At 30.4% G+C, this 104687-nt stretch overlaps 1 protein-coding gene across 10 annotated transcripts; it reads right to left on the bottom strand.

The window, feature by feature from the left end:
• Window positions 1–13615: 13615 nt before the first annotated feature.
• LOC142327350 (DNA repair protein XRCC3-like) lies at window positions 13616–98249 on the bottom strand. Of its 10 annotated transcripts, none has more exons than XM_075370318.1 (8): window positions 78811–78940; window positions 61142–61279; window positions 56639–56707; window positions 42902–43142; window positions 21504–21868; window positions 18212–18348; window positions 17455–17667; window positions 13616–14401 (listed from the first exon to the last, which is right to left on the bottom strand). In XM_075370318.1, exons 7-8 carry the CDS (start codon window positions 17644–17646, stop codon window positions 14186–14188), a joined length of 408 nt encoding a protein of 135 aa, XP_075226433.1. In that variant the 5' UTR covers window positions 17647–17667; window positions 18212–18348; window positions 21504–21868; window positions 42902–43142; window positions 56639–56707; window positions 61142–61279; window positions 78811–78940; the 3' UTR covers window positions 13616–14185. The 10 variants fall into 10 exon arrangements, 4 of the variants coding, with proteins under 4 accessions (XP_075226433.1, XP_075226434.1, XP_075226435.1 ...); XR_012756963.1 differs by lacking the exons at window positions 17455–17667; window positions 78811–78940 and adding exons at window positions 31662–31772; window positions 97638–98249 and having other exon boundaries at window positions 14261–14401; XR_012756962.1 differs by lacking the exon at window positions 17455–17667 and adding an exon at window positions 31662–31772 and having other exon boundaries at window positions 14261–14401; window positions 78811–78945.
• Window positions 98250–104687: the final 6438 nt, after the last annotated feature.

Below are 104687 nucleotides of genomic sequence, written 5' to 3'. Positions count from 1 at the left end.
TAAACAGAACATTTCTTTTTAAAATAAAAATTTATCAAAACATAAAAATAGAAGTCAAAGTTTTTTTTTAACAATTGTGGTATCACATTTTATCCTATTATGAAAGTGGCACGCGTTTTAAAACGTTTAATATGTCAACACTATTTTGCTGTAATGATGTAAAATTTAAAAAAAATATTATTTATGTTGATAGTCAATACATCACTTCTGAACAGTGATTAAGAGGAACTATGAACACACAGCCTGATGTCATTTTTGAGAGAAAAAATTTGGCCAAAAGGTAACAGCTTAATACTATATTGGGACATTTTATGACAGCATGATTATATCAGAGGCTGGGAAGCGGTTAAATGTGGCTTAGGGCATTGACTTTTAACTTGCTTTACACCTTTCAATTTCCAGAATGCTAATCCCTGAGACATCCACTCATTACAGAACTATCAGGTTGTAAGCTGATGCAGTTTATTGTCTTAAGAATCTGTTAGTGAGGTTAGATGTTGCATGTTAAGCATAAGTAACTGTATCAGCAATTATGGTTAAAAGAAAGAACATCAATTTCCACTGCAATCTTTCATTTCATCTTATCTTTTAATTTAACTGTTATTTACTTTGTCATTTTTACATTATTGTTTTTTAGTAATCTTTTTTCCCTAGAGAAGCCATTTTCCTTATTTCTGATTGTGTTTATACCAAATTTTATTCTCCTCTTTTTAGTTCTTTGCTCTTTACCATGTCAGATTCTGTAAGTCTCAATTAATTTTGTCATCTGTAAATAATGGACAGTATTATTTTTAAATGTTATGAATGAGATAATTACTAATTTGAGTTTTTTTTAATTTCTGCATTTAATTTCTTTTTAAGTCGTATTTATATGTAATAATTGAATAAAATCATTGTAATTTAAACAATGTTATTTAATTACTTTTCTGAATGTGTCAATTAATAATAAATTTTATTGACTGTTATAAAAAAAAAAAATAATAAACATTAAATAATTGAATAATTTTGAAAATAAATATATTTATACCAAATGGTTATATTAGTGAACAATAAAGGGTTTTATTAAATGCATCTAAAATTAATTGTCATTTCTATAAATTATTATATTTTGTTTTCAGGTACTGAACTACTAGTTTTCACAATTAACAAGCTTGAGTGATTGCTTTTTCTGATGCTTATTTTAGTTGTAATGATTATGAACATATATTTATGCTATATTTTTAAACATGCAGCCATCCCCTGATTTATGTGTTTTTAATTACTTGATAATTTTCCTATGAGAGACCTAATTTTTAATATTCGACGTCAGTTTGGTTCATAGGAAACAAGAATTATAGGATGTTATTTAGAATGTGATGTGCTAATCATTTAGTTTATTTATTATAACTGAATAAAGTTAATAATACAAAATACTAAATTATGTTGAGTTAAATATTGCTGAATAATAAAATTATTACTTTTATTAGAATTGAAATTATAAAAAAAACTTTTGGGTTTTAAAATAAATGGTCTGGTTTTTTATGCTCTACTGTTTGTTGTAGTTCACAAAGTTTAATTTTATATCATTTTAAAATAGTCTATTATTTTTCATACTTGGATCATGTGCAGGATTATTTGGAACAACAGTTACAAACTTTTTAATGAGTCTCAAAACTTCTGATAATTCTTTCACTGTTAATCGTGGCGTAGAAGGTAGTGTTACAGTCATGCAGTATTTATAAACTTTCCCACCGGGCTGGTCTAGTGGTGAATGCATCTTCCCAAATCAGCTGATTTGGAAATCGAGAGTTCCAGCGTTCAAGTCCATCTAAAGGTTTTGAATTTTACACGGATTTGAATACTAGATCGTGGATACTGGTGTTCTTTGGTGGTTGGGTTTCAATTAACCACACATCTCAGAAATGGTCGACCTGAGACTGTACAAAACTACACTGCATTTACACTCGTACATATTATCCTCATCCATCCTCTGAAGTAATACTTGAACAATAATTCCCAGAGGCTATATTGCAGCTGATGGATGAACGTAGAAAATATAAGAATGCTAGTGATGAAGAAAGTAAAAGGAACTATCGGAAATTAAGAAATGCTATAAACAGGAAGTGCAAACTGGTGAAAGAAGAGTGGATTAAAGAAAAGTGTTCAGAAGTGGAAAGAGAAATGAACATTGGTAAAATAGATGGAGCATACAGGAAAGTTAAGGAAAATTTTGGGGTACATAAATTAAAATCTAATAATGTGTTAAACAAAGATGGTACACCAATATATAATACGAAAGGTAAAGTCGATAGATGGGTGGAATATATTGAAGAGTTATACGGAGGAAATGAATTAGAAAATGGTGTTATAGAGGAAGAAGAGGAAGTTGAGGAGGATGAAATGGGAGAAACAATACTGAGATCTGAATTTAAGAGAGCATTAAAAGATTTAAATGGCAGAAAGGCTCCTGGAATAGACGGGATACCTGTAGAATTACTGCCCAGTGCAGGTGAGGAAGCGATTGATAGATTATACAAACTGGTGTGTAATATTTATGAAAATGGGGAATTTCCATCAGACTTCAAAAAAAGTGTTATAGTTATGATACCAAAGAAAGCAGGGGCAGATAAATGTGAAGAATACAGAACAATTAGTTTAACTAGTCATGCATCAAAAATCTTAACTAGAATTTTATATAGAAGAATTAAGAGGAGAGTGGAAGAAGTGTTAGGAGAAGACCAATTTGGTTTCAGGAAAAGTGTAGGGACAAGGGAAGCAATTTTAGGCCTCAGATTAATAGTAGAAGGAAGATTAAAGAAAAACAAACCAACATACTTGGCGTTTATAGACCTAGAAAAGGCTTTCGATAACGTAGACTGGAATAAAATGTTCAGCATTTTAAAAAAATTAGGGTTCAAATACAGAGATAGAAGAACAATTGCTAACATGTACAGGAACCAAACAGCAACAATAACAATTGAAGAACATAAGAAAGAAGCCCTAATAAGAAAGGGAGTCCGACAAGGATGTTCCCTATCTCCGTTACTTTTTAATCTTTACATGGAACTAGCAGTTAATGATATTAAAGAACAATTTAGATTCGGAGTAACAGTACAAGGTGAAAAGATAAAGATGCTACGATTTGCTGATGATATAGTAATTCTAGCCGAGAGTAAAAAGGATTTAGAAGAAACAATGAACGGCATAGATGAAGTCCTACGCAAGAACTATCGCGTGAAAATAAACAAGAACAAAACAAAAGTAATGAAATGTAGTAGAAATAACAAAGATGGACCGCTGAATGTGAAAATAGGAGGAGAAAAGATTATGGAGGTAGAAGAATTTTGTTATTTGGGAAGTAAAATTACTAAAGATGGACGAAGCAGGAGCGATATAAAATGCCGAACAGCACAAGCTAAACGAGCCTGCAGTAAGAAATATAATTTGTTTACATCAAAAATTAATTTAAATGTCAGGAAAAGATTTTTGAAAGTGTATGTTTGGAGTGTCGCTTTATATGGAAGTGAAACTTGGACAATCGGAGTATCTGAGAAGAAAAGATTAGAAGCTTTTGAAATGTGGTGCTATAGGAGAATGTTAAAAATCAGATGGGTGGATAAAGTGACAAATGAAGAGGTATTGCGGCAAATAGATGAAGAAAGAAGCATTTGGAAAAATATAGTTAAAAGAAGAGACAGACTTATAGGCCACATACTAAGGCATCCTGGAATAGTCGCTTTAATATAGGAAGGACAGGCAGAAGGGAAAAATTGTGTAGGCAGGCCACGTTTGGAGTATGTAAAACAAATTGTTGGGGATGTAGGATGTAGAGGGTATACTGAAATGAAACGACTAGCACTAGATAGGGAATCTTGGAGAGCTGCATCAAACCAGTCAAATGACTGAAGACAAAAAAAAAAAAAAAACAGTTAAACTGATTACATAAATTCCTTTATTATATCATTTTATATATGTATGCATTTAATATTAACTTGGAACCTATATCTTCCTTTGTAAATCCTGTCCAATTATATGGTAACTTTAAGTATTGTTTTACCATATATGCAACGTAATTCACCTGTATGTTGTTTATTGTAAAATGTATTATTTTATATTTTTTAACTGTACTTGAATAATGTTAGCATTCATAGAAGAGCTGTTGGCAATACCATTTGAAACCATAAACTAAGTTTGATTTTCTAGCTGTATTCTCTTCAGATAGTATAATCTGGCAAGGAATATTGTATAGAAAAAACAAAGTGATTGGAATTGGATAAAAACTCAAAATAACTCCATTATATATTCTTTTACTAAACATAGTGGCGTTTATGAAGATATATTGAATAAGTTTGAGTCAGATCCACCTTCAGAATTTAAAATTTTTTCAGAATATATGGAACCTTTGTTTAATAAAATTTGTGACGAAGCTAAATATGCTACGAAGCAACTGAACAATCACATTAAGAAACAGTTGAAAGATGATAATAAATGGTTTTAAACTATGATAGATGTTATTTTGATGTTGTAAGTGTAAAAATCGCATATCCAATTGTTTCGTAGTAAAAATAGATGCATTGACACACCCATATTTCGCGAAACAATGAGCAGAGAGAGATTCAATCTATTTTCAAGTTTTTTGCATTTCACTAGCAACAACAATGAAAATTATAAACTAAAAAAAAATTAAGCCTACCTTACAAAATTTTCCAAATTACATCTCCCTTCTCAGAACATAGGTTTGGATGAAAGTCTAATGAAATTCAGAGGTCGCCTTTCATTTTTGCAATGTAGTAGATCTAAACGACAAGATTTGGAATAAAATTTTACAAAATTTGTGAATCTAGTTTAAGCTATTGTTTATGTTTCAAAATTTATTTAGGTGATGATATGCTAGTACTACCTCAGTACCTCTTCCTGCCAGTACTAACGTTGTGAATGACATGTGTGAACCATTGTTGGACCAAGGTCACATACTGTTTTAAGATAATTGGAATTTTTTCCATATTTATATAGAAGGCTAACAGAGAGAAAAACAAATATAATTGGAACTGTGGGACATTTTCAGAGAAAAATATTTATTGGTTGATTTTTTATGTATTACTGTGTTCTCCAACATACTGCCAGGGAATTTAAATATGACATCATTGGGTTAAGATGTATCTTAGACAAACAAGACATCAATTTATGTTCTAAAAAAACTTCCAGGATCATCTCTTGTGAAGTTCTTGCTTAGACAATGCCACTTATTCATTATTATAATATTGCTCTGTTGTGTTAGCATGGCATTTATTGCAAAGCTTAGTTATTTTTTTAGCTATCTTGAAGAGATCGGTCGGTATAAGAACAATCATTTGATTTTTCTCTTTTTTCAAAATATATGTTATGGAAAAAAGTATACATACATTTGTAATTATAATTAACTGTCAAGAGTATAAAATTGAAATATGGAAAAGTCAGTAATTGCACGGCAAGTTCAAATTTTATTTATAGTCTTGCTGAAGTAAAGATTTTTTAACAAGTTTTGGTTTTATAGATATGTTGCATGGCAAGTTCAGATATATTTATAGTCTTGCTGAAGTGAAGATTTTTTAAGTTTTGGTTTAATAGATATGTTTGACCTTATTCAGTTTCTCTGAGTTGGGGGAAAAAATCATTGATTTAATTCTGGTTGAGGACAGTAGGAATTTATATTTTGTAACTGTATTTATTATCTATAACAATCTGAAAATTAATAATTTCAAAATTATGCTGTAATTGTACCCAAACAACCAAAGTATACTTGTCGATCTGAATTTTAGTTCATGCAACAATACAGAACTATGATCCATCAGTGTTGCATTGCTGACTGGATAATTAATGTATGTGGGATCATAACATGGAGCAGGGGATTGCATGGTCCACACAAAATAATTAATTAGTAATAATTTTGCCCAAAATGTTGGGAGCATTTGTTATGTTCAACTATAAAATTTGTAAATAACATTTCCATATTAATGATGGTACTGTTTCACTACTTTAATTTGTTGCCATTAAAGATGAAAAATTTATTACTAATTTACATACTTGAATTTGCGTTGATTGATTGGGGGTTTAAACGACTATCCCTTCGCAGTCTGGGATTTTCAAATTGCCTTTTTTTTAAATCTCAAGGCTTAGTTCACCCCTACATTAACCTTCCAGTATGGAATACAGTATGTTTTTGTAACAGTCTTGTTCCATTAAGCAGTTTATTAACATTAATGTAGCTGTGAAGTCCATAATAAAAGTAGGGCTATCTAGAACTTTTTAATTAAATAAAAAAATCAGTAGGAATTACATTAATGGATAATCCATAATAATTGACATCTCTGTTATAAAAATAATGAACTTTATCATTAATTATTATAATTTGAAATTTAAAACTGGAAATTTTAATTTAGTACATGAGAATCAATTATGGAAACCAGTAATGTCAAAGTAGACCGATTGATGAATGTAATACAGTAGTTAATTACAATATAGACTTCTCTTTATACTGGGTGATCAAGTTAGAGGTATCCAAAAATAACAGCTTATATTAAGAGATCAGTTAATATAATTTTTGTGGCTTGGCAGACTAGACGATAATCTAATTCTTTCAAGTTGTTAAGAAGCATCTGTGGCATTATTACAGCTTCAACAATTCTCTATAAAAGATTTGAAGAATTCTCTTTAAATCGTTCAAATCTCAAACTTTTCTTTGGCACACACAACTTTTAATAAATCTCTAAGCAACAAAATCCAAAGAAGTGTTACCGGAGATCTAGGTGGCCATGCAGTTTGACCTCCTCATCTGATCCAACATACAGAGAAAGTGTTGTTGAAGAACATAGTAAAATCTTGATGAAACTAGTGGAACACCATCTTGTTGGAAACTGAAGTCTGCAGGAATCTGAGGGACAGTAAAGTTCTCAAGCATATCGAGGTACATGTGTCCTGTCACAGAGGGCTTCATGAAAAAAAAAAATGGACCAATAACACCATTTTTGTGCAGTCCTAACCAGTGTAATCTCCTTTTTATTTTCAGTTACTGTATGGTGGTTTTTATAACACAAATTTGACAACTGTGCCTGTTAACTTCCCCTCATGTATGAAAGGCCACTAAATAACCACTTATAAAGATAATTAGGATTGTCTTCGACAGTGGATTACCTCTGCAGCAAACTGATAGCGTCACAACTGGAACTGCTGATGACAATGTTGTGAACAATGGAATGAGGAATTTTCAGTTTGTAAGTAACCTGCCTAATTGACTTTCTAGGACTGGCAGTGAATGCAATGCAACACAATCTACAGTCTTACCACTTACTGAAACTTTTTTATGATTTCCGGTTTGTGAAACGAAGGCTTCAATCTCTCTTAAAGTTGTATCCCACTGATGAATAGACTTGGTTGGATGTTGGAAGGTTGATATTCCATTCAGTTTGTACACATCATTGCACACGTAACTGATTGAGACTCCAGTAACCAAAGGGTGCACTGAAGCTTCTGTTGTGGGCTCCACTTCTCAACTGACTACAACTGCATTGTGTCAGCTTGCCATGTGTTACATTTACTGTACTCATGTACTATTGTACATGTGCTATTCCACTTCTGAGTTTACAGAAGAAATCTTGGAGATATTTTCTGTTAAGAGATTATGGCAACTGGTTTTCTAAATATAAGCCATTACTTTTAGATACCTTTAGCCCTGACACTCTGAATAAAATAAATGAAGTTATTATCTCAACACCTTATTAATCTAAAGACCATGACCAAAATAACCTTTTATATGCTTGTTGGTTACTCAGGTGCCATATTAAACTTAAAATTGATATTTCAACTCATAATGTGAATCAGTCTTCTAATCTAGTGTCTGGTTTTTGCTACTCAAGTAAAATCAAATGTTATCAATTGCATATGACTTTTGTGTTCAATCATTTACTAGTCGGTCTAAAAAAAAAATTAATGACTAGAATTAGATTACAAAATACAAGCGATTTGAATGCTTGTTACACTGACATATTGTATTATTTTATTTATAAAAATGATCATGAGTCTAGAAGTTAAATATTCATCTCTTAGTAATTCTACAGAATTCATTTCAATATTAAAAGATCACTATTTGTTACATTAAATTGCAGCTTATGAACAGTTACTTGATAGAAAGCATTCAGTGTAAACGATAAATACATATTTTTTTATCAGACATTAGGTAATATTAAGAGTACGTTTAGGTTACTTTTAACTAAAAGAGCCGAGTGAATTGAATCAAGTTATAAAGCCAGTTAAAAATATTTAACAATAAAATGTAAATTATAATTGTGAACGTATTAGAATTTATATGGTTGAATTTAACGCCATATGCATATGAATTAATTTTGTTTACTAATACGCAAAATGAGTACATTAGAAAGAAAAGTTAGATGATTATGTAGTGAAGTTTTATAGAAAGAAAATAAGAATATCTAGCTAAGATATCACATAATGCAATATCAATAAAAAATCAAATTATGCATTACTAAGTTATTACATTTTTTAAAAGATGAAATATTAATCTTAAATTTTGTTGTGCGTTTTAAAAGTATATTTATTAGAATACATTAAGAATCCAGAAATGTAAAAATACTGGACATCAACAACTTTAAAAAAAAAGTAGCAACTGGCATACTATAATGAAGCAAGAAACACTGTTACAGATTTATCTGTGATGATAATTTCATTGGTGTATATTTAATGCATTTGTAAATGCAACTAATTCTACTTATTGTTTTAACCCTTTCCAGAATGAATAATCTATTTATTTTGCCCTAAATAAACCTAGTTTTTATTCTGAGATTTTCTTTTTGTAATAAAAGATAAAATTAGTAATTCAAATTAGAATCATTGGGAGTTTGGATACTGGGATCCAAAAATCACTTAAATGTTAATAAAATATTTCTTTTATAAAGGATAAGTCAGTGAAGCAGGAGAATTTAAAACTTCTGTAGTTAAGTAAGTTTTTATTTTAACGTGAATATTTCTTACAATCTAGCAGGCAATGTCACTATTTTTGAAGATATGATTTGAAAAAGTTTTCTTAAAACAGTGCTATGACTTGTGGCATCATCTTTCTGGAACCAGGTAATTTGTGGAAACTGAACTAATTCTTACCTCAAAAATGTTGTGACCATGCTTGTGTAATGTGTTGCAGTGTTTCTCTAATAGTTTATTTTTCAAGGAAAAAGAAATGGTCCAATAATGCCAGAAAACAAAAGTGCACATCACTGTGACCTTTGTACTACTCAACAGTTTCTTATGTATCTGAAGTGGGTTTTCAGTGCTCCAATATCAACAATTCTGCTTATTTACAAAGCCATTCAAGTGAAAATGAGCTTCATATGACAGAACGGTGGATTAAGATTTCTTCATCATCTAAATGCTGCAGCATTTCTTGACAAAACATTTACGAGCAACCAAATCAAGGATTAAAAGATGTTTCTTTTAATCTCTGAGTAATGAATTTCATAGGAATGAAAAATTAAGTCCTTATGTAAGATTCGATGATTCACTGATATAATGCATGTTTAATCAGAACATTTTGCATACATATCACAACATTCAAACTCTTATCAATGTTTTCTGACATTCCAACTTTTTTTGCTACTCTTTATGTTTTAAATTTGATGTGGACTAGTTTCCTCAAACTTTTTAACCCATAAGTTAATTACTTGAACAGACAATATCCACCCATTATGCAGAATATTGATCCTATTTTGAGGTCATTATTTTTATAAAGTGATTTAGCACAGAAAGTATGATGTGCACCTGAACACTACTTACTGGATGACATTTATTGGCTGATAATATATCATCAAATTTTCACTACTCTCTCCTTAATATCAAATGAATAACTAAGTTTTAAATTTTTTCACCAAATTGCTCTTTTTTCCTTGAAAAAATGAATTATAATATAATAACTTTTGATCCAAAATTAATACCAACAGTATATATATATATATATATATATATATATAAAACCAACAATAGCCATGTTATTACTTTCCCACCTTTATAGTTATATAATGTACTACAAAAAGGAAAGTATTCTAATTGGGTCAATTTTCTACATGTCAGGTTAATTTGCAGACAATTCACGATCCCCTCTAATAAAAAAACACAATTTTAACAGAAAAATTACATTTCTGAATTCCAGAAATGTATATTTATTGACCTGGTTTTGGTTGATATCTCGAGACTGGATGAAACGATTTAAATGAAATTTGGGATGGTTTATGTATATATATTAAGGGGGGGGGGGGTTGATGCCATTTAATTATCACAGGGAAACAGGAAGGATTTTTTTTTGTATTAGATACAGAAGGTGATTGAAAGTGCTCAGACAGTTCAGTTTTTTTTATTATTATAAATTACAATCTACCACAAATTTAAAATTGTTTTTAATTTAACTATTTTTCTAAAAAATGACTATTACATGTAAATAAAATAAATCCTCAAATTCCTAATACAAATCTAATAGTATGAGTTGTAGCTGGTGCCTGATGATTCCAGTTGAAATCACAAAAATGTTTTTGTTTGTAATAAGTATATATTGTTAAACTTATTCAAGTAATAGCCAAAATAAATTATTGTAACAAGAAAAAATTGTTTCATGCTATATATGATATTTCAATACTGGCAAAACATACCTACAACAGACAGAAATGCTAACCTTTAGACACAGATGTTCTAGGCTAGAAAAATTTTAAAGCTAGTGAATGTTATTTCACTAGTGGAGGGAATGACAGAGTATCCAACAAATTATCATTACTAACAGAGATATTAATTCAAAAAGCAATAATTCCAATTTGAATCATTGGGCTGAATAAGTATGTTCAATTTTAAGTAACTTTTTATTTTAAATAATTATGTATTCATTTTTAATTTGAAAATCGTTGGGATGGTAAACACACAATTGGTTAAACAGTGTATTAATTTCATCTAGAAATGAAATTAAAATTAGTTTAAAATAAACTGGTATTATTTAATATTGAGTAATTTATATGCAAATTATGAAAGTTAATTTATTAATAAGTATTTGTTATATAAATGAATGCTATATCATTTAGTAACTTAGTAAAATTTGTAAATTATTTAAAATATTGTGCATATTCTTAAAATATAATTTATTAATGTTGCCTGCACATAGAAAACATTTTTGTATTTTAGTAATTCCTGATAAATATGCCATTTTAATTTTTTTTTATCTTTCTTTATCTGTTCAGATTTGACAAATAATTTCAAAAATCGATTATATAAAACTTACAAGATGTCTTTAACCTTGAATTAGGTTATAGGTTATAGTTTATTTTAAAATTTTCTACTGGACTTTATTGCTATTGTAGAAAAGTTACAATCCTTCTTAACAGATCCATGAAATAAACTGCACTTTTAATCTTACTGTGATTATTTACGAATTGCCCATGTGTTAAGAATTTAGTTGATAGAATTGTAGATAAAGTGTAGTGTGTTTCTCACAAACGTTGGTAATATATTGTAACAATTGTACCATTGCTTAGTGGTTGTTAACATTTGATTCATGAATTTCCTGCCTAAGTAGTGGTTTTTATATGAAAAAAGGTTTTTTTTAACATTTTAGGAGGTCCTGCATCTTTATAAGAAATAAAATAACACAATATACTGAATAAAACATGAGGGGCTCTTTCTTCAGTAGTCACTTTTTAAGTTTTTTCCCAATTTACTCTTGGGATCAAGATAGTGAATTTGTTTATATCAGTTGTCAGATAATGGGCATACTAATTACAGTTTGGTGCTCTTTATGATCAACTTATAATAAATACTTGCCAATTGTAAAATCTAAAGCTCTTAATTTGGCTTTTGATGACAAAATAGTAACATAAGTTTATTTAACATGACATTGGTTTTCAGAATGCTACTACCTGAGATGTTCATTCAACTAGTTACAAAGGCCATTTGGAAAGTTCTCGACCCGACAAAGAAAACACAAGATTTTTCAGAATTTTTTAAAATTTCAATATAGTCATCTTGCAATTCTATACATTTAGATTGACTATCTATGTTTTAATACTCTCGGTATAATATGATTTCTTCAACACTGCAAACTAAGACAAAAATAACTGAGAAGAGAAAATAATCACTGGGAAAGCACTTGCAGCAACAACCCAAGACCTGTGTGTGCATTATTACAGTGAAAGAGCATTTTCTTTTTGCCCAGATCTGGACTTAGCCTGAATAGGACAATTTAATTGGTTTAGAACTGAAGTGAAATACTCCCTGGTGATGGACCTGCCTTTTCCAGCACCATGAGATCCAAAAAGAAAACATGTAGTCATGATTTTTCCTGCAGATGGAACAGTTTTGCTTTTTTGGTGCACTAACATCTGCTCCCATCCAGTGTTTGGTCTCTGGCATTTGATGGTGAGTCCATCTTTCATCTACTGTTATAAAAAAAAATTTTCATTTCATTGGTTGTAGCAGTTTTTGGGCACCCCAAGCATTCATTATGTTGAACGGATTTATGACCATGTTTAAATTCAGCAGCCCACTTTTTACTGTAAAAAAAGCAGAAGAATCCTTTAAAGTACTATCACAATTTTTGTATGTCTGTTGGGATTCAACTTTTCAAAAGAAAGTACTTTATAACAGCTCAAACTACAATTTATCCATTTTTCAGAAAATTCAATACTTTGAATTACTCAATTGCCACAAACAAGTAACTAAATGTACAAGTCTGAAACTTCACAAGAAGCCTTAATCATTCAATACTGATATATGATACATATTGTATGAATGCATGCAAAGTATGTTTTTAAGTAAGTACAATTTCGATATAAAACTGCTGCAGCACAGCTGTTGCTGTTTCAAGCATGTGCCTTGAGTACCTACATCTGTTGGCTTGCTATACATGCCATTATGTGATTGTTAGTATTTATTTACTGTTTACTGTTTGTTTAAAATGTGTATACTATACACAATGCCACTGATTGTAAAATATGTGCTATAATTCGTTACTTAAATAGCCGATATTCATTAAAAGATTAATGAAGTGTATGGGGATAATGCTATGTATGATTGAATGGTGAGAAAATGGATTAGGGCATTTAAAGAGATCCATACAAACAATGTGGCAAGGAGTGGGCGATTATCTGTCACTGTGTAGAATTGTAGATACTTCAGGTGAATATGAATATTTTCAAAAAAATTTGCTTGTTATTTTTTTTATCAAAAGGGTACTTACTGAAAATACATGCCTCATGTGTATACAGGTGATATTTAATTACGGAAACAGCATTATACTGCATATCTGAGAGGTATTTGGAGGCAGAAAGAAATTGGGTTTTCTACCTAGTTAAAAAAAAAAACATTATGGTGGGTTTTTAAATTTTATCAGCCTAATTGAATCAAACTTAATTTTTTTTAAAATAGGACATATGACACATGATTTTCATTAAAAATTTTACAAGAAAAACTGGTAAAACCCATTTTTCTTTTAATGCCTTTATTATTGAGTTATAAGCATTCAAAGTTGCATTGACGGAAAAATCATGTAATCAAAAAAACCAAGTAAAATGTGCTGCATGAACAATTTTATTGCATTTTACATTCATAATGCATACAGTAATGAACATTGCTGCAACATTGATAATAATAAACAATAACTAATAATTAAAAACAGTTAAATATTTAAAGTAAATAATATCAGTTGATATAACCATTTTATATATATATATAAAACAATATATGTTGTACATAAATAAATAATAATGTATATATATAAAATTCAAATTATTTGCAAATATAGTAGACTTGATGGAAGATATTCTTATCTTATTGAATCATTCTTGTTTATGCATTTTCAGAGGTACTTCCACTGTTAGCAGTTCCTTCAATATAATAAAGATATTAATTTTAAAAAATCCTGTGTAAAGTAAAATAAGAACTTATCTACAACTTTTGGTCTAATGTGTCATGACAGGATTAACGTAACACCTGTGATGTTTAGTTGATAGGTTCACACCACTTTCATAATTATTATCAGAAATCAATAAAATAAAATCCATACCATAAGTAAAGAATTTTCCTCCTATTCTTATTATTTTGGAATATCTTTATTATCTTTTTAATAATATAAATGTACAAAAAGGAATTTCAAAAATATAAATGGAAAGAAATAATAAAAAAATGAATTTTAAATAGTTTCACTTCCTGAAATCCCACTAGCACTTATTTTATAAGGGCATGAAGTTTGTGGTAATTCGGGTGAAAAAATGACATGTAAAGCTCTGTTGTCAGTTTCACCTTGAATCATCTGCAATCTAGTAGTTACTAAATTGGACCATGCAAGTCCTAATGCTGGTACTAATATTGATCTACAATTGTTGTCTTGTTGGATGAGAGAACTAACCTGTGAAATAAACAATTTTTATTATCAATTTATTTAAAAAAAGAGATCCATTGAAGAGCATGATGAAATGAAATAAGACTAAAATTATAAAATATTCTATGACTTGCTTCCAAAATACTGGAAATTATCTTTTAAAGCCTTTTTAAATCTAATTAGAAACATCTTCACTGAAATTACTACTGGTATAGTAAATAGAATCTAGTTTAAAGGGATTAGAAAGCACACCTGAATGTAACTGAATAATGTATTTGATCTATCTTAAGTTCACTGAAGTTTATTTCAGATCTTGTGGCTTTGTAAATTTCATATTGCTATAGTATAAGGGCCATTCAATAATTAGAAATAAATGGCAACAGCAGAAAAACTGTAACAGAATTAATTGAAATTTGATATAAACAGATATTTTCTATGTCAGTGTGGCCAACTCTGATGTAAAAGTTGGCCACACTGATGTAGAAAATATCGGCTGTTAGAAAAGGATATTTATTATTATAACCTCTTTTGCTTTCTTGAAAATGTCTGCTTCATTTGAAGCATGAAGTGTGGAAGAACAGTTTTCTGGGATAAAAGTTTTCATTTTCAGAAGCTGAAACAAAGAGAAATTCACTTATGGATAATAAAAAGAGTATTAACTGTTAAAAATTTTTAATAAGAGGATTGAACAGTTTAAATCTTGTAGACAGATATAACCGATTTCATCATAGTGGAAGTTTTACTGATGTTTTACAAAAATTCTAATAATGATCTTATTCGCAAGGACAAACTCATAAAAATTTGGGAAATTGCTGAAATTTTTAATGTAATTATCAGCACTATCCACTTCATTATCCATAATAAGCTGAATTTACCCCAAACTATGTTCAAGGTGGATTTTAGGACAGTTGACTCAAAATCATAGCGATATCTGAATTCACATTTATGTCTTAAATGTCTTTAGAGCAAGGTAATTCTTTCTTAAATCCCACAATAATTTATCTTGAAACTTAGATTCATCATTTTGCATCAGAGTTTGTCTGCCAGGAAAAAATTCAAAACCAACATATCACCCAGTTAAATTATGCTAATAGTGCTTTGGGAGTATGAAGAGGTCCAATTTATTGTGATTATTTGGCAGAAAAGTGAGTACTACTGTGACACTATAAAGTAAAGTGAATCTGCAACATGGAGAAAATGTCTTGGTTCTCTCTCAAAAGGCATAATTACGCCCATTCCCAAACCACTGAACAGACATGGGAAGCTCAAAAGTTGGATGGGGAGGTGTTGCCACATCTTTACAGTTCCATGATATAAGAACAGTTTATACACCAAGGTGAACAATTCTTTACAACTGGAATAAGAAAGTTCACATAAAGATGGGACAAGTGTCTAAGTGTAGTCAGATATGCTGAAAAGAAATATTAGTTTCATTGTCATTGACAAATAATAGCTTTTCTAGTCATTTGTCTCTTTAATTATTGAATGATCCATATATATTGAGATCTATCTTAGTTTCTATGTGTTATTTGCAAAATTTGCATGTTGTTTATTGACTGTACATGTGATTACACAGACTATTGTGTACAGGCATCTAGAGTAAAAACCTGTATAAAATTACCTTTGCGATCCAGGTGATTTTCTTAAAATAAAACTACATGCCTGGTCGAAGGAAAATACATTATTTATGATGATTGAATTCCTACAGTGTCATAAAAATATTTCCTTTTAATCAAAATGCATTTATTTATTTCTTTAGAAGCTTACTGAATTTTAAATCTGATACAACAGAGTATTTTTCAAGTCTTTATTTTATTTGTTAACTAGTCTTATAATTCAGGTTTAAATATGACCTAATATACACAAGAAACCAAGCAGGTTTTCTTACTTAATAAAACTGAAAATATTACGATTATTATACTTAAAGTATAGCCATTTCTTTACATTAGCACTAAAAGTCACCTGACCTGACTAATATTCCACAATAGCAACAATCAACATTATTGGCCTTTACAACTGCTTGTTTATTCATCACTGTTATAACTTACAGTGATGAATATTTCAGTAGGAAATTTTAGTAATTTATGTCCTCAGTATAAACATTGTACTTTTAATCATGCCTCATTCTACATGTGTGAAATCTCCTGCTGTCTTCTTAATCTATGCTATTGGTACCATGAAAAATCCACACTAAAAACTAAATGTGAAAAGCTGTTTAAGCAATTTAATTTATACCTTTAATCAAATTAAAAGATGAGTTACTATTATTAAGTTAAGTAGCAGAAAATCTGTTTCCTTTTAATATTTTAGAAAAAGTAAAAGGAATCTTTTCATAAATATCCAGCTAAAACTTTAGAGGAAATTAAATTTCTATCAATATCATTCATTTAACTGCAAATGCCAACTGTCAGGAAGCTAAGATCTATAGAACCATGGATTTCTTGAAATTCTAGGACTGGTCAGGTAGCAAAGTATTTATCTTGCAGATGATTAAAATTATGAATTATACATCATAACCTATCCAGGTTTAGCCTACAGATCGGACATGTTACTGAAGTATTCTCATTAACTAAATCATTTCTTTTTATTCTCAAATAATTTAGATTTCTACATTCTTATTCCAAATCGGTCAAAAAAGTTGATAAAGTGACAAGCTTGAGAACTATTAGTAAAAAATCTAGTATTTATCTGACAAGTTAAACACATTGCAGCCCAATTGTACAGTTTATTCTTAATGATTTAAGGAGCAGAATATGCAATGTGGTTTCATGAAAATTGATTAGAAGTAAAAGAGGAATGAGTAAATTGTTTGATATTTATAACAGAATAATTAAAATAACGTTTGAAAGAAAGTATGTAGAACAGCATATAAATTCATATGAAGCACTGACATATTAGATATTGAGCTCAGTTATGCTGACTGAGAAGAATGCTAATAGTGAATTATAAACAGATTAAGAAATTACAATATTCTAAGGAAATTATTTTAAAATGTTACTACAGAAATTTGATACGTTTTGATCATCTGGTCATTAAAAGCTGTTAGTAGCTTTAAATATACATATTTTTAGCAATCTTACCTGGTTAACACATAATACAGATACATGGAATTGATTTGCCAATGAATGGAGCTGCAGACCGACAGTACGAAGATCTTTTGCCCTTGTAGCCATATCATGTTGATCATAATCAGCACGAAATACAGCTGTAATTGAATCAATTACTACAAGACCAATAGATTGCCGAGTAAGTAAATGTGGCAACTGAGTCATTACACACTGTTTTAAACCATCCTTGTAACAATATTGAAAAATTGATCTAATAACATTCATTATAAAATGAAAATTCTAGTCTAATTATAGATTTATACTATATATATATATATATTTATAAAATTGTAATACAGCTAAATTGTGTTTTAAAGAATTTATAATACTTTAAGCAGATATATATATTTTATGGGTAACATACTCTCTGAGAATACATTTCTCAGAAGATTAAGAGATATAAAAGTTTAATGCATAAAAATTTTATGTAATGTTTGAACATCTTACAATGAAAACAAGGAGTTCTACTCCTCTTTTGACTACTATATTTTTATATTACTTAAACATTCCACAAGCAATTAAATAAAACTTTCAGTTTTTTTTTATTTCTAACAAGAGTTCAGTAACTTTGACTGCAACTATTGGGATGTAAAGTTAAATCTTTTGTGATACTGTGATTTACTGTTAGGGAATACAGTTTAGGAAACATTTTAGTGTAAGAACTTATTACAGAATATAAAAAAAAGTTATCTATGTATTATTAATGGATTTGAAACATAAATATACTAACAACGTCTGCAATGTGTTCTATGAAAACATTATCACCCAATTTTTTTTTATCTTCATGTGTACTTAATGGAAATGTAGTAAACAACTGTTGTAGTCTTGGAGAAGGAAATTTGTCTTCGGTACATATATAAACAGCACCTATAATAATCAAAATAATTAAATTTTTTTTGACACCATCATAAACAACAGCCAAATAAAAATATGTTCTATTAATGAGAACTGGTCAGTTTTATATATATATATATATATATATATAATATTTAAAAACTATCAGTTAACTACATATAAAGCATGATACCTTAAATCTTACCTTCAATCTAATAAGGCCTTTTCAAATCCTTTAGATTCATCATCAGTTATTAAAAATACCAACATTAGTATTGAAATACTTTGTCAACCATGTCAAGATTGATTAAAATTATTAGTCTGATGTTAAAATTCTAATTTTTATATTAATAAATTTTTATATTTATAAATATATTTCTTCAAATGTTACAATTTGTTTTTAACATTACGAATTTCTAATATTTTAAGATTATTTACTAACTCTAATTTTATGTCAATTTGAAATCAAGTGATTGCCATATTTGACAAATTTTGTTTTTATTTTTAAATGGTCTTACATGTTCTGAAAATCTTGCTTTAAATGATCTATCAGTTTTACCTATATAAATTTTGAGCAGATAATTTGTTTAAATTGGTAGGCCTGTATAATAGAATTTTAACTTCTGACTAATAATTTTAATTAATCATGACATATTGACAAAGTATCTCAATGCTAATGTTAATTATAGTATTTCTAATAACTGATGATGAATCTAAAAGATTAGAAAAGGCTTTATATGTGTATATCTGGTGATTTGTAAATGCTAATTCAACTCACAGGATAACATGTTTAAAAATTAATATATATATATATATATTTATTACTATTTTACTGAAATTAATCTTTTTAAGATACATATTGTTAAATAACATTTAAATTTGATTAAATACACCACCTAGTAATGAGCATACTTTCATGAAGAATTAAGGTAAGATGCATCTCTCTTAATATTCTGTACTAGGTGGTTTTTTAATAGAATTTCAGTATATATAGTGTAGTTATATTTTTATATAAAAATATTTCATATGAATATATTAATGGAATATTTATAATTTTAAAAGTTAATAATTTATAGTGAAGTAAAGCTATGAGTATGAAACAGCAAACAGAGGGAGTTAGTCTAGAATATATATTATTACATCAACCATCAACAAAGTAACGACTCAATACAATGCTAAACTCATACCGTTCAAAATGTGTTATACGTAACAACGAATTCAGACCTACATCCCATCACCTACAATAAACATCATACCTGAAGACCGCCCTTGGCAAGACAATGCCACACCTCACAGCTGCTTGCTGTGAGGTGTGGCATACCATACCCTCGGTAGCGCAGTCACCCCCGCCCACCAACGACAGTGGCACCACCACCCAACTTTAACAACTATTGCTCTAAATTAACTGCGTGACATTTGAAGAGTGCTATTGGCAAGACAGTACCTCTCAGGACTGCAACCATACCCTCAGTAATGTAGTCAACCCCCCCCCCCCCATCTACTGACAGTGGCTTCACCTCTCAACTTCAATAATCACTGCTTTTGAATTAACCAAGGCTTGTTGCCGAAATGGCTATCTCCGGCCAATCAAATGTCTCAGCCGTAAACCTAGCCATTCAGGATCCTACTCCCTTCAAACAACTTCAGCTGATCTATGTAATAGAAGGAAACCAATCTCTATTGACCATTCTCCACAAACCTTCCAATTAACTCGGAGATCCAGAAAGAAATTCACTCTCTCAAGTTCTCTAACTACTATGGTATGCTCAGCCTCATAACGAGGACAGATATGGAGGACATGGTTCTCCGTATCATCAACCCTGCAATCCAGGCATAGACCTTCCTTTTCTTTTTTTCCTGTTTAGCCTCTGGAAATTACTGTTCAGAATGGGAATTACTGTTTGTGCCATGCATGTAACAACCAACAGGGGAATTGTCCCGCCTGGCCTGCCAAGATGTAAAACCCTGGTCTTCAATTTCCTGCATATGTTCCAAAGTAAGGAGACCATCCTGTTTGGAAATATAACATTCCTTACATTCTACGGCAAGAATATCTATCAGCTTAATGCCAACAATAACACAGACTGCCTCCCATGACACAGTCATGTAACCACTGACAACAGCCAACAGAAGGAGATGCAGGTCTCTCAAAAGAATGTCCCTATAACACCTAAAGATCATGCAATGAGCCCAGACAGGTGCAGTGTATAACATAATAGTCTCACTTACACCCTTGAAGAGGATACGCATGGTACAGAAATTCAACCCCCAATCGGGATAGATAACTCTGTGAATTCCAAAATGGCAGCAACGCCCTTCTTGGCAATATATTGAAGGTGTTCCTTGAATTGAAGATTCTCATCAAGGATTACACCCAAGTGTTTGTGAGCAGACATACCTAATGGGAAGGCTGGCTACTGAAACCCATGTTCAGCGTGAATTGGCCAGCCGACCCTTCAACATCATCGTGGTCTTTTCTGGACCAAAAATCTTCTTATGCTAGAGACTCCACAACCTCAGAATCTCACATGTACGAGCAGCTTGGAGTTTTATCAACTGATATTTGTTACAACTGATATCCAAGAACATAATTCATATCCCATTGAAATGAAAACAAAAATTTTCAAAAAGACCAATATTGGTATCCAGAAGACAGAACAGAAGACCATCTCAGTTGGAACACTGAAATGACAATCTAAGAGAGATATGAAAGAAAGCAAAAATAATGATTAAGGAAAGTATGAGAATAGATTTTTATTTTTGTAAGCTATAAAACAATTTATTTTTATTGTTTGGTAATATTTTAAAATAAACTTCATATCTAATTTTTTTATCCTGAAGAACAATATAAAAAAACCACCACTGAAAATAAAATGTATTTGTGAAAGGTAGCACAACATCTGAGTACAATAATTAGATTAATTATGTTTATGTTTTAAGAGTTCAGATACAATTTAATATCTCTTAGCCTTTAAAATTTTGTGTTATTTTTCATACTTAAATATCAGGTGTTCATTAGAAACACTGAACATTGGGCAGTCAATCATTCTGCATTATGTGTATGAGGAAGTAAATACTGTTGGGATAGCATTTACATCCTGCCCGCAATCAAAAGCTTAAAAAAATCATTCTAAATGTTACTTGACTTAGCCAAGAAAGAGATAATCATAATCATGACAGAAATTTACCTTTTTCTTAAATTCAGGTTCAATTCATGTTCGCACAAGAAATGAATTGTAACAGTCCTTTTAGGTCCACCAGCACGACATGACTCTCCTGTCATTTCCAGTATGATGCGCCCATTTCTGAATTTTGGACTGTAAGAAGTTTCACTGATGGTTTTTAATTGACCAGTATTATCTTTCCAACAAACTCCTACATTTCTTTTATCATTACAATTACTATTAACATTTTTACATACATTTACTATATAAATTTCATTATTCTTTGGCTCTGTAATTATATAATCGTTATCTGTTCTAGTTAACTCATTGAAATCAAATTCGTAATGAAAATAAGGATCATTTGTTTTACAATCATATCCTTCATTGACCTGAAAAGAAAAAATCGTACAGTAATATTCATTTTTTTCATTATATAAAACTACTTAAAGATATTATATTATTTTTTTATCAATCTCAAAATTGTTTTTTTCTTTTCCTGACTTTTACCCAATAGCGCAAAATATGAGTAAAGTTAATTATAAATTGCACAATATGTAAAATACATGTTACAGTATAAACCTACCGGTCTGTAATTCAATAGCCTGTAATTTTGGGTAATCCATATTGATCAAGCTGGTTGTATGAAACTTAAAATAACAATGTTGAGAAAAAATTAATAAATGGAAATACAAAAATATTTCCTTACAAGAGCCTGATAAACAATTTAATTGCAAAAAGCCAGCAGTGTTACCAATTTATCAGAGTAAATTATGCTTTTTCGACTCATTTATTTGTAAAATGTTTTACATTGCAGAACTTGGAGACTTGATAATTTAGGCTGAGAAAAGCAAATGATAAGTTTCATCTAAAATGTTATTTAAATAGGCCAATAAAGAAACCGATGAGGTTTAGAGACACTGAATACTATAATTAAAAGTAACTTTAGATTAATCTGAATTTTTGTTGACCTGAAAAAATTGTAGCTCTCAAGCCTAGTTGTAAAATTTATGCTGTATTTATTGTATTCTACAAATAGATTTATATTATATCTTTCTTACAAGATTTTTTCCAGCGTGTTACTTCCCACATAAAAAGAACTAAATCTTTAGTACAAATATTATTAGTAACAAAATAAAGAAATAACAAGTTAATACAAAAAGGAATCGCATATCAATTAAATTCCATTCAAGAAATTTTAACAACCACATAACGCTGTCAAAGTGCAATCATGTGCATGCATCTACAAATACTATTAAATTTTTTTAATAAAAGTACAAAGTAACCTAGTCATCTTATTATTTATTTATTTTATATAGTACTATGTTACAGAGTAACAGCACAGTGACATGATATCAAAGTATGTTGATAAAAATCAGTGGATTTCATCGGCACATTTAAAAATTTTTTAATATCCTTCTACACAAATTATTTGCCCTTATGAATATTATTTCTTCTAGAAGCACGACTAAATTTTTTATTAGGATTCACAAAATTTCTCAGCTATATGGAAAAATAAGAAATTTCAAAATAAAGATAATAGATTATTTAATGCGAGTATAATAAAATGCAAGTAAGCTCAGAATAACTGAACACAAAATAGTAGCTTAAATTCTTTTTTAGAGTAGTGTTATTTTAATTTTTTTGTGGTAATTTTTACCCTAATAAAAATTGAAACACATCCACATAATAATATGTATTTATTAACTAATTGATGATATGATAGCTTATAAGTTACATTATGATATAAAACACCTTTACTTTTTAACAAACAACCAGAGAAAACTTAAAACTCTGATTTGTTTTAGCTTACTTCATAAATATATGCTCGATATTGCTCTGATGTTTGGTAATCATAACCAACTAGAGTTAATATTTGTCTCTATTTTATTTTTCATTCTGGAATTCTTTTCTTTGTCTGAAACTGATTTTATGAAATGCAATTTTTTGTCCATTTCCTCTGTTAATTAATTTGCAACATCAATATAAAGAGAATGAATGCCTCAATCGATTTGAGACATTCTTTTTCTGTGTTTAGTCATACTGTTAACCCAGGATACTCGCATGTCTGAAAATCACATGGTTATTCGCGCGTTAGATTTTATCTAACATTAGTGGATACCTGAATAAAACTATTTTTTTTCTCAAGACATAATTTATAATGGCAACAATTTTTTAATTATTTAAAAAAACGATAAACCGGCTATATCTTACAGTACTTATAAATATGAATGAAATAGTATATTACAAAGTTTATTAAATTTGAAACTTCAAAGAACACTTCATTCTTACATTAATATTGATCGAATCAATATTGCAACATATGGATTTAATTTGAATGTTCCTTTTTTATATCATTCATTTTCTATGTGGTCATTACACCGGAAACAAGTCAGAACAGTCTTTGCTGTTGTATTGCCCTTTTATATAGAGAATGAACAGCTGCCACATTGAAACTATGTAAATCGATTTTTGTGCACGAGGCAGTAACACATGTAGTCGCTGAGGATTTGGTGGCAGTAGTGGGGGAAATTGTGCTATCCGCTGTATTTTTTGCTTGATGCTGACATGAAGGTTTAGAATTGCTGCCCTCCTCATGAGATTTGGCTGCACCAGGGATTTTGCCAGCCGGGTGAGGAAACTCTTTCTTGACATGGCTTGATGTGTTTGATCTAAACGCTAACTGAGAGTTTATAGAACTGGCATTCAACAGGGAGAAGAACAAAGTTAGAGACCATCGGTTACTGATTCTAGAAACATCATACTCACTTTTCAAGCGGTTCACAACATCTACACTCCCTTTGTGGAGTTATAAATTCTTGTTTCAAGTCTCCTGAAGTTACATCAACGGCGTCATCGTTGAAAGTAAGAGAACGTTTTTGCCTTTCTTTGGGACATATGAAGTCAGTAGGCATTTGTTGGGGTGTTTTCCAAATGCAAACATAGAGACTTTCTGAGGACGATCCCTAATAACTAACAGTGAGCTCAATCGGGATTTGAGGTTTGTTGTTGCAAATCGTACCTACAATAGTCGGTCTATGATTTAGAAATAAATCATTTGCAAGAGGGACATTAGTAATATAGTTGTCCATAGTTACATAACACTCTGTCTATGAGTTCAATAAGACATTTCACTTCACTGCTGGCATCATTTTGAATAAAATATGGTCCTCGAGGCTGTTCCCAGCATGTACTTCCAGTTTACTTGTGTAAAAAGTACGAGCATCTACATGAACATACACTTTATCCCATACTTTCCTGGTTTATCTGGAATATAAACCCGAAATTTACAGCAACCGTGAAATGCATCCAGCATTTCATCGATAGTGGCATATTCATGTATTGAATAAACTTCTTCACATTTTTGAACAAACTGTTCAAAAAGCTGCCTAATTGGGGTTAAGTTATCGATAAGTTTTCTAGAAAATCTGGTACTTTTTTCATCAAACCGTGTAGTTTGAACCGATGTTTGAAATCGTCTCTTTGACAGTACAGCCGAAAAATTTCTAGACATGTTCCATCATTGCTCCATAACTCGTCAACATTTAGATGACTACCTTTTTTAACACCCGCTAAATAAAGAATGCCCAAGAAAGCCTTCAATGTAGTTATATTGGTTTGCGGGGCATCTCTGATGCCACGTGTATATGAGTGGTTCATTAGCAGCAATTGCTGGTTCGTACAGCGAACAATATCTTCAGATATATTATCTGAAAAATAAAAACTCCAACAATCCATAATTGTATCTTTTCCTTTTCTTACGCCTGGTAATCTAGTAACTATATTTTCTCTAGCAGTTCGGGTAGGTCGTGATGATGCTTAGATTATGCCCGTACGAATTATTTACGCCATCCTTACTGTGGTAGATTGGACCACCAGCACCACTATTCGCTGCTTGATTTGAGCGAGCACTTGCTGCTTGTTGATGTGATAAGACATTGGCAGGCTGCAGATCATTTTCTTCATCTGACTGTTCTGAATCTGTTTTCTTCCTGATGTTTGGGCTCAGCATCCGTGTCAGAGAAAACTTCTGCTTGTAACTCAACAGCAACTTTTGCTTTGTCATCAGTTTCACCTTGTGTAGACTCGTCCTCTTCCAACCGTGCCAGAATATGAAAACAATTATCCTGTTCCATTATTCTTACGTGAAAACCGAACCATTAGATTCTAAAATACTCAATAAAATAAAAAATTAAAAAATATATTAATAAAAAAGTATATATATATATATATATATATATATAAACACACACAAATAATAAATACTCAGTAAAACTATGGCACAAATTATAAAAGTCATCTGAAAACTTATACGTAATCACTCACGCGTTAAGATATTTTCTAACTAGACTGACGCGATCTCTCGCGTATTAGATTCCAACTAACAGACCGTACACATCCCACTCCTGACCTTCGGTACCCCATCTAAAGGTCCCACACCTCAATGTCCAACATCAACACTTGCATAAAAATATCCTGCCGAGGCGAAGGCAAAGTTTCAAGTTCATACTTAATGTAATAAAGTTTTTACTATAGAAAGTATCCAAAATGTTAGATTTCATCTAACACGCGAGTGATCGCGTGTAAAACAATTTTTTTTTCAGTCGAGATATTTACTTCAGTTTAATCCATATTTATCCAAGTCGCTTACATTACTATAATGAAGGTCTATTAAAAGATTAAAACTGTATTAAAATAATGCCTGTATGTGGAAACTAATTAGCCAGTAAACAATTATAGAATTTAATTTTAAATAAATAATTATTATTAATGATATTTATTGTTGGAATTAAAAGAAAATTATTTGTTTTAAATAATAAAAAATAAAAAAATGTACCATTATTTTTCATCCTCTATGAATCATGAGACCTTGCCGTTGGTGAGGGGGCTTGAGTGCTCAGTGATACAGAGTTGCTGGACCATGGTGCAACCATATCGGAGAGGTATCTGTTGAGAGCCAGACTAAGGAATAATTCCTGAAAGAGGGCAGCAGCTCTTTCAGTAGTTGTTAGGGGCGTGAGTCAAGACGACTTAAACGGCCATATCAACATCACTCAGTCCTCTGAGTACTGCGCAGCTGAAAGCAATGGAAAACTACAGCTGCTTTTTTTCCAAAAAAATGTGGCTCTCTGGATTTTCATATAGCAATTATGGAGGCACCTTCCTTGGTAAAATATTCCGGAGGTAATCTAGTCCCCCGTTCGGATCTCCGGGTGGGGGACTACTAAGAAAGGGGTCACCAGAAAATTAAAAAATAACATTCTACGAGTCGGAGCGTGGAATGTTAGAAGTTTAAAGAAGGTTGGTAGGCTAGAAAATTTAAAAAGGAACAAATTGTTAGGGATGTAGGATGTAGGGGGTATACCGAAATGAAACGACTAGCACTAGATAGGGAATCTTGGAGAGCTGCATCAAACCAGTCAAATGACAAGACAAAAAAAAACATTATTTTATTAAATTAAGGCATTATAATTAACTTTTGTCAATGGTTATAAAATCAAATGCTGTGAACATTCACAAATATGTAGTTTTATTATTAATACTGTACAAACAATAAAAATATTTATTATGACATAAGCTTATTGGTGATCCTTTATTTCTGTGGTAGCAGATTGTTTAATTATATTTTGGTTACATTATTTTAAAACAAATAAAGATGGTATTTAACGTATTGTATTACACATACAGATTAAAAAATGTGTAGGAAATTACTCCAATATTAAAAAAAAATATTATTCTCGAAATGCACTTTTTTCTTTAAAAATAAATAGAAAATATTTAAAAAAAAACAGTGCTTTTAGATTTCTTTTAATGAGGTTCAAACCTGTTTTAACAAGAGCAACCCATGGCAAGTATAACATGATGCCCAGCTGTTCTGATAACTTTAAAATAATATAACAACAAAAGGTGATTGTTAACTCATAAAAGTAGTACCAGAATGGAAGATCTTATCAGTACCAAAATCAAAAGAACACATGTTAATTAATAATCAAAATTTTAATTATTCTTTAAGTGACTGTAACACTAATTAAAACAAAAGCATCATTTAAAAAACAAACTGTTGAAAAATCAATAGCTAGAACTAAATGGTTAAATTTAATTATATTTATGAGATTTAACTTTAATCTTTTAAAAAATAAAATTTATACATAGTCAATTTATATAAATAATAAAATTTAAACAAATGTAAATTTGTACATATAAACTATAACAATGGAAACTTCTCAGCTATCACCACAGCAAACAATTTGAGTTATATACACTTTAAAATTATATAAACAAAATTACTCTCAACATTCAAGAAACCTGATTTTTTGTCATGATATTAATACCCCAAATTCAGATAAAATATTTTTTTGTGCGGTTAATTCAATCATAAGTTTGAAGCTAGTTCATAGGAACATGAAACAGAGATTTTGATTAAGAAATTCTGATTCATTTGTATACTCACATTAACTGAAAATTTTGAAGTTGTAACAATCAAAACAACAAAAGTAATGTAAATTTTATAACTTCCTTTCTACTTAAAAGCAGTGAATATCTATAACTTGTTCCCAATCAATTTCATAATCGGAATAAAAAAATGAGAGTTTATTTCCACTTTACCATCGTGTGATGCAGTGTCTGTGAGTAATCGTGTATCTGTTTAAATTTAATTTTTAGCTACTTTTTTTAACAATAATATAGAAACTATGAGACCAAAACTACAAATCACTAATAATTAAGCAGTTGCTCAAAGTTGAAGTATGGATGCATTTATAGACCTATATACAGGAAAAATCAATACACCCCAGAAATGTACTCTTATTTACTCTTTATTCTTTTATGAGTATCTGACAACATTCTGTAATATTACTGTTCGTTTTCCCAACCATCTCTCAGGATAAGCTAAACTGGCAGACTTCTTTCTGATCTTATTTCATTTTGATCTTTTCCCTTACTATTTTGGTCATCAGAGACCCCACTCTTGAACTCTGATTATTCTTAGTTTTTCATTTTGCTTTCAACTCATCTTTGGCAATAGAAAGTAAGATGTGAACCGAGAGTTTGCTTTGCCAGGTTGTTGTGCTTTTTCTTTTTGGCCACTGGAACTCACAACAATTATACACCGTGAGAGAGGAGAAAGCTGTTAAAGGTGCTAGTGCTGTAAATGGGCCCTGAATTGAAAGTAATTCTGGGAGAGGTTAAATATGCCAGGTGAAGGATTGGGGGAATCCAGGCAGTCTTTAGCACTTGGATCATACCCGGTCACCAATAGATTGTTACAAAAAACTGACAAATTATAGTACCTGAAAAAACAACCTTTGCCAGCTTTACCTTACTCCCACTTTGTTGAGGACTCAGCTCCAAAATCAGAACGCAGAGAGATTTCTTGCTCTGTGCTGACTAACTATTGAACTAGACCTTATAGCGAAGGTAGAAGCTGCACTATCTCTCTCTGATGCAGAAATTTTATCTCATCCTTGGTTGCACTCCAACAGTATCAATTTTTGTGAAAATCAGTAAAAGCTAAAAACTGTCAAGTTAGAAGCATCAGCAAAAGACCTTCAGCATTCAAAGGAAGAAAACTAAGAACATAGATGAAATAGTATTCAAGAGAGCACTATTTCACCAATGAGATTCTCCAGAAATGGTACTCTTACCTAAGATTTCTTTTACACAACTCTGACCCTAAGCCTTACAGATCATCAGTTTTAAAAACTTTTAAGTGAAATACTTCAGTATTATAAAAATAAAAGTAATGACCACTTTTTCTGAAGTCATTATTTTTACTTCTTTGTATGAAGTATAGGAAGTATTGTGTACGCAAAAAATTTTGGTTTTCAGATTTCAACGGAAACATACATTTTGACTAGTTTCGGTGTGACATATGTACGTATGTATGTACGTACTTATGTATCTCACATAACTAAAATAGCTGTAGGATTTTAAAATTTTGGATTTAGGACTGTTGTAACAACTAGTTGTGCACCTCCCTTTTTGATCGCAATCAACTGAACCAAAAGTATCCAAAAAAAGCTCAAAATTCAAAAAAATTTGGATTTTGGAATTTTCCTTAACTGCAGTAATAAGCACTCACTTAGAGCTTTTCATATATCATAAGTGTTACTTATTTTCATTGGTTTCAGAGTAATAGCCAAATGAAATTTTAATTAATGAAATATTTGGATCTTGGAAGGGGAAGGCACATTGGTTCGAATCAGACTTCATCTCCCTTTTTTAACTTTTTTTTTAAATTTAAATATATTGATTTATTAATAATTATTAGCTTCTGATTGTAAAAAGTTTTACAATAAATAATAATTCAATAATAACAATAAAAAAATATCTATGAAAAATATCGGAAATTATTAATGAAATAAAATTTTATGTACTTTTCATTTTAAAAAAATGTGTAAATGTAATTTAATAGGCGTACAAAGAAATCATGTGGTGCCCACATCAGATTTTTATTTACTCATAAAATGAGGCAACATCACCACATAACCAGTTTGCTAATAAGATACATAAATTCAGCGATTATCAGCTAAAAAGATACATATCAGCTTGTCGGTACGTCAATCTGAATAAGAAGAAGATTGCAACAAGTGCATTTATTAATATTTAGGGAGGAATTATCATACCTGTGCTTGCAGAAAGGATTATGGAATCCATATTATGTGGCTCCATAAAAAACGTTTTGCAGTTGATCTAAACTGAACAGGGTTCTTCATGGAGTAATATGCCGATGACCTTATTGTACTTATCCAGATGAAATTTCTCCATATTGTTTAAGAGACTAAGGATAATGCTTTTTTATCATCGTTGGTGTGCTAAAAAGGCTCAGGAATTAACCCTTAAAAAACAATGACAGTGCCCTTTACAAGAAAGAGAATCAGATAAAACTAGTAGATCTTGAGTGGATGATACCAATACAAACCTTTTAGATAAAGTTGGTTATCTACTTAGTATTTCTAATGAGAAATTTTCCTCAAATGCCCAATATGCATAACATCATCAAAAAAGCCAAGAAGAAGCCTGGATATTTTTATTAATTTGTGATTAATTTATTAATCAGAGATTAATCTTACTTGTAGACATTAATTCTGTGTTGAATAAAATCTGGGCATTAACACCTCTTCTTTACCAGGGATTGTATGTGTCTATGGTGAAGCGGTAGATCAAGTATGGTGCTCTATTACGGTGAAGCAAAGTCCAATAGTCTCCTGTCAAGGAAATGCTCTAAACCTTCTACAGATACACTTCTGTGTAGCTTTGGGGTTTTGATGAGTACCCCATACTCATCAAGGCTGCTGTTGCTCTCGTGCATAATTATTAAGGCACATACGATGGTGAAAGGGTAGATTTATAGCGATAGTAGAGTCCATCAGTACCATTGTGCTGAATGGATCTTTTTTTAAGTTGAGATCTGATAAAATATAATAGGTCTCATGGCTTCAACCATTTAATGCAAAGATTGAGAAAAGATTGAATGGGAAGACTTCACACCCAATATAGTTGAACACAGTCTTGTGTTTTACATAAATGATTTGAGGGTCAGTTATAAAATGAGGACTGGAATGTGTGATGCTTACCCATGGACTTTATGAAGGTATGCCTGCAGGACACTAATCTTTCAAACCAAAATTTGAACTATTTTATGGTATGTAAAATGGTGTAGAGAAATGGGCTGCTGAGGCAAGCAAACTTTTATTTGCATTTAGTCAACTCTTTCTTACATGAATAGCCTTGGAACAATAACTAAATAATTTCAATCATGAACTAATATGGAAGTTTTATTAGGTCATAAATATTCTCTCTGCCCACAGTATGGCCATAATTACTCTCTCTGCCAGGACCTATACTTAGCATCTCTGCTAACAGTAACATAGAGTACAGTAAGAGTCAGGACAGCACGGCGTAAAAGACAATGAAATAGCTGAAGAAGCACTTTTTAAGAAGGGAGGATCTTCAATTTATAGAACTTGAACTTTTTTATTATAAATTATAAACTAAACAATTCCTCTAAGATTAGTTAAAAAGCTCAAGCATATTAAAAATAAACAAAAATTTTAAACTAGATGTACATTCTTCTTTTTAAACAATCATTAATCAGTAGATACAGGGGAATTAATAAATGTAAATCTAAATAAAAGAATTTAGGTAAATAGATAAATAGATAGGACTGAAGTGGATTTTCATTACCTTCTTTATAGATACTTCATTCATTGGACTTCTAAAAAGATATTAACATCAATAAAAACAAAATCTGGCTTAGATATTTGATTGTGTTTTTCCTCTTTTTGTATTTTCCAGCTGCAATAAAATATTTGTTAAAAAATTAAACCAAATTAAGAATATCTTTGAAAATGAAAGTACTTATTTGTTTTTATTTAAAATCAATTTGTTAAGACAGTGTTTCTCAACCTGTGGGGTTGCTCCCCATGGGGAGCATGATAACACTAAATGGTGGCGCGATCATATCAAAAAGAAAATATTATTAAAAGAATTTACTTATTTCTTATAAGGAAACAAAACAAAGTATATTCTGCATAATAAATAATAAAATACACATTTATGCCACTATAATAGACATATAAATAGGATTGTATCAGTATTGCACAATGTTTTGATAATTAATTTATCAATACTAAATTAAAAACAAGTTTAATAATTATTAGTGACTTCCTTGGGCCTGTCTTGCAGAGCAAAGTTTTTTGAAGGAAGGTTTAATATAAGAAATAGACATTTTGAGTTCTTTTTCTGTATTTAACTGAGATTTATATTTTGTCTTCAAAGCAGCCACCGCAGAAAATCTGGTTTCACAAAGGCAGGATGTTGAAAATGGTAATAGTGTACGAAATGCTCTTACTTTTAGTGTAGTAAACTCATCATCCACCCCTGCCCAAAATTCAAAGTGATTTATTACTAAATTGTCTTTTGATTTTGCCACTGCCGTGAAGTCTATGAAGATTTCTTCTTGGCAGTTAAGAGCCCTTCAGGAGTATTTTGAAATGGATCCCTAACCCACTCATAACTTGCTACCAAGTTGTCGACAGCAAAAAATACTTTTAAAATTCTTTGCCAGCATAGATACATGATTTTCAACGGTTGCATAAACAACTTTCATATGTTGTTTTTCAGCCTTGTAAGTTTTAACATAATCATCCACAAACATTTCTAGGTTTTTTCTTTATATTTCTGCTCCACAATTCCAATTTTCTTCAAAAAGCATTTACTTTATCACTTATATCCAACATATGTGTTTTTGCTCCTTGAAGTTGAAGATTCAAGGTATTTAATTTCTCGAATATGTTGACCAAGTAGCTCAATTCCATCACAAATAAACCCTCTCGAAACTTCTCAGTTTGCAGTCTCTTCTAGAAAATTGATGATTTCATTTCTTAATTCATAAACACGTTGCAAAAATTTCTCACGTGATAACCATCTTGCTGCGCAATAAAATAGTAATTTTCTATGTCTTCACAAAACGCTGAAAAGATTCTTGATTTTAGGAGTCCCATTATAATTTACTACGGTTACAACCCATTGTTAGCACAATATTCATACCAGGACTTATATCTGAAACAAATATGTAAAAATCTGATGTTTGGCACTACATGACTTCCTTGTATGCCTATTAAATTACATATTCACATTTTTTTTAAATTATAAATACATAAAATTTTGTTTCATTAATAACTTCTGATATGTTGTCTAATTTTTTCTAGTTTTTTGAAGAAGCTAGACAGAAATACATCTAGAGCTGTAGGCCTACATTTAATGCAAGCAAACCTACTACTGTCATGTTTGCAAGGATTAAAGACTTTCTTTGCTTTCTTTGGTACAGAATACCAGGCCCTTTTAAAGCTTTTTGTTTTCCACCTGTAACTTCCTTTTTTCCGCTTCCAACATTGCAATCACTAAGTACACTTCTATCTGCGTCACTCAAGTTAAGTACTACAATTATTTGAATAAATACTAATTTAAATAATAAAACAGTATAACCATAGTTCAACACACACAATTTGCAGGATAGTATGTTAGGGACAGTTTTGTTTGTGATGAAATGTGCAGAACTGATTGAAAATGAAGTTAGTTGGACAAATCACTCTGTAAATGAAACTTGGTTATGGGCAAAACACAAACACTGTTTGAAATTTAAAACAAATACATTAATAAATAACATATCTATTAATAACCCATTACTAATTTTGCACCGGCAGTAAGTATAAAGCTACATTATGTTATGTTCATTTGCAAACGCTTTTTGTATTGCAGGTATAACTGTGATAAATAATAGTGTAACCAGCAGGATTAAGAGATAGTTTAACCCTTATGTTATAAATAGACTGCTTGTTGAAAGGAACTTCTACGTTATCACTTCTACATTTAACTAATGTTTTCATTAAAACTACAACTCCATTCTAAGTATACATCAAATATTAAGCTAATTATTTTTAAATGTTTCATATAATAAACATTATTTTTAAAATAATATTGACAAAAAAAATGAAAAATAATTAGCTTAATATTTAAAAGTAGTAAAAAATATCTTACAAAAAGCTTTGGTAAAATGTACTTCAAATAAAACTGTATATGTTTTAGCTTGTTTTTAACCGTATTTAGCGTACTGATTTATACTTAAATGGAGAATAGTTTTCATGAAAGCATTAATCTAAGTGCACGATTTAATTCAGTAATGACAAATAACAGAGAAATCGGGTCAAATTTGACAGTAAAATTCTAAATGCAGGATTACACTGAGAACTCGTATCTTTTGAAAGTAAAATCATTAACATAAAAGGGCTACTGTATTAATAGCTCAAAACCTGTGGAAAGGTTGTATTCAGCCTAGATATTGTTTTTATTTTTCAGTTTTAACTGAATAAAAATTTAGTTGTTATTTTGATTTTTTCATTTTTTACAGAAAATGAATGCGTTCATTAATAATACATTTTTTGATGAAGTTACATTAAACACTTTGATCGATGTTAAAACAGAATTAGAAGAAAGCATACCTGAAGAAACAGAATGTTTATTTTCACAATATAATGAAGACATGGAGTACGATCGTGTAAGTAAAAAATATATAATTAAAATTTCACTGGAGGAGGAAAAATGTAGTTTTTTGTTAGTTGTTTGTAGGTGATGTAAAAAATATTTAGTTTTTGAATAATTTCTATTCTTATTGTATAATTTAGTTCAACAGCTTAATTTAGCGGTTAACTCAGAATGGAAATTATTTTAATATTACAGTAGCATGTGAAGTTTTTTTGTTTCAGGGAATAGATCATAATAAATTATACAGTGTTTCCTATAAAAGAAGAAAATGATCCTTTAAGTTTAGATAAAAACTGTAACTGTAAAGGTTTGATGTTTATAAAAAAGGAAGAACAATATCAAATTAAACAGGAAGAATTGGTAAAGTTGTTTATTTAAAAATATAATGTGTTCAGTCATTTTTAATTTAACTTATTAGTGTTATAATTTGGATTGTTTGCTTAATTCTTACTCTTAATTACGCATGTTTTTTTAATCTAAACATTTCCAGGTTATCAACCTGTGGTAATACAGGGTGATTAGAATTGAAATATACATTTTTGATAGCTTATAAAAATTAAACTGGTGCATGTGAATACAGTAAATGATATGGTTTTACAGGTTTTTTTTTAAAAGTTTATCTTGGTATATCTGCTCAGCTGCTAATGTCACTGATTGATGTGTCATGTTACCAGACTGGCATGGTGGCCACTACTGCTGTAGAGAAAGTTTTTTGTGTGTTCAAATTAGCCAAAACATACTCTGTTACTGCCGTGCAGTGGCATTTCAGAACAAAATATGGTAAATCACCAAATGGTGAAAGTGTTGGCCACCAAGTAGTCCAGACTTGACACCTTGCAACTACTTTTTATGGGGTTATGTAAAAGACAAAGTTTTTGTACCGCTCCTTCCTGTTGATATCGGTGACTTAATATGACGTATTAGAAATGCTGTTGCTACCATTGACCAATATATGCTTGCACATGTTTGGGACGAATTCAATAACCATGTTGATATCTGTCATGTTACAAATGGTGCACACATTAAACATTTATAAATAAGAACTTAAAGAATTCTATATTATGTAAGCGATCATCTCATCTCTTAAAAATACATTTTTAATAAAGCTGTTGAAAGTATATATTTTATTTGTAATCACCTGTATATAAAATAATGTATGACAATTAGAAATATTTCTATATTTATTTTGATAAAATAGCGGCAGAAACTCACACAATGTTAGTGCGGATATTCAGTTGATGCTTTTGGTCAAACACAGATCTACAACTGATTTTTAAAAACGGTCAAGATGTGTTGATGCTTTTGGTCAAACACAGATCTACAACTGATTTTTAAAAACGGTCAAGATGTGTTGATGATGATGAATGTTCAGGATGACGATCTACCGGCATTACACAAAATATAAAAAATTTGTAAAGAAAGAGGTGAAACAGAAATTAACTAAAACTCCTATTTCTTTTACTTTTATCTAGTCATTTCATCCTTGACATTACTTTAAGTATAGATTTGTAAATAATTTTCTTCCATATGTGTTCTCCCTTTTCTTGTTAAGATATTATTTACCTAGTTAAAATGTTTTAGCAGAAATATTTTTTTTTAAACATGATTTCAAAAGTAGAGTTGTGCAAGCCAGGAAAGTATGAAAAAAATTAATTTTATGATAACTTAAAAATCTGATGTGTACAATGCTGCAGTTCTATAAATATGAAGTGCTGAAAATTACATGGGTTGATGTAAAATTTTTAAGATTAATTTGAGAAGATAATAGTAAGGAAAGAGTGGTGGGCTCTATCTATATTTAGGAATGTTGTTGGACATTAAAGATTAGCAAATTTGAATTGATTTTTCCTCCCCAACATTGTATCGATGATTAATGGAAAATTTTATCATCTTAACAGTCTTTTTGGTACTGTTTATAAAAGTTTTTGATGTCCTTTTTCTGTTTATTTATGGTGTTTACAGCAAATTTAATTTAGATTGATTCATCTTATTCTGTGTTATTCATTGTTTATTTTTATATATATATTTTTTTTCTTGAATATAATATATATCTTTTATTTTAGGATCTTGCTGATCAAACAACTGACGATTCAGTTTTAGAAAATGTCAAGGATAATATTCAGAATATGAAATATATGATTCTCAAGAAGCGCAAAGATAACGTTTTACGTAAAAAATCAATGAAATCGACAGTGTTAGTACTGATGGATTTAATAACGATAAAACATTAGAATTTGAACACGATATAAGAATTAATAATAATAATAATGATGTAAGCGATAGATTAGTGAAGTGTAATAAACAAAATATTAATGACGCTAAGAAATATACGTGTAATCATTGTGAAAAAACATTCAAGTCAAAATATAATCTGATGCATCACAATAATATTCATGTCGGAGAAAAAAGTTACCGTCGTACATTGTCAAAATTCATTTTATCGAAGCGGTGATTTAAACAGACATTTTTCTATTCATTTCAGTGAAAAAAGATTTAAATGTAACACTCGTGAAAAACTTTTAATAATAATAATGGTAATTTGAAGAAACACCTTATAATTCATACAGGTGAGAAGAAATTTACGTGTAATATTTGTCAAAAGTCTTTTAATAGAAAAAATAGATTAGAAAAACACATTATTGTTCATAAAGAAGAAATTTCTATAAAATTATCTTCATAATAGTTAATATTTATATAACTTCTAAGATTTACTAATGGTACATAGTACAAAATTTAGATTATGTGTTTGTATTATTTTTTTAAATGTTTGTATGAAGTTAGTGTATTATTTGATGAACAGTATTATTAAATTTTGTTTTTAAGAATTACTTATTTAGTTTTGTTCTACTTGTTAGGAAGTAACTTGTTCTCGTTACTCATGTACTTGTACATAAGTAACTAATGTTTTTCATCAAAATGATTAAAAAATGTTTTACTGAAATAATTCATATTCAACAAAAAAAATGGTAGTTTGGTAGTTAATATATACTAATTCTGTTCTAAAGGTATCCGATCATAAATAAGGTAAAAAGTAACTTACCTGTTAGCTTCTTATACTAATTTATTTCAAAGCTGTGAATTCATGTAATCCAGCAGTTTTGTTTTGCATTAAGTTTAGTTTACGAGGATTTAAAAAAAAACTACCTTCTTGTCCGAATAATTGACGTAGTAAGCAAATGTCATGTTTTAAAAATATAAATGCGGATTAAAAAAACCCAGTATTTTTTTGTTGTGGTTGTCTTCTTTAAAAAGAAAAACAAGAACTGTCTGTACAAGGTGCAGTAAAAGATTACATGGGGAGTGTTTTCCTACACATAAATTTAAAGAAAACATTTACCGAAAATGAAATATTTTATCCAAAAACAAATACGGATTGATTTGTTGGTAACAAATTAAAATTTATAAAATATTAATAATTTGATAATATGGATGGATTTATTTATAACATGGATACTGTAGGCTATGTACTTTCGGGCTTCTGGAAGCAATTATTTTATAAAAAGTGGTACAATTTTCATAATTTTTGTTTTATTTTATCAAGAAATTCATGGACATATTTACGTTCATTAGTAAAATTTTTTTTTGTATTTTTTTTTTTTTTTTTTTGGTTTCCGCAAGGGGGGAAAGCTCTGTCAGCTGCCATCAGGTCCGCACTGATGGCAGTGCAAGGCTGTTATTTTACAGGAGTTAGGTTACATGCTAACCTCACTCCCTTAGGTTAGTATTTAAAGCTGCTAGTGTTTAGGTCAAGTTCGTTAAAATATAATTTTAGTTATAGGTCAAGTTCAGTAAATTATAATTTAAGTTAAGTAAGAGGGAGTTATTACAGTTTCAACTATGAAATTGCTGTTTTTAAGATGCAATTATTAACAGATACCAAGTTTAAAATTTTGGTGGCACTAGAAAATTTTTGATTATAAATGTGGATGGTGGGCGAAAAAATTTCAGAATCAATGGTTTAAAAGAATATACATATTAAAGAAACATCATGAATATTTTCACTGTACAAGTCTGGCCAGGGGTTTTGTTAAGCCCTTCATCATTTGCCCATTACCATTTACTTTATAATCTTCAATTTTCAGGATCTTACTCTGCACTATGTTGTGAAGCCATCAAACAGTAAGGAGTTGATGGTAGGGTATCATCTTACCCAACCTCCCTTCCTCCACTTAATTATAATTTAGTAATGGAAAGAATGATCTACTATAAAAAATATGAGAAAATATAATGTTAAGAATTAATTAACATCAGGTAATTATTAAAAACATTGAGATCAAAAGATAAGTAAAATTTGGAGAAGTGTTCCAGTGACATAACTTGAGCTTATAATCACAAATAAAAATAAATTTTGAATTGTTTTGTAACAGGGAAAAGTTAAAATTTGTTTCAATTATTTCCCTTGAAAAAACATTGATTCATTAATCTCTTCCATTTTTTCTTCCTTTAAAAATCTGAATTCTAGTTTAAATAATTTTCTAAATATGTTGAGAATCAGCGTAAAATAAAGTTTGACAACCACTTTCAGAATAATGAGACTCTATCTTCCAAAATTCCCTAAGCAGCTAATTACCGTTTCATTCCTATTTACTCCAGGAAGGAGCCAATAATTAGCTACACATGACTTAGAAGAAAAACTTCATTAATCTGAAACTCAATTATTAATAACTTTAGTGTTGTTATGCCGTTCAATGAATAAATCCAGTATGCATTTCACAATAGCGTTATTATAAATTTGAATTAATAGAGAAAAACTTTTGGGACTTACATTTAACATTTACATTTTTTGTGTGCGGAGGTAAATGTTCATGCATTTCTTTAAATACAAGTATTAACCACTTTAAGCAAACCATTAAAAAGATAGCTAGGATGGGTAAATCATTACTGATATTCAGCAGCAATAACCAGTATACGAATAATAAAACAAACTTTGTTTACGAGCACAAAAAATATTTTAACAATAAAAAAATTTCAGATAAAAGGTACACCAAAAGGTTAGGTCTAAATATTAACTATAAACATAACATCTTAAAAGTTATTTATAATTTTATATTATCTAGACCACTTACTTACTTTTAGTAAAGGACCATGGTGCAAAATAGTATTTCTTTATTAACAAAAGCCAATCGGTAGACCTACCACATTATTTCTCTTAGTAAGCACTCAAGAAAGATTATTTGGACTAACAAATTAATCTACATCATTAAATTGAGTAATATAGCCATTAACAGTATGGTTACAAAGGACGCACACCCATGTCGTATAATGTATTTAACGCGTTCTCTCGTTTCTTACGAGATGTAGAAACAATTGTAATCTGCCGACATTTTTGACACGTTTTTTTAAATGTACGCAGGAAACAAGTCAAGCGAGTGTTGTAAATGTATTAAAAAAACAATATTATTCTGGAGCTTATAAAAACCTAATAAAGAAGATAGATTAAATTAAAATACTATACTTACATTATATATTCACACAAATTCATAATCTTTTTTTATACACATACATTTTAATTCTTTTTTATCCACAATCACAGTTTAGATTATTATTATCATCTTGGAATGTTCTTTGATCATTTACATACATTACAACTGTAAATAATTAATGTAAAACGGGTTCAAAAACTTACAATTATGTAAATTAACTATATCATTACTTATTTTTAGTAGAGGACCACAGGCACAAAACAGCATCGTTTCATTATTCACAGAAACCATTCAGTAGACCTATCAAATTATTTCTCTTAGTTTGCATGTTGTGTGTTAGAAATTTATTATTGAATAAAAACAAAAAAAACACATTGATATTTATTTTATTTCCATCAAATTAGTACAGATCAGATAGGTATCTTATTCCTTTTACTGCTTGTTTTTCAATAATCATTTATTGTAATATTTAACAACGTTAATTTACTACTTTTTTACTAAATATTTGTACCCCTTTGTCAAAAAGTGATGCTGATTCTTTTAATAAATTAAGTGTTGCATTTTTGTGATTATAAATATTATATTGTAATTGTAAATATCATTTATGCGTATAACATTAATAACTTGTAAATCTTTATGTAAGTTTATTGTATTAATATATGTAATGAGTGAAATAAGACGTGAATCCTTAGACTTGTACTAGTCTCTTCAGACTACAATAGGACTAAGTGAAGCGAGGAGCTTGCTTACAAACTGTGTATGGAGGTGCTGAATCATCAGGAGCCAAGTATATCCAAAAGAAGCTGAATATCTTTAAATTTTTAAAATCCTCATGAATGAAACTAAGTCTATACATACTGCTTGTACGGGAATGACGCTGCCGTCTTATACGGGCAAGCGGTGGCTGGTAGAGCTTTCCCCTCTACCTTGGCAAAACAAAAAAAAAAAAAAAAAATCTAGTTGTAAGAATGGGAGAGAAGTTTTAATCAGTGAGAGCACTAACCTGCATGTACATAAATATATACCTCTAAATACATTTTAAAATATAATATATATATCTTTTACATTCACTGAAAAAATCATTAAAAATTTCCCAATGTTATATTAAATGATCACCGACTCATGACGGTGTCCGCTACAATTATGCACATGAGGTAGTTGACATCGCAAACATTTCAATAGATGTGTCAACTACATCTATAAACATTTTAGGTGTGAAAAACTTTCTGCTCTATGGGAGCTGCATTTGTTAACAACTGACCATAAACTTCTCAAGGCTATTATAAATTTATTTAAATATAATTCCACTCAGTTTCTTCAACGTTCTATTACACTACATGAAACACAGATTCATCGTTACATGTCACAGACCAAAGAATAATGGTTGCTTGAAATTGTGCCAAAGAAAGAGAAAATTGTTCAAAATTAAAAAAAACACGGCTACGCATTTTTTTCTGTTATTTAAAAAGGATTCAGCTGGGAAATAGTTATTTTAACAGTTGAAACTCAATAGAATTTCAACCACGCTGATTATTATCGATACATGTAATTCAAGAATTTGTGAATCTATTACCGGTCCTTTTTTCCAGAAAATTAGCCTTTAATTTTGTAAATTAAATACTGTTAGTTTCTTTTACAAAATAATAGGAGGTTTTGAGGTTACTGATAAATCTTCTACTAATGAAAGATTTATCGATTAAATTTGTTGTTTATGACTTAAGTATTGAGAGAGGAATTCCATCAGTAGCAACTGAATCTTTAATTTTTATGTGCAAAGTCCGTGTTTTAATTTCTTGCATATCGACCTTAAAATAATAGTAATACAATAATTTGGGTCCCAGAAAAATGTAATCACTTTTTTTTGCCATTTTATAAAAGAATAATTTACACGTGTAGGATTCCTCTAGTTGAGTAGAGACCAGAAGACAAGCCAAGTCTTAATAGCTCTACATTCGCAAAGCTAATTAGCAGGAAGCAGATCTCACATTTATAAATTTGTACTTAGAATCCCAACTCAATACAAGAATACCGATACTTTTTCCCAGTATTAGAATACCGATTCAGTATATTGAGTGTTTAAGTTTTTGAGTCTAAATTTTTATGAGTTTATTATTGTTTTTTTTTAAGTTTAATATTTTGTTTAAGTTTTAACTACGGGTCACCCAGAATTCCTATCCATTTACTTGTTGTTTCCTGAAATATAAGTCTCCATTTATTTTCCCTCAATTCCTGCGGGCCTGGGAAAATAAATTACGAAAAAAGATTTGTGTAATAAAAGAATCAGTATGTTACAGATTAGCGTATTAGGGATTTACTGATTTCTTTTATATTTAAATTAATGAAACAAATTCTGAAAATTTTACTTTATTTAAATTAAAATACCTGCCGTACAAAAATATTGTACTCATAAAAATATTAGTTAAATTAAAAGAAAATACATTTATAAATATGGATGCAAATTCATGTTTTTGAATTAGACCGCCTAACATCATGCATTATTTATTTTAAATCATAGAATATTATTACTTCACTTCAGTCAATATTATTTCCTTAAAATGCAGCATTAGTGTTATTTGAAGACAAAAGCTGGTTCACTTCAAAAAGAAGAGGACAAAAGCTTCTGTCACTTTCACTTTAGAAAAAACTGTTGAATTTTTATTTTTAACATTGTATTCCTTTTCATATAAAAAATTTATAGCATTTTAAAAAAATACTACCTAGAAATATGAACCAAGAATTTCGCTCTTTTAAACTCGCCAATTTGTGAGGTTATGTTTGTATTCATATTAAATGTGATCACCTCAAAAGTACCTCTATTTTTATGTATATATATTCTTACATAAAATTAAACTTTTTTATATACTGATATAAACACGTTGATGCATGCAATTGGTCAATTACAACTTCATATGTAACACTACCTAATTTCAAATTAAGCTAACATTACAGAAAACCCACCAGGTTGGTCTAGTGGTGATCACATCTTCCCAAATAAGTTGATTTAGAAGTCGAGAGTTCCAGCGTTCAAATCCTAGTAAAGGCAGTTACTTTTGTATGTATTTGAATACTAACTAGATCATGGATACCGGTGTTCTTTGGTAGTTGGATTTCAAGCCGCACATCTAAGGAATGGTTGAACTGAGACTGTACAAGATTACACTTTGCTTAAACTCACACATATCACCCTCTGAAGTAATACCTAAACAGGAATAAGAAAGAACATTACAGAAAAAAATGAATTTTTTTCCCTTCATTGCTTTCCATAAATAAAATCATTTATTTTCAAGGTTATGTATATTTAATTATGAATATGAAGATGTGACTATCCACTACAAAAATAAAACAAAAAGGCATTTCTTCAATGTATTTTATTAGTTACCGTATGAAATTACTGAATTCAAAAAAAAATTTTGTTTTCAAAAATGAAGTACAGAAATGATAATTTAGATTCACCTACTTCAATGCAACACCTTATTGATTGGAATGTCATTTCATATTCAGTCATCAACATCATATGTTATGTTAAAATCTTATTGGTCGCCTGAGCTTTATTAGTCTGTCATTTTTAACAGAGATTAGTAAGAATGAAATTTTTTCAAACGGCTGAGAAAAAATGATACACTAACTCAGTCTGTATTTCAAGTTGACATTAATTTTAATATAATTTTTACAAATAAAATAGATAGGATTACTAATCAATCATGTTATAGGTTGAAATATCTTTGCTTAATCATTTATAAAAGATGTTTGAGTCATTTTAGTCGTTATGATATTTTCAATTTTTGAATGCGGTAATTACTGTTAACACTGTATTAAGATTCTGTATGCAGTCCTCCCTAGTCTAAACTAATCATTATTCTGCTGTCACATCCCTTCAGCTTACAATCTGTTGAACTCAATGTCAAGGTTTCACTTTAGAAAAACACCACTAAAATACACGTGGATTTCAAATTAATCGAACCTTCTTTCAACATAGAATTCTTATTCAGAAAACTTGTTTCATTATAACTTGTTTCTGACATTATTCTTTTATTTATCTCTCTTTTCATTCTGTCTAATATCAGGACCGATTAGATCTGTTTCATTCTCAATATCTTAGGTTCTACTGAAGAAAGGATAAAGTTTTTTATTTCGGTTTATTTTCACCTTTATTTTTGCAGGTAAGTTTAAATTTCAGATTTTTGACAAGTAGGCTAGCTTTGAGTTCTTTTATTTATCTCTCTTTCCATTCCATCTAATATATCAGGACTAATTACATCTGTTACATCTTAAATGCCTTAGGTTTAATGGAAGTAAGAATATCGTTTTTTATTTAGATTTATCTTCACCTTTTTTTTACCATAAGGTTGCAGTTAAGATTTTTTACAAGTAGGTTAGCTTTGAGATTTGTAAACTATACTTTCCACGGGTAAATAACTTTTTTCGATACAATTTTATCACACTGTCTATAAAACTTATGAAAAGATATACGAATTATGTAGAGCAATATTTTTTCACTAAATAACCTATTTGAAATGACTCTGAGATTACATTCTGAAATTGACCAAAATCTGAAATAGTTTCAACAAAAAAAATATAATCAAAGAATTAAAGTTTTTAGCCAAACTTAATCTGGTTTAAAAGAATATACACATTAAAGAAACATCATGAATATTTTCACTGTACAAGTCTGGCCAGGGGTTTTGTTAAGCCCTTCATCATTTGCCCATTAGCATTTACTTTATAATCTTCAATTTTCAGGATCTTACTCTGCACTATGTTGTGAAGCCATCAAACAGTAAGGAGTTGATGGTAGGGTATCATCTTACCCAAAAATTAAATTTATAACTGTAAATTTAGAGGAAATGAATGATGATTTTGCAAATTAAACCTTCATCCCTTCTATCACCGACATTGGTATTAAGAGAATAATCGTCCTTCCTGGATGCCATTGCCTTTTATCAGCCGATCAAATTTACATTTCTTTATTGAAGTTACAATTGTTGTAATATACAAGTATGTATAATTTCTCCCTCTCCATATTTAATCTGGACTCGGGTATGTTTCTTAGTAAAAGTTACATTTGTCTGCTTGACCGGTTAATCAGTCTTTCACACTTATTCAGTGCACAATGGATTACAAATATTATAACCGCTACAATTCTTGTTTTTAATGTTCAATCGACTCTTACAGCATTATTCTACAGTCAATTGTGTTAGTTTTTTTTTATTAATTTTATCAGCTGCGAGATAGATGAGGTGAAATTTAAGTGTAATAACATCATTACTGACTTCTTATTAAAAATTAATCTGTATTAACCGATAAAAAATAAGGCTGGAACTAGCAGTTTATAGAGGCATTGGCAAGACCCCAATTCATATTTCACAGCAAATGGAAACCGATGAATTTGAGTGTGCATGCAAAAAAACGTGTAATCAAAAAAGAATCCCAATATTATTGTCCATTGTGTCCTTCGCAACCGACTCTTAATTTAACTCCTTGTTTTGATTAAATCTACCGTAAGTACATTTAGGCTGGTTTACATTTAGTTTAAATTTTTTATTGTTATTATTTCCATTTTAATATTTTATGATATTTACTACTGTTTATGTTATTCCTTTGAACAGTTTGTCAGTACTGTAATGTATTATGATCGTAATTGATTAAATATTAACATTTTGTTTGATTATTATATTAAATTAATAATTATCAATTCTGATATTTGTGTTTTTATTTTATGTCTCGCCCAGGATAACAATTTACTTTGTTTAGTCTACAAAGTTCATAATATAACACTTCTATTACTGTAGATTGTACAGTATGAATAAAACTAATGAAAGTATAACAAGATAATTATTTTGTTGTTTGGGGGTGAACGCATCTTCCCAAATCAGTCGATTTGAAATTCCAGAGTTCCAGCGGTCAAGTCCTAGTAAAGTCAGTTATTTTTATTTGGATTTGAATACTAGATCGTGGATACCGATGTTCTTTAGCGGTTGGGTTTCAATTAACCAAAAAATAAAATATGAGTTTTTCAAAAGGAAAATTATAGTATAGATTTTTCATAGGTTTCACTTAAATTAGTCTAAATAATTCTCAATTTAAGTCTATTTATTGTAATTGAAATACTACTAGTTGGAATATACTTACATGGAATATTTTTGCTTTAAAAATAAAAGGAAGTATTTTTGAGAATTGCTGCTGTTTTCAGAAGTGATTCATACTTTATGTCTGGTTGTAAAAAATGAGGAAAATATAAAAATCTGATTTTTTCCTTTAGATAAAAAGTAGTACCCGAGTTAATTTTAAAAGCCAATAAAAACAGTTATTTACTGAAGATAAAAATTGAAAATGTTAAAATTAAAATATCAGCTGGTTTGATAGAGCTGAGTTTTAAAAGATTCACATATTTCCACCATAGATAGTTTGAGAATAAATAATGTTAAAATTTAAAATACTTATTTTTGCAAAAAAAAAAAATTATAAGATGATTATAATAATCATACCAAAAAATTAGAGATCGGGAATTAATATTTATATTTCTAAAATTATTAAAGGCATATGATTCAATAGAAGCTCTAGTTAAAATATTGAAATAATTTGTCTATAACTCTAAAGCATTATAAAATAAACGTACTCAAAAGTTAAAATTTAAGGTTGAATTTTCAAACCCATTCAAATAAAAATGACAGTAAGACAAGGTGATGGTCTCTCACATCGTTCAATTTTGCTCTGGAATAATTAATTGAAGAATAGAATATGAAAATACAAATACTTGTAAACAAAAAAATGCAAAAGTAAGCATCTAAATGTTTACATTTTACTATTAGCTGATGACATTGTAACTTTGGAAAAAACTTTAGATAGGAGAATGAAATTTCAAGAATCAGAAAAACGTGCAAACAAAATAAATCAAGCTATAAATTTAATATAATGGGTTCGAATAATAAAAGTAGATAGATGCAAACCATTAAAATTTCAGAAGAATCAATCAAAAGAGTCAAAAAGTTGAAATACTTATTCAACTTGTCATTACTGTGAATGTTTAGAAAAAAAAAGAAATAAACTGCAGAACACAAAAAATGAAAAGTGGCTTTCATCTTAAAGAAACATAAAATAAAAAATTCTTATTAAAAAACACATAAACACTATAAAACCATTGTTTTACCTAGTACGGATGGCATACAGAACTTCTTAGGAAAAATCTATTAATTGCAAAAAAAAATTACTTTAAGGAAACTCTACTGCAAAAACTCAAATATTTATAAAATAACCAAATTTTGAAAAGTCATAGAATTAGAAGAAAATTCATGGTAGAAAAAAACTCAAATTTTATGGTCACTTGAACGAAATGGATGAAACTAAATTAATAAAACAAATATGTAACTTTTTTTAAAAAAGGGAAGCAATTTCTCAATGATGGTCGATTGAAGTTCTCATCTGAAGATCTCAAATTATTAAATATTTCCAAAGAAATAATTTTTGATAAATGCTTTCAGAAAATTTGTGTTTGGAATCTACATTTCGAAAGAAACAGAAAATGAAACATGGTGACTGGACCAAAGAAAGGAGAGAAAAGTTTAGGGAAAAATGAAACAATTTGGAAAATAAAGAACTGGCCTATGCGTGGGTGAGCCTTTGAAGGTCTAATCACAAACAAAAATAAAAATAAAAACAGGATATGTTATAACGTTTTAAATGTAGTTTAGCTTATCAAAACAAAACTGAATAAATCTGTTATAACACTCTTGACTATTGATTCTGTACATTATTTTATTTATTAGTTCATATCTTTTTGCATTGACAATTGGATTCACACATTTATACATTGAACTTCCCTAACTGAATGACTGTAATTACAAAATTTATCAGGAACTCAAAATAAAAGATCTCAGGCAGATTCACTTTATAATTTCATCCGGCTTAAGAAGCCAAATTAAAATAACTTGATCAGAAAATCAACAATTTTTCTCACTAAGACTTTAACTTTTTTAAAACTATAAAACTTTTTTCAAAAACAACAAAAGTAGCTTCTTCAAGACAAACAATATAGTACATTTATCTAAAAAAGTGTCTTCATGAAAATAATTTAATTTAAAAACATTTCATTACAATGAATAAACATTGAAAAGTATTTTTTTTAAAATAATGATTGCCTTTACATCGTCATTTGCCATTACTTTGGCTTAAGTTAATGTGTATTAACTTAAGCCAAAGTAACAGAACCACCCACGAACTTACCCATTCATGTTCCATTTACTTCAGCTGGTTTACATAATTCTATGATAGTAATTTATGATAAAAACATCATGAAGTGTTATTTATAAAATTATATTCACTAAAAAAAGTTTTCCCTGAAGTCTTATACTGTTTGAAAGTCTTATGGAATTTCTTAGGAAAAAATAATAAAAGTTGTAAATATACAAATATGTAAATATAGTACAGAAAGAAACCCAGAAAGAAAAACAACAGGAAGTATAGAAACTGGTTTACAATGTTACAAATTAACGTTCAAGATTTTGTACCTAATTAAAAAAAAATTAGTTTAACATTCATTCTCAAAGTGGGTAATAATGCTCCCTTGTGAGCGCTGGAGGCATTCATGGGACTCACAGAAGATTGGGGGTGTGTTCAGGCGGTCAACAAAGGCAATGACATTTAAAAAAAGGCAAAAATTATGTTTTCCTGATACTTCAAACTAAAATTAAAAATACCTACTACGTACAAAAAATTTTTCAATTGATAACTTTGTATAGATAAAACTGTCATATTTTTGAAAGCAATTTTAATAAAAATACTAATAAATATGATTAAATATCTGTTTTCACTGCTCTTATTTAAAATGTAAGTTTCAACTATGAAATTGCTGTTTTTAAGATGCAATTATTAACAGATACCAAGTTTAAAATTTTGGTGGCACTAGAAAATTTTTGATTATAAATGTGGATGGTGGGCGAAAAAATTTCAGAATCAATGGTTTAAAAGTATATACATATTAAAGAAACATCATGAATATTTTCACTGTACAAGTCTGGCCAGGGGTTTTGTTAAGCCCTTCATCATTTGCCCATTACCATTTACTTTATAATCTTCAATTTTCAGGATCTTACTCTGCACTATGTTGTGAAGCCATCAAACAGTAAGGAGTTGATGGTAGGGTATCATCTTACCCAACCTCCCTTCCTCCACTTAATTATAATTTAATAATGGAAAGAATGATCTACTATAAAAAATATGAGAAAATATAATGTTAAGAATTAATTAACATCAGGTAATTATTAAAAACATTGAGATCAAAAGATAAGTAAAATTTGGAGAAGTGTTCCAGTGACATAACTTGAGCTTATAATCACAAATAAAAATAAATTTTGAATTGTTTTGTAACAGGGAAAAGTTAAAATTTGTTTCAATTATTTCCCTTGAAAAAACATTGATTCATTAATCTCTTCCATTTTTTCTTCCTTTAAAAATCTGAATTCTAGTTTAAATAATTTTCTAAATATGTTGAGAATCAGCGTAAAATAAAGTTTGACAACCAGTTTCAGAATAATGAGACTCTATCTTCCAAAATGCCCTATGCAGCTAATTACCGTTTCATTCCTATTTACTCCAGGAAGGAGCCAATAATTAGCTACACATGACTTAGAAGAAAAACTTCATTAATCTGAAACTCAATTATTAATAACTTTAGTGTTGTTATGCCGTTCAATGAATAAATCCACTATGCATTTCACAATAGCGTTATTATAAATTTGAATTAATAGAGAAAAACTTTTGGGACTTACATTTAACATTTACATTTTTTGTGTGCGGAGGTAAATGTTCATGCATTTCATTAAATACAAGTATTAACCACTTTAAGCAAACCATTAAAAAGATAGCTAGGATGGGTAAATCATTACTGATATTCAGCGGCAATAACCAGTATATGTTACGAATAATAAAACAAACTTTGTTTACGAGCACAAAAAAAATTTAACAATAATAAAATTTCAGATAAAAGGTACACCAAAAGGTTAGGTCTAAAAATTAACTATAAACATAACATCTTAAAAGTTATTTATAATTTTATATAGACCACTTGTATCTAGACCACTTACTTACTTTTAGTAAAGGACCACGGTGCAAAATAGTATTTCTTTATTAACAAAAGCCAATCGGTAGACCTACCACATTATTTCTCTTAGTAAGCACTCGAGTAAAATTATTTGGATTAACAAATTAATCTACATCGTTAAATTGAGTAATATAGCCATTAACAGTATGGTTACAAAGGACGCACACCCATGTCGTGTAATGTATTTAACGCGTTATCTCGTTTCTTACTAGATGTAGAAACAATTTTAATCTGCCGACATTTTTGACACGTTTTTTTAAATGTACGCAGCAAACAAGTCAAGCGAGTGTTATAAATGTATTAAAAAAACAATATTATTCTGGAGCTTATAAAAACCTAATAAAGAAGATAGATTAAATTAAAATACTATACTTACATTATATATTCACACAAATTCATAATCTTTTTTTTATACACATACATTTTAATTCTTTTTTATCCACAATCACAGTTTAGATTATTATCATCTTGGAATGTTCTTTGATCATTTACATACATTACAACTGTAAATAATTAATGTAAAACAGGTTCAAAAACTTACAATTATGAAAATTAACTATATCATTACTTATTTTTAGTAGAGGACCACAGCACAAAACAGCATCGTTTCATTATTCACAGAAACCATTCAGTAGACCTATCAAATTATTTCTCTTAGTTTGCATGTTGTGTGTTAGAAATTTATTATTGAATAAAAACAAAAAAAAAACACACTGATATTTATTTTATTTCCATCAAATTAGTACAGATTAGATAGGTATCTTATTCCTTTTACTGCTTGTTTTTCAATAATCATTTATTGTAATATTTAACAACGTTAATTTACTATTTTTTTACTAAATATTTGTACCCCTTTGTCAAAAAGTGATGCTGATTCTTTTAATAAATTAAGTCTTGCATTTTTGTGATTATAAATATTATATTGTAATTGTAAATATCATTTATGCGTATAACATTAATAACTTGTAAATCTTTATCTAAGTTTATTGTATTAATATATGTAATGAGTGAAATAAGATGTGAATCCTTAGACTTGTACTAGTCTCTTCAGACTACAATAGGACTAAGTGAAGCGAGGAGCTTGCTTAACATAAAAATCTCAAACATATTTTTTTGTATTTGCAAAAAAAATTAATTATAAAATAATAATCATACCAAACCAGAATCCGTATTTATTTTCAAAAATTCCTAAAGGCATACGATTCAAACGACAATCTTTGGTAAAATATTGAAAGAATTTATGCCAATAATACTGAACATAAAATAAACATACTCAAAGTCAAATTTTTGAGTGGAATTTCCAAACCCTTTTAAAAAAAAACTGCAGTGAAACAAGGTGATGGTCTCTCACAATATTGCTCAATTGTGCTCTGGAAAAATTAATTGAAGAATAGAATAGGAAAATACAAATACTTAATAAAAATGAAATTATAAATATGGGGGCACAATATCTTTACCATCATTAGCTGATGATCTAGCAACTTTGGTAAGAGACTTTAGATAGAGAATGAAAATTAAAGAATTCGAAAAATGTTCAAACAAAATCAAGCTACAAATTTCATATAATGGATTCAACAATAAAAGTAAAATCCAAACCATGAGTAAAATAATACCCCTAATGTTTTAGAAAAAAAATAAATAAATAAAAGCCAGAACACAAAAAATGAAAGTGGCTTTCATCTTAAACATAAAAATAAAAATTTTTTATTAAAAACACATAAGACACTACAAAAAACCATAGCTTTACCACTGTTACTGTTATATAGTATGGAAGGCCTACAGCATTTCTTAGGAAAAACTAGTAATTGTCGAAAAAATTATTTTAAGAAAACTACCACTAAAACTCAAAGATAATATTTATAAATTAAGCAAATCGGAAGAAATTTACCAAAATTTTGAAACCGTACAATTAGAAAAAGAACTCAAATTTTATGGTCACTTGAATGGAATGAATGAAATTAAATTAATAAAACAAGTATTTAACTTTTTTTAAAAAAAGGAAAGCAAAAAGGAAGCAAATAAGCTAGTTCAAAAAAATATTATTAAATACTTCCAAAGAAATAATATTTGATGAAATCTTTCTGACAACTAGTGGATAAATCTACATTACTAGAGAAACAGAAAAGGAAACACCAAAGGAATGGACCAAAGAAAGATGAGACAAGTTTAGCGAAAAAATTAAAGAATCTGGATAAGAAAGAACTCGGAACTATGCATGGATGGTCCCTTAGGTCTGATTGCAAAAAAAAAATGAATAAATAAAATAACAATAACATATGTTTATAAACTTTTGAAATTTACTCTAGCTTATCAGAAGCAAAACTGAATCTATCTGTTACAACACTGATTCTGCACATTTTATTTATTAGTTCACTTATTTTTTGCACTGACAATAGGACTCACACATACATACATTGAACCACCCTAATCGAATGATTGTAATTACCAAATTTATCAGGAACATCAAAATAAAAGATGTTAGACAGATTCACTTTATACTTTCATCCAGATTAGGATGCCAAATTAAAATAACTTGATCAAAAAATCAACAATTTTCTGAAGAATTTTTAATTTATATTTTTTTGAAATTATAACTTTTTTTAATAACTTAACTAAACTATAACTCTAATGGCTTTTTCAAAACAAACAATATATTACATTTAAGAACTCATTCAGAGTTGTATGTTACTGTTTTAATGTTTTTAAATACCTACTACACTAGTACAAAAAATCCAATTGAAAGCTTTGTTTTAATTATTGAATATGCTATCACTATTATTGTTAAATAACTATATAGATAAAATTGTAATTTTTTTGAAAGCAACTTTAATAAAAATATTTCTAAATATGATTAATTATGCGGTTTAATTGCTCTCAATTAAATTGTAAGTTTCACTCAGAAACAGGTAATGCCACATTTAATAACAATAACTGCAATTGTTGTTTTTAAGAATGCATCTAAAAACAACTACTGCAATTATTAAACAAATGGTAAGTTTAAACATTTTTGGGGACGCTAGAAAATTTTTGATTATCAATATGGATGGTAGGTGAAAATGTTTGAGAATCTGCAGTTTAAAAAAAATATTACATATAAAAGTAGCATCACGAGTATTTTCACTGTACAACTAGACTGGCCAGGAGTTGACTGAGGTTTGTTAAGCCCTTCATCATTTGGACATTAGCATTTTACTTCACTTTATATAATCTTCAATTTCCGGGATCTTACTCTGCACAATGTTGTGGAATCATCAAAGTGTGTGGTAGGGAATCATCTTACCCAAGCCTCCCTTCCACTGCTTAGTTATAATTTAGTAATGTAAAGAATGGTGTTACTGTAAACTCTATGACAGGATATATTTTTAAGAATTTACATGTAGTATTTATTAAATACATTGAGATCAAAAGATAAGTAGAATTTTCGAGAAGTGTTCGTGAGATAACTTGAGCTAATAATCACAATTAAAAATAAATTTTGAATTGTTTTGTAAAAGGGAAAAGTTAAAATTTGTTTTAAAACAAAATTACTGCACTTGGAGAACCGATTTATTAACCTCTTCTATTTTTTCTTTTTTAAAAATCTGAATTGTAGTTTTAATTCTCTAAATAAGATTTTTTTACATTTAATTTTAATTAATGAGTCTATATTAGGTTAAAGTTTGACTACTAGTTTCAGTTTAATGAAATTCTTTCTTCAAAAATACCTTATGCACCTAATTACCGTCCCATTCCTATTTAATGCAGGAAGGAACCATTAATTAGCTACAAATGACTTTGAAGAAAAATTACATTAATCTAAAACTCAATTATTAATAACTTTAGTTATGTCATGCTATTCAATGAATAAATGCACTGCATTTCACAATAGCATTATTACAAATTTGAGTTTATAAACAAGTTGGGCAATTATTACTGATAGTTCTTATTCAACAGCAATGTAGCAGTATGCCTTAACATTGAAAATAATTAACATAGAAATTAGAACTGACAAGGTTGAATAATAAAACGTAACTTTGTTCACCAACACAAAAAAAATAATATTAAAACAATAAAAACGTTTCAGATAAGATACACCAAAAACTTAGGTCTAAATTAACTATAACCATAACGTTTTAAAAGTTACTTAGTTTTATATTATCTAGTTAACACAATTAGCATAACGTAAAACTGTAAATAATTAACGTAAAAACAAGTTGAGAAACACACATTCATATTATGTACAATTAAGAAAACGAACTATATGCCATTACTAACTTTTACCACGGCGCAAAATAGTATTTCATTATTCGCAAAAACCAATCGGTAGAACTATCAAATTATTTCTCTAAGTACGCATTCAAGTAAGATTATTTGGACTAACAAATTAATGTACACTACTAAATTGAGTAAACAGCCCTTTAACTGTACGGTTGAAAAGGATGCTAACAACGCAAACCGACGCCATGTAATGTATTTCATGATGAAAGTAACACCATCTCTTTTTTTCCTGTTTAGCCTCCGGTAATTACCGTTTAGATAATTCTTCAGAGGATGAATGAGGATGATATGTATGAGTGTAAATGAAGTGTAGTCTTGTACATTCTCAGTTCGACCATTCCTGAGATGTGTGGTTAATTGAAACCCAACCACCAAAGAACACCGGTATCCACGATCTAGTATTCAAATCCGTGTAAAAATAACTGGCTTTACTAGGACTTGAACGCATGATGAAAGTAACAACGTGTAGCATTGCGCACAGTATTCGGCGCGCATGCGTATACGCTCGTCCCAAAATCTCATTTTCTACCGGGTTATTTGAACATATAAGTTTTTAGTTGTACAAAAATTTTACAAAATGTTAAATACATGATAATGATTAAACGAGCTAGCAATCGAATATTTATGAATGATTATTCACTTTCAATATGAATTAGTATTATTTGGTACTGATAAAGTCGTAATATTTATTAAAAATAATAAAAAAATTTTTTTTAATAATCCTTAATAAAAATAAATATTTTATACAAGTCTATTGATTCTTAAGAGTATTGAAATCGATCGTTAATTAAGATAAAATTCAAAATAATGAATTAAAAACTAAACAAACAAACAGGGGACACATCTTATGAAGTGCAACTGACAAAGTCTTTGTGTAGTGTGTGTGGCTCTATAATAACGACTCCTTTTGCTATTCGTGGGGTTCGGTATCGAATCACCGATAATTTTTTTTTTTATGCTCATAAAATATTTTTTTTACTAATATTATTTTCCATTTTTTATGTGAAACTATTTAATGCTGTTAAAATGGAAAATCAACTAAATAGGAGATAACTTATTTGAAAATTTGAAACTAAAGATCTGATATTATTTATTTTGGTCAATCATCGGAATTGATGATTTTTTAGTTTAATTAAAAATATTATCGCAAAACAATTTTTGAAAGAAATTGCTTTTAATAATCTAATTTACACGGAAAAATGAATATTACTTTATAATACTGAAATAAAAATAAAATAAAAAGTTGTTTAGTGAAAAATAATTTTATATTCAATAAATATATTTTTCTAACGAGTCAAATGAAATGCAAGGGATTTTCTAGGTAAACCATTTTAAACCGCGTGCAATAAAGAGAACAATTGCAAAAGGGTCGGATTTGGTTTTTATGTTAATGAAAACTATTTTATTTTCTATTTCATATAAAACGTTTCCATTATATTTTCATTTTGAATTAAAATAATTAAAGTTAATTATTTTCTGAACCGCTCTGTAATAGTACATTAATAATTAATTCAAGGTAAATTGTTTATTAAGAAAAATTATTAGAAATTATTATATCGTTAAGAAATAAACGAAATTAATCATTCAGATCATAATTCTCGACTCCACATACAGTCGATTAAATTTTATATAAAATAAACAAAAAACCTACACTCCATATTTATTTGGAAGTGGGTGTACATGCACACGTGAGTACGGCACTTCCTATTTATAAATATTAGAGTAGAATCCTCAATGGTGAGATATCCTTTTGGGAATTAGGCTACTACCGGCCTTAACTTTTAATTATATTTAATTACTATAATTTTTATAAAGTAAAACAAATAGTTTTGGCACGTGATTATTTCTCAGTTTATTATAGATTCATGTATAAGTGGGTAAAAAAAATATTTTATTATATTGTTAGTCATTTTGTGAAGTGAAAAAAAAAAAAATATATATATATATATATATATTTATATTATATGAAATATAAACCTTCAAAACACAGTAATTAGATAAGTTAAATAACTATTTCCAATAACTAGTTTTCGCAGAATCCTGCATCTTCACTTGGTATTATTAAATTAATATTAATTAAAACATATTCTTTTAATTTTTGTCATTTTATTTGAAAATATGTTTTGTATTTTTAAGTTTTGAATAATATAATGAGTGTATATGTAGATTTTGCTGTCTAGTACTGGATAAATATATATATGTATATACTGATATGTATCAGTATACAATATATATATATTTTCGATCGATAGTGTAGTTTAAATAAAGTGCAACAACTATCCTTGATAATTTAAACCAAATTACTTTCTCATTCTACTAAGGCAATTTCCTTTTCAGTTTACCTTAGTTTTTTCCAGTAAATATAAGTAAAGCCAATTTTTGATGGTACTACTGTATCAGTTTCTTAATTCCTGTAATAAAAAAAAAAAAATGAATTTTATATATAAATATGATAAATTTCAGTATTTTAGATATTGATAATGAAGAATCTCTGCAAATTAAATCTTAAAACTACTTTCTAAATGAAAACAGAAATTGTTTTAATGTTATATCTAAATAAATTTCATTAATATTTGACAAAACATTTTCGTGTTCATGAAAATTACCAGTAGTCGGTTTCAAATAATTTTAAACATGTTAATTTGGGTTATCATAATTGCAAATGATTGCAAGAATTTTGAATTTTTGAGGCGAGTAGTTTAAAATTAATTCAGATTATTAAATTCTACATTAAATTTTACGTACACTAAAACTGCACTAGGGTAGGTTTTTTAAGTTATTTAAAGGTTCTTGATTAAAAGTTTAATTTTTTTATTATTAATTCACCACATAACCACATAGGTAGAAGCTTGCGTTGTGGTAGTATGAATTGAAATAAAAAAAATTATACCTGACCAGTATTTAAACCTGAGACCTCAGGATGAAATTTCTAGATCCTTCCTCTCTGCTATGGAGATCGACGGAATGGTGTATTTAATTATATTTTTTATATATTTAATTGGATTTAGTAAATGTTGGATTTAGTTTTTTTTTCATGTAAAGTTCTTATAAAATTAAAAATATAATTTACGAGTAGAATTTATTAAATATAATTTAATATTAAGCTTACTTTTAAAATGATTGTACACAGTGATTCACAATTATCCTTACAATTTTGTATACTGAGATCAATTTTTCATTTTTACAAATATTTCTTGAGTTTGTTGTTAGAAGTTTTCATTTTTGGTTTTATTTGGGTAAATATAATTAATGTTTCTTCAGAAATGAAATTTAGCATTGGAATGTTTAAAATTGCAATGGTGCTTTGAAGTGTTGGTTTTAAGCTGTTGTGATTGATTGAGAATAATCACACTAATCTTTATTTTTCATTCTTGACAAGGTAATCTCTATACAACAGAAAGAAGTTGCCTTATGAAATACATCATTGCTGACCGGTCCAGCACAAGATAATATGGTTCAACCAAGTCCAGCAACTTTCATCCTTTAGCTCTTCAATTTACAATAATATAGTAGTAAATATTCAAGTTTGGTGGTTTTGTTTATACAAGCCATAACAGCTAGTATTTATTTATTTCAATTTCTGTATTTACAGTTTAATTTATTTTTATAATTTTGTAATATTACACTGAGTTTTTTTGTAATAATATCATAGCAGTCCTAAGTTAATATTTAAAGTCCTAAGTTCACCGGTTTTAAATGTTTTATATATACTAGATACTATAGGATGTGACCTTATGGCAATGTGTAAAATGCAGGACGATGTGATTAGGGGAACATTTAAAGCAGCCTATATTGAACTGCCGGCCTCCATGGTGTAAGAGGTAGTGTTTCGGTCTTTCATCTGGAGGTCCCGGGTTCAAATCCCAGTCAGGCATGGCATTTTCACACACACTACAAATCATTCATCTCATATTCTGAAGCAGTAAAACATAAAAAAAATTCCTATATTGAACTGCATCGGTTTGTTAGATAATTTTTATGCTGAACATATTAATTTTTTTTTAAATCTTAAAGGATGGGGCTTATTTTTGTCACAGTTATGAATGATTTTAAGAAAAGCAGTTGGTCTTGAACGTGATTTTTTTTATCTAATTATTTACATATTTATAATAATGGGACTGTGGGAATTCTTATAATGAAAGCTTACTGAAGTCAGTTTAAAGTTTGTGTTTATTAATTAAACTCATTTAAAATTTGTTAAAATATATTAACATTAAAACTGAATTTATATGCCGATAAAAAGTAAAAATTAAAAAGTAATTCTGTAGAATTTTTTAATTATAGTAATACTAGCAGACCCGGCAATGCTTCACTATTGCTAGATTTTAGTATATATATATTGAAAGTTTGGTAAAACATTACAGAACCATAAAATTTAACCTTTCACTTTATCTCTTTTTCCCTATTTCCCTTCTTCCCTTTCAACTCTTTTCTCTTTTTACCTTTCCCTTATTTCCCTTTTTCATTCTTCTTTTTTTCCCTATTTCCCTGTTCCTTTTTCTTTTCTCTATTTCCCCTCTTTCCTTTTAAATCAGAGCAGTAACGTAAATCGGTCTAGTAGTATTTTAGTCTATAGTGGACACACATACAAACATTGCCTTTTATATCTATAGGAGAAGAAAGTCTGTATATTTCTTTCTTTGTTTCGTAAATATCTCAACACTGGCGCCACCTAGTGGATATAGTTTTTGCAAAAATTTCTCTTTTCGCATAACTAATATGTATTCTGAATATGAGCCAGATCGGTCCATAAATACAATTTTTCCAAATATCTCAACTCCAGCGCCACCTAGCAGGTGGTCCATTTTTTGTAAAAAATATTTCTTTTCACCTAACTAATATATATTCTAAATATGACCCAAATCCAACCACAAATGCAATTTTCTCCAAATATCTCAACCCCAGTGCCGTCTAGCCGGTCCATTTTTTGCAGAGGTATTTCTTTCCATGTAAGTAACACATATTCTGAATATGAGCCAAATCGGACCGTAAATACAGTTTTTCAAAATATCTCGGCCACAGCGCCACCTAGCGGGTCCAAACTAATTCAGAAACCTTCACAGGCATGCACACAACAACTTACCACAGTTTCATCGCAATCGGATGAACGGTTTAGGAAGGCATAAGAGACATACAGACAGACAAACATTCATTTTTATATATGTAGATAATATCATAAGTAAAGTTGTGGTATTGATATTGGGTGTCATTTTCCAGCCTTTAATATTTTAATGTAGTTTTAATTACTATATCATCTGAAGGAATATCTTGTTGATCAAAAGAAACTTGGCTACTAATTTTCTAGCTTACAAAATTATAATACTTTCGCCATAATATTACAGCATCTATATATATCATATTGTGTGTCTCTTTGGCAAAGAGACACAGAATATCAAACAAATTCGTACAAAGTGACAAATTCTGCTATGTTGCGGTTTCATTCTCCTGCTTATTCCAAAACTCATTGACTCACACTCTGAAATTTTTGTCTGTCACCATTGGTATGGAATCAAATTTGCCTGTTATATTGACAAGTCTAAAACAAAGTGCAATGTTGAAAGTGTGAAGCTGTTGATCAAAGTGTTGTGAGTTGGGGGGCAATAAAAACTTTGAACATTAGAATCTGATAAAATAAATAATGAGGATGAACTTCACAGTGGTTGACCGGTTTCTGTGATCGATGAGAAGCATCAAAAGGAACAAACAACAATGAAAGCAATGTTGTGAACAGCTTCTGAAAATTTATTATGATGAAGAAGATGACTTCATTTTCAACATCGTAACAGGATACAAAAGTTTGTTACAACATTAAGACACAGAAGTAAAACAGCAGAGCTCGGTTAGCCACAATAAAAAAACTTCAAAAGAGTTTTTGGGATTCCAAACACATGTACGTGACTGGACTACCTGGAATATATGTGACATATTGACATTAAAACACCTTAGGAAATGAATGTGTCATGTTTGGTAACTCATGGAGCTGAAAATTCTGCAACATGATAATGTTCATACACATGGTGTGCAAAGCGCCGAGGTTCTTGTAAATTTGAAATTTGAACCTACCCCACATCTTTCATACTTAACAGATTTCTTGCCTGCAATTTTCACTTCTTTTTGCTATTAAAAAGTGATTTTAGGGGTTATTTCACCTTTGATTATGACTGAAGTAGACGTAAGGTATTAGTTCAAGGAAAGATCAATAGTGTTCTTCATTGACAGAATGAAAAAACTTTTTCACGGTAGGAAGAAAGTGTATTGGTGACTATGTGAAAAAATAAATTAAGTTTTTGTAGCAAATATAACATTGTTTCATTTGAGTGTATTAAAAATTCAAACAGTTGTTTTTTCTAATAGACTGTAGCAATAATAAATTAATTCATAGTTGTGTTAACCTTCACGGTAGAGGAATCTAACTCTCACTTTCATCCAGAAGTTCTGGGTTGGAATCCCACTAAGGTATATTTTTCTTTAAAAAAAATGAAAAAGAAATAGGAAGAGTAGCTATAATTAAATAAAAGCTTGTGTAGAATAGATTAAATAAATAAAATTATCAGCCTATGAATTTTATTTGTTTGATCAGAGTTTTCCATTCAGTAATATTTAGGAAGTAGTTAATGTACACCTGGAGCTATAAAAAAATATGCTTTTTTTTATTCATGTCCTTCTACTGCCAGACGTTGAGGTTAGTTAATAATATGTTAGTGTTTATTGAAACTGGATTATAAATGTTGCTATATTGTAAAATGTTACATTATTTTTTAGAATGTTAATGCACTATTTATAATATATATGTCAATAAAAATATATATTCAGAAATAAATCATCATGAAAAATTGAAGTCTTACCAAACTGTGCAAATAATGAGAGCAGCTACTACTTGGTTCCCTTCTGTAATAAAATTCTATAACTGGTTCCATATTTGTCATCATACCTTGCATATTTCTAAACTTTCCTTATGACATCTGTGTTTTTAGGTTTTTATTCTTAAAAAAAAAGATGTAAAATGATGTTAGGATCAACAAATGAGTTACATAATGAAAACGTTTTATTAACATTTAGTATTTAGTAAAATTTGTTGCAAAACTATAGTATATTAATATTGAGAGAAAAAATATACAGATTACATACGAGTAAGTAACACAGTATTTGAAATGTTGATAAGTGTTCATTTTTTGAAATATGTATAGTAGACAATGTAAAATACATCCAGATAATTAGAAAATTTACCATTTCAATTTGGGTTAAAAAAGGGCATGAGCCTGAGATTATAAACAGTATTTATGTTTAAAAAATGAAAAAATTTAAGAGGTTGTTGCTTCTTGTTACTATTTTTAATCAGCAAATAATTGAAGTCCAGTCTTCAGGCAAAGATAAAAGTAATTCTAAATGTTTATAAAATGTTTGGTCAATTAAATCACAATAAATTATTTTCATATCACAACAATAAGTTATATTCAAGTTTAGTTTAACTCTACAACTGCCATAAATTTCTTGGATACTACATAAGTTATATTTTAATTTTTAATCCTGTTTTTTTTTTTTAATATTGAATTTTATTATTTCATTACATTAGTATGTCACTTTGGTTATGTGTTTAAGCAATTTCATAGAGGTAAGGAATAAGAGGCCTAATTCTTTTGTTTTTTCATCAGTTATCATTTGCTTGATAATTCAGATTGGATTAACTGATGTTTATGAAATTTTGTATGAAGACTTCTGAATTCATTGATGCCATTTCATTTTGATTACAAATGATCATGGAGTGGGGAAATATGGTCACCAAGGATCCTAAATCTCAGAATAAGTAGAATAATTTTTTACTTGGATGCGTGTATACTTTAATCTCCCATTTAATTTTCCTCCTAAGGGGTAGTCTGTTAAGGGAAAAGCCCTCGGTAGCCAGAGTTACATAACTCTTTACTTATTTTACTTTAGTTCCATAAATTTAGTTTTGAACAGTTTATGAACATTTATTCGGTTATGATCCGCTAAAAGACAACCTTCATTAGTATAAATAATTATCATTTTCCTGTTTGTTTTTAGAGCATTTACAGTGGGTAGAAAGGGACTCTATGAATCATGAGACCTTGCCGTTGGTGAGGGGGCTTGAGTGCTCAGGGATACAGAGTAGCTGGACCGAAGGTGCAACCATATCGGAGAGGTATCTGTTGAGAGCCAGACTAAGGAATGATTCCTGAAAGAAGGCAGCAGCTCTTTCAGTAGTTGTTAGGGGCGTGAGTCAGAATGACTTTAACGGCCACATCAACATCACTCAGTCCTCTGAGTACTGCGCAGCTGAAAGCAATGGAAAACTACAGCTGCTTTTTTCCAAGAAAATGTGGCTCTCTGATTTTCATATAGCAATGATGGAGGCGCCTTCCTTGGTAAAATATTCTGGAGGTAAACTAGTCCCCCGTTCGGATCTCCGGGTGGGGACTACTAAGGAAGGGGTCACCAGAAAATTAAAAAATAACATTCTACGAGTCGGAGCGTGGAATGTTAGAAGTTTAAAAAAGGTTGGTAGGCTAGAAAATTTAAAAAGGGAAATGGATAGGATAAATGTGGATGTAGTAGGAATTAGTGAGGTTCGTGGGAAGAGGAAGGCGACTTTTGGTCAGGTGATTTTAGAATAATTAACTCAGCTTCAAATAATGGACGGGCAGAGTAGATTTCATAATGAACAAGAAGATAGGGAAGAGAGTAGAGTATTTCAAAACGCATAGCGATAGAATCATTGTAATAAGGATAAAATTAAAACCTAAACCGACAACGATTGTTAACGTTTATATGCCTACAAGCACCCATGATGATGATGAGGTAGAGTGTGTATATGAAGAGATTGATGAAGCAATTAAGCACGTAAAAGGAGATAAAAAATTTAATAATAGTTGGAGATTGGAATGCAAGGAAGGAAATATAGTGGGTGAATACGGGCTGGGAAAAAGGAATGAAAGAGGGGACCGACTTATAGAGTTTTGCACGAAGTATAATTTAGTAATTGCCAACACCCAATTTAAAAATCATAATAGAAGAATATACACTTGGAAAAAGCCAGGCGATACTGCAAGGTATCAGATAGATTATATCATGGTTAAGCAAAGATTTAGAAATCAACTCATTGACTGCAAAACTTACCCTGGAGCAGACATTGATAGCGACCATAATTTGGTGATAATGAAATGTAGATTGGGGTTTAAAAACCTGAAGAAAAGGTGTCAGATGAATCGGTGGAATTTAGAGAAGCTTGAGGAAGAGAAGGTAAAGAAGATTTTTGAGGAGGACATCGCAAGACGTCTGAGTAAAAAAGATAAGGTAGAAAATGTAGAAGAAGAATGGGAGAATGTTAAAACGGAAATTCTTAAATCAGCAGAAGCAAACTTAGGCGGAATAAAGAGAACTGGTAGAAAACCTTGGGTTTCAGACGATATATTGCAGCTGATGGATGAACATAGAAAATATAAGAATGCTAGTGATGAAGAAAGTAAAAGGAACAAACGACAATTAAGAATGCTATAAACATGAAGTGCAACTGGCGAAAGAAGAGTGGATTAAAGAAAAGTGTTCAGAAGTGGAAAGAGAAATGAACATTGGTGAAATAGACGGAGCATACAGGAAAGTTAAGGAAAATTTTGGGGTACATAAATTAAAATCTAATAATGTGTTAAACAAAGATGGTACACCAATATATAATACGAAAGGTAAAGTCGATAGATGGGTGGAATATATTGAAGAGTTATACGGAGGAAATGAATTAGAAAATGGTGTTATAGAGGAAGAAGAGGAAGTTGCGGAGGATGAAATGGGAGAAACAATACTGAGATCTGAATTTAAGAGAGCATTAAAAGATTTAAATGGCAGAAAGGCTCCTGGAATAGACGGAATACCTATAGAATTACTGCGCAGTGCAGGTGAGGAAGCGATTGATAGATTATAAAAACTGGTGTGTAATATTTATGAAAAAGTGGAATTTCCGTCGGACTTCAAAAAAAGTGTACTTTAGTCATGATACCAAAGAAAGCAGGGGCAGATAAATGTGAAGAATACAGAACAATTAGTTTAACTAGACATGCATCAAAAATCTTAACTAGAATTCTATACAGAAGAATTGAGAGGAGAGTGGAAGAACTGTTAGAAGAAGACCAATTTGGTTTCAGGAAAAGTATAGGAACAACGGAAGCAATTTTAGGCCTCAGATTAATAGTAGAAGGAAGATTAAAGAAAAACAAACCAAAATACTTGGCGTTTATAGACCTAGAAAAGGCATTCGATAACGTAGACTGGAATAAAATGTTCAGCATTTTAAAAAAATTAGGGTTCAAATACAGAGATAGAAGAACAATTGCTAACACGTACAGGAACCAAACAGCAACAGTAATAATTGAAGAACATAAGAAAGAAGCCGTAATAAGAAAGGGAGTCCGACAAGGATGTTCCCTATCTCCGTTACTTTTTAATCTTTACATGGAACTAGCAGTTAATGATGTTACGTTGTTAACAAAATTTGTTAAATTGCTAAATTGTTATTAAGAACAATTTAGATTCGGAGTAACAGTACAAGGTGAAAAGATGAAGATGCTACGATTTGCTGATGATATAGTAATTCTAGCCGAGAGTAAAAAGGATTTAGAAGAAACAATGAACGGCATAGATGAAGTCCTACGCAAGAACTTGAAGTTTGTCAAACTTCAGACATTCGGTTGGATGTAGAGGTTCCGATGAAATGACTGTACAGTAGTACTATAGATTAGCATTCGGTGATATTAATTTTTACCGCAAGTATTCTTTGTTAATCGATAGGCTAGCCGTTTTACTGATTTTGGACCTAATGGCTTGTTTCTGAGGGATGTTGACTTCAATAATCTCCCCAGGGTATTTGAATTTTTCAGTTTCATTAATTTACTGTATATTATTGTTAGTTTTTTAAACTGCTGATTAAATATCATAAGAAATTTAAGTATTTTATAATGTATTTTATGAGTATTTTATAATGTAGTAATAATAAAAGGGAAATTTAGAAAAGTACGGTTTATATTAGTTGTTCTGAAAAATGTTCATAATTTATACACGGTTAAAAAAGTGGTTAAAAGTAGTACGGCATGGTATAATCATATACTATTTATTAATCTTTATTTCTACAGTAACCACAAGCTTATGGCTGCTTGCATTTACTCAAGGATGATTCAATTTTGTAGCATGACATGCTACAAAATAGCATAGTTTTTGTAAAATGACATGCTTGACCAGTATTCGAGCCCAGAACCTCCTGATAAAAGTTAACTAATCTGCCACGGAGATCGGCATGAAACAATGTTTATGACAACAAAACAATTACCGTCGTTTACATTCAGTCATTTATTCTTGATCTGTATACCGACTGGTAGTGATTGATTTGTTTTTGCAGTCGATAGGAAGTATTAAGTTTGTAGGAAATGTTTATTATGTCTACGTAAATTCCTCTATAAAGTTTCATATCAAATCTTGGCACTCCCTCAAAATCAGATTGAGCTTTTAAGATAGAAAATTGTGCTGTCTGATCATTAACTGGTGTTTATAAGTGAAATTAAATATCTTATTCTATTCTTGTGTTTATATTTATGGATGTGCAATCTCTACCTGAATTCTGAAATTCTGAACCTATAAAGCTAAACTACGACGCTACAAAACAGCGATTTGCCCAGAAGCCTTATATGCAAGGGAGTGTTTAGGAAAGTTTAACGTAAGAAATCTTTTAAAAGAAGAATCTTAAGGAAGATTTTTGGACCCAAAAGAACAGAGAAAGGTTACAGACTAAAATCTAACAAAAAAATTTATCAAAAAATGAAAGCTTTAGGAATGGATAAGCGGAAAAGAACGAGTTTTTTTGCCGTATTTACAGAACGAGTGACAGTAAATTTACAAAATATTTATTTAATTTTTACAGACACAGAAAAACAAAAATCGGGTGGCACCAGGAAGTAAGCAAAGACCTACAATAACTTAATAAAGATTGAAAAAACTAATAACGGATAGAATAAAGTTTTGAAAAACAATCGAGAATTTCAAACTAGATAAAAAGGAAAACCAAAGAACAGCTCCAGAAAATTTACAGAAGAGCATAAACAAGCGCTCTCGTAAAGAATGAAAAAGTACTGGAAACAACGGAACGAAGAGGAAAAGAAGAAAGAAAACGCAATGAGATCTAAAAAGGTCTAATCGAAAGAAGAGGAATGCGGAATATAATGTTATTTTAAAATAATACAAATAAATGTCATCGTAATAATCGACAAAGTAATAAAATCAAATCGCCACAGGCAGATCCAAGAAGGACATGGTCCCCATGAGCTTCCCTTGGAGGTTAACACGGTGTATTTAAAAAAAGGTAATTCCTTTAAAATTATAAAAATTCAAAAACAATAAACATTTTATTTTTTAAAATCAAATAAAAATACGAGAAGGTAATCCTTTTTGTTTTTTCTGATGTCAAAAAGGGAATTTCCCAACTACCCTCCGATTTCTGTTTGAAGTTGTATGCAACTTATATAAATGGGGCCTCAAATTAAGATTTTGTCGTAGACCTGGTAGAGGTTAATTCGGTACTGGTAGCGGTCAGTTTTTATGTAAGGGAAGTAGAATAACGGAAAGCGTAGACAGGATTGCTTTTTAGTCAAAGAAGCACAAGGACAGGTTTCCTGGTACATAAGAAATTGAACAGAACGTGTTAAACATCAAGTTTACGGGAAATGTATTTATAGACTTCAAGAGAACCACAGAAAGCTTCTTTAAAAAAAAAAATAGAATATGATTGCATCAGAATATATTATTGGTGAATTATAACACAAAAGTAAGGAAAACTGGAAGAGAGGGTTTGCATGAGGTTAATAAATATTTTTGTAGCATCATGCTTATTAGGTATCACCTCTTTCTCATAGGCGCTAGTAACACCCGTTTTTAAGACGTCGAAGTCGATAATACGTATCACGATTGTTTTATCCGATTTAAATCAGCCTTGAATTAAACAAATTCTTCTTTTCTTTTAAATTAATAAGAGCCAAATTATGATAGTTTCAAAAATAGAAAAAAGATTAGAATTATACGGACAAGTAAATCTAACAGACATTTTATATTCTTTGTACCCGCATTATCGTTTGAGAAATGCATTTCATTTTTATCCTGTTTTATTAAAGTTTTTTTGATACTTCTCTAATAAATTAACTTATAATAATAGTAAAAATAACTTTTTTCATCTTAAAATTAGCCGTACCTTAAATACGTATAAAGAATCTTCTGTTTTACAAATCACAAACGCTTAATAATAAAAATTAAATAATTTTAAGCGTATTTAAACGACTAACTTGAACGCTTATAAATGAACGTATATATTATAATATTTATTAATAATTTCCATTAAAAATAATACAATATATTTATGACAAAATTATTTCGGTTACCTTTATTTACTTCACCGATCATTTACTAAAAATCAGCAACAAAAACTTATTAATAAAATTAAATTCTAAAAATAATAAATAATTCAAGAACAGATTAACAAAACAATATACAAATAATACTACAAATTTTCAATAATCAAATTATTTATACCTTCCACAGTAAATAATATAATAACAAATGAAAAAGGAAATAATATTTCACCTAAAATTAATGTCACACAAGACAATCATTTCTGCCTTTTTTAAAATGATTCATACAAAGGAGGTAGGTTGTAGTTTCTACAACTAAAATACATATATAAAATAAACTAACACAAATAATGGTATTATATAAATCACGGAATAATTAATAAGGGTAAATGATTCCTTAATTATTTAAATAAGTAATTAATCTAATCTATTGTGTTAGTTACATCATATTGATCACTCGGTGTATCTTTTTCTCTTGAATGAATTTTTTTTTAATGTTAAATCATTTAAAAAAACAAAACCTACATTAAGAGAGCTACTCTGTAAATTGTTTTATGTAGTATCCATTATATTTTATATTAAAAGAACGAACCGAATAACAGTATATGGAAAAAGTCGCCTTTATGAAATTTTCTCAGTTCATATACCACCTGTACGTCACGATTTGAAACTACAACTTAAATAAGAAATAGAATTTTTTTTAGTTTTCTCAGATGAATTTTAGCAAAAAATATCCCTGAAAGGGCGGCTGGCCTACAGGTAGGTCTGACACCTCTGAGCCTGTAAGTTATGACATTACAAGACACGATATAAAGGCATTATTGGGGAAAATGAATGCAAAGCTAAGAAAAGAAGAAATTACAGGAAAATCAGTTTGAAAGGATGAATCGCATAAAACAATAATTTTACTAGAATTCTTCTGTCGCATCAAACGTAAGATGTTTATCTATTTCAAATAGCTTCTACAGAAATTAGATGCTTACAACGCGAGTAAAAAACTATATAAGGGAACAAAGATTTGTAGGACTGAAAACAGGAAAAAAAAATCAAGATGTAGACCAGAAATTATCACGAGATGTAATATTTCTATCGTTTTGTTTGATATCAAACAAAACGGAAGAACCTTTGTTATCTTACAACTTTATCTGCATATATACGCAGAAACCAGACAAATTTACAAGGTTTGTTTCAAGATGTTCAAGTTATCGTATAAGATATAAATGAGGGGTTCACTTCTTGAACTTGCAAGGGTTACCAAAATGTTTAATCTTACTGCACCTCCTGAGAAGACAAAGTTAAGGATTTTAAGGGATCTTGGCCGGTGAAATATAAAATAGATATGGAAAATAAGGTTGTGAAACGAGTAAATTGTTTACAGTTTCTCGGTTCTAATAAATCAATTTAAAAGAAACATCTGTTTCTTCAAAATATGATTTACGGTTCACAAATATCTGTTCATAAGAAGATAAAGAGATTTAATAGACTAAACAGAAGTTTCAAAAGAACCTTAAAATAAAGTTTGAAAGGATACTCTTGAAATTTAATAAAGTTATCCAAAATTTTAATTGTCTTTTTGCCAGCGGGACTTGGATGCTGACAACTTCATAGATCTAGATTGCAAGCGGCCGACTATGTTTTTTGGGAACAGTACTAAGATACAAGATACACAAGAGACTGGAAACAAAATAACGATGTAAGGAAACCGTGTATATACAGTCTGAACGATATAAGTTATAGAATTTTGTAATCGACGGATGTGATGAAGGAGAAGGCTTGGAAGAGAGATATACGGGAGAATAGTAGCGTTCTCAGGCAGAACATCAGACGGTAATGATACGGGTGGAAAGTACGAATTAACTTGTGAAACAGAGAATAAAAATGATAAAAAGCACGCGTGATCGTAAACTAAAGTTAGAAATTTTAAAATTAAAAACTACTTGGCCAACAATTTCAACAAATATTTCACCGGCTTAATCCTCTCATATTAATCACTGCACGGAGTGGTGGTTTTAAGATTAAATTCCTATACGTAAAAAATCTGCGCGTTGGCTTGCGACTAATTTTAAATTATCGTGATTTTACGTTCAAAGAAAGTATATAAATTAATAGGTCAAATAATATAGATAAAATTTAAAAAAAAGTGTTTTGTACACGATAAGTAAACGAAAAATAATTTATAATCGATACAACAAATCGGTTTGCATTCCTAAATACGTATTTTTGATTTAATAAAGTACTGTAATGCAAAATACGCATACTAAGTAAAAATTTGACTTATCTTTTATAAAATGCAGCGTCTTACAACTTTGCTAATTTCATCAAATTACTCGCTGAAATTTCCCTACATATACATAAAAAAAATCACCACCGATTTATTTTATAAATCTTTTATATTTTTTATCTATATAATAAAATCACAGGCAAACATTTACTTTATAAGATACATGATGATTACATAATATACGATAAAAAAATTTATTCATTTTTAGTGTTTTTTATTATTTTTCATATTAAATAATGAACCGACAAAAATTTACAAACAGAACAATTCAAGTCGATAAAATATTAATTGAAATTTTAAACTAAGTTATACTGCGTATTTTTAGTTTACATTCTGAGGCCGATTATACTAGACGTAAAATTAATAACTCTCTGTTATGATTACACGTAACGATTTTGATTACACATTACTGTAGGATTATTAATTTACCTGCCTTTAGGAATCGTGAAAGCTTTCATATAAAAGCAACATTAATAAAGAAATTTTATTATTTTTTTTTACTAGCTAACCCGTCACTTAGCGTTCTATCGGTGAAAATAACCGACTTATGACCGTTTCTACTGTATGATCTCTGGAAATATAATATTTTCTTTATTTAGAATATCTCCAACGATGTTCTTGATTTACGTACGGATAAAAATTACACCGCCCGTAACTTGAGTAGCATTTAATTAATAATGCATTAACATTTTTTAAACGTAGTTTAATTCAACATAATTTAATACGGTGTTGATAATATTTCTTGACTTGCCAGGTGGAAATTCAGAAATCAATACCAGGGGCCGAAATACCTTTTAGGTTAAATAAAATAGGCCTTTCAAATTTCTTTTTGAATAACAGACAGCATTTAGGGGACAAAAATACTATATACGAGCTCTGTAAATAAAGTCGACTAGGTTTTTTTTTTGGCAGCCAAAGGGGCAACACTGTAAAGTTACTAGTAAACATACGGTTATATGAACAGGTGATCTACATTAGGTATTAATATTTTTAGTCTATTCTTACCACCTGTGACGTAAACAAACTTTTCGTGAAACGAGTTTTTGTTGTCCGTTAAAAAAATGAGCGATACTAATTACGAGCGACGTTGTGCGATCAAGTTTTGCGTTAAACTCGGTGAGAATGCAACCGTAACTTTTTTCAAAATTGAAAAGGGCGTATGGAGATGACGCTCTATCAAGAATCCATATTTTTAGGTCGTTTAAAGCATTTTCAGACGGCCGGGAATTAGTTTCGGACGATGCACGCTTTGGAAGACCGTTAACGTCAAAAAGTGACGACAATTTTGAGCGAATCAGAGATACGGTACGACCGGCGATGAACTGTGAGAATGATTGCAGAAAAAGTGAATTTGAACCCTAGCCGCAGTCCATCAAATTTTGATAAACGAATCCGACATGAAAACAGTTTGTAGAAAATTGGTTCCAAAAAACCTTACTGTTGAACAGAAAAACAACAGGGTGGAAGTGTGCCTCAAACTTATAGGTAGAATTGAAACCGATCCCGATTTTCTAAAAAAAATGTCATTACTGGTGATGAATATTGGAATTTGAGCTGTAATGTTGAAGAATGATCTAGGATGCTCCAGAATGTTGTAACACCTTTTAGGAAGTTTTCTACGCGTTTCAAAAATGTAATAGTGTTCTTTCAGCCCTTACTACTCCAGCATCGGTTGTTGAAGAGATGCCTAACGCCCGCAGTATTTTTTGCTTAGTTAAGAAATAATTGTTCCAAGTTTGATTCAAATCGGTCCTGTGGTTTACAAGAAATACGAACGTACATACATACGTACTACTTTTATTTATATTAAGGTAGGCTATAACACGCTTACAAATATTTTCGCGTGTTCACCGCTCAACTAGGATATTGAGAATACGGCGAAACATTCGCCGTATCCTAGGCGATGACAAGCACGCGGTAGATCAGATAACAAGATCCACGAGGAATGGTCTATAGCGGCTGGTTTTCTTCGCGCTCTTGCGGCGTGTAGGTCTGCAGAGGGAGTTTAATCGAGCTACTCGATCGTGGTATGATTCCGGGCGGCTGAGATTCTGGCTTAGGTGCTGGATCGGTTGGAGGTAGGTCGCTGACACAAAGGTGTCGGCGAAGCTATTATGCTGTATGCTGCGCCTGTCTGGGCTCACCGCATGGGTTTTAGGAATTGCGCGGACATTTTCCTGCAGGCCCAGCGACTCCTCCAACTAGCTGTTATAGGCGGTTACAGAACAGTCTCGCGGGAGGCAGTCTGTGTTATAAGCGGAGTCAAACCGATAGATATCTTGGCTAATGAGCGTAAGGAACGCTATATTTCCAAGGTAAATAACCTATTGACGTTAATAAGCAGGAGATTGAAGACCGGGGGCCTTTCATCTTGGCAGATCAGCCGGGTCGAATCTCCCACAGGTCGCTACACACACGGTATATGTTGTGCTGGATTTGTACTGCCCGGTCTGGATTGGATGGACCGGTCTAGGTTGGATTGTACTAGTAAATAATGGAAAGAGCGGACTGGGCTCTTTTGAACAGAAATTACCTGATATGCAAGGATCAACGATCAACGAGACTGTAGTCAAGTGCAGTTCATTTCTATCCAGAAATGGACCGGACTGCACTTTAATATAGTTTCCGTGGACAGGACCGGATAAAATTGTAGTCAAGTCCAGCCCAGTCCATGGAAACAAACAAAAATTACTAAATAAATAAAATATAAACACAAAAACAACAAAAATCACCTTTTTTTTCAAAATTACAAATTTTTAACGCATTATAAAGATTCCGCCAGTAAAAAAAGGAAAGAGTTGAATAATTGTTTTACGATTCTTTGAAAAATAAATTTAAAAAATCTATTTCGGCACGCCAGAATACGAAGTTGATTTCACCGGTGCTAAGTAGTAGATAAAAAAGATTTCCACCTTTAAGTTAAGAAAAACTTCAAATTTAATCGATACGACAACGGTTGCGTGTTTAGCATACGAAAAGCCCCATATTCTTACAATTCCAGCAATATTTTGGTCATCCTTTACCGTAAGGGTTGGTCATATCAAAAATTGTTTCAGATGAAAGTTTTAGGTAATATTTCGAGGATTAAGGACCGGTTTAAACCGATTCGATACTCTTCTGATTGAGGGAAGTATAATTTTTTTTTTCTTCGAAACCCCATTTTTTCCACCCCCTGGACCGATGGTTAGTGACATCAAAAACTTTACATTACAAGTTTTAAGCTCTTATCCTAAGAGTAGTAGAAACTTTAAACGAATTCGATATTTTACTTAATAAGAAAGTTATCGTGATATTTTGTTTTTTTGAAAAAGCCCCCAATTTCCACTCCCACAGTCCGATTTCTCCCATTAACGTACTCGATCGAGAGTTTGGGTCGGTATATTTTATTTATCAATTTGAAAGTGATCGGCTCAAAATTACGGCAGTTATGTCCACAAAAAAGTGAAACATATATAAACTTTTAACCTGACGGTGGTTTTGGGGTCTGAAGGTTATGAAACGTGAAGATATATCGAAATTTTCAGGAAGTCGAATCACGATACCCATTACAATAGGTAACTTTCTTATAAAATCCATCTAATAGCAAAAAATTTATTTTTACAATAAATATTGGCTTTTCCAAAAAACAACCTTTTTTTAACCGTTTTTGGGTTTGTAGCTGTAACTAATCAAATAAATTCAGTTTTTAAGAGCTTAAATTATAGATACTTTAAACGTTTTTGGCCTTGGAAGTTTACCTTCTCTTTTTCCCGTTTAGCATACGGTAATTAACCTTTCAGATATTACTTCAAAGGATGATATTTAAGAGCGTAAATGAAGTGTAGTCTTGTACAGTGTCAGGTCGACCGTTCCTCAGATGTGCGGTTAATTGAAACCCAACCGCCAAAGAACACCGGTATCCACGATCTAGTATTCAAATCCGTGTAAAAATAACTGACTTTACTAGGATTTGAAGGCTGGAACACTCGACTTCGAAATCAGCGGATTTGGGAAGACGCGTTCACCACTAGACCAACCCGGTGGGTTCTAGGAAGTTTACCTGGTCCTACAAAATTGGAAAACTGATTTTCACCACCTACGAATGGCCGCCAGTTTGACCAGTGGGAGGTGCGATGGGATGCTTTTATGATATCTCTCTAAATAATCGTCAGATTTTCAAAATTCGAACGGGGTATTTGTTAGGAGACTGAAGGATAACTTTGGCATACATCACGTAAACTCTCGATCTAACAGATAACGGTTAATCGGAAATGTTATCGAAAAATGAAATATTATTTATTTAACCGTGTAAATTTTTCACAGAAATTATTTCCACGTTTGGAAGTACTAATCAATACGAGCAATTATTTTCTATTATGAATGGAAATAAATTTTTTCGTCCGAAACAGTATTAATAACGCTCACGTCGGGTCAATTTTGAAAGTAGTCTCGGGCAATAAAATTTCTCCTGAAATAGGAAAGATAGCAGCAGAGAAGAGATGTCAAGTGTCAGGACGTAAACAATAATTTAACTTTATATATGTTTATTACAATGTAGTATTCAAAAGAAAAATATTTGTTTCTATGAAGATCGATTTTTTTTTTGCGGCCCACCTAAAGTTAAGCGTTGTTTATCTGGCCCAAGTTAGCTTTTGAGTTTGACACCCGTGAGCTAGACTGACAGCTCACATCGTCACTCCACACTCTGAACAGTATTGAAATAAAGGACACATCCCTGGGCCGAGTATACTTAATTGGATGTCCGGCCCAGGGATGTAGGAAAAAAGTATTGAAATGTTAATAAATAATATTGTGTTACATAGATGATGTAATTTCCGTAGTATGTTTTTGATAACACCGTTCACCGGTTTTTTGATATATTCTAGCCCGATATTGCGATATCGACTAAAACAAACAACTCGACTAAGTCTCAAACTACGTTACGTCTGCGACCTTGATCAAAAACTGAACGCATTGCTTCAAATTAAAAATTTGATGTTTTTGCTAATTTTTTCTTACGCTTGGTGAATGACGTAAAGAGCGGAGTGCAAACACGCCAAAGAAAAAATTGGTAAAAACAAATTTTTTATTTGAAGCTATGACTTTCACATAATCTTGCATATCATTATCAAAGCTTGTCAAATCCGTTCTCATATACCGTCCTGAAAATTATTTTTTAACGTTTAGTGTTTTTAATTTAATAGCGGTATTTTAAAAAGATTATTTTCCATACTTTTTATTTTATACTTTTTAGTGCGTTTAATATAAAAGTGTTTTTTAAAAAGTTTTTTAAAAATATATATCTTATTTTCTATATTTAATCTTCATAAGTTTATACTTTATAGCTGCGCTAGCGCACAGGTTTGAGAGTATTTAGCAAAAGATCGTATCGGTACGTTTTACGGCGGGTGAGTGCGATTAAAACGTAGGGCTAAACGATTTAATTTCCGGATAACTAAGATCCGGTCGAACAACAGTGACCCCGATACGTTAAACAGTTCAACCTGCTGATGATACATACGCCGTTTGAATCGTGAAAATCGGACGAGCGGTTGCCGAAATATTACGGTGGCACCCCATCGCAACCCCTCACCAATTTCCGAACGGCACCCCGGGGGGAATTGAAAATATTTTCGATCGTCGGATACCAACGGGAGCGGATAGACTTATACCTGGGCGGCCTCCGTGGCGCGAGTGGTAACGTCTCGCCCTTTCACCTGGAGGTCCTGGGTTCGAATCCCGGTCTGGCATGGCATTTTTCACACACGCTACAAAACATTCATCTCATCCTTGCGGTATGAATTGCTTAACTGCGAACCCGGAGGTTAAACAAAAAAAAAAAATTATACCTGGGGGTTCGAAAAAATCTTTCAGAGCGCTAGGACGAGCCGTTGTCGAGATATTTACGATTTTTATACGAAAATTCGGATCCCGTTAAAAAGGGCTAAATTTTCCCGAAACTATATATATATATATATGTCGATATATAATAATATAACAAGTATACACCTGACCACCACGAGACATGTACTAACGAATCAGGATTTTCAGTTAGTGATCAGTACATTCCAATGCTAAGCTAAGGGGACTCACACATATACATACAAATGCCGTTTAAGTAGGATAGAATTACCTTTGGCAACGGAGCTTGTTTGCGGTCCTCTGTGGTGCGAGTGATAGCGTCTCGGTCTTTCATCCGGAGGACCCGGGTTCGAATCCCGGTCAAACGTGGAATTTTCACACGCTACAAAATTTGTCATTCATCTCATCCTCTGAAGCAATACCTAAAGGTTGTCCCGATGGATAAAAAAAATGCAGCTTTTTGTTTCTTCAGTTTATTCCAAATAATGGAACATCGTGAATATATTTGTTATAGTATTATCGGAATAGATTTGAATTTGAAATTGAATATACAAATTATAAATGTTATTCTCCAACATTGGAACCGATTAAACAGATTCACCGCTATCAGGGTGCACTCTGATGGTGAATGTTGAATAAAAACATTTTTATAAAAAGAGTGAACGAAGAGCAAACCATCTGACGATCATTTACATCCGTTATTCATCCATTCGTGTAAAATAATCTGTATATCCTGATAGGCCTTTCCGGTATATATAAAATGTTGAAAATTTGATTTGATTTATTTATAAATGCGGTGAATTGATTAATCGCCTCCGATGTTGGAGAATAACATACTTAATTTGTAAATTTAACGTTAATTAGACGAGATTAACAAATGTAGGTTATGTTTAGAGAACATTTAAACTTACTTGTTTTACGACGATTTCTCGTAATCTATTTACTCTAGAGACTGGTATGGACTGATTTTATATTTCTAGTTAATGCTTCGAACCCCCCCCCCCCTTTCACCAGGGATTATCTATGTTGTCACGAATTCAAGGAAGGTCCGAATAAGCAAATATTTCGGTCTTTCACCGACGTATTTGGTACGTGTCGTTATTCACCGGAGAAAATCCATATTTGTCAGATATCGATCTTTCACGGTAACTACATTAATTGCCGACTAAAATTTTGTTTCGAATAAATTTAGTTAAGAATAAGATTAGATGTACTTAAAGTCGAGTTAACCAGAAATCTTGAAGTGTGAATTAATCCGTTAAACTACGGGAAATTCAATCGACTTACTCGTAAACCTAACATTAACCTCGATCTAAACCTAACTAAACTCGATCAAATTTCATTTAAACCAAGCATTTTACTCCGCAAATAATGTATATCGTACGTTTATCAAAACTCACATCTTAAGCTAAACCTAAATTAATTTAACCTTACGTGAATTTAATTTCATCGAAACCGATTTATTTAGTTCCAAAATAAAGTATATTACACTTGTAATATTTCAAAATTTCGGTAAGGGTGCTGCGTAACTTGCAAGAGACTAACTCGATGGAAAGCGTTCCGACGAGTAATTTTAATATTAACGAATAACTTTGTTTTACATAAAGTATAACCCAAATTTCATCAAATACAGAGGCGAGTCCAAAACTTATATAATTACCAAAGTTATTATTAAATCTGAACGTAAAATATACAGGAACAGATATAGTTAAATATAAATTTTGCATCTTTTTATAAATAGAGAAATTTTCCTATAAATAAATCTATAAGCGGAACTTTTTAATTAGAATAGTTAATTTATTATACGTCACACAATATTTAACAGTACAAACGCAAAGGAGAGTTACTAAATTAGCTTTAACTTTTCCGTCTAAATAGCTTTACAGCTCTAGAAGGGAATGTATTTAAATCGGTCCTATTTCGGCATATGCGGTTTTCACCGGATCTTGACATTTTGACGCCTAAGGAACCCAAAAAACCGAATGGAAATTTACCGGATGTTAATGTTCGTATAAACATGCGTTCGGTGTCGGCATATAAATCACCTTATATCTCCAGAACTACTGAACCGATTTAGACCAAACTTGGTCTGATTACTTCTTCGTATGAGGCACGTGCCGTTAAATTTTCAACTTAAAAGGTCAAGAAGATGAGACTGTATAGCAAGGTCACCTTCAATCTCGAGATTTCGCCTAACGTCATATTTTACTTAGGCAAATTTTTTAACGATTAAAGAATTGTAACAATATTTACAAAAAAAAACTTTTTTAAAATCCCATCCTCACCGCAAAAATTTATCTAATTTACTGTTATGTTCTGACGTCACAGGTGAGCGGTAGAATTAGATAAATGAATAATATTTAAAGTGTAAAAAGTAACTCGGTTTGGCGGGATGTCTAAATCAATCGCCCGGTCGACTCAGTACCTGGTGTGTTAAGCCGCACGGATACACCAGTCTGTCAACCGCACAGGCGAATTTTTTCTATGTAAGTTGTGAAATTACTTTAGTTTTGTAATATATAATTTGGTAATTGTGAGCAATTATTTCCCCGACCTCAATTTTTCCCGTATTACATATGTTATATTATGAAGACAAAACGAGAGAAAAAATTTGCCGGAACGTTCGTAGATAACGTGGATGAGCAGTTGAAGATAACGAAAACGGCAATATCCATGTTCTGTTATAAGATAACCAAATAAATAAATAAATAAATATATATATACAGAAAGATATACAGAGACAGAGAAAGAGATATATAAAACGCGCGCGCACCACGCACACTACAACCAAGTTTGAAACAAGTTTTCAATACTATTTTTTTATAATATAATACATAAAGGTTAATACACTGATATTAACTATATAATTAAAAAGCGAAACATAAGTGACCGTTTAAATTTAAATATATACGTATTGAATTTTTTTTAATTAACATTTTATGCTTTAATAAATATGTGTTAGATAAAACAAATAAAATATGTAAAAAATACATACCAAAATGTTAAAATAAAGACGATAAGTTGGTATAAATAAAGCAACACGCATTAATTGTACGTAAATTTAAAACTAGTTTATTGTCCATCAACTATAAGCGACTGATGATCGACTGAGTTATTGTGTACGGGTTCGTAAATCTCCGCGTACAGTCGGCGATCTTCGGTGTATGAATTCACTCCACCCCGTAACTTGTGAAATATAGATTAACGTTACGGCGTTGAAGTTTTATTTTATCAATATACAACGCGTGCGCGCACCCTCACATATACACTCAACATCTATTTAAACGTGTAAAATAATAAAATAAATTATTAAAATAAACTGTTAAACGTAATTTAAAATTCATTTTATATATAAATATTTTTATTTATTATCAAAAGTTACGTATCCAAATAAAGGTTTATTTTTTAAAAAAATAGATTAATATTTTAAAAAAAATTAAATTAAAAAACCGTTAAAAATTTGAACCCAGGTTTTAGAAAACCAAATGATATAATAAATTAAGCTACCACTAATCCACTCCTCTGATCACCGTGGCGGAGGGGTAGCGTCTCGGCATTTCATCTGGAGGTCCCGGGATTCGAATACCGGTCAGGCGTAACATTTTGCGTATGCTTAAAATTTCCATTTTCACATTCCTTTGTAATAAATTCTTTGTGAGCTTCTACGGTGAATCGTTCATCGGTTATAGAAAAAAGAATCGATACGATTGAATCTCACTGAATTTCGATTAAATTTTTATCTTCCCGGTAATATATTATTTATTACATACGCAATGTGTATCACGAATTTCTCCCAGGACTTTCACAACCTATTCTACTCGCGAAGATAATGAAAAAAATTCGTAATAAACATATGTCCTAAAATGCTTCAGTTTAGGATGTAAAATGAATTATTTCATTAAAATAAAAATATATTTTATATTAAAATAATATCATACATTATTATGAATGCCAAACTGAAATTTTTAAAACGTTAATTACGGGACAAAATTGTTTTGTTTGGTTTTTGACTTAAAAAATAAAATAAAATAGGTCCCAGAAACGTATCTGCAGTAGTTATAAAGAAATCTGGTGTGAAATTCAATAAATTGGGGTGAAAACCTTGTTTTTTATGTTAGACGTACAATAACTTTGTTAATCGAGTAATAATCATGTAAAACTTTTAAACAAAACTTGTAGAGACTTTAATTCTGAACCACACGGTATAGTAAGTCGAATCGAACAAAGAAAAACCTTTTCACGGCTCTTTCACTAGTCGTTAATCGCAAACGAAGCGTTTTAGGACTTATTTTTCTGTGTAATTTTTCCATTATTTTCACGACTAGAAAAGGTTATGAAAGGTCCGGGAGAACGTTGTGATATCGTCACCGATCTGTTACTGGAAATATCTGATTTTGTTACGAGGATAAACCGATTTGTTATCGTAAGTAAATTAATTCTGTTAATATCACAAAATCATAAGTCATCCCGTCATTCGTTATTTTAACAAAATCATTTTTCTTTGTGTGAAGATAGTAAAGATTCTCGCGGGAACAAAAAGATGAAACCAATGAGTACAAAACAAAAAACTGCAACGCAACGTAAAAGCCGGCTGGAGAAAGCGCGTCAAAAATACCGTGAAAAGCGAGCGAATGAAACTGAAAAGGCGAAGCGGGCAAGAGTTGAGTTGATTATTGGCGGGAGAAAGATAATTTTTTATTTTATTTTTTACGCAGCGCTACTAGCGTAAGAAAGAATCAGAAAAAATTATAAACCGATGTGAATGAATAAGTGCGGGCAAAAAAAAAAAAAAATTGAAACGATGGTTTTCTTTTAAAAAAAACGAAATCGCTCTAAAAAGTAGAAAATAATTTTTCAGTAGTTGTAAGATAATGAAAATAATTTTCAATATTTGCAAAAAGAAAACAATTGTGCGCTCTTAAAATATTACTGAAGAATTCGAGTAGGTATTCTGCGAGGATTAATAAAGGTAAAAATGTGAACGCTCATCATTTAAATCGATAACGCAAAGAAATATTTTATAAGCGCCGTTTAACGCTACAAAATATTACCGCTACGTAGTTGTTTTTCCGTATTATATTCCTTTTACATATTAAATCTGTAGGTTCCAGTGAAACATAGAAATTACTTCTTAAGTGTTCAGAAGACAAAACATTTTAAATAAAGTGTAATTAAGAATTCAAAAAAAATTCCGACTTACAATTTTGTTTGATCCGGTAGACAGAACGACTACAGCCAAGTACATGGAAGTAACATAAATAACCCGTAATGAGAGCTGAGCTTTATCGGTTAACCTGAATAACAAAAATATTAACGATACGACTGGAAATCGGGTATAGAAATTGTTGAAATGACGTTCTCGTTGAAATGAACGGTTTTTTGACTTCAGAAAAATATTCGTTTACGTCGTAACGTAGAAATCTTATTTATTCAGTAAAATTTTGACGGTCTTTCGCGTTCCAACGAACCTCGTTTAATATTTAGGATGAATGTATCTAATAAATGACGTAAAAGTTTTATCCCTTTATGTAAACAAGATTCAGTACGAAACTCGTGCGGATCGGCAAATACATTAAACAAGCAAATAATAATCTTAAAACTGCCCCCTCGATGTACTGCAAATAAAAAGATAACAGAATTGGAACGGCGATTATTAGCAAAACGATATTAAAATATTTGTCGGGTTCGTTTTCCAAAAACCTTTTTACATTATAGGAAGAAAAGTACGACGGTAAATTTTTATCAAATTTTTCAATTTTCAAAAAAATTTTATTAATATTTTTAAACGACGGGAACAGCGTTATTTGTTTTAAAATTATATTCAAAGATAAAAAATACACGACGGTATTTGTAAGTTTGGAATCAAGCTTATAAACGATAAATTTATTTACGCTCCGAAAGTAGAGCGGAAAAAGGTTACGCCTAAAATTATATACGAATACCCAAGTTCATGACTTTTCCGGTCGTATATTAAGCGTCCAAATTCAGCACTTGTTTCTATTTACGGAAACAAACCGGTAGTTCTAAAAACATTTAATACTATTCGAACCGAATTGTAAAGAGATGAATACGAATCGCTCGTTTCCTATTTTACTGGAGAAACAATTCAGAATTCGTCGTATGGACTGTATTCTGCAAATTTAATCGATAAGAACTGAACTAACACTTGCCAAATAATAATATTAAGTAAAAAATTTGAAAATTTAACTGCATACATGCACAATAAAAAATACATTACGATTAATAAATAAAAATATTATTCTTCCGTTTACTTATTCTCTTATTTATTTTATTCCTTAAAGAAAATAAATTGTTATTAAATATTTAGATTATTTATTTTTAAAGTAGTAAAAATTAAAAAAATTCGTCCGTTAGCTTAAGCGATGTTTTTTGTACTGTATAATAAACCGCTGTTGCAAACATTTCAAATGACATTATTTGTCATTTGAAATTTGAAATGACACATTTCAAATTTACTTAGGCTACTTCAACAATTTTTTTTTTATAATAACGACACAGCAACTTCACAATCTGTTCGTAGAACAATAAGTAAATAAGATGTATTTGAACAAACATTAAGTCGCCACAGACCCGGTGGCTTGTGACTTAATAATGGAATAGAAGAGCACTCCAAACGGCCAGACCGTAAAGTCACCTAATTAAAACGATAAGACAAACCAAGAATATTATTCCTCAACAATCTTGAAAAATCACTGACCGTGTTATCTAATAAATTGACCGCCAAATAATTCGGGTGTCGATCCAAACTATTTCGATACCATAGGCTGACCGGAGAGATTTTCTGCCGAACGGTTCGCAACTTAATATCATTATATACGCTGTTGTTTATGTACCAGCGTATGTTGAGCATTTTCCGCAATGTTTTTGTTTGGTAGCGTTCAAGTATATTAATACTGGAGTTGCACGCTGTACCCCGCTATTCAAGCCCGTAAATCCAAACAGGCTTCAAAACGGATTTATAAATCGATAATTTATTTTCTGTTGAAAGTCGAGATCTATGACCTATCAGCCGGTACGTGTGATCCAACCGTTTCCGCTTTGAAGCGATATGTTTCGTCCAAGTAAATCGTCGATGAAATGAAAACTCAAATATTTACAGTTTTGAGATTTCGGAAACGGAAAATTGAAGTTTTAACGACAAAAGTTTCAACAAAATTAAACGTTTTTTAAAAGTTTATATTACCTTTCAAATTCCTTCGAATATCCCTTCAAATAAGTTTGAAAAAGATACTTCCAACTTGATAAAGCTCCATTAAGAATATAAATTAAGAAAATTATAAAAAGAAATTTTCCCGCTTTAACCGTTGTAAGAATTATAAAAAAGTTATAGAATTTATAACACAGTCAAACTTTTACGAATACGATGATTTTGTTCCAGGAGTATTGTTCTTTTATGGAGTAAAAGAAAAACTCAATTTTTTTTTTTAAATAAGAATTCCACCCTCTCCACTTCGGGATGTAGTACCCCTTTTACCCCTTTCAAAAGAGCCCCTAGTACAAAGGCTTAATTAGAATTAAACCCGTTTTAATATAGAGACTTTTGCATAAAATTTTACAAATAATTGTTTTTAAACCGTTCCTGAGTAGAAACAAAACATAAATTCCAATAGCCGTGGATATCGAGACAATTTTTATAAGTTTTATGCCGCACTTATTTTCATTATATCGATTAAAATTAAATTACAAAAAAAATCTGTATTAATTAAATAAAATTGAAATACTACTTTAACGCGTTTTAGGTTAATCCACTCCCATCCATTTTACTGGGCGTTTGTTCTAAAACTTAAAAAAAGCAAAATACTTCTTAGAGAAGTTAATACAATAATAATTTCGGGTGAGGTCCTATTGTCGGTGTTTTATAATCGATCGGTCGATATGATTTTCTATTTATTTTTTGTGAACAGTTAATTTTTGGTTATCTTTGTTTTTTATTAAGAAGAAACGGATTTAAAAACGAAGAAAGGATTTTTATTGTGGAATATTTAATTAAATCTTTTATTTTGTGCCGAGAAACTTTTCGATTGCAGCTTCCAAGTACGAAAGCACTGAATAAATCTTCAATCCATCGATCGATAAAGAAATATAGAGGGACTGATTCTGTTTGTAAACAGAGACACAGCCGGAACGTTCAGTACTTAATGACGAAATGCTGGAAGATGTTAAGATAAAGTTTTTAAATTCTCCTAACAAATCGTTAAGAAAACTTGAGCGACAAAAAGGAATATCTCTGTATAGCGTCTTTAAAGCTAACTTAACTTAAATCAGTACCGAATTCATGAATTATACCCGGTCGATTATGCTGCTAGGCTCCACTTCTGTGAGTGGTTTATTCAGTTTGTTCGGGAAAACATTAGAATGTTGAATAATGTATTTTTGAACGATTGCTACTGGAACTCCAACGATTCTCAAGTCATCCGTTCACGACATCTACACCCGCAGAATATTGTGTGTGGGGTGCAATTTCCAGGCGAATAATAATCGGGATCGTATTCTTTAAAAACACGTTTAATGCAGACCTCTACCGAGAAACTGTAACCCATCGCAAATTTAGAATTAAATGAGAGATACCGTGGTTTCAACAAGATGGGGCCACAAGTCGCAACGCAAGAACAACAATTCACACCCCAGTGAAGAACCGAAAGCCAAAATTACTCAGGAATTACGAGTCGCTGGAAATGTTCAGTTCGAAAGATTGCACGGAATAAAGAGTAAATGCTTGCATCGATAAAATGGTGGACATTTTCAAAATTTGTTATAAAAAAAAAATTTATCTCGATATAGTTTTGCACAAATAATTGTAATATTTACAACTAACTAACTGTACCCTGCTATGCTTCGCTGTGGCACATTTTGATTGCACGGATAAGAAATGAGAAACAAAACAAAGCATACGTTTCATAGAAGTTTAATTTTGCAATACTTGTGGATATACAATATTTTTTTTGTTTTTCCACTATCTGCGTAGATATAAAGGCTATCTGGTTTGCCGACTCGGGAACACCCAACATACAGTTGCCCATGTGAGAAGCGATCCGCATCTAAATCTAAACCGCACAATTCTAAAGATTGACCTTGAGCTTTATCGATTGTGATTGCAAATGCCAATAAATTGGGAATTGCAATCTTTTAAATTGAAATGGTGTATCGGTCGGGATCACGGGTATTCGAGGAATGAGGACATCTTCACCTTTGAAAGGCCCCGTTAAAATCGTTGCTTCCATTACGTTATTCGTCAATTTCTTAACCGCAAGTCGCGTGCCGTTGCAGAGTTTTGGCCGATTAATATTCCTCAACAGGATAATCGGCATACCTATTTTCAATTTTAATATGTGTGGTGGCATCCCTGGTAGATCAAGTGAGGTTAAAAATTACGTTTGATAATTAACTACTTCATCTGCTTCCAAAACGGTGTCTATCGACTTATATGTAATTTCCTCACTTTGAATGCCGGATTGAATAACATTATTAAGTCGATAGACATCTTTATTCTTTACGGCAAGGATAGCTCGGTGAACGAGCTATCCTTGTGATTTCTATCGATCGTGATTTCTATGATTAATTTGAATATCGGGAAATACTTTTTCGATCGTTTCTTCTTTCGATGCTACTAAATTACAAAAATTATCAGGAAATGATATTCGTCTGGACGTCTCATCGACTGGCAGCTGTCCGTTTCCAATGTCCAGTGACTGTCGTGAGAATACCTCAGCTGATGGATCGTTCTGCGACTGGATACGCATATTCGTAGTCGACTGCAATGTACGTACGTGTCGCCACAGTGTTGAATATTTCAGACAAGCATTTATTTCGTCTGCTGGTGTCGATCGAGAAATTACAGGCGATGTTTGAATATTTAATTCAGATCGTATAATAATCTGAATCAGATGCAAGCGGATACATTTTTTTTTTTTTGTTAATAAACAATGTAATTGGGAACAGGTATTGTTTCACATGTGACTGTGGTTGTCGTTAGCTAGTATGGCGAGTGTTCCCCTCGCTTCCGGCAGATGGCGCGGTCACTGGTACACAGCTGACCGTTAAAAAAACTGTTTTCTCGCGATCTCGGGTATGTGACCGGTGCGAAAAATAGATAAAAACAATCTTTGATGCGGGTTATATATCGTGCTAAAATTTGAGCTCAATCGGTGCAGAACATTTTGAGTTTTTGAAGCGTACACAAACGAACTTAACATTTTTATATATAGATTGCATTAAATAAGCACATTATTTTTATCTAAATTGGGTTGCGTTTTAAAACAAACACTGTATTATAATATATTACAAATGTTATAATATACATAGGTGTTCATCTTCATAATAGATTTTTATATTTTATATTTATTACTTAAAAACAGCAGAAATATATGCTAATGTTTTAATTTATTATTGAAAATTACTATCGATTTCAGAGACTGTTTTCCTAATGATTTCAGTAAAATTTTTCAATATTTTTATAAATATCCTTTCTGAAGAAGTTGAGATTTCTGCAAATATTGTAAAAGAAAAGAGAGCAGTAAATGTTAATTTTCCTTTTTATTCTGAGCATTAATTTCGTTAACAAGAGAGAAATATTCTATTGTTCATTTTTAACTTTATTGGCTTGAATAACTTGGTAAGCTGTATTCCTTACAACCTGACGCAATTTACAGAATATTTTAATAAATGCCTTTTTTTTTTCTAAATAATCTTAAAATAAATATAACTCAAACAAGATTTGTAAAAACGTACATACATTATGTTATATATGTAATTATACGTTATTTCATTTATTTAATATTTTAAAATCTAGAAGTTTCTGTGAGCCTGTTACTCTTTTACGCGTGAAACTTTCCGTGAATATACGAGGTGCGACGATAAAGTAAAGAGACTGATGTGAAAAAAATGTTGCTTACCGGTTTAGTCATGTTTAGTAATGTCTCCTTCAAAGTAGTTCCCCTCTGATTGCACACACTTATTCCAGCGCTTCTGCCATTGACGGTAACATTTCTGGAACTCATCTTCTGTAATATCCTCCAAGACCCTCGTCACAGCTTTTTGGACATCTTGTGTTGTTTGAAAACAGTGTCCTTTGACCGCCATTTTGACTCTTGGAAATAGAAAAAAGTCGCACGGAGCGATATCTGGTGAATAAGGTGGCTGTGGTAGTACTGAAATTTGTTTTGAGGTTAAAAATTGCTGTACTGACAGAGCAGTATGGGATGGAGCATTATCGTGATGCAGAATCCAATTTATAAGCGATATCGGCACGGACACGAAGAACTCGTTTACGAAGTCTTTCTAAAATTTCTTTGTAGAAATATCGGTTAACTGTTTGTCCAGGAGGCACCCGTTCTTTATGAACAATTCCCTTGGAATCGAAAAAGCACACAAGCGTGCGTTTCACTTTTGACTTTGACACGCGAGTTTTTTTTTGTCCGGGTGATCCCTTTGAGCACCGTTGCGAACTTTGGCGTTTTGTCTCCGGATCGTATTGAAAAAACCAACCTTCATCACCGGTGATAACACGGCTCAACAAATCTGGATCGATTTCCGTTTGCTCTAACAGATCGGCTGCCACATTTTTCCGTGTTTCTCGCTGTTGTTGTGTGAGATTTTTGGGGACCATTTTTGCACAAATCTTTCTCGTACCGAGATCTTCAGTTAATATTAGACGAACCGTTTCTCGATCGATGTTGAGTTCTTCTGCGATCATTTTCACGGATAATCTTCGATCAGATCGTACGATTTCACGCACACTGGTCAAGCTGACATCTATCCGTGAGGTTGACGATCGTCCACTCCGCAGTGGACGACCGTCACACTTCATCTTCAACATTCGTTCTGCCTTCACTAAAAATTTTATGCCACCGAAAAACTTGAGCCCTTGACATAACCTCATCTCCAAAAGCCTTCTGAAGCTTACTGTAAGTTGTCGTCGCGTTTTCACCCGATTTAACGCAAAAAGAAATGGCATACCGTCGCGCAATATTTTGCGATTTCATTTCTGTGACGAGACACAAACACGTGTCTCTCACTTATTACAGCACAACTCACGACTGAGCAGTTGCATCAATGTGCCGCTTGGACTAGAAGTAGCTTATAGAGCAAGGTCAAAGATGGTGTGCCTACGCAAGCTGCAGGGTTAGCACATCTTGCAAAGAAAAATCAGTCTCATTACTTTATCGTCGCACCTCGTAGTACTTATATCTGGAAAGAACTTAGGACTATTTCCGATACGAAATATTTCAGGCCGTTTTAATGGTTTAATGGTTAACATTAACAACCAAATTATGTTCCTTTTTTTTATACTTCTGTAGTTCCCCCCCCCCTCCGGAGCCGAACACGCAATTAAGCATAATCACAGCTCCGGAGGGTGCTTTCGCCTCAAACTATCACGGAAGGACACAAGATCCCGTCCAGGCAGCCGGGATTCGGTCTTTTTGCATGTCATATCTAAAACGAGTCGTTCTCAAAAACACGAAAAAATTTAAATCGTAAAATAAAAATTGAGAATGAAGTACGGTTACATCCTTGTGGTGTTTGTTGAGTAGCGCTAAGAACCGTGCAAAATACTTTTTATCCTACGAAGGACGGGTTACCATTATAACTACTATTTGTAAAATGAAGGCCGAATACTCTAAAATCCGCATACTTGAGATCACTCTAAGTTTTGCCGATCGATCACTCTATGCTGACAAAACTGTTGTTCTGAAAAAATTGCAATACACAGATGGTTTTTATAAATTGGACAGGCTTTAATTGTTATTTATCGATATTTTCACAAACATGAGAATAATGAGCAGAGTGAGGGTCCAGCGGGCGAACAATATAATAGTCAATACATATTTTGAAAGACAGTCGATTCCAATATCAATGACCTTTGATGATAATAATGAAAATGTTTTAAATTAGGTTTTTAATAAGTTTTCTTGACGATGGAAGAATTTAATTTTATTCTTATTAATACATTTTTATAAGCACCACAAAATATTTCCGATTACATTTAACAAAACAAAAACATTTTTAAATCTATTTTCAGAAAATTTATATTTTAAACCGATAATACTTTTTATTATCTAATCTCTTTTTATTAGCACTTTGTTTCTCGAAGGACAGAAATTTTAGTTTGATTGCTTAATGAAAATCGATTCAGCCGTTTTAAATTTATCTTGAAAGGTATTTTATGTATTACCATTATATGTTATGTTAGTTAAATTTACACGTTTATACAAATATAAATACAAGAAATAAGTTACATTATTACTCTAGTAACTAGGAAGAACAAAAAGAGATCGCGTATTACATTAAAGCTATATTAAGCTAATAGAATTCTACTCAAAAAATGTTACACAAAATTATAAAACATTTAATTCACAATTAGAAAACAATTAGAAATAGTCGTCTAGAATTGACTTTTTTGTGAAAACCGTTTAGTTCGTATACGAATTTTACTAAATAAAAAGTTTCTGCTAAAATGAAAATTCAACCCCTAATACTTAAGATCACACTAATAATGTTTAATTTAATCGCTTTTATTTTGAGACTTTTTGTGCAAAAAATAAATTTCTTGATATCAGTATTTAATTAAGGAATAAAATACAATTCTTAACGTTTTTGCAAGTGTAACGCTTTATGGCAGTGATATATTGACGTAAGGAAAACAAACAGAGGCTTTCAGGATATGACGTAAGAAATTAGAAGAAAATTAGGCGGTATAAAATGAAGAGATTTTAGGGAAAATTGGAAAATGGAGAAATCTACGGTAGAATTTTTGAAGGACAAGGTGTTTGGCCGTGGATTACAAAATTCAGCGTTCTGGAAGAAATTAGAGAATAAAATCAGAAGCCGAAAAATTAGAACATATGAAACACATAATTGGGATGTAGGATGTAAGATTAGAAAGAAATGAATTAAACTGATGACCTGCAAAAAAACATAAAAACACAAATTTTAACTGCACGTTATTAAAATGATAATTTAACAGTTACTCTCTTAATTTTATGTCGTTATAAAATTTATTTTATTATTGAGTTTTTATTTAAGATGTACAAGGTACAATTGACTTATGAAAATGACATAAGAAGAAATCTATATACACAGTTAACAAACACTCCAGTAAAACGGGATGAAAAATTTCAAATACCAGTATAGCATTACATATATATATAACTTTTATTTTAGTAACCGAGAGAAGTATATATTTTTAAGATTTCCCAGTTCCATTATAGAACTTTAGCCTAATTGACAGCGCTTCCAGTAGTTTGCTATTGTTCCAATATGCTTTAAAACAGTCGTTATTTTTATTGTACCAGAAGTAACGGTAAAATTAGGCCAAACACGATATTTTTGTTCGGTAGAAAAATCCAATATAATATTTTATTTCAAAAAGAAAATACTCGAAAAACCTTTTACAAAAATTAATTTTATTTGGGCCAAGTTCGAAGGACCTAGTACACTCGTAGGTAATTAGAAACTAAATAGTACCAGAAGAAAAATTAAACACGAAAAAAATTTAACTTTTATTAAATCTTAACACTGTTAATGTTAAATACAGGATGTCCCATATAAAACGCAACCCGACCTTATATTGGTAGGTATTGAAATAATAAAAAGGCATGTGTAAACGTAAATGTAATTTTTATTATTTCCATCCATTACCTTACATTTAGAGTAAATGTTGGAAGTGGCCGCCATCTTCTTGAATACAAGCTTCAATTCTTTTTACAGCGTTTCCTGCAACTTTTTTCAAAGTTTGTGGCCGGATATTTAATACGGCTTGTTCAATATTGACTTTCAATCGTTCAAGTGTTCGTGGTTTGTTGCCGTAGGCTTTTTCTTTGAGGTAACCCCGTAGAAAAAAATCCGCCGCAGTCAAATCTGGAGATCTTGGTGGCCACAAGCCTCGACCGATAACCGAAAAATTCCTCGACGAAATCAGAAGTTGAACCTGCGTAGTGCGATGTCGCACCGTCATGTTGTAACCGGCAGTGTCTGTCTTCCTCTTCCGAGAGTGCGATGAACCGAAATAAAATATCCTGATATCGTTCTGCATTAATGGTGTACTCGAAAAAAATAGGACAGATTATTTTCTTCCGCGATATCGCGGACCACACGCCCGACTTCTGCGGGTGTAACTGTTTTTCGTGATAAACGTGGGGATTTTCAGCACTTCAAATTCTACTGTTTTGGCTGTTTACGTAGCCGTCCAAATGAAACCGTGCTTCATCTGTGAAAAATAACGAATCCGTAACGTTAATTCCCTCGCGCAGAAATCGACGGAACCGTTGACAATATTGTAGCCGTTTTTATTTGCAGGGCTCAAGAAGTCGATGAACCGTTTGAATGCGATAAGGTCGTAATTGTAATCGTTTGGTCGCCCGATGAACAGTCGTTTTAGACAAATTTATTTCAGCAGACACGTCTGATCGATTTATTTGGCGAGGCGAGTAATCGGTCTTTGATTTCAGTGACTGTACTTGTATTCAAAACCGACGCAGATCTTTAGTGTTCTGTTAAACACTGTTAAAAAACTAAATTTTTTAACAGTGTTCGTCAGTCAGATCTTGCGATAACGACCTCAGAAGCTGTGTAAACGATTCCTGTTGGCGCGTTAAAATATCGACTTTTTGAAATATAAATTTTCTTTTGTTATTTATTAATTAGCTTTTATCTCGATTAATTTTTAATTATTATTCTTGCATTTTATATGAGAATAAAGTTAACGCGTCAAATTAAAACAGATATCACGCAAGGCTAACCCTAGCGTTTTTGCCGCCGTAGGCAAACCCCAAAAATCCCGCCACCGCCAAGCTTCAAAAAAAGTTTAAAATTAAAAAAAAAAAAAAACAGAATTATAAAACAACTATGTTAACCAGAAAAATGACATATAATTGAATTAAGACAATAATACTAATACAGATTTACGGAAAATTGTTTTATTGAAAAAAAAATTACATTTTTAACGAGTTAACAACTAAAACAAGTACTTACTATGTTCAGAGATGATTTAAATATACTTTTAAAAAAATAAACAAAACTACTAATAAATAGTAAATAATATTATTTTCTACATAGAAGTAATCGAAATATATTTTTGGGGGTAGTTTTTTTTTTTGCGATCTAATTCAGGCGGCTTTGTCGCTACTATATTTTGCCGCCGTAGGCATCGCCTACCTTGCCTACCGCCAAGGGCCGGCCCTGAAACGTGAAAAAATATTAATTTTACCGTTTATCGAAGAATGAATTTTTCCAAACGTAGTTTACAGAAGTATACTTACAAAAAACAACTTTTTTTTCAGAACTTTGAAAGTTTGCTTAGTGATATTACAGATATTACTATAGAAAATAACTCTCACTGTTTGAAAACCTACTTAAATATACGCCGTCACAAATTTGAGTATACAATTAAATTGTAGTCTGTTCTACATTTCACTGTATCAAGCAAGTTGGACATGTTCGACAAACAAAGACAACACAAAACAGAATAAACCTTTGTAAACCATCTCGTGGAAACTGAATTCTTACATAAAGTTACCGACACGCCGTGCAAACTAACTAACTTTTTTAAATACGGATAAAGTTTGCGTGATCCACTTCTTAGTAAGAAATATATAAATATAAATGTCAAAAATAGTAAAATTTCTGTTATACATAATGTAAAATGTTTGGACCGTCTAATTAGATAATAAATTTTCATTAGATAATAACCCGATTTCATTTACAGTGGGTCAAATCACACTGTGTCGCTTTGAAATATTTTATTAAACGCTAATCTTTCATCATCGTTATCTAAACGATAACGATGATAGGGTATACGTAAACGTAATTTATCATTACGTTTATGTATACCCTATCTAAAATATAATACTATGTTTTGTGATTACTTGAAAAAGTAAAAAAAAAAAAATATACTAAAATAGACTATCAGAACTTCGTTTTGTACCGGTAAATGTGATTCGTGTAAATTATTTCGTAAATTAAAAATTCTGATGTTTCCGTGCATTTATATTTATGAATGTATAACATTTGCTAAGAAGTAAATGTTATTTATTATTTTAATAAAAATTAAAAAGCGAAAATTGTAATTATCCGGTAACAGATTAACAAGCTATTTTCCCTTTGCAAGCGTGCATTTACGTGTGAATTCTTGTATTACTGATGAACCTATGTTGTACACATGTAGTTCTATCAAGACGGAACATCAGATTTGATTAAATTAAATAAAAAGCTTTATCATCAACCCCTCGTGTACCGTCGGTATATTAATTTAATCTAGTTTTGAAGGTACAGTTTTATTTAATTTATTGTAAATACATCGATTGCGATATATTATTAAAATCCATTTAAAAAAATCCAGATTGCGATTAAAACAAAATGTTTATAAATAAATGTAATAAAATATTTTTTTTATACTAATAAATAAAATAAAATAATAGTTCAATAGCCGATGACAAATATAATTTGTAAAATTCTATCGGTCATAGCTCATAGAGGACTATTTTACTAAGACGAATTTTAGAGATAATTTTTTTTTTGTTTGATTTTTTGATGACGCGCCAAAAGAAAAGAATTGTCAGTCGGTTACTAATGCCAGGGTGGAGTGATACAGTGAGGGGAATCACCCCCCTCACTGACCCGCTGCGCCTCTGTCCCACTGTTAATCACGAACAACAGAACGGCCAGCTGTCTTCCTTCGCGTCTGATTGGCTACCGTCGGACAGTACTGATCACGCCATCGTACAATTCAAATACAACCGCTAACGTAACGGTCATCACTTCTAAACGAGTAACAAAGTTAATAACAGCATCACTATATCTTATATAGATGTTCGATATAATTAAATTAAATCAAGATTAGTCCATTATTTTATATCGATTACATTTTATTTAAAATAATATTAATAATTTCCTTTAATTTTAATAAATACATTAAAAATATTACGATAAACTATATTCGTTTTGTAAAGTAAAAAAAATTTAACAATAAATTATAACAGATCAAATTTATCCTGTTTTATTTACAATACGACCTCGTAATATCCTACACGTGTAGTTTAACGAGCGAGGAATAATAGAATCAAACCCGAGCCCAGCTTTTTTAGAAGCTAACAACTATATCGACTGAACGGCCAGTTTTTAATATGATTGTTATAAACTTACTTTAAAATAAAGCATTAAAGGATAAAAAAAAAAAAAATAATCAGTAAAACTTATAATTAAATCGATTATTTATGTTTCTAATAAATAACGTAAAAGACGGCCAGATAAATACAATGTTGCGTTACACGCTATAAACAACCTACATTCCTACATTTATGCAATTCTTTAATGTTTATAAGAACATAAAATATAATGTTATTTAATAGATCAACAAACATCAACTAAACCGTTTGCCGACCGACCTCCTAAGTAAGAAGCTTCGTCCGGAGGTCCCGGGTGAATCTTAGACACGGTTGGAATTTTTAATTTAATTTATATTATTGACTCGTTTAATTATTTATCAAAATATGAATTTATATTACAGAATATAAGGTATATGTTTAGTGATGGCTGTTTGTTCAGTTTTTAGTCAAGGTCGCAGACACAACGTTGTTCGAAAAAAAACAACGGTTTTTCCGATTTCGCATTAAACGGACTAGGTTTTGTCAACAAATCAGTGAATGGTGTTATAAACAACATAACCCAAGCTTGTTTATTATTACAATTCTGACCTGTGTGCGATGCCGTTACCAGCTGTCGCCAGTCTGCTCTCTGTGTGCGTTGGGTGTGTTAGTGGGCGCGATGAAAATTATGATTGAAAATCGGGTCGCAAATACTGAAAGATTGATAAACGCTATATTAACCCACTATATTATACCCTCCATCGCATTATTTAATCGCGTACTATATTTTTCTTAATATTAAATATTATTATTCAAATTTCTTACAGTTTGTGCAAAAAAAATAATTTTCTATTTTGTTTTTGTATTGAAGTAAAAATACTTGTAAAACACGAGACAAATTAACTAAAAATAATCGCTTAAACAAATACGACATCCTTTGATACGGGTTTAAATAGACGATCGCAGAGTATAACAGATTATTTTTTATTTTATAAAAAGCATTAAAAATATATATTTTATTGTAAGTGCTAAAAATAAAGTTATAAACAAATGCATTTTCATCGACGTAACAGGATGTTTTGACGCGTGCAATAAATCAGATGACTATTGCGGTACGAATCGGATAGAAAGAAAGAGATAATGAGCGAGAAAGAATTTACATTAAACGAAAGACATTAAACGAGCCGATTACAACAGCTAGCAGGCAAATAATGCACATAAAGCAATTACACGACATATACTTTTTTCAAATCTGTCTGAGTGTGTGTGTGTGTGTGTGTGTGTGTGTGTGTGTGTGTGCGCGTGTGATCGTTATTTTTCTCATCACGGTCTGTCCTTTCAAACAGAAAGAAAAGAAAATTCGGTAACCTAACTTGTGTATATTAAGACAAAAATAAAGCAAATTTTTTAATTAATTTAAATGGGTTAATTGAGTATTTGTTTTTCTAACGCGAAAGATAGAACAATTTAAAAAAAAAAAAAAAAAAAATTAAAATGAGACACGATAATATTTAGTTGCATGCCAGTTAATGAACACTAACATTTTAGCCGAGCGGTAGCGTCTCGGTCTTTCCTACGAAGGTCCCGGGTTCGAATCCCGGTCAGGCATGGCATTTTCACAGTCTACAAAATTCAAATTTGTATCATTTTATTCTATCCTCTGAAGCAATACCTAATGTTGGTCTCAGAGGCTAAAAAAAATCTGATGAGGACATCACTGTCTTCATTTTTACGCCTATTAAATTACATATACGCATTTTTTTTTTTAAATGAAAAGTACATACAATTTTATTTCATTAACTTCTGATATTTTTTCATTTAAAAAATGTTTTTTTATTGTTATTGAATTATAATTTATTGTAATTTTTTTTTAAACAGATGTTAATAATTATTAATAAATCAATATATTTAAGTTAAAAAAAAGAGAGATGAAGTCTGATTCGAACCTAGGTGCCTTCCTCTTGTAAGATCCAAATAATTCATTAATTAAAATTTTATTTGGCTATAACTCTGGAACCGATGAAAATAATTATCACTTATATCGTTGAAAAACTCTCAATGATGATTTATTATTGCGATTAAGAAAAAGTCCAGGATCCAATTTTTTTTGGATTTTGGGCTGTTTTGGACTCTTTTAGCCCGGTCGATTGCAATCAAAAGGGAGGTGCAAAACTAGATGTTATAACAGTCTTAAATCCAAAATTTCAACATGCTACGGCTAATCGTTATTAAGTTATGAGAGATATATACGTACGTAAAGATGTCATGCCGAAACTATTCAAAATGGATTCAGGAACGGTCAAGATGGATATTTCCGTTGAAATCTGAAAAACGAAATTTTTCGCGATCACAATACTTACTTTACTTCGTACAATTATGTTTAAAAAAAAAATTAAATTTGTTGTGCTATATGACAGCTAATTGGTATATAAGAAAAAAGTTTAACTTAAAATGTCTAAACGAAGGTAGATTAGTTCACACATTACTTAATCTTAGTATTATTAATAAATAAATAGATCTCATCTCTCTCTCACTGTGTGTGTGTGTTTGGGCGCGTGCGTATTTGTATTGTAGATTTGCTTACAGTAAACGTTGTAATCGGCTAAGTTAGATAAATTTATAATTAGTGTAATCATATCATTACCCCCTTACATACCACTTGTTAATCTTTTTTATAATCTATAATAATTTGCGGTTCAGTTTAGTTGTGGAGGAATTTTTCAGATACTAATCTGAAATCGAACCCAAGACTTTGGTTTAAGATTTAGTAAGCAAAGCACGTTTTCTGTGGCACTGAAGCGGCAACATTACATTTTTTATTGTTAATTATATTTACCAAAAAAAAAGTATAAAAGCAAGCACGCGAATGTGCTTTTGTATACGTGCAATCATTATGTGTACGTGGGCGGTTGTAATTATATATAATAAATTGAATATTAGGTAAAATTAAATAATTGAAAGCCTCATAATTACCCGTTTATGTACAGTTAGCTATGTTTTTTAGCTAACACATACAGGCGAATTTTAAAAGTCGTTTTCATTTATTATGTTGTACAATTTGTAAGTTATCACGGTGAAAAAAAAGTCAGAACAAAAATTTTGGCTAAATTTTGTCGAATAAAAAAATTAATAATAAATCTGACCGTCTAACGTAAAAACCGACCGTTTCGATCTGCAGAACACATCAATATAAATTTCAAGAAAAGTGTGAAAATATTTGTAAAGTATTTCACGGTGACAATAAAAGGAAATTTACCTTCCTAAAATAGATAGCTAAATTATTAATCACCAAATGCAGACACAGGTAAAACAATTTGTTAACAGAAACGTAAATTTTTTAAAACAAAAAACAGAACTTCAATAAAATATTGATATCCGAAATAATAAATAGCAATTATTAGAGCACATTTAAATAAAAATAAATTTAGTATACAAAAAAATGAGCAACCCCTTTTCTAGTGTAACGGTACTTACTTGAAAGCAAATTATTTTTATAAAGTAATCTACGTATATAAATTTTATTTAATTTAAATTAAAATAACAAGAATAAAAATATATTTCGCTAAGCTAAAAATAATCATTTTTGCCAAACAAAATTTGCAAATGATGAAACGTTCATTAAATTCCCATAATTCCTGCTAATGAGTTAACCTTTTGTAATTAATCACATTATTTGTGTACTATTTTGCTTATTACAAAATATTTTATTGAAAGAACTTACCTAATTTACATGTAGAATTCTTCTCTAAATGGTCGTTTATATTCGTGTAAAACACTACTATATATACTGAAAACAAATAACGTATAAGTAAACAAAATTTGATACGGTTTTAAAAACACCATTAGATCGGAAAGAAATAAATATCATTTATTGTACATGACAACGTTAATCGTACGTTAATACTACTTATATTAGATTAATAAGTTATCAGAAAGAAAATATTAGATAATATTACAATCTAAGTTTTCTTTATTTTTACTACATCGCTGTATATAATGGAAGCAGCTAATAAATAATATAAACAAATATAATTTTTCATGACGTAACAAATATTTTGACACACGCAGTTGTTTTGACTAATTGTAGCCGAACCAAGTTGAAGGACGAAATAGTCGGATACAGTCACAGCAATTACGCTTCCTGATCAATTCTATCTGTACACTCCCTTTTACATACACCAACACGTACAAGTTACCGCAGTTAGTAAATTTTTTTCTCCGCTCTATCCGTAGTTCAGAACCCATCTTTTTATTTTATTCTGTTAGGTTTTTTTTACTATTATTTTCTTATTAATCTGCATAATTAATTTTAATTTTCTAATTAATGTTTTTATATTAAAATATTTTAAAACTTTTTTTAATATAATATATTTAAAAATGTATTTTTTAAATGTAATTAATAATTTTTTCACAAAAAAAACAAAAGGATTGATTTCTAACAGACATTCGATTTGGTTTGCTTTAATTCTTATTTTCAATTAGAATCGCATTATCTTAACTGAATTTCAATGGTTTTCTGAGAAAAAGAAATTTTGTCTATAAAAAAGTAATCGGGTTTATTTAACTATGTTGCTTTCCAACCTGTTAACTGCCATCTGTGATCTATTATTTAAAAGTTTCTATAATTTAAAAGATGCGGTTCTGTTATTTTTCTTTTTGAGAAGATGACTGTTCGTCTTCTCAAAAAGAAGCAAATCGTTTGTTCATCTTCTCAAAAAAAACTGCAGTTCCAGATATCGATCGAATCTGGAACTTTTAGTCTAGCAGGTAAGGTAGCTAGCGCTACCTTTTCTCTAATAGCATGTAGGTCATGTTACATCTAAAAAAGAAAAGATTAATAATACAATTTTTTTTAATTCCTGATTGATATTTAAAAAAATATACTAACACTTAATAACAAAATTGTACGTGCGCGCGCGTGGGGGTCCGTATTTACATGTAGTATATATATATATTTTTTTTTTTTGAGGGCGAAAAACGGTTGAACGTTATCATCGCCCGGATGTACTATATATATTGAGCTTGATTACGTATATAAACTGATTATACGTATTTAAATAATAAGTAAAAATCTCGTTATAACCCCTTTGTGTACGGTTGGCTGTTGTTGTAATATGTCCATTTATAGTTTTAAGCGAAAATTTATTCTCTTTAATATTTTATCTAATTATAAGTTGGGCAAGACCGATAGTCAATTTTAAAAACAATTTAATATTAGACGACATGTAATGGATGGTCTAATGTTAGATCAAATTTTAGATATAATATTTTTTTCATTATATTTTTGTTGTTAAACTAGCGTATGTTTTCGATGACGTCGATTCCGTAGTGGGGGGAAGATGAGTCTAACTAAAGAAATTCACCGAGTTGCTTTGTTTTGTGGTTAGTTATTGGCGGGAATTATCGGTAGATAGCCGACTGAATACGTAATGCTTCCAGTTAACATTGACGTCATCCAATTTACATCTTTTTACTGAGATATTTCTTATTACTGATTAAGGTGAGTTGTATTTATTTTTTTAATATTATTGGCCAATTATTATTGGCAGTTGTTTTATTCTGTGTATGTGTTATTCAAATTATTTATTAGATTAAAAATGTTAGAACCCAATTTACTCTCGTCTATTTTTACAAAATAAATTTAATAATAATAAATTTGTTTATTTATCTCTTAATAGCGGCTAAACAGTATCGAAAAAATAAACAAGTTATATGTTTGTAAGAGTATTTCGTGAGTGATATATTAGATGTATTTCGTGTTAAATATATTATGTTTTAAGTCGGGTAACGAGAATGAAGCTAAGAAAATAATTCGCATCTGTATTGTTATAAAGAATATACCGGAGAATATATTTAAGAATAATATATAATAAATATAAATAAATATATAATAAATAATATATAAGAATAATATATAATAATATATTTAAGAATATATTTACTGGAGTCCTGGGTTCGACACCTAAATAGCTTACCGTTTATTCACCGATCTCAATTAATGTCGTTAAATATTCATAAATGAATGTCTCGGGAATAACACAAAAATTTGAAAAAAAATATTTTTTGATAGGAAAGAAAGTAACAAATAATGGTTTTAATAAATTTGTAAAAATATTTTTAGAAATTTATCGGCGTAGTTTTTATTTAACTTATATATATTTAATAATATAAGTAAGAAAGGAAAAAAAACATAGGTAGTGAGTTTGTAGAAGGCAACCAATATTTTATAATATGAGTTCGACTCCCGGTATAATCGTGTATCATCTTAATAATTATGCGTACATAATATTTAAAGCAGAAATTATTCGTAAACAGTACAACGAGATATATACAACAAATAGTTCATTACAGATTTTTATATTTAACATTTCCCGTGTTTAATTTATATTTTTTAAGCTAAATTAAAAAAAAAAAATCACAAAATTGTTGAAAATGTATAGTCGATCATTCTTTTAGAGGAAAACTATTTGTAAGAAAGTTTTAATGACCCTCAGATCGATCGGTTGGTAAATTAACCGACTGATATACCGAAAATCCTGGGTTTGATTTCGGCATTCCTTATAGGTTACAATTCATCTAATTCATTACGTACAATAATAAACGACGCGAAATAAATAAATTACAAAAAAACTATGTTTGTTTAGCTGATCAAAGGAGCGCTGAAATTTAAAAACAATTGAAGTAACATAATTTAACGGTGTACTCGTATTTTCGAAATAAAATTCTATACGCGTAATTTTTTATTACTACAAACGACGTTGTAACTTTTCTTCTCGTCGGCAAAAACCTTAACGGTCAATTTTTTTTATTACAAAGTTTTTGTAAAAATGCACTTTGAGTGAGAAAATTGAAAAAATACAAACATGTTTAAGTAGCCCACCGCATACAGCGAGAGAGATTGTCGGAGGGGGAGAGTGGTCGAGTGAGAGACAGAGCGGGTAGTGTGAGAGAGATTTGGTGGGAGAGGGTGCGAGGGCGATGGAGAGAAATTGAGAGAGGGGTTGGTAGGGGGATCAGTGATGGAGAGGAAGCGAGACAGAGGGTCTCTCACTCTCTCTTACTTCTCTTCTCTTCTAATACTATTCTTAATACGGAGTGGTATTATATTAACACAGCTCTAACATTGTGACTACAACAGGTGCTGCTATGTTGCCAATTTACCTGTCTTTTCCTTCCCCCCCCGGCCCTTTGGCCACCAAGATCGGCATCAGGTAAATCACTGCGTTTGAGTTATTCAACACTTTTACATAGAATATCTTCCAAGCTAACCAGTAAGGAAGATGAATGAAAAAAATAATTTTTAATATTTTTCGTAAAATTTTTATTATTTATTTTTTTTTAAATTTAATAATAAATCATATTATTATTTTACTATTATTTATATTTATATATTAAAAAAATAAAAAAATAAATAAAATAAATCGTGTTAAATTCTTTGTTTGACAACAAGGTCAATGAACTTTGATATTTATCGTTTATGTATGTGTTAAAAACTTAAAAATCATACTTGATAACTTTTTTGTTTATTTTAATTTTTTTTATGTTGTTATAATACAATTAGTAAAATAATCACTGATTTTATACATCCGACTCTTGGTTAACCGGACTTACATATTTTATTTATCCGTAAAATTTACATAAACTATTGCTTGTTTAAGTACTCGAATTATCAGAGATTTTCTTGTTACAAAATTGTGATTCAAATTAAATATAATCTGAGATTAATGTTTGTTAAAACGTCGATTATTCGGACATCCATATCTCAAACATTTTTCGACTAATTGCGGGGCCTTTTATCCGGAGGTCCCGGGTTCGAATAAAAGGAAATAACTGAAAACCTTAACATTACAGTTTAACGTTGGTTACGTTCCTTTGTTAACTTTGTATACATAGGTTTAAGCGAAAATTTGGTTATTATTTTAGTATTATTATTATTACAGTTATTTATTACAGTTATTATTTTGTAAAATTTAAAGTTTTCAAATCTGTAAAACATTAATGCTATACTGTCGGTTGTTATTATGAGAGGAGAAACAGTACAGTGTAGGTAATACATTTTAGTTGGGGCGCCAATTTTCATAATTTATTTTGCAGATTTGTTCGGACGTTGTTTGAAGCGACAGAGAAATAACGTGCGTGGCAGAGAACGAAAGCTTATGGAATCTAGCGACATTACAGATGGCCTGTGATATGCAGTTCAATTTGGATCCTCGTGTCTGCGGTCATTCTTGTTTAACTATTTCTTATACGTTGTTTATTTTGTTTTGGTGTTTAATGACCTTCATTATTAATCGAGGTAAGTTTCTTTATATTAATATTATTTTAATATAGCTTAAAATAAGTGTTATTATTTTTGTTTTCTTATCACGTACTGCATTTTCTATTTAACACCGGCTACATAGTATCCCCCAAAAATAAACAAAAGTTACACGCTTGTTTATAAATTTTAGGTTAATCGGCCGATAAATAATTAACCAAATAAAATAGAAAAAAGAATTTTTGCACAATCTAAACGTACCGTACTCGTGGGTTAAGCAAAGTACGGTTAATGTGTAAAAACGCGCTCACATGCACCCACAGAGAGAATGAGAGAGAGAGAGAGAATGTTAGAGAATTTTCGCGCTGTCTGGGACAGAGTGAGGTTTAAGAGACGGGGTGATGATAGTGATTGTGATGTTTTATTACTTTCCAAGAGCGACTCTTATTTTGATAATCGTATTCTCTAAATAAGTATATAATTTCGTACCAAATTCTTACGGTATTTTGTATTTCACTTTTATTCGTTTCTGGAATATTAAATTTCGTATTTTAAAATGCTTGAAATTTATCGGTGATAAATTATAATTTTAAACTTCTATTTACGAGAATAAAAAGTAAAAACAAAAATAATAGTAATGTAAAACATTGGCAAAAGACACCAGAATTGTAGGTAGTACAGGTAGACAGAAAGTTCTATGTTCAAATTTCGGTCAGAATTGGCTTTTTTATACGCTTTATTAAAATTTGAAATAAAAGTAAGTGACGAACTGAATGTGGGTCTATTGCCCATACAAATAAATAAATATAAAAATGTATTAGGTATTAATATGTGTTAGGAATAGCATTAATAAAGATTACGAGGTCGAATTGTAAATAAAACTGGAAAATTTTTATCTGTTATTATGTAATATTAGAATCTTTTTTTTTGTAAATTACTTTACAAAACTGATAAATTTAATCGTAATATTTTTAAAAAAATTATTAAAATTAAGGGAGATTAATTATTATTTTAAATAAAATGTAATAATAGAGATATAAACTGATCGACAAATCTTGATTTAATTTAATTTATATCGAACGTCTATATAAGAAATATATTAGGGATATTAACTTTGTTATTCGACCGCAATACACACACACGTACGCACATTTACGGTTGAATTTGAATTGTTGTACCATCGCGTGACCAGTACTGTCCGAGGGTAGCCAATCAGAGTGAAGTTAGCCACCTGCTGCATTTGTTTCATCTCCCCCCTCTCCCCGCACCGTCTGCGCAGTCGTCAGAGTGACAAGTTGTTTTTACTTATGCGTTATCCCAATAAAATTAAACAAAAAAATAATTACCTCTGACAGCGTATTAACGATACAATTTTATAAATTATTGTTTTATTTTTTATCATTGACAATCGAAGTATTGTTTTTCTATTAAAGCATTTATTATTATAAAAAATTTAATTATTACATTTATTTTATTTATATTTAATTTTTTTTTAAACACTTCGCTTTTATTATAATCTGAATTTTTTAAAATCTAGCACAAATTATGTATTACAGTAAATAAATTTGTACCTTCAAAACTAGATTGTATGTTAGTTCAATCTAGTTTTGAAGGTACAAATTTATTTACAAGGGGTTGTTGATGAAGCTTTCTATTATTTAATAAAATCTAATGTTACAGCTGGATAAAACTATATGTGTATATGTCTTTATCAGTAATGCAAGAGTTCGCACGCACGCACATCCCCGCGCGCAAATGAAGAAATTCTTTACTACATAATTAAAATTTTTTTAAAAATATTTGTTTTTCTTTCTTTTCTTACAAGCTTTTTTTCATGATATAGTAAGTTAGCGATGTGGAATTTAATATTATTTCTATATTTGATGTAGTCCGGTGCCTGTGTAGGCTGTATGAGGTGGTAACTCCCGAGTACAAGATAACGCATAAAAGTAATATTAAATTTCATATCGCTGACTATACTAATGTATCTGAAAAAAATGCCGATAAAATAAACAAAAACTCGCTCGACTATTTTTTGTTGTTTATTCTAGGTAGATGTGTACAATCAGGAGTAGTCTGGTTTTTTAATAATTTTTATCTTGCAGTTAAAAACCAATTACATATTTTAGGGTAATATTGTTTTAGGAATAACTATGTACGGATTATGATTTTAAATACTCATCAAGAAAGCACCGATAAAACTATAGTAAAAGTAACGGAGAAAGTGATTATGATGGATAATGGAAAATGCTATTAAAAAGATATTTGCACAAACTTAAACTTTATAACTAACAAACTGTTAAAATACATCATCAAATAAAAATATCAATATCAATATTATGTCGAATATTTTTCAGGTTTAACTGTACATCTAATTATCATGTAACACACCCGCGCGCGCAGTGAGATAGAGACACACGCACACACGCACACACACACACACACACACACACACACACACACACACACACACACACACAGTTATTTCTTAAGGATAAATATTCTTTTAAAAAA

Source organism: Lycorma delicatula, chromosome 7, assembly GCF_047948215.1.
Source record: "Lycorma delicatula isolate Av1 chromosome 7, ASM4794821v1, whole genome shotgun sequence".
In the NCBI taxonomy this organism is placed as follows: Eukaryota; Metazoa; Arthropoda; class Insecta; order Hemiptera; family Fulgoridae; genus Lycorma; species Lycorma delicatula.
The sequence above is the reverse complement of the archived record's forward strand: the minus strand, read 5'-3'. Positions and strand labels throughout refer to the sequence as shown.

Bases quoted from the DNA above. Each gene is read 5' to 3' on its own strand.
- LOC142327350 (XM_075370318.1), bottom strand. From the start codon at position 17,646: ATGACTCAGTTGCCACATTTACTTACTCGGCAATCTATTGGTCTTGTA. The intron at 14,402-17,454 runs GTAAGATTGCTA...TTTATTTCACAG, and splicing joins CTGTATTATGTGTTAACCAG to GTTAGTTCTCTCATCCAACA.